A 140,624-nucleotide genomic window follows, 5' to 3' on the forward strand; every position below is an offset into this window, starting at 1 on the left:
CTCCACCACTTTCTTGCTGGGAGCCTCAGCCTCAGTTGAGGCCCTGAGGCCTCTCTGAGCCTCAGTTTCCTGATCTGTAAAATGAACATAATAATAGCACCAACCACAAATGATCTTTAGGAGGACTCGGTGAGATCGCGCTCATCAAACACTCACCAGAGCTTTAAACGTTGTATGTGCTCCACGAGTGCCTCTGAGGCCCTGTTAGCTTAACTGCGGTTGCCACAGTGAAGGGCTTCTGTGTTCCAGCGACTGTAGGGCTGCCCTTTGTCCTGTGCTCTCAGGCACCAGGGACCATGCTAAGTGTTTTACAAACATCGTTACCTCACTAATTTTCCCAGCAAACCTATGACACTGGGACCATTGTTGCATCAGTCAGAACAGTTCTGATAGCAGGTCACAGGTCAGCCGATTAAAAGCAGATAGAACAAGGGGGAAGGTGGGTTTTCTCCCAGCACTCGATGTCTGCTGGCAGGCTGTACCAGGTGGGATTGGTGTCCCCATGAACTCTCCAAGGACCAGGCTCCTTCCATCTTCCTGCTCCCCCATCAACTGCAGACTGGCTTCTTCCCTCATGGTCACGGAATGCTGCTGCAGCTCCAGGTGTCACACGCAGATGTGACAATACTCTGACGAGCGGCATTTGTCCTGTCCGTCTCTACTAGAAAGGGAAGCCTCTGCCCTAAACTGAAGGCACGCAGGCCGCCAGTGTCGTCTGCCAGGACTGGGGCAGAGCCCTCCACTTAGCCCCACCGTTCACTAGCAAGGGACTAGCCCGGCTGTTCATCTCCCATAGTGGGAGGTGGGCTTTGCCAGCAAGGAGAAGGACTTGGGGGAGGGAGACAGTTGATAGTGTCTTCTCAAATGTTCACCCATGCTTGACGAGGAGAGTCGAGGTGCAGAAAGATGAAGCTGGGTGTCTGACATCACACTGCTGGCAGGTGGTGACTCCAGACCCACAGCCTGGCCACTAGTCTTCCTGACCTTTCCGACCTACAGCATTTAAGAGATCCTTCCCTACCCAAAGTCATGTGCTTTCTTTTTTGAAGTTTTGTTTTTCATACATAGGTCTTTTTTTTTTTTTTTTTTTTGATGTGGACCACTTTTAAAGTCTTTATTGAATCTCTTACAATATTGCTTCTGTTTTATGTTTTGGTTTTTTAGCCCCAAGGCATGTGGGAGCTTAGGTCCCTGACCAGGGATCAAACCCGCACCCCCTGCACTGGAAGTCTTAACCACTGGACCGCAGGGAATTCCCACACATAGGTCTTTAAACCACTTTGAAGTGAATTTTGAGTATGATACACAGTAGGAATCAAAAAAAAAAATTTGACGTGGAAAAATGGTTGTCATAGCAACTAGTTTTTAAAGTAGCCCATCCTTTACCCTTATCTTCAAGGTCACCTGAGTCATGGAACAAGTCTCCACTCATCTATTTATCCATCACTGTTGCAACATCAGCTTCTCTCAATAACTAGAGCTTTGTAACAAGCCTTATGTCTGGTAAGTTAAATCGGCCCAACTTCTTCCAATTTATCTAAATTATTCTTGCCCTTTGTTTCTCCATACAGTTTTAGAATTGATTTGTTAAGTCCATTGAGAATGCAAATTCCAAAAAGAATTATTGGAATTTCATGGGATCTAGGTTAATTTGGACACATTCTTCTTTTTATAATACTGAGTCTTACATCCACAAATATGGCATATGTCTCCATTGATTCTGGTCTTCTTTCATGACCTTAAACAATGTTTTACAATTTTCCCTGTAAAGGTTTCATCAATATTTTCTTAGTTATATTTCAAAAACCCACACTGGAGTGAAAAGGATCTTAGATGAGAGACCGAGTAGGCGGCCGGGTCTGCGTATAAGATTCTATGTAAGTGCTCCCCAAACTAGGAGCTGTAGGAACAAGAAGTGGCAAGAGATGGGGTGGGCAGGGGAGTGAGGAAGACTTACAGCGGAGATTGTCCCCAGGAATGGACCACACCGACCAGAGGAGGGAGGTGGCATTCTGCATGAGGATGAAGGATCATGTGGGAGACTGCAGGTGATGGCTGGAGCGAAATAAACAGGTGAGATTGCCAAGTTCTATGGAGGCAAAGCTGATGTTACAGTTAACAAACTCCAGGATCTTGAAGGGGGTCAGAATATAACCTTTAGCCAACACAGACAGGCTTTTGATCAAAGTGATGGAAATGGACAAAAAGGTGAAAAGATGTGACCAGAGTTTTGAACATGTGCTTATACTGGCCTACATTTTCATCACAATTGTAAGATGATGATAATAATAATAACAGTAGTAGTAATAATGACAGTTAATTTTTACTGAGCACTTTCTATGTGCTAGGCCCCATTCTATGCTCTTTACTTATGAATGTTTGTATTAATGAATGAATGAGTGAAATGTGTTGATTCATTTAATCCTCCTAACAACCTATGAGGCAGATACTTTACCATCCTCCTCTTAAAGACAGAGAAAGTGAGGTCCAGAGAGACTGATAATTTGCCCAAGGTCACACAGCTAATAAGTGGCAGAACTCAAGTGTGAACCCGGGAACTCTGGCCACAGATCATATGCTATTAGCCTCTACAAAAACCAAGGTGAATTGTGCCTGCAGCTGGGAAGTTGGGCTGCTCTCAGGGAGGTCCTGGCTCCTGGTCCTGACTGCGGAACCATGAACCAGTCCTTTGATAGAGACGCCAAACCAACTCCCCATCAAATGCGGTAGAAATAGAAGCCACTGGTCATTGGATGCCCTGTGATTTTGGGACAATCACCTGAGAGGTTCCCCAACCACAGATTTGGTGCCTGCTCCCCTCTGCCTGCCCCCGTTATTTTCTTTCCAGAATTTACCTTGTCTAGACAACATGCTAATGAGTTACCTGAGAAGGTCTGGATGGCTGGTAGTGTCTCTTAATGAAAACCATTTGCTCGATAGAATGGCTGGCATTGGCAAATGAACCTGAGTGACAGGACCGGGCAGGGATGCCGAGTGGCACTGGGCACTCCATATAGCGGAGTTCAAGGGTTGTCCAGCCACCAGCACCATATCCACATGCAGGGCTAAGAAAACAGTTTTCAAGCACGTGGGTATGGTTTTCAAGGCAGGTAGAAGAAAGAGGTGCACGAGGTAGAAAGGGTACGGCCTCATCTGCTGCCACCTCCACAGTGAGGGCTAGGGGACAACTGCCACTAAAGCCACCAAATAAGGCAGCACTAAACTTTGTGTAAAGACAGGTGGGCTGAGAACCGGCACAGGGCAAGTGAAGAGAAATGAGTGATGCCCTCACGGCAGACTGTAATCAAACCTACAAGACCCATTTACTCTACATTCAGCAGCAAAACGAGTTCCAAAAAGCACCAGGAACAAGGATTTCTGCTTTAAGAACCCCAAACTCTTTGAAGCCAAGTCTGGGAAGGAGGGAGACAAAGTCTCAGAAATACAAAGATCCTCTGCTGACTGTGATTACATGAGACTCACGTCTCCTTCCCTTTTTCCTAAAGACAAAATAATCCCTATCTTATAAAATGGTTCAAACATTTTAGACATATATAATACAGAAGATGGAAGTCCCCCAAAATATAATGTACTAAAGTGGGATAATGGCCTTTTCACGCAACAGGTAGCCAGGCAGTATGCACTTTGTTCCTGTTATCAGCTTATAGAGTTTTCCACTGTGTATATGGAAAGCATTGCATCAGTCTTGCACTGGAGAATATCTGAGTGTTTGCAAGTTTTTCGCATTTCCAAACAGTGAGGCAATGAAAAACACTGCCAATTTTTATAGACACCGACTGTTCTAGCAGAGAAATCTGATACCACCAGAGGCCTTCGAAGTAACGACTGCTTCCATTTATTGAGCACTTACTGTGTGTGTCCTAATAGTGAGAATGCATTTTATCCTCACAACCCTCTGAGACAGGTATGATGGTTACCCCCACGTGACAGATGAGCAAACTGAGGCTCAGAGAGGCTAAAATGCTCAGAGTCAGAGGGCTAGTAAGGGGTGAGGCTAGAGACCGAAACCCTGCATGCACTTCATGCATATGATTATTGCAACCATGCGGCCACACGGGTGTGACAGAGGATAAGGACGGGGTGGGGGGTGGGAGATGGAGCCCAAGGTGAGGTGAGGCACTGACGGGGGCAGAAGTACAAGCACGTGTGGGAAGAAAACATGAAAATTACTCTACTCTTCTGAGCTGGAAAGATAGAACTGCCCCTGCAAAGCAATAAGGCAACGTCCTGCATTATACCTCTATCACGGGGCTTCGGAAAGTTGGGTGAGGAAAGTTGGTCCAGCTGACTGCTGAGGGGCTGCAGATGGAAATAAACGCATCTTTCTCGATGCCCTGGTTGCACAGGTCGGCTGGGAAGCGGGACAGCGGTGAGGTCTCCAGCCTCCATGTCTGGATGACTGGGGCCAAAGTCCCACTGTCCCTTCGAGAGTAGCAGCACCCTGGAAAGTCCTAGCAACGCCTCAGTTTCCCCCTCTGCTCAGTGGGGATTTGAACACTTGCTCTTGTGATTTTTTTGAGCATGAAATAAGATGTGCCTCCCTGGTACCCACTAATCTGTGATACTTCTATTTCTTTTTAGCCACTGTCACTCTATCTTCTGCACGTGCGCCCAGCCCCTGTCCCCGCACGCGATGGACACTGAGTTGCTGCGCCTGGATGTTGTGAACCTGCTCCCTGCTCATAAGCAGCTGGGCCCAGCAGGACGTCTCAGATCAAGAGGCTGGCTCTGCCCACCAACTGGCTGTGTGACCTTCGGCAAGTGTCTCAACCTCTCTGAGCTTCAGTTTCTTGTATGGAAACTGGCAGTCATAATAGACCTACATCCCCCATAGGACTGAAATGAGGATCGCATGAGTTAATCCATGAACAGTGCCAGGCACATGGTAAGCACCTCAGACATTAACAATTTGTGTTACTACTAATCCACTTAAATAAAATGTATTTGAGAACCTTTTGTATACCAGTCAGTGTTCTAAGTGCTGCAGGTACAGCAGTGAACAAAACCAGACAAACCCTGCCCTTACGGAGCTTAGATTCTAGGGGAAGACGCAAACAACTAAATATAATATAATGTCAGGTAGGGAGCAGTGCAGGGAAGGGCATTAAAGCAGGGTGGGGTGAGCAGATGTAGGGTGATTAAGAAAAGGGGTAACATTGCGCTGTTCACCGAAAGTTTTTGCTTCTCCTTCTGGACACTTGTCACTGGCTTTGGCCACGAAACGTGAAAGGAAGTGATAGGTGTCACTACCCGGTGGGACTGCAGAGCCACTGTGTGATTCTCCACACTCCCGTCCCGTGGCCACTGTGACCATGAAAATATAAGTAGAGATGGAGCCTCAGTCAGCCTGGGCCTCTGAGTGACCACCAGAGCCCTCAAGGGATGACACCAGGCATGCAGTGTGTGTGAGAGATGAGCATTGGCTGTGCCTGAACTTGGAGAATTGGGGCCTGTTTGTTACTGCAGCAAACTGAGCCTGATCTAAAAGTCCTTAAGGGGGCACTTGAGCAGAAGCCTAGAAGCAAGCCGCAGGACGACGTGTGATGTGTGGGGAGTGCTGCAGGCAATGGGAACAGCAGGTGCAAAGGCCCAGAGACAGGAGTGGACTGGTGGATTTCAGGAACAGCACAGAGGCTGGTGTGGCTGGACCAGCCCCAGCAGGGTCTGTGTGGCAGGGGAGAGGGGGCCTGATGATGTCCCTGTGGTCACTGTAAGGCCAAGCACAATGATTATTGGTGTCTGGGGAGGGGAGGCTCTCCAAACCAACCAGCACACCTGTCCTCCCGGACCTGTTTCCAATCCTGCCTTTCAAAAGTCACAAGGAGGGCTTCCCTGGTGGCGCAGTGGTTAAGAATCTGCCTGCCAATGCAGGGGACATGGGTTCGAGCCCTGGTCCGGGAAGATCCCACATGCCGTGGAGCAACTAAGCCCGTGAGCCACAACTACTGAGCCTGTGTGCCACAACTACTGAAGCCCGCACGCCTAGAGCCTGTGCTCCACAAGAGAAGCCACCGCAATGAGAAGCCCGCGCACCACAACAGAGAGTAGCCCCCGCTCGCTGCAACTAGAGGAAGCCTGTGCGCAGCAACGAAGACCCAATGCAGTCAAAAATAAATAATTAAAAAAAAAAAAAAGTCACAAGGAGAAGATGCAGCCCTTGGTGCCCATCCCGACCCTCCATGCAGGCAATGGGTTGGAGCATCCTGTTGGACCCTCCCCCAGCCCAGGGGCTCTCCTCCTCCCTGGCCAGGGACCTTCCAGCTGGCCTCACATTTGGCTGTGGGTCCTCATTTGTTTGGGGCTTGGACAGACTTTCTGAGCTGCTCCTCTCAGCACCTGTCTGTTTGTGACAGTGACTCTCTATGGCATGAGCCTCCCAGGGCTGCTCCGTTGGTCCAAGCCTCTGTTCAGCTGAGTTTCTTTCTCTGGTTATTTCTCCAGTGAACAACCGGGGCAGAGGCAGGGTTCCGTGGTATTCCCACGACTCCCAATACCTGTACCAAGACCTAACAGGATGCAGAGATAATGAGGGGAGGAATGAGCGCCCTGTGATCTGAGCAGAGTACGTGTGAGGTTCTGGAATCTCCATGCAGAAGTTGCATCCTTGCTGCAGGCGCCCACAGTGCCCACGGCACCCAGAGGCATGGACGGAGCTGGCTGCTCTAGTGGACATCTGCCAGCTTTGCCCCCCAGCATCCAGACCCTTTTCTGCTGCTCACAGCACCCCAGCAAGCACCTAAAAGACCCCAAAGGACTATCCCTCCCTTTCTCAGTTCAGGCCTACAGCCCCGTGCTCCCCTCCCCTCCCCTGTGCTCCACGTCCTAGAACAGGTACATGGCAGAGGCCTGACCACTGAATTTCTTGTACCCACCCCACCCCCAGCCTTTGTGACTGGCTCTGCGGTGGTCATGTGACCCAAGCTGGGCCAATGCTATCATCCCAGGACTCTTAGGGGAACCATACAGGAAAGATGGGATCACTCTGTTTGGGATAACATGGCAGGATGTGAGCTCACAGCTGCTGCCAACCATACCAGCCACCACGTGGGAAGAGCCTGCCTGAGAATGAAGATAGCAGAAGAAAGCAAAGTGGAGGGATGGAAAGATGCAGATTTCTGAAAGTATTCAATAATATTTGAGCTCCTGCATCCAGCTAAGCCTGAAGTCCCTGGACTTTGGGGTTAGGTAGTTTGTGTTGCTTTCCTGTCACTCCCAATCAATAGCGCCTCAACTGATTCACACATCGGTAGACGGACATCAGCAACTGGGGTGTGGTGGTGGAAGGAACACCGGGCAGGACGGAAAATGAGAGGAGACAAGCGTGGGAGCAGTGGGCAAGGAGGGCTGAGAGCTTCATGCTTGTGGTGGTTCTCTGTGTCCCTCAGCACAGATGCCAAAGTCCTCACCACTGCCTACACAGCCCTGTGGCATCTGGCCCGTCGTTACCTGTCGGGCCCCATCTCCTCTTTCGCCCCACTCGCGTCCTCTGTTCCAGCCACACGGCCTCTGTATCCATTTTCTCTGCTGTGTAACAAATCACCCCCAAAGTTAGCAGCTTAAGAATAACACCAACTTATTAGCTCACAGTTCTGGAGGTTGGAAGTCCAGCAGGTCTGACTGGGCCCTTCACCCAGGCAGAAGTCAAGGTGTTGGCCAGCTGTGCTCTTGTCTGGAGCTGAGGGTTCTCCTCTGAGCTCCTGCTGGTAACTGTCAGAACTCCGTTCCTGTGGTTGTAGGACTGCAGTCCCCACCTCCTTCACAGTTTTCAGCTGGGGGCAGCTCTCAGGTCCTAGAGGCCACCTTGCATGTGCCTCCCTCCACCTTCAGCAAGCAACAGCACATGGCATCTTTCCTGTGCTTCAGTCCCCCTTGACTTCGCTGCCAGAGTCAGAGAGAGCTCTCTGCTCTTAAAGGGCTCAACTGATTAGACCTGACCCACCTGGCTCATCTCTGCATCTCAAGGATAACTGACTTGGGACTTTAATTACCAATGCAAAGTCCCTTTACAGCAGTAGCTGGATTCGTGTTTGGTCGAATGACCACAGGCTGGAATCTTGGGGGGCTGCCTTTAGAATTCTGCTGACCACAGCTTCCTTGTTCCTCAAACATCCCAACCAAGCCCCCCCCCCCACAAAGACTCGCACTTGCTGTTCCCTCCTCCAAGAAAGCTCTCCCTGCAGGTGGCCACGTGGTCCACCCCTCACTTCATTCAGGTCCCCGTACAAACACCACCTCCTTCAGAAGCCTTCCCAACCTCCCATCAGGGTCATCACCCCCGTCACTCTGCAGCCTCTTAACCCTGCTTCGTTTTTCTCCCTAGCGCTGAAGTGCTCTCACAGATTTATTTGTTCTGTCTCCCCCGCTGGACTCTAAGCCTTGGGGACAGGGACTTTACTTTGTTTGCAGCATCTGGCACAGAGTAGATGCTCAATAAATGTTTGTTGAATGAAAAAGAAGAGCGTGTTTCTTAAGTTTCTTAATGGTCTTAAGTAGTCACCCCGAGGTCATTCTCATGTTCATCTGCCAGTCCTGGCTCCACGGGAAGCAGAGTTAAGCTACAGCTGAGAGCCCAGGCAGCAGAGCCAGACTGCCTGCCTCCATGTCATAAGGGCCGCCCCCCACTTCATCTGTGACACAGGGAGAATTTTTGTACCTGCCTCAAAGGGTGTCTGTAGGTGCTAAATGAAAGAGTCCAGGTGAGGTGCCTGGCACCCACATTAAAACCCTAAAGTGGCACAGCTTCCTACCCTCAGATAGGCAAAAAATAAAGAATGCTGACATGATCAAGGGTTGGCAAGGATGTGTGTGACAGGGGCCTCCACTGAGACTGCACGGCAATGCAATCACTTCGAGATTAAAAAAAAAAAAAAAGTCACAAGGAGAAGATGCAGCCCTTGGTGCCCATCCCATTCCACCAGAATCTAGTGGAAGTGAAGAGAAGGAGCCTGTCCTATTCCTCCTGGGAGGCAAGCACAGGACTCCTGGTAATGACACTGTTTGCAATCACATCTACCAATATATAATGCTTATACCGATACAATCTTACCGGCACACTCACAGATGCTGCTAGCAAGAATACGGCCGCAGTTGACGGCCAGACATGAGAGTAAGAACGTTACATAAATAATCTCATTTCATCTGTATCTCCATTTTACAGATGAGAAAATGGAGGCTCAGAGAAGTGTAAATTACTTGCTCAAGGCCACACACGGCTGGGGAGTGGCAAAGTTCCGACCCATGCCCTAGATGGTGGATAGGGTGGGGAGGGGAGGAGAGGCAGCAGGTGGAAGGAAAACAGCAGAGAAGACAAAATGACAGCATCAACACACCGCAAAGAGCACTTTCTTCTGCCAAATGCTAAACAGAGCTACCAGACGACCCAGCCATTTCACGCCCAGGTACACACCCAAAAGAAAGGAAAACACACACCCACACAATGTTCATCCACAGGAATGTTCACAGCAGCATTAGTCATAAAAGTGGAAATGATGTAAGTCCCTCAACTAATAAATGAATAAATAAAATGTGGTATGTCCATACAGTGGAATACTGTTTGGCCATAAAAAGGGATGAAGCACAGATACATGCCACAATGTGGGTGAACCTTGAAAACATTCTTCTGACTGAAAGCGGTCAGTCACAAAAGGGCACACAGTGTATGATTCCATTTACATGAATTCTCCAGAACAGGAAGAGCTATAAAGACAGCAAGTAGATCAGTGGTTGTAGGGGCTGGGGGAGGGGAGAATGAGAAATGACTGCTATCAGGGGCAGGGTTTCTTTTGAGAGGGACAAAAATATTCCAAAATTAGATTGTGATGACGGTTGCACACTCTGGGAATATACTATAAAAACCATTGAATTGTATCCTTTAAGAGGGTGAATTTGGGGGCTTCCCTGGTGGCACAGTGGTTAAGAATCCGCCTGCTAGTGCAGAGGACACGGGTTCTATCCCTGCTCTGGGAAGATCCCACATGCTGCAGAGCAACTAAGCCCCATGCACCACAACTACTGAGCCTGCGCTCTAGAGCCTGCGAGCCACAACTACTGAGCCCACGTGCCACAACTACTGAAGCCCGCGCGCCTAGAGCCAGTGCTCTGCAACAAGAGAAGCCACCGTAATGAGAAGCCAGCGTACCGCAACGAAGAGTAGCCCCTGCTCACCGCAACTAGAGAAAGCCCGCGCGCAGCAACAAACACCCAATGCAGCCAAAAATAAAATAATAAATAAAATAAATAAATTTATAAAAAAAGAAAAAAGAAGAAAGTGAATTGTATGATATGTGAATTATATTTCAATAAAGGTGTTTTCAAAATATGTTCTAAGGGGCTCTGGTTTTCTGAGCGTTCACGGGGAAAGGTTATGAAAAAATAAGCTCAGCAAATGCAGGTTGAACAAGCTTAGTAAGGTTTTTAATGCAGGACTTCTCAGAGCCTTCAATTCATAGATATGCACAGGGACACTCCTAAGAGGAACATGTCCTAATAATAGATAATGTTTATTGAGTTTTCACAATGGGCCAGACATACACTAACTCATTTACACATATTAACTAATTGAATTCTTATGCTAACCCTATGAGGTAGTTAGTATTATTACCCTCGTTTCACGCATGAAGAAACTGAGACCCAGAGAGGTTGAGAATCTTGCCCAAGGTTACACAGGCAGCAAGTGACAATGTCCACAACTGAACCCAACGAGCTTTGCTCTGAGATTCATGCTGGACTGTATATCTCGATGTAGTATACAGCATTTCCAAGACATGTTTGACCATGGCTTACTTTAATAAAAAGAATTCCGAAATATCTGCCTTCTCTCCAGCTTCAAGGCCAGCACCCTGGTCCAGGAGCACAACCCTCCTGAGCAAGTGCAATTCCTTTCCCAGCCCCGCAGGGGCCTCCTGCTGCCTGTGCACCAGGGTTTCTCAACGGCGGCACTGTCAACCTTTGGGACTGGCTCACTCTGTGCTGGGCGGGGGGCTGCCCTGTGCCTTGTAGGGGGCTTCACCGCATCCTTGGCCTCTCCCTGCTAGATGTCAATAGCACCTTCTCCCCACGTTTGACAGCCAAAAATCTCTTCCAACATTGCCAGATGCTGACAGAGACAAATTGCCCAGGTCGGAATTGCTGCCTTAGAAGAAAGTCCCAATTCCTCACTGTGGCTGAGAAGCTCCTGATGGTCTGGCCTTGCCCACCTCCTCGCCTACCACCTTCCGGTACCCACACCCCACAGCAACGGGCGCCTGCTCTCTGACTCTCCAAGCGCGGCCCCTCCTCAGGCTCTTCGCATGTGTTCTTCCCTCCGTCCTTCTTTCTCATTATTCAGGTTTTCTCTGTCCACCTTCTTTGCTGTTTTCTACCCAGTCACTCACTCCCCTAATACTAGGATTGGTTTTCCCTGTAACACACCATTATTTAATTTATGATATGTATTTAGTTTTTTCCTTATAATCTGTTCTCCCCACCAAAATAACAGCAACGTGTGTGCGGATGCCTGGTGATCTTGTTTGTTGAATCTCCAGTGCCAAGAAGAGCCTGGGTACCCGGCAGCCGCTTGTCTCTGAGTGCTGGATGAATCATGACCCTGTCAACAGGTAAATCAGGAAGCCCTCCTGGCGTGCGCCTGGGCACGGTCAAGACTGGCGATTGGAGGGGAAAACACCTGAGGAGTTTTATCAGTTTTATCACCGTGGCTGTGGGCATGGAACACGCTTCTGGTCTTTTGTAAAAGGTCTCTTTCTTTCAAAATCGGTTGCCAAGAGGTCTTTAAAACGGAAAACACACAATACAAGAAGGAAAAAAACAGCAGAAAAGGAAGACGAGGATTACTTTAAAACTTTTAAAGTCTTCTTAAATGAAAGCAAGTCTCTGCTTAGTGTCGGCTGATTTTCCACCTAAAGCAGGGACTAGACACTGGAACGGGAATGGAAAGCAGTGGTGGGGTGTCTCTAGGTCACGGCTTCAGCAGTTCCGACAACAGGGGCTGGGTGGAGGAAAGCGATGAGCAGTCCACTTGGGGTGTGAGGAGGAAGGAAATACAAGGCAGAGAGGATGAGTCAGCCTGGGCTGGGGCCACCCTGAGCGCCAGCAGGCAGAGAGAGAGCCGGCTTGAGGAACCTTCCTGGCAAATCCACAGGATACCTCTATGCACTGGAAGGAACTGCAGCTTCTAAAGCTCTCCCCAGATTTCCTCCTCCGGGGTGGTCTTCTGTGAAGGGATTTTGAACTTTGCAAGGATTTTGCTGCGCACAACTAAGCCTCCTGAGCTTGGCTTCTCCCTCTGTTAACGAGAGGCTCAGGCTTGCTTGGAATGTCTCGACCTGGAAGCCCCTGCCATAGTGGCGCTGGGAGGTTAGACTGGAGGCCCTAAATATCTCCAACCACCTATTAAATATTTTTATTAAAAAAAAATCAGGGGCTTCCCTGGTGGCACAGTGGTTGAGAGTCTGCCTGCCGATGCAGGGGACACGGGTTTGTGCCCTGGTCCGGGAAGATCCCACATGCCGTGGAGCGGCTGGGCCTGTGAGCCGTGGCCGCTGAGCCTGTGCGTCCGGAACCTGGGCTCCCCAACGGGAGAGGCCATAACAGTGAGAGGCCCGCGTACCGCAAAAAAGAAAAAAAAAAAAATCAAACCAGAAATAGTCAAGTCCCCAAGTCTAACCACCAATTTACAGGAACTACCAGGGATAGAAAAACATGTTAAATGACACCACAGGGACGCAATCCACAAACTCTCAATTGCACAAAGCTCTCTGGGACAAATGACTAGCTGTCTCCAACAAATAAACTGCAAGGAAGGAAAAGAGGGAATCCTGTGGAATTAAGGAGTCTTAAGAGACACATCAACCAACAGCCATGTATGGATGCACCTTGCTTGCATTTTGACAAGAACAAACTGTGAAAACAATTCATGAAACGACTGGGGAAATTTCAACAGTGATGGGATATTCAGTGATATTAAAGGATGATTGTGAATGCAAGTTTTGGTATGATAATGGGATCATGGTTATTTTTTAAAGAATCCTTATTTTTTAGAGATATTTGTTCAAATACTTGTAGAAGAAATAATATGATGCCTGGGATCTGTTTCTAAATAATCTGGAATGAGGTGGGGGAAGGGGAGGATGAAGATGGAAAAAGTTTGGCTGTTTGGCCAATCATGGCAGCTGCTGTTGGGTTTGTGGTAGTGGATGACACACCCTCTCCCTAAAAACAAACAAACATGACTTCATCAATCAGATGACCTACAAGCTTACAAATATTTTGGTCCTCTTACTAAAATTCAGTTTAACTTTCTTTATTGCTCTGCTTTACATCATACATCCAGGTATATAATTCCTGGCTATGAAAAATGGGTGAATTCATTCATCAGTACCAAACTACCTTGACTTGGAGGCAATATCATATAGTGGCTGAGAGTAGAGAAACTATTCCTGTCCGTGCTTTGTCATTTGCATCTCTAGGGAACCCAGTAATTATACTTCTCGGAGCCTCAACTTTCTCTCCTGTAAAATGGGAGGGAGTAAGTGAGATTTTGCATGTGGAGCACTTGGCCCAGTGTATGACTGTCAGAAAACTGCAGTGACTATTATGACCAGTGGCAGCAATACCAGAAGAATGCAGAGTAGGGTCTATTCATATAAAAAAAATTATGCTTCTTCAGGCATCTGCAGAAAGATGACTGGGATGAAATACTACAAAGAGATTACAGAGAGATAATCCCACAGGGAGTCATTCATTCATTCAACAAACACAACTGAGTGAGTACCTTCCGTGTGCCAGGCACAGGGGAACTGGGGCCACTGCCTGAGCACAGCCCCTGCTCTCCTGGGAAGAGAAAGGAGGGCATGTCGAGACAAGGGGAAAACAGGGGTCAAGACTTAGGGGCAGTGCAGGGAGAGGTCCAGACCAGATCTGAAGGACACAGGAGAATTAGCCAGGTTGGATTTAGGGAGGGAGGGCGGAGAGGTGGGAGAGAAAAAAGGACAAAGCATTCCAAGCTGTTAAGGGAAGAGCAAGTGCAAAGGCCCTCAGGGCAAGAAGGACTAATTCCAGGCTCAGAAAGATCACAGAGTCCCAAGCAGGACAAGTGGAGGTGGGGTAGCGCGTGGCTGCAGATGGGCGAGGGTTTCTTTCATTTTTACTTCATACCTTCTGAATTACGTAAATATTTTATGGAAGTATGTGTCATTCTTATAATTTTTTAAAAGTTAAAAAAACATGTACAAAACACCTGATAAAGCCCGAAGAAGTAAAGAAATTATGATAGCATTTTCTCTACTCTTTTCCTCTCAAGAATTCTACAACAAGTTAAAATTCATTCACATTTGCTTAAAAAAAAAAACAAAAACACTTAAAAAAAAATCTAACAAGCACAGCATCCTCTCCCGTCTGGTTTGCTGGAAGGGCCGCCCCATCCTTCCCCACCTCCTTTCCCTTTTTTGATGCCTTAGACATGGAAACGATAATTGCACCTAATTTCAACGATGCTCTTTCCAACCCTCATGGAGGCTCTGGACCTCAAACAAGTTTCTAGGTGACAGGCTGAGCTTGGAGGAAAGACCCACTAGTAAGGTTTGGGGAAAAGCTTTTGATTTTCCCAACGGAATGCAGTTTGAACACAATCTGGGGAGTCCCCCCACCCCCTGTCCCTGTGTGAGCACAGCCGGCCAGTAGGAAGAAAGAACTTGGTACTGGGACTGCCCTGCAAAGTGGTATCTGCAAGTTTCCTCTGCAATCTGTTGCTAGGGGTGGAATCTGTTTTTCTGGTTTCCTCTCAGCCCGGGGCTAGGCTTCACTTTGATGTGAAGGAGGTGCTCGGCGTGCATGCGAGAGTTACCTGAGTGGAGGTGGAGACCTGAGGGCAAGGCTGCAGCTGCCTGGGAGGAGGGCTAAGGCCTCCCCCTTTGGTCTGCGCAGTGGGAACCCCAGCGAGGCCCTTTCAAGTCTGCACCTTGCGGTTTCTCCCCACAGGAAAGCCAGCTTTATTATGGGTTTGTTCCCTTCACTGTTTTGAACCCCTCCCTGGGCCCCCGCCCAGCTCAGGACCTTGCATTTCATGTCAGGTCTAGTGAGGCCGCTGGCTCCTGGCTGAGTGTAGCGCTACGTGATACAGAAGGGTCTGCCCTCCTGAGAGACAGAGATCAGTGGTCAGATGGTTTCTGTCCCAGGAGAGAGGTGCCTCCCAGCAGACAAGCCTCAATGGTGTCATTGACTCAGCTCCTCCCTTCAAAGGCCTTTTATTTGTTTGTTTCTCACGGAGAACCCACCTGCTGCAATGCCTTCATCTGAAAGATGAAAAAGCTGAGGCCCAAGGGGTAATTCCACCACCAAAGAAACCCCCGCAAAATTATGATGCATTCCCGGGCAGACCCTCAGTGGTGCCTCATAATCTAGCGGTAAGAGCTCCACTGGGGAGTCAAGGTTTTCCTTCCAGCTCCATCGCCAACCACAATGCAATCTTGCCCAAACTGCTCAGCCTCTCCAAACCTCAGTTTCTTCACCTGTGAAGTGGGGAGAATAATTTTTACAGCTTAGGGTTGTTGATTTAAGTCACCCTGCCAAGTTAATTATTTAAGTGTTCACCTATTTCTCCTCACTTCCCCCCTTCCCCTAGACTGTGAGTCCCCTAAAGGCAAGGACTCTGTCCACCTTGCTCACAGACGTGACCTCAATAACTACAACTGCCTAGTGCAGGGTAGGCGGTGAGGAAGTATTTGTGTTGATAATAACGAAGGCCCTCAGCACCGGGCTCAGCACAGACACTCATCATTATGAACAGAGAGAGTTTGTTATTTATGATGGGAAAGCAGGTTTTGTTTCAACACTATCAAATCACCAGGAACTGAGAGAACAAAACAGCTCTCTGGAGAGGGCCTGATGTCAAGTGGCTCTTCTGGGGCAAAGCCCCCAGGACCCCATCCATGAAGGACCTGCCTCCACAGGCTTCAGAGCCACCTTGCTCCAGGGCCTCTCCCCGCTGTCCTCTCTCTCAAAGAAATTGTCCCCCAGAGGCAGGACTCCTTCCCCAGGGCTTCAGAATTCCTATCTTCTGCTCTAGAAGAGAGCAGGGGTAAAGGCTCAAATCACCAAACCTGCAAGGGCAGGGTTGCTAGGTTAAAATACTGGACGACTAGTTAAATTCGAATTTCGGATGAACAATGAAATAATTTTTTAGTAAAAGTATGTCCCAAAGATTGCATGGAACCTGGTTATCCTTAAAAAAAGTATTCACTGTTTATCTGAAATTCAATTGTAACTGAGGGTCCTGTATTATAATTTGCTAAATCTGGCAAGCCAACAAAGTGATAGAGCTGGGATGTTAACCCAGGCCTGCCTGAGCTTGTGGACCTCACTTTGTCCTCTCCTGCAAAATCCCCATGATCATATTAGGAAACTCTTGGCGTGGTTATGAGAATTAAAAGAGAGAGGCTGAGTGAAATGGGCTTTTAAGCCCTCAACTACTTCATAAATGTTGGCAAGGGCAGGAATTTTGTTTGCCTAGATCCTGAGACGAACCCAGTGCCTAGAGCTGTATCTGACACACAGTTGGATAGCCATAACTATTTGTTTCAGTGAAAAATCGCTGGTACTACTTTCTATAAATAGCCAAAAAAAAAAAAAAAAAAAGACGTAAAACCATTTCAACGGGCTTCCCTGGTGGCGCAGTGGTTGAGAGTACGCCTGCCGATGCAGGAGACGCGGGTTCGTGCCCCGGTCCGGGAAGATCGCACATGCCGCGGAGCGGCTGGGCCCGTGAGCCATGGCCGCTGAGCCTGCGCGTCCGGAGCCTGTGTTCCGCAACGGGAGAGGCCGCAGCGGTGAGAGGCCCGCGTACCGCGAAAAAAAAAAAAAAATTTCAAGGTCCCAAATCTAGGTCCCACATTCCAAGCATACCCTTCTGGCCCCTTAGGCTGGTTCCCATACCTGCCAGACGGCACCCAGTCAACGGTCCCTCTCTTTCCCTCCCAGGTAGGATTGCGCCTGAGAGAGCCCCGAGCACGCATGCCTCACTCAATGGAGGTGCTATGCGCATGCGTTGGTCCAGCTCTGTCTGGGGAAGGGGGTGAGGTGTGCACATGCGCGGTCAGCCCTCTCCGGAAAGTGCGGGAAAGGAGCTCTATCCTTTCCCGGAAGTGCTCTGTGGGTGCGGGGAAGGGCGCTATCCGGCCAAGTCAAGTTCCTGCTCTTGGACGCTTTCACTGCCGGGCGGTCCTCATGGCCTTTGCACCCAGAGGTCCTGAGGCCTCTTTCTTCCAGGTTTTGGACCAGCACAGGGCTTCCCTGCTGGCCGCCCTGAGGAAAGGCGGCAGGGAGCCCGCTGGCGGGGGGACGCACCTGGCCACTAGGTATGAGGGCGCCGTCTGGGGCGCAGACACCGGGACTTAGCAAAAAGCTTCCTCGGCACAGCCGGGCTTGAGGTGTTCTGTGGGGAAATGCTGGGCCCCCATCCCGTCTCCCACTGTGGCGGCCACAGGGTGAAGCCTGTTGGGCCCGCCAACCCTGAACCCCGAGAAAGGCCCTTGTTTAGCGAAAAACCCCTTTCTCTGCTGTTAACTTATTTTGAACTCGGAAAGCCTGGTGACAGACCACCCTCCTCCCATGTCTTCTAGAGTGTTCCCCCTCTAGAATGGTCCAGGAGCCTCCCCACAGCTGGGTTCACGAGTTTCTTGAAATCCTAACAGTTTGGGGGAGTTTAGGGCACAGTTTGGCCTTGTGTTTGTTTAAAAAGAAAAAGTGTAAAAATTTAACTTTAGAAGTTTTCAGGCTTTTTTTTTTGGAAGAGGGGAAAATCAATCTCGTGAGTTCTCAATTAGTGTGTTTTATCAAAAGGAGCAAGGAAGTCAACACATTTTAAATGGTTTCTAGTGAGACAATGGGGTTTTTGACTTCGAAGTGAAGAGAATGTTCACTTCTTTAAATCGATTAAAGCAGTTAGAGGTTAGCTCAGAGTGCGGTGCTGATAACATCAGTTACGGGATTCTCCAGCTGCCCAGCTTAGCGTTAACTACCGAAATTATGTTTACATTATTCACCACTTTTACTTGAAATGCTCTGTTGTTCTGCTTCCTTGATCTGCTTTTCCCATTTATCAGCAAACTTTTTCACTTAAACAAATTACTGCCTTTTACTTTTAAGCCCAAACCAACTACCAAAAAACCAAAAAGCCGGAAAAACCCACAAAAATTTTTTTACAATAGGATTTAGTTTAAGGGAGAATTGAGAGTAAAGGAAAGAAAGGGATGGAAGTCCCTTTTTACATTTCAGATGTAAATCTGGTTGTTTTAAAGTTGGTCATAATGTTATCGTAACTTTTTTTTTCCAGGCTGGAAAAATGAGATATTTGAATCAGGTTTTGCATCCTGTTATTAGAAAATATGGAATGTTTTAAAATTTATTTTCTGATACATGCATTTTCCATGAAAACTCTGATGTTTCTGTGGAAATTAGAACACTACATTTTGTGCATTTTCTAGATTTAATATGAGTTCCCTTCCTAGGCAATATTCTTACGGTGTTTATAACAGAATAACATTTTTTGAAGCTGATGGCTTGTGAAATTAAAAGTCAGCTGACAGAAAACTGGGCTAAGTCTTAATGATTTTCTGTGGTGTAGTAGTTGCCAAGTCCCTTTATGGTAGTGATTAAACTTTTTTCTTTTTGTGTCACTAAAATTCAAAAGGGCTGATTTATGGCATGAGATCAATTAAGGTAACGTGCTACAGCATGAAGTTTTTCTTCTGAAATATTTTCGCTTTGCGTTTTGGGGAAATTAAAGCAAGTATTACATCAATTTTAATTAAAAGATTTATCAGTAGTATTTCAAGTCAATGATTTTGTATTTAAAGTAGGTTGATACGAAGAGTAGATAAAAATATATTTATAAATTATATTGTCTAGTCATTAATTTAAAAGGGAGATATTACTTCAATTGGTAATTGAGAAGTAAAATTACAAGCAAATGAAATTTCTCTGTAATTCACCACTATAAATACAGTTGTTGTTTTAATGCATTACTGTTAAAAAATTTAGTGGGAGAGAATATTATTGACATGTATCACCTAGTCTTAAAAAACAACCAATGAAACTAAAAATTACTTTAATATTGATCTGGGGAAATGTTACATACTGTAAAGGCCTAATTTAGAATTAAGACTGAATCATGGTGTATTTATTGTTTCAGTTCTGAGGTTCTTGCAGCTATAGAAAATGTTATCCAAGACATAATCACAAGCTTGGCAAGAAATGAAGCACCTGCATTCACAATAGACAACAGATCAAGCTGGGAAAATATAAAGTGGGCATTTTGCATTTTTTACTTTTAAATGCGGTATCTATGTCATTATTTGAGTTTGAGTTCGAGTTCTAGTTGGATTTAATTCTTTTTATTGCCTTTACCTTGCCAAAAAGATCTAAGGAAGTTTACAAAATACATACCATACAGGCAGGTTTTATAAACTAGAAGTAGGTGTGAAAGATAAGGCAAAGGGAAAACAATGCTAGGAACAAAAAGTGGAGCACCAAAAGGGGTTAGAATTCAAAATGCATATGATAAAGTCTCACAGTCCTGCTAAAAATAGGCTCCAGACTTGGATCTAAGCTTTCTAGCACTCAAAAGGGGGAAATAACACCAGTGGAATTCTCATCTATACTGCAAAAGCAAACCACTTGCTCAGAAGAGCTACAACCAGTCCTGATACTGAGACCAAAATAAATGTATCCTGAACATAGAGCATATTTTGATGGCTCTTTCCCCTAGCAAATCTCCCCCTGCTAAGTCCTGTGTCCAAGAGGGTAAAATCAGCAAACAGCTTTATCAAAGTCCTGGAACCTAGTTACATAGTTTGTTTCTTTCAGATCGTCAACCTGTAGACACTTACCACTTAATAATGAAAAATACTACAAGAATAGTCTTCAATAAGAGTTACAGAAACAGAATTAAAGTAATTTTAAGGCTCTCTAGGCACTAAGTATTCTTTTATGATCAGTGTAATTAATGTAACTAAAGTTTTGAATCATATTTTGCAAGATGGATCTTGAAGCAACTGTCACCTGGCCTATTTGCCTGGTGCCTTCTGCCACCTTTAGGACAGGCTTGGCAGTTCAATTTAACAGCCTAGTATAAATTGTTATTTCATTTACTGTAACTTTGGGGGTAAATTAAACAAAACATTTCAAAACTTATTATTAAATTGAGTAAAATTATTAAATAAACCAATCAAGAAAATGAGCAAAATGCTAATAAAATTGTGAAATATTTGGTAATAGTTCACCTACCCTAAATATCTTCCTGGGAAAGAAACACACACACACACACACACACACACACACACACACACATCATAATTAAAGGTATTTAATTCACGTATTTTACACACTTGCTTTTAGTGCCTCTGTGTGTTGCAAAGCTAATTACCTAATTACCACCTGCAATTATCTAAGCTTATAAACGAGGTTATCATAATATAATATATCAGTGCTTACGTTGAGAAGAAATGGGGATTTAAATGATGTTCAGAAGAGGACATTAAGTGTATATTGTTTGGTGTTCAAAAGTTAATTCTTCTTTATTCTATTCCCTTGCTTTAAACAAAATGACAGGTTTGAAGATTCTGTGGGTCTTCACATGGTATCTCATTGTACCACAAGAAAAATCAAAAGTGATTCACCAAAATCAGTTAAAACTTTTGGTAAATTAATCTTTCTTAGCTTTCTGTAGTAAAATAAATAATTTTGGTTACCTTCTGGGTTATAGTTTTTCCTAGCTAAATAGTTTTACTTGTTCTTTAATAGGCCACCCTGTACTTGAAATAAATTTATAGAATTTTGCATTGTTAATAACCATGGAAGTATTATTTCAAAAGAAATTTTCAAGATGCATGATTCAGTGGAAAAGTATTCTCTCAATTTTGCTGTACATAGAGCAATTAATTTTATCTGATTCTTCAGGCAATTATTATTCTGTACTTAACACTTCTACTTTGGGAAGATAATTTTTGTAATATTGTGGAAAGTAACTGAGGACAGTTAAAATCCTTGATAGCAGTATGTTTTGAATTTGTAAGAAAAATGATGAGTAACTTGTTTATTGCATCTTATTTTCCAGCGCTAATTCTTAAAATATTGTCCATGATTTATAAATTAGTACAGAGCAACACTTACGCAACCAAACGGTTAGTACACTGTTCTAATAAATTACTCTTTAAAATGCAGTGTGAGATTTAGTGGCATTAACTTTCATTATATGTTTTGAAAAGTTACATAAAACTAGGCTATGGGTCGTAAACTACTTTGCTCATATGTTGCCTTCACCCAGTTAAAGCTTTCTTCAATTAATACTCCAATACTTATATTCAAAGAGAATATGGTTAATTAAAATATATATTTTTAAAATTTTCATAGAGACATATATTACACCGACAGCCAACTCTTTGGTAACCAGACTGTTGTGGACAATATTATCAATGATATTTCCTGTATGTTAAAAGTGCCGAGGAGAAGTCTGCATATAGTAAGTAGCATTTAATACAAAATATTTTAAGACAAAACATATAAAAATTGTAATAGAAGAATAAATGTAATCTGTGCCTTCTTTCCATATTTTTGATACTATGTTTTTCTCACTATGAATTTAAATAATCTATTCTCATTGTATTCCCTTGGATAAATGAACCAAGACAGATGAATTATCAAATATTTTTCATTTCTAAATGCTCTTACATATTTTCTCCTTTATTTCTTAAATTCCAGTCTGAGCCAAAATACATATAATTAAGAGGTGAACATGAGAAGGGACTTAGAGGCATAAAGTAAACTCAAGAGAGAGGTTTCAGATATGTCTATTATTTTTTCAGTTATCTACATCAAAAGGTTTAATTGCTGGCAATTTAAGGTATATCGAGGAAGATGGCACCAAGGTGAATTGTGCATGTGCAACAGTAAGCATCATTAATGTTTTCACGTGTTTTAACTCCATTTCAGATCGTTTGTTTTTGAAATGCATTTTATTTACTGCCTTGTTATGTAGTTTGGAGCTTAAGATTTTAAAATAAAATCGATGAATATGTATATGCTGTACAGGGTTGTACATTACATAGTTTCAAAACATGCCACTTGCCAAATGTCATATTGAAAGAAACAAACATACACATTCCTTTTAAAAATGCACTGTTGTTTTCAGGTAGAGTGTGACCTGACCATTTTAGCATGGTTATTTATGTAATCTTCATAAAATTATCTGGTTCTGAAATTAATGTTTGTTACTAAACTATTTGTTAGGCTTGGTACGTAGAAAGCCCCCAGTACTGAACTAGCACAGAAGTTTGGAAAGGGCCAGCTCACCATTTTGGAAGGAGGAGAATGACACCTATGAGATCCTGCATAAGGAAGTCTTTCCTTCATCAGTTTCTGCTTTTTAAGCCACATATCTATAAAATTTCCAAGAAATTCTCACCTTCTGGGAAGTAGTTTAGGTCATATGTCAGTTTTCTCACTGAAAAGTAAATCTGTGTCCTACTGTTTTTTTACTGAGGCATAGACCTCTGAAAACAGGTGTATTTTTTTAATGAAAATTTAGGATTTTTGTGATAAATTTTTAAATGTCGTTAAACTTGCTATTTATTTAAAATAAAAACTGTCTTGTTTTGTTAACTTAGGCTGTTGCTGTGCCATCTAATATTCAAGGAATTCAGAGTATCCTTTGGGAAAACTATTTAAACGTCTAGAATGTTCATTCATCCATGACTTTGATAAATCAAGCCTTCATAATGTGTAACCAACAAGCCAAACCCTGTAGTGGTCAAGATGAGCACACCATGGTCCCTTTTTAAAGATCCTTTTAGGAGCTCACCATCTAGTAGGAGAGACAGATATCTAAATACCGTGTGTGAATAGATATCTGTTTACCTTCAAATATAACCATTATTTAGTTAGTGGTTAAATTGAAATACGCGTGCCTTAAATTTATCAGCCTTAACTTCACAGATTTAATTACAGATGCAAAATTTCTATTAATTGTAGAAAAAGATGCGACATTTCAGCGGCTCCTAGATGACAGTTTTTGCACCAAAATGTCTCCGTGCATCATGGTTACGGTATATTATCTACCTTTACCACAATTCCAAAACTAACACACTACATTGGTGATTGGTAAGAGGGGTTTATAACATCATCCATAAGCTTGGACAGCATTCTGTTATCAATATGACGCATCCTTTGGGATTATAGAACAAGCATTTCCAAGGTGTTTATTTAACCATCCTCAAATCTGACTGAAATCAAATAACGCCCCCCAGGAGGCATCCTGATATAGTGTAAGTATCAGGTGCTTACAAAAGTGGATGGTGGGAACGGAAATGACAGGGCTAGTGCGGCAGCGTCATCAGTTAGACGAAGAACATCATAGCTGGATCTGGGGAGCCTGTCCAGAGGCTCTCAGGTGGTTGCCTGGGTGGAAGGATGCCAGGGGAATGATTAAGGAGAAAGGGCTTAAGCAAAGGGCATTTCCAAGGCAAATCCAAAAGGACGTGGTGACCACGGGATGAGGGGAAGGAGTCAAAATGACTCTGGTGTGTGGAACTTCACCGTGATGTCACCGTCGATACTACAGGACAACTGGCGGGAAGGCTCAGCTCTTCGCGGCAGAAAGATGTTGCATGTAGTTTTAGAAATGTGAATTTGAGATGATAGCAGGAAATCCTAGTGGCCTCTGCCCAGTTTGAAGTGAGGGGAGAACGGTTGAGATGGAAAATGCAGGCTGAGAGCTCATAAGTAATAAAGGCGCTACCTGAACCCCTGGAGTGATCTCTCAGCGGGGGTGTCCTGTGGCTCACGCTTTGGTCCAGTCCTCCTCCGCTTTCACACCTCCCTGGTGAGAGTGCATGCTGGGCTGATAGGAAGCCAAGCCACTACCGACAGAGAAAGCTGCCCGGGCCCCGGCCTCTGTTCAGCTGTTGGCGTTTGAATCACGGCTGGTACTGGCGCATCGGAGACACAAGTAAAGCTCGGCTCTCTGTCACATTTCTTTTTCTACCTTGTCTTTCCTCTTGTAGGCTGCCTCCTAGTCCTTGCCTACCTACGCGTTGGTGCTATCATGGTGTCCACTGATAATTGCTGTCATTGCTATGGTGAAACACCCACAAGCAGCTGACCTGTAGTCGTGGTCTCTACAGAGGGGAGCTGAGAACCGAGGGCCAGGCTAGGAAGGAGCCTTTGGCACTCCTCTGTGGTCTCCTCTACCACGTACAGGTGTAGTCGTTCCCAAAGGAAAGAATTAAACTACACTAGCATTCACTAAGTGCTCATGGTGTGCCAGGAGCTCTGCCGGGCACTGGATACAATAAGGGTTCCCATTTTAGGGCTGTTTTTCACATATCAACGTGTAAAGTCTCTCCAACCTTGTGAGGTAGGTATTATTATCATCCCCATTTTAACAATAGGACAATGGGACCCAGGAAGGTATTTTACCACAATCTTAAGGCTGGTCAAAACTAGGACTGGGTTTTAGGCAGTTCAGCTCCACGTCGCTCTAGTCCCGTAACTGTGTGGCAGGCATATTTATCCCAATTTTATAAATAAAACCACGGCCTAAAGACACTAAGAAAACCAACCCAACTTTACCCGCTAATGATTGGCGGAGAGGGAGTTCAAACTCAGAGCGGTCGCGTGGAAAGCCCATTCTTCTCTCTGCTTGCTTCCTTCTCTGCTCCATGTTTCATTTGGTTTTCTGCTTTTTTCTCCTAACACTGTTGTAAAGCTCTTTAAATTACTTTTCCACATAATTATTGTTTTAATGACTTCATAATACTCTTCCACTGCTTAGGTTTATTAAATTCTGAATGTAAGCCAGGTACTCTTTTAAATGCTTTATAATCGTTAAATAATTGAATTCCTATAGTAATTTTCTAAGGTGTTAAGAAGCCCCAACTTCAGAGAGTCTTCGTGACTCTTTCAGGTTCATGCTGCTGAGAAGTGGCAGAGCCAGATGCCAGCCCAGGCTGTCTGGCCCCAAAGCTGGTGCGTATCACCACCGTGCTCTGCTGCCTCTCCATGTCCCTGTTGTGAGATAGTTTGGCTATTTATCATAGTTTCTGTCCTGTTAAATAACCCTGCAGTGGACATCTTTGTGTATGTCAGATTTTTCTTATCTCTGTTTCTGCTGAAATATTTCCTTAGGATTATTTTCTAGGACTGGGATAATTGTCAAAGGTATGAAGTTAGGTGGGCTTTTTCACCCTGTTGTATATAGTGTACATTTTTTCACAGTCAAAACCAGTCTTCCATCACCTGAAATTTAAGGTGAGGGGATCTAACTTTTAAGTTATTAACAAAATAAGAATATAGTTTTATCAGTTTCATTCTACTAAATGATTTCAATACTTGCTTTTAGGGAAAGGGAGTACCTGATCTGAACACAAGACTTTTAGTCAAGAAGCTGTGGGATACATTTCACGTTCCTATTTTCACTCTTGTAGATGCTGATCCACATGGTAATTTATTGTTGGACTATTTGAAACAATAGTCATAATAAATCATATCTGTAGTTGTCTTTTTCTGCTCATAGAACACTTTCATAAAATATTCTGGGACTTCCCTGACCATCCAGTGGTTAAGGCTCTGCACTTCCACTTCAGTGGGCACAGGTTCAATCCCTGATTGGGGAACTAAGATCCCACATGCTGTGCAGCGTGGCCGAAAAAAAAAAATTAAAAGAATATGATTATTAGATTAAAATGAATGACTGTAATCATTTGGGGCAGGTTATCGCTGTTTTTACCGTGTTAAGCTGAACCATAAATCTTCCATTTGTAATGTCCACAAAAATAAAAACTGCAGATGTTAGGTATAATTATCTAGCCTATAATATGCAAGAAGACTAATTTTAAAGTTAACTTCCTTTTAACAGGCATAGAAATAATGTGTATCTATAAGTATGGATCTATGGTAAGTATAGAAAAATATTTTTCCTTTTTCACTATTGAGATATTTTATATTCACTGAAGTGATTTCTGCATTTACTTATCAGCCCCTAGTAAGCTAAGGGCCCCCAAAATGTACCAGTGAAGCTACTGTCCTAGTCTAGGGCCAGTCTATTTCAGACCTGTGATTCCAGCTTCCAACATGACCAGTGTGACTGCAGATGACAGAGTGGGATTACCTGTGGGCAAGAGGCATTAATTATCCTCCACTTTCCTGGCCTGCTGAAGTAACTGTGGGCCCTCAGCATAGCAACACTGATCACCAGTTATACCCTGAAAATTATATAGAGCCTTGAATTCTGACTTTTCCAATTCCAACCATAAGGAGAAATGAGAAGATCACCAAACTTCACCACTGGAGACTGCAACTACCACACATCAATGGTTGTCAAAAATGTGGTCCTGGACATCAGCATCACCTGGGAGCTTGTTAGAAATGCAAATCTCAATCCCCATCCAGACCTCCTGAGTCTGGATTTCCAAGGGTGGGCACTCCAAGTGATTCTGACACATGGTGATGTTTGGGAACCATTGGTGTACACCTTGAGTGTCCTGACGTATATGTTTATAGCAGGTGAAAAGGATGGTGGAGCAAGGTGTTAAGGTATGGAATCAACGAACAACAGTAAATGCAGGTCAGAGGGGTCATCTGTAGTTTTACTTTATAGAAAACCAATACAGAAATACTACAGAGCAGTTTTAAAACCTCCACTGAAAGTCGAGTTTAGCTAAGCCCCTGGTGATTTTCTTAACTTCTGTGGTCTCTGGGGGTGTGAAGTCTTCAGTACTGGTCCTTCCTAATAAGTTAAAAAATTGGCTGCAAAAACAAGTATGCTAGCTCTCAGCATACGTTAGCTAATATACTTCTGCTCTCTATTTTAGGCTATGTCTTTTGAAGCCCATAATCTCACAGTTCCAGCTATTAGATGGCTTGGTCTCCTCCCTTCTGATATCAAAAGGTTAGGCGGTTAGCAGAAGTAGGATATTTTAAATGATGATTCATTGTAATATGTAACACTCAGCCTAAAAAGTCACTACCAGGGAAAGCACTTAACGGTTTTTACTTATCGTGTTCCCAATGACTCGGGATTATATAATTATGAATTACATTTATCCATGTTTCTGTTTCAGCTACTAAAATACTTAAATATATTTGGTTAATTGAACCTTTAGCTAGCTAGAAGACATTTTTTGTTTTACCTTTATGGTTAAAGTGTTTAGTAATTTTTTTTATACTTAGAAAGTATGAAGACATTGAATCTAGTTAAATGGTAATCATTGACAACACCATTTGCCATATGAATTAACTTTATCATAGATTTAAAATTTTAACTTCATTTAAAAATCTCATTTTACGATTAAAGTTGGGAAATCTAAATTTTGTCATTTTTAATATCTATATGTTCATTATAGAAAAAATATCATTAAATAACAAGATAAAAGTCACCTACAGATGAGCAGCTTTACCCCTGTTGATTATCTGCTGTGCCTTGCCATAACTTCTTCCAAAAGAATGGAGTCATACTCTATTTTGTAGTCTGCTTTTCTCACATAACACAATGTGATCACTTTTCCTTATCAATAAATACATTCCTAAGACCTCATTTGAAAGTCTTCTGCTGAGTTCCAACTCTGAGTGTGTTTATTCAGTCAGCCCCTTCCAGCTGAAAGTTTGGGTGGTTTCCACGTCTCTGTTCCAAAGGATAGTGCTTTGATGGACCATCTTGTAACTAAATCTTTGCCCCGTATCCTTAATTAGTCCCATAGGCCGAATTCCCAGAATTGCTGGGTCAAAGGGTATGCACATTTTTAAGGCTTTGACTGCCCTCTGGATAGGTTAATTATTTTGTTTTCCCTGGAGAGTAAGAGCCCATCTGTCCTTCAGCATGAGACGTTATCACTTTATTCATCTCTGCTATTGTGATATTTTAAAATATTTTATCGTTTTAATTAGCCAGTGAGAATGAAATTAAACATTTATTGGATTTCTTTAAGCAGTGAGCAAACCGTGGTAACAGGTGCTTATTTTATAAATATGGAATAGGAACAGGTTTTGGGTAATCACTGCTTCTAACAAAATGAGGGCACCAGAGAAAACATTCAGTTTTCGATTTTTGAATGTTTTCGCTCTAGTGAATCAAAGTTTTGTCAATTTAGTGTGTATGTCATGGTCAGAATCCCTTGGGGGTCGTCTGTTTGTAGGAATATCATTTCTAACACAACTTTAGGACAGAGGATCTGATTATTGAGGTGGAAAACTTGAAGAAACTCTAGCTGCATCTCATAAATTCCATCAGTGCCCTCAAAAGCCACTCTAAATAAATGTACAATCAAAGAAAAAAGTATGATAGCAACGCAAACATGGCTTCAAGGGAAACCCTCTCGGCCTCCCTTTCAATCAGATTGTCATCCTATTCAGGAGCTGCCGCTGGCAAATGGTCATAATTATGGGGACATTGAAGAAGACTGTTTGAAACTGGAGCTCTCCTGAGAAATCCAGGATTTGTGACTTCAAAAAGCAGTTCACAACATAAATCCTGGACCTCTCATGTTCTGTTTTTAAAACATATACCAAGATAAAATTACAATCTACTTTTTAAAAGTGTAAAACTAAATAGATGTGTGTATGTCTGTGTGCATGCATGAATGCATAAGTGAAAATTGATAGACTAACTTCTTCGGCCCAGAAAATTCTCAATGAATTACAGAGAATTAAGTATTCAGTGGAACCTAAAATCCCACAGTGGATCTTGCTGCTGGCCACACATACTGGCGCTCACTGCTTCAAAACTGTGGTGCTCTGGGGGCTGCCTTGGTGTTGATACACATGATGTTAGTGTTCTCGGCATTTGTTTTATAACCAATGTCTGTCTTCCTGTCATCGTCCTGTGAGTGTGGCATGAAAGAAAACAACAACTTAAAACAGACTTCTGCTATGATCTTGAACATTTGCTGGTCTAAGACATGCCAGATCCCCCAAATTCTGTATTTAAAAGTGGATCTGTACTAATTTTCGCATCTGTTATTTCTGAGTCTCTTGAAATAGTATGATAAATAAAAATGAAATATATGTGACCTTAAAGTTACAGGAGCACTTTGTTTTTACTGATTTCTTTCATCTATTTTTTTCCAGATTAAATATACCTAAAGGTACTTTAATTCCACTGACTAAACAGGACCAAATGAAACTTGACAGTATCCTGAAGAGACCTTATATTACTTGCCAACCATTTTGGAGAAAAGAAGTATGTTTCTTTTTAAAATTCAAATGTACGTTTTATTGCCTTTTACTTTAGCAGTGGCTATTTACATAATATTTTGGAACTATCCTTCTTGAATTTTTTTTTTTTTGCGGTATGTGGGCCTCTCACTGCTATGGCCTCTCCCGTTGTGGAGCACAGGCTCCGGACGCGCAGGCCCAGCGGCCATGGCTCACGGGCCCAGTGGCTCCACGGCATGTGGGATCCTCCCGGACCGGGGCACGAACCCGTGTCCCCTGCATCGGCAGGCGGACTCCCAACCACTGTGCCACCAGGGAAGCCCCTTCTTGAATTTTTATATAACCAACAACTAACGTGTGTGTTGTTCAGCAGTAAATGGTTGTAGAAACATTGAATTGTGAATGCTAATAGATAAGATCAGCTGGGTGGAGCTGATCTAGTTTATCCTCATCATAGTTATATACCCATTGTCTATGGCTGTATCATAGTTCATGGGGGAAAAAAGGAGAGAAGGAAATTATAAAGATCCCAGACCATTCCTAATTATTGAAGGAATCCATACTAATATTTTTAGCTGTAGCAGCTCCAGAATATTCCGGCTGACCTAAAGGTTATTGCCGATGGCTTTGGAGGATAAAACAAATCTAGATTTACCAGTTTGAGTTGACAGAACTGTAGCAAAGGACTCTGGTATGATTATATTTTACTTTTATTGACAGATGGAAATAATGGCAGACTCTAAAATGAAGGCAGAAATTCAAGCTTTGACCTTCCTATCATCAGATTATCTTTCCAGAGTGTACTTACCCAACAAATTAAAATTTGGAGGATGGATATAAAAAATATATCAGAATATATCTTGTGATTGCAAGAGGCTTTTCGTTAGTTTTGTTTTCAGCAGTGGATGCTGTTGTGGAAAGAACATATGGTCTTAATAAAATAATTTCCGTCAATTGTATTTTTTGTCAAAAAAATGCTGCACTCTAATTTTCTTCAGAAGGCTTTATTTTATCCTTCTCTGTAGAGACTAATTTCTATCCTATGTTCTAAAGTAAATCATAAAAGAATGTATGTTATTTTGACTTTTAAATTTTGTTTGAAAAAAATGTTTACACATGTCATCAAAGTCTGCAGAAATATTTTATTTACTTTCTACAATACAAGTAATGTTGAGGCATGGAGTATCTTATTAGTAACAAAAATAATAATAACCTAACTTTGAGAGGTTGCAAATGAATGATAGTGTCCAGCAGTTTCTTCTTAGTTATATTTTCCTTTGTCTTCATAGTATAAGGGTCATACCTCATTCATTTACTGTGAAATTAGTAATGTTTATTATGAATAAATATTTGGATTGATGTAGTCTTCAGTGCTTTGTTTTGATTTTGAGCATACTTTTTTTTTCCATAATATACTTATTTGAAAAATTTCCCCAGGGTTGTATCAGTTCTCACCCAAATTCAAGTCACCTGAATTCTTCTCTAGTCTAGGTTTAGAGAACAAAGAACTTGTTTTAAGATTAACAGAAACCTCAAGTTTTAATAAGGCCTTTCTATAACAGTAAAGATGTGATCTTTTCCTCTCATAAACTTATCTTAATTTTTCCAGAAATGAGTTTTATGATTTTATTCTGTACTTTCAATAAAGTTTTAACTGCACTGGAAAGTTTATTGTAATTGTAAGCAAGATTATGTATTTATAGGAGAAGTAAAGAAATGTTGGGTTAGTTTTTTATTGAGATAAATATTAATAATAATAATAGATATTTCTGAGAACTTGTATATGCCAATCACTGCTTACACGTTATCTTATTTAATTCTCCTGAGAAGAGCCTTGTCAGGTCAGTAGTTACACTTATAGTTTACAGGTGAGAACACTGAGGATGTTGCTTGTCCAAAGCCACACAGCCAGATGTAGCGGAATGGGGACAGTAACACTATCTACCTCAAGAGCAGGGCCGGGTGCCGAATATTTGGGGCCCAGTGCAAAAGGTAAGCGTAGGGTCCCTTGTTCAAGAGTTATTAAGAATTTCAAGATGACAGCAGCCGAGAATTAAACCGAGCATGGGGCCCTTCTCAGCCTGGTGCCCAGTGTGACTGCACAGGTAGCACAGCCATGAAGCCAGCCCTGATCAAGAGGTAAATAAGGTCAAATATAATAATGAAAGAAAATACTTGTATAGCACTTATTATGTGCCAGGTATTTTTCTAGGTGCTTTATGAACATTAATTTCATTTTCACAGAAACCCTATGAGCTAGGTGCCTTTCTTATCATCCCCATTTTACAGATGAAGAAACAAACATGTAGAGAGGTTAAGTAACTTTCCCAAGGTCACATAACTATCAAGCAGTGGAGCTGGGACCTAATCCCAGAGACTCTGACTCCAGAGTTCATGCTGTAATCGCGATACTGGTACATTGTAAAGTGCTTCACGTTTGGCCGGGCAGGCACACCACTCAGGAAGGGTCTACAATTTCTATTGTTGGCGACGTGTCAAATCAAGGCTCCCTGATATCAAGCCTGTGATGTCAAGCTTGTTATGTTATATTCTCTAGTCACATCAGAACCAGGTATTTCATTCTGAGAACACTTTGGTAACTGTTAATTTGACTTACTTGTGAGACTATTGAAAATTCTAAAAACATTTTATAAATCTCAAGTTTTTCTTTGAATTTATGCCATACTCCCTCCCTTAACAGCTAATAATCATTGAATTTTGACAAGTTTTGTAAAGGAGAAAAATACTAACTTAGAAATATATGGTTAAGCCACAAAATGTCTGGATTAGGATATACTGTCAAAATGGGAAGGAATAAAAAAACCTATAATAGTCATTAAAATTTGAAAATAAATTTGAAGAAGGCTTGCAGATACATTCAGTTTGGATAATTAAATTCATTTCAAGTTTATATTTGGAAATTTACTTAAAATAATTTTCATTTATTTGGGAAATGAAAATGGGAGGAGAGCAAAATGCACTGAGTTTGGCTTTGCTCCCTGTCTTTATCAGATGCAGCTGAAAAGTTAATGTTAGTAGCTATTTGGGAACCAGCTAGAATTCTCATTCTTAAGATTTGTTTCTAAAGAGTATTACTGTAAAATAGGCAGCTGTTTAAAATGGCAACTGACAACAGACATCCCCTCTATCATGTGTATTTATTATTTATTTGTTTATTTTTTTATAGCTCACTTATTAGATTCAACACATAAAATAGTCAACTATAAAAGTTTCTAAATTCTTAATCTTATTTTCTGAATTTATCATGGACAGCTAACAATTTGAGGACTACACTGACTCCATTAGCTACACTTGGAGCAGCTCTATGCTATGTCACATTTTTTTTTTTTTTTTTTTTTTTTTGCGGTACGTGGGCCTCTCACTGCTGTGGCCTCTCCCATTGCGGAGCACAGGCTCAGGAAGCGCAGGCTCAGCGGCCATGGCTCACAGAGCATGTGGGATCCTCCCGGACCAGGGCACGAACCCGTGCCCCCTGCATCGGCAGGCGGACTCTCAACCACTGCGCCACCAGGGAAGCCCTATGTCACATTTTGAGCCATTTCTTGAATGAGCTTTCTAAGAAGTCTCTCATAATGAGTTTTAACCTATATAGATCTCTCCCTTCCTCTGAATCTCTTTCTTTCTTTCGGCTACATTGGGTCTTCATTGCTGCGCGCGGGCTTTCTCTAGTTGCAACAATCGGGGGCTACCCTTTGTTTCGGTGCTCGGGCTTCTCACTGCGGTGGCTTCTCTTGTTGAGGAGCATGGGCTCTAGGCGCGCGGCCTCAGTAGTTGTGGCTCGCGGGCTTAGTTGCTCTGTGGCACGTGGGATCTTCCTGGACCAGGGCTCGAACCTGTGTCCCCTGCATTGGCAGGCGGATTCTTAACCACTGCGCCACCAGGGAAGTCCCTGAATCTCTTTAGCATCTGCTAGTGTTGGAGGGTCTCCTGCAGAGGAGGGGCGTGGCTGTGTCTCACCGTGAGGACAAGGACACTGGCAGCAGCAGTTCTGGGAAGTACTCCTTGGCGTGAGCCCTCCCAGAGTCCGCCATTAGCCCCACCAAAGAGCCCGGGTAGGCTCCAGTCTCTACCATCTGTATTTATTTTTAATATTTCCATAATTTTAATCAAGAAAGAACATTTGGATTGGAGTCTGTTTATAATTAAAGTGAATAAAAACTGGTGCAACGAAAAGATGTTCAGAGAATCTTGGTTTTTTCCTTAAGGGCTCATAATCACCCTCGTAAAATAAAAGCTCTCGTAATATCTCCAGGTTTCTGGGAAATTTAACCGTCATCATTGATGATGCTAATTGATTTCAGAAGTCATGATTTCATGAAAAAAGAAACCCATATTGCACTTTCTACAAAATAGGCAAAAAACACTCCAGGATTTCTATCTTTAACTTCCCTTAATGAATGTCTCAGTTGAACTGTTTGATGTAGATACCTGTTCTGTGGTGCTGAAAAGAATAGATGCTGTCAAAGCTAAGCCACAAATACATGTATACTAAACAGTATTTTCAACAGGATGTTTTTGTAGTTAACTACTGAGAAACATTACATTTGTTTGGACTTCTGTTCATCATTTAAAGGTTATGTGTCCCAAGAAAATCTTGTAAAAACAAGCCAAGGTCTCCCTCTGCTGGCAGAAGCTCTATGTTCTCTCAAATCCTTCCACTGTTTTAGATGGACATTTATTTAAAATATATTCGTCCCAAGAGGGAGGGGATATGGGGACATGTGTATGCATATGGCTGATTCACTTTGTTGTACAACAGAAACTAACACAGTATTGTAAAGCAATTATACTCCAAAAAACATCTATTAAAAAAATATATATATATATTCAAGTCCTTGTTTTCAGGAATGGGGTGGAAGAGTCTGGGACACAACAAGAGGTTGGGGAAACCATGAGGATTTCTGTGTGAGACTGAGCACTTCTAGACAGGAGCCCATTTTGTATTATCATCTTTGGATGCCCCCAATTCCTTGTAAAGCTACACTTAATGTGTGCTTCGTTGCAACCAAGCTATTTACAAAACCTTAAGACAACATATTAGGACTTTTTAATTAAAATAACAGAATTAAAGATCACTTCAAATGAAAAGGAACTGATACTAAAATTACAAACATTCAGTTTCTATTTACCTAGAAATGGAATATAAACTGTGTAGTCATTCATAAATACTCCCTTGTGTAAAAAACTGCAGAAGGGTATACTAATGTGAATAATAGCCATGACCAAAATTTAATTTTACTTATTTTTAAAAATTTTCACCTAGACTTTTGGCTTAATAATCATACCCATGGATACAGATTGTTTTGATCCTCCTTTTTGTTTCTGAGGGAAAAAGTGAGGTGAAGCCACAGACTGCCATCTCTAAAGTCATATTTTGAGGGGCAGACTGCTTGCATCCCAATTGCACTTCTACTCACTGCCTTTGTAGCTGGGAGAAGTTACAACCTGGACTTCATTTCATCAACTGTAAAATGGGGATAATAGTGATAATACCTAACCTATAGTGTCGTTGTGAGAACAAGTGTGGGTTTGAAATAACACTCTTTAGAAAGAGTCAAGGAGTGTTACTGTTATATTTGGGTACACATGCTGCTACCATTGTTCCACTGATGGTATATGCAAAACCAGCTTGTCGATTACATACCCCTAAACAACAGAAAGATTTTTTTTAAGCATGCTGAATAACCAGTATTGTACATAACAGAGGCTTCTGGAAGATTCCTTGGGCATGGAAAATATAATTCGACAAATATTAAACACCAAAATATGTAAGACTGTGCTTGGTGCTATATACATGGGCTTAAGACACAAAGTTTAAAATCTAGGAAGCTAGACAAGGCAAATACACCCACACTCTTATGAGACAGAATATGATAAGCACTGAGAGAGCTTTGAGAGGGCTTTGAGAGTTGAGAGATGCTATGAGATGATCCATTCGGTAAAGAAATTACAGGAGATGGAGTATCCAGTGCTTAAAGGAGCTATTACTATTATCATCATTATTTAGACGAGAGTTTCTGAACCTTGCCTGCATTTTAGAATCACTCGGAGAGCTTTTAAAAAATATTAATTCCCTCGTTCCACCCCAGAACAACTTATTCAGAATCTCTGAGGGTGAGGCATCAGAGTTTTTTTTTAAAGTTTCCCCAGGTGATTCTAAACACCTCATCTAGATCCTCGGTGCTCAACTGCGGTCCGTGGCCTGGCAACCTCAGCAGGGAGTTTGCTAGAAATGTGGGTTCTCAGGCCCACACTGGACTTTCTGAAACTGCATTTTATAACAAGGTCCCGCGGATCCTCAGGCTCCTTGAAGATGTCAAGGCTTTTGGTACGCAACCCACGGTGAGTAGTAAAGGAGAAGGGTCAGTGTATGTACCACAACCTCAGGAAATCCCTTCCTGTTTTTCCTTCAGACATTCTTAAAGGGGGAAAAAGCAACCAGCTGAAATATTCGGAGTTGGCACGTGTGCGTCATAACAGCCCCTTAATATTCCTACGGAACCTTACACTTAGTAAAAGGCCTTCATTGTGTTACTTTTACTTGAACCTAATTAAGAATAGCCCTGGAAGTTAGGCATTATTATCCCCATTTCACAGCTGGAAACTGAAGTCCAAAGAGACCAGATGGCTCAAGATACCCCAGTCGCAAATAGGGAGGCCAGGGCAGGAAACCAGGTAGCGTCCCATCAGCTTCTCGAAGGATGGCCTTAAGAACTGGCGGCAATCGTAATTTTGCTAGACTTGTCATTCACAAGAGAAAATTGTTAACTAACCTTCACCAGCCGGGCCGGCGGATTTATCAGAGCAGTCGCTCCACAGCTGCGTCGGCTACGCCAACTTTCGACCAATCCGCAAACTGCTGGCACGAGGACTTCTTCTTGGCGTCAATAGTGCTTCTGCGCATGTGCGATTCCCTTAAAGGAGGAGGAGCCTTTCCTTCCTTTCCCTGCCTTCCGGACAACACAGGAAGTAGCTCGGAGACGCATGCGCAATGTCTCCGCGGTAATTAGGGCGGTTTCCTCGACCGGCGTGAGAAGACCTCAGGCTCCCGGGATTCCTGTTCGTGCCACCTCGCTACCGCCTCCTCCGCGCCCGAGCGGGGTCGCAGGCTCCCGAGCTCTTTCCGCTCCCCGCCGCCGGCTTCCCTCCGCGGCGCGACTCTCAGGTAGGCCTCGTGCCGCTTCCCCGCGTTCCCCGCCGCCATGGCGCCGCAGAGGCCTGGTCCTCCCGGGCGAGTGCGGCCCGCCGCGAGGTGCTGGGGCACGAGCAGGACTGTTGGCGAACTCCATTAGTGGCCCCTGGGAGGGACGTCAGAGCTGCAAGGGGCCTTACGGGTCACCTCCGGTCTAACCGCCTCGTTTTTCTCGTGGGGAAACCGAGGCACCGGGAAGGGTCACAGAGTGGATGGCAGCCTCTGTTGCCTCTCCCCTTCCTCGTCACACGTCTGGCTTCTCATCAGACACAAGCCGCCACCTCGTTGACCTTCCTGGACCGTTTTTCTGCGGAAGGCCATCCCCCTTTAGTCTCCTCCATGGTAACCGGTTTCATCTCCTTTGTTGCATTTATCCCTCTCTGAAACTGGTTCTTTGTTTCTGTTCCCTCCGCCGAGTAGTCGAGTATCCACGTGCACACACTGTGCCCTGGCAAGTATCTGTGAAGTGCCAGGCGCTGTGCTGAGGGCCAGGTGTGTTTTAGGGGAGCGTCCAGGTTGCTCTTTGCCGTGCTGGAGCTGGCACTCTCCTGGGGAGGCGACTGACTGCCAACAAGTTCCAGATGGGGACAGGTGCTGTGAAGAAGACGGAGATGCGATGGAGGCTCCAATGTGTTACATTAGGAAGGCAGGGAAGCCTCTGGGAGGGGCCTTCCTTTAAGAAGACGCTTTTAACAGCTTTACTGAATGTCTCTTACAATAATCCGTTTAAAGTGTACATTTTGATGATTTGGGGAAGTTTAATAGAGTCGTGTATACGTCATCACAGTGCGGTTTTAGACCGTTTCCATCACCCTCAAAAGTTCGCAGGAGGCCCCTGTTGAAGTGGGACCTGAAGATTCAAACTGAGACAGCTGGGGGTTTGGGGGAGGGCGGATCACCCCAGGCTGGAGGAACAGCTGGTAGGAATGCTCCAGGGCTGGGAGGAGCTTGCTTTGTTCGCGGGCAGCGAGGAAGCCATCAGAGCTGGGGTGCAACAAGGAGGGAAGGAGCGCGCGCTTCGGTAGGCTGGAGACGTATGCTTGTCTTCCGAACTTCTAGAGGGTTCTCGGTGTCCTGCACAACATGTGGCCCACGTAGGCTGAGTAATGCTCGATGGCCCTTGTTCTTCTCCCTTAGTTCGTCCCTAATGGTAGAAATGCTCTCTCCCAACTTGATGGTTGAAGAGAGGAAGGGACAGGCGTTTCAGGCACTGTGTGTACAACCTCACTTGGTTTTCGTAACTCTGTGAAGTGGATTTCAGGGTCTGTTTTTACAGATGAGAAAATGAAGGCTAAATAATGTGCCCAAATCATATATGTAGTTCCCGGACTTGACTGCAGAAGCCCTTCATTCCTTTGTGTGCTTGTGCAGTTAACTGGTGTCTCAAATACATCTCAAACATTTGAGGCAGAGGCGGTCAGCAAGCACCACGGCCTCGCACAGGTTGCTTTCTGAGATACTAATGCTTTCATAGACCTAGTAGGTCTACACTTGATTATTTTTCATAAAGCTCGGGAAATTCAAATACCTCCCCAGAATTCCTCACAGTTTTCCCATTCTATGTTGTCTTCTTAAGAGATGCTACTGTTGTTATCTCCTGTCACATGAGCTGTATGTTATTGGGTTAGTCACTTTTGTCACTCAGGTGCTAGCCTCCTTTGGGAGAGGTTGCTGATATGGTAGGCTTCTGGGTGTAAAAATTTACTAACCAATGACAGAATCGAAAATGTGGCATCGATGTATGTGAGGCATCAGAGTTATAATACATAGACTTTTTCCTTGGAAGGAAAAAAGGGAAAGTTGTTTATGACCCACTATGCAGTAGACACTGCGCTTTCTATATAGATAATCTGATTTGATCCTCAGAACAACCCTGGAGAAGGTGTTAGTATTCTCTATGTTTGCAGAATAGGGAAAATGAGGCTTGCTGAGATTAGGGTCCCAGCTCTGGTGAGTGGCAGAGGCATGGTTCTAACCCAGGTGGGCCTACTAGACTATGGTGCCCAGGAGAAAACTCAAAGTGGGGAGATTCTTGCTGGGCAAGTGTCCAAAACATAATGCCAAACCTTTTGCTACTTAAGCAGACCAAAATGGATTATTTTTATTTTTATTTTTTTGCGGTACGCGGCCCTCTCACTGTTGTGGCCTCTCCCATTGCGGAGCACAGGCTCCTGACACGCAGGCTCAGCGGCCACGGCTCACGGGCCCAGCCGCTCCGTGGCATGTGGGATCTTCCCGGACCGGGGCACGAACCCGTGTCCCCTGCATCGGCAGGCAGACTCTCAACCACTGCGCCACCAGGGAAGCCCTGGATTACTTTTTTTAAACTCCTACGATCGCTGCCAGGGTTGGTTGCTTTTCTAAGTAACTTCATGCAGAGATATTGACCTAATCCAGAGTGCAGAAATTAGTACAAAGACAGTGAACTGTCACTAAGTGGGAAGCTGGAAGAATGGGGCCTTCTGCTGGTTTCCAGTTGTGTTCCTGGTGCTCAGCAGCGTGTCTCTAACTGTGTAAAAAGAAATGAGCGAATTTATATTTTACCTGGTGACTGAAAAATACTCTGCTGTGATGTGTCAATATTGGTGAATTAATTGTGACAAAGTTAAGAAGGAAACTGGATGTGGGGTGTATGGGAACTCTTCTTTTTTAAAAAAAATTTTATTTATTTATTTTTGGCTGCATTGGGTCTTTGTTGCTTTGCGCGGGCTTTCTCAAGTTGTGGCAAGCGGGGGCTACTCTGTTGCAGTGTGCGGGCTTCTCATTGCGGTGGCTTCTCTTGTTGCGGAGCACAGACTCTAGGCACGAGGGCTCAGCAGTTGTGGCTCGTGGGCTCTAGAGCGCAGGCTCAGTAGTTGTGGCGCACGGGCTTAGTTGCTCCGCAGCATGTGGGATCTTCCCGGACCAGGGATCGAACCCGTGTCCCCTGCGTTGGCAGGCGGCTTCTTAACCACTGAGCCACCGGGGAAGCCCACGGAGCTCTTCTGTCTTAAGAATTTTCCATTACAAACTATTCTAAAACAGAAAGTTTATTTTTAAAAAGCACTCTGCTTATCGCATATTTAGATCTCTTCAGAAGAGAGAAGCCTGACATCAAGCCATTTATTTATTTACTCTCTATTTCCCTTCCGTAACTTAATTATCTTTATCTTGCCTCTCAGTGATGTTTATTACTTAAGAGAGGACCTGTCCTTAACGTTTCCCATTATTTTTTAGGGCCAAGATGAGCCTGTTTGGAGCAGCCTCCGGGTTTGGCACTGGGGGAGCCAGCATGTTTGGCAGCGCCGCCGCAGATAATCACAACCCTATGAAGGTACCGCCTAAGGTTTCATGGGTTTGTAGAGACACTGCAGGGGGCCCCACGCTTGTGACAGCGAGAGAAACCTAGATGGCTTGGGAGCCTCCTTTGGGGGTGAAAACTCTGAAATTTTGTCCAGGCTGCTTTCTCAAATACTGGAAAAGAGAAACTGTGTGTCCCCTGGACGATTGTCCTATTCCCCCTGACATTCCTGATCACTGGAATCACTCGAGATGCCTGTTAAAATTGCACGTTCCTAGGGCCCAGCCCACAACTGTTGACTCAGAATTTCTGTGGCGGAGGGAGGCAGGTGATGCTGTGATTGAGCACTTCGGGGCAAGAGTGACCGGGTGGGCCATCGTCTGGGAAATATGGTAGTGGGCCTGCCTTTGAGAGTGCTGCTTGTAATCCAGCAGCACCAGTGCTTTCACTGGCTTAGTTACACTCCCCCTTTTTATCAAAGTAAGAAAGGTCTAATTCACTTAGCTCTTGACACAAGGGAAGGCCACCATGAGGTGCTAGTGAGAAAGAAGGCAGTTTTGAATTGAATTGTGACGATGTATACATTTTAACACGGACTTTTTCCACCCCAGGATATTGAAGTAACATCCTCTCCTGATGATAGCATTGGTTGTCTATCTTTTAGCCCGCCAGCCTTGCCGGGGAACTTCCTTATTGCAGGGTCGTGGGCTAACGATGTAAGTGCTCCTTAAACGTTTGCGTGTTCTCTGTGGCATATCTCTTTGTATCGGCACAGTTAGTGTTAGCTGTTTTTTTTTTTTTTTTTGCTCCAAGTGAGTGAAGCAGAGAGTTCAGGCTTACTCATGGCTTTTTTTAAGCACCGAGTTTAGAGTGTGAACCCGTCTGAATGGCAGGCGTCCCTTCTTGTGCCGATTTTTGTTAAGAAAGCAGGATCATATGCGTCATTCAAAAATTCCTACTCTAGTTCAGTATCTTGAAGTATATTCCCAGGTCTGTAGTATTCATTGAAAATAAAAGTTGTCCATGACGGTATGTACAAATTTCCCTTCTAGGCATCCTGCAAATGTTCTTCAGGCATATGTTAAAGTTTTTTCACCTTTAGATATAGCATAAATCCTGCACAGACACTATACTTACCAAAAAGAAATCATAGCATATGAAAAGAAAGATAAAAACTCTGGTAGAAAAATAGGCGAAGGGTGTTTAGAGGCACTTCACAAAGGAGTGCAAGTGGCCTGCTGGAGTAATCTTGAAACATTCAACCGCACTCCTAATCGGATAAACACATAGTGGCTTTGCCACTCTCTTAGATATGGGACCTGGGCCAGTTATCTTCATTAAGCCTCGTGTCCTGTTTCATGAGATGGAGATGACAGTAAGTTCACAGAGCTTTAGCTGTTGTAGAGGTTAATTCAGATAACGCATGTAAAGTACATCATGGGAAATCTTCAAGTCCCGAAATAGTTGAGACACAGGGTACAGACTTAAGGATTTCAGATAAATATCCTCCAGAAGAGCTGTACCAATTTACACATCTGCCAGTAGTACAAGTCTCAGCTTATCCGTGCTGGCGCCAAGTATTATTCATTTTATGTTTGTTCATTTGATCGGAAAAAAGTGTCTGTAATGTAAATTTATGTTTATCTGATTATGGCTTGGAGCAAAGGGCTTAAAATGCATATAATGTATCATCAATTGGCTGTTTGTGTTAATTTGTTTTATTATTATAGGTTCGATGCTGGGAAGTTCAAGACAGTGGACAGACTATTCCAAAAGCCCAACAGATGCACACTGGGCCTGTGCTAGATGTCTGCTGGAGTGATGTAAGTTTCATTCAGTTTTTTCATGTTTTCAGAGTGTATATAAATGTATATATGTTTTTATATAACCTGAAACACAAATAGCAAGTATGTATACACATTGTAGAAGTGCTGTTTCTGAATTTAAATATAGTAATTTATTGATACTCATAATGTAGTCAGTTAACTTTAGTCATGTTAACTTTAATCTCTCTGAAAGCTTTTCTTGCATTAAAAAATCCATTAATTTACTGACATATTTCCTTGAGCAAGGGACTAGAGAATTTTTTAAAGCCTCTCCTACCTCTACATGTGCCATGAGCCTATGTTGTTTTAAAATTAGAAATTACTGTCCCAGAAAATAAGTCCTAGGGAAAGAATCAATCCTTTTCCATTATTAAACTTCTGAAATAGTTCGTTTTTTTGGAAGTCTTTTTCCTCCCAAATCCTGAACATCAGCAATGTAAGTAAATGTGTTCAAGTTTATTCAGCTCTGAGCTCTTCTTTATTTTTCTTTTTGGGGGAGTGGGTGGGTGATTGGGGAGTTTAATGAAGGTACCATTTACAAGGAAACCAGCAGGGATGGTGAAGTCACACAGCAAGAGCTGCAGCTGTGGAGGACCCACCCCTCCCTAAAGGAGGAGCCCAGGATTGACATCCCAGCCTTTCTCTCCTCCCTTCTGCTGATGGCGGAACCCTGCAGTGAGAAAACAAAGGGGCCTGACTGAGAGTCTGGGGCAGCTGTGCTGAGGAAGCTAAGCCTCAAGGTCCCTCCTCAGGCTCATGCAAATTTTTTTTATTAGATGCGATTTGCAAATGGTAAAATTGAACCTTTCTAGTGTATGATTCTGTGAGTTTTGAGAAATGCATAAGAGTTGTGGTCAAAATATAGAAGAGAGCCATCAGCCCAAGGATATCCTGCCCTTTGTAGTCAAATCCTCCTCAGCCCCCCGTCCCTGGAAACCACTGATATGTTTTCTGTCCCTGTGGTTCTGCCTTTACTAGAATGTCATAAACAGAAGCCCTTTGGATCGGGCTGTTTTGAGCACACTGCATTTGAGGTCCGTCCGGGTTGTTGTATCTGGCAGTAGTCTGTCTTCCTTATTGCTGAGTAGTAATCCGTGGTATGGATGTATCACTCTTTGTTCACCACCCACCAGCTGAAGGACTTTAGGGTTGTTTCCCATTTTGGGTCATTACGAATAATGCTGCTATAAACATTTGTATATTGGATTTTCTGTGAATATAAGTTTTCATTCCTCTTGCATTAATATCTAATAGTGGGCTTGCTGGGTCATATGTAATATATGTTTACCTTTATGAGAAATAGCAAACTACTCGCACCATACATTTATGTGATCTTACTTAGCTTTCAAATAGGAAATGATTCTACTATTTATAAACATTTTGAGATGGTTAAGGAGCCAGAGTTGCTCCCATTTTAATCATTAGCTCTGACAGCCTTCTCTAAAGCATTTTTGTTACCTGTAAAATGTATTTCTGACATGTCTGATTGGGTTATTATGAGACTAATACTAGTTTTAATTTATCTGTAGAAAAACAGCAACTTGAATAGATTTTAAATATTTCTAATTTATTTTGCCTGTCTTTCTTTACTGATCAGTTAACAGATCAGAATTGTAAGTTTCTTATCAAGTATGGTAAGAAATAGAATTAACTGACACCGGAATTCTGTTGCTCGGATGGTACTGAGCAGGCTGTTGGCTTTTACAAAGACGTGTACCGCCTATTTCCTTTCTCCATCACCGTTAGAGTTTTGCGCCATCTAGTGGAGGCATCGAGACATAGACATGAAGAGTTCCAATTCAGTGAGCTGAGTTCTGAGAGAGGCAGGATGCACTGTGCTGGGGAGACAGAACCCAGAAGGCAGCTGTGAAGTTTGGGAAGGGGGCTGTGAATGCTCCACAGAAGAGGCAAGAATTGAGCTGAATCTTAAAAGTAAACCACCTGCTTATATAGCTTTAGAGCATTGTCTCATCCATTCCAGGCCTGGGTTCAAATTTCGGCTGTATCTCCACTTTTTGACTTTGCCAAGTTATTTAATCTCTGTGAGTATGTTTTTTCACTTGTAAGATGACGATAATAATAGTTTTACAACAGGTAATAACATTATTTAGTTGAAATAATTGTCTGGCACCTGTCGTATGCTAAGCACTTGGGATACAGTGGAAGTCAAAGTAGGCGAGGTAGGCAAATCCTGTGCTTATGGAACTCATGACCTCTTAAGACAGACATAGAGAAACAGAAGGATTTCAGGTAGTGGAAATCAGTGACAGCTAGATTCAGCCACGTAAAGACTAGCGGGGCACCTGTGGGAAGTGGTTAAGAGACTTGTTTGAGGGAATATAGGGGGTGAAAGGCTGAGCCCAGACTTGGACCTTCCTGGCTCCAGAGCCCATGCACTTAACAGCCTCCCTCACAGGAGTTTACAGGAATAGGGGCTAGCCTGGGAGAGGAAGGCAGGTGTGGAAAGGCACAGAAGCACAGAAGAGCCACAGTTAACGCTTGAGGCATAAAAGCTAAAACTTGGTGAGGGTGATTCTCTGGCAGTCTGAGGACGGTCAGTCTGGCCACAGCAGGTGGACCTGAGAGGAGCTGAGTCGAGAGCACTTGGGAATCTCGTTTCTGTGCCCCAGCCGTTAGATAGACTGGCCTCTGTCTCAGTATGTCCACTGGGGCCTGGCATCCTGCAGCTGGTAGGATTGGCATTTTATGAGATTAAGGGGCCAGTGTTTCACTCAGCCTCGGGGCATCCCTCTCCATACATTATCATCTTTCCAAGGATTTGTGGAGTTGCCCTCCTAGCTTCATTAATAGAGAAGAAGGTTTTCTCTCTTCTTTCACATGGGGAACTGGCGACTTCAAATGGGAAGAAGTTTTTGCTAGGGGAAGATAGTGGTAAATCTTTGAGCTGTGGAACCAGAAGTGAAGTACTGTAGGGCAGGGGTCAGCAAATTGTGGCCCATGGGCCAGATCTGACCCATTACCAATTTTTGTGAATAAACTTTTCTTGAAACACAGCCACATCATTCATTTACATAATGTGTATGGCTGCTTTCAAGCTACAACAGCAGAGTTAAGGAGTTGCAACAGAGACCTTTTGACCCGCAAAGACTAAAATATTTACTATATGGCCCTTTAAGAAAATAAATTTTCTGACAGCTGGTCTAGAATTTTCAACTCAGTACTTTTTGTTTTTAAATTACCTTGTGCTTCATGTTGACTAACCTACTTTATGAGTTCTGTATGTGAGTATTTTAAAACCACTATACAGTGACTGCCAATTTTTTAAGCTGTTCTATAGTTTACATTGGACCAGTGACTATCATAGATTAGTGTAGTTTTATTGCATGCACTTTCGAATGCTATGAGATACTGAGCTGAAAAATAATCATGATTGTACATGTGGTACAGAGCGGGAATGGGGGGATAGAAAGAGATACAGTAAATGTGGCAAAGTGTTTACAGTTGGTGAATCTAGGTGATAGGTTTATGAGGATTCATTGTATTATTCTTGCAACTTTTGTGAAGGCTTGAAATCGATGAAAATAAGAAAAAGATTTTGAAGTGGCTCCTGGTAGGTAATACACATCGATACAGGATGTACAAAGGCTGTTCTTGGAGGACATGCCAGTGGCTATGGCTGCCTCTGAGTGGCGAGCTGGGGTCAGGAGAGACTTCGTTTTCACTCTGTAATTCTAAATGCTGTTCAAGTTTTTTTTAACCTTTTTACATATTATCTCTTAGAAAAAATTAACAATTAAAAAGAGCAGAAAATGTGTTTTGTATATGATACTGTAGCTTGCAATACTCTGGCCCCCAAATAATTGGAAAAATTAAAATTGCAAAATAAAACCTGCCTCGGTATGTTCAGTCTGATACCTAGATGTTCATATAGATGTTTTATTTTTCTTAGAATGTCAGATTTTTTTCTATTTTATTTTAGGATGGGAGCAAAGTATTTACGGCGTCATGTGATAAAACTGCCAAAATGTGGGACCTCAACAGTAACCAGGCGATACAGATAGCACAGGTAGTAAAAACTTACCCTGTGCAGGAAGGCTGGGCAAGGCTGGTGCCCAGGGTTGCGATGATCCCTTAATTACAATAATTCTCTATTATAGGAAAGATGCAGTTTGACCATTCCAAATCAATTAGATTTAAATATACCAGAAACCTCTGTAGCACAAAAATGACACCAATCTTGTACACATTCTCGTTTTAACTAGTGTTTCATAAATTGTTCTGTCACGGGTCTTCCGTAGTGTGTGGATGGGGAGGGCATAATAAGGAGCTAGTGACGTTAAAACCTGTAAACGGTACAGCTCATCCTCAGCATCCTGACACCCGTGTGCGGCTTGCCTTGTACCAGCTGCATTTGGTCACACATCCATTCGACAAGTCTGTATTGAATGAATGCCTGTGATACTCCAGGTACTGTCCTTAGGAGTAGAGATAGAGCAGTGAGTAAGAGGGACCCTTCCACATGCCAGGAGCTTTTACAGTCTGCTCGGGACAGCAGGCAGGTTCTGTGAGAAGACTGCTAAGAAAAGCAGAAATGAGGAAGATGAGAGAACCTGCAACCAGAGGGTCTGGCCTGGTGAGGAAGAGCCTCTTGACACTGAGACGTTTTCAGGAAGGTGTTGTGTACCATGAGATTGCAGTACTGTGTGCTAGAAGCATCTCCTCAGTCTCTTAATGCGTGTCATCTAAGTGATACAACTGTGGTGGCGTTCCCTGTGAGTCATTCCTGAATATCTCCGCCTTTCACTCTCACATGCTAGTTAATGATGGTTAAAATCAAATTAAATTTTGTTAGAATGGAAGGTAGATACATGCTCTTGATGTTACATTGAATGTTTTGGTCATGGGGAAGAGCTGAACTATCCTTTGGTTTCTGTTTGGTGTGACCTCAGTATTTAAGGTTCCTTCTCTTTGAATTTCCAGAACCAAAGCTGTGTAGCATATTATTACATTCACCTTGGTGTATTTTGGTTTTATCTTGAAAGCACGATGCTCCTGTTAAAACTATACACTGGATCAAAGCACCAAACTACAGCTGTGTGATGACCGGGAGCTGGGATAAGACTTTGAAGGTATAATATACTGTTGAGGGACTGCATGGCCTGACCAAGATTGGCGTTTATTTTATTTTATTTTTTTAAAATTAATTAATTAATTTTATTTTTGGCTGCATTGGGCCTTCGTTGCTGCACGGGGGCTACTCTTCGTTGCGGTACGTGGGCTTCTCATTGCGGTGGCTTCTTTTGTGGTGGACCACGGGCTTCAGTAGTCGTGGCACACGAGCTCAGTAGTTGTGGCTCGCGGGTCTGGCGCTCAGGCTCAGTAGTTGTGGCGCACGGGCTTAGTTGCTCCGTGGCACGTGGGATCTTCCTGGACCAGGGATTGAACCAGTGTCCCCTGCATTGGCAGGTGGATTCTTAACCACTGCGCCACCAGGGAAGCCCAACATTTATTCTTGCACTATTTGGACTTTAGCTCTGGTCACTTATTGGGTTTTTGTGGGGGTTTTTTTGTCTTTTAGTTTTGGGATACACGATCATCAAATCCTATGATGGTTTTACAACTCCCTGAAAGGTGTTACTGTGCTGACATGGTAAGGAATTTTTAACTTAATGATAATTATTTCCTTTAAAAAAAAAAAAAAAAAGGCACTTCTTACCTTATGATATCTTGCAGTTAGAGGGTAATGTAAAAACCCTTCAAACTTTAGTAATAGATGTGGGATGTAGTTTGGATTGCCTCAGTCATCTTAAATCTGTAGATTTTTGTGCTGCATATGTTCCAGAATTACAGAAAACTAGATGTCACATTTTTTTAGTCACTTGTATGAACATACGCAGATGGCCACATGCCATGCTGTCCCCAGAATGAAATGCACTGTGTGGCTGTAGGAAGACTGGCAGTAACTTTGTGGTGTGGTGCTAGAGCTTTGGTGACTGTCTCTGAGTGAGCGGGATAGAAAGTAAAGAACTTTCTCTGTTGGTTTAGCAATAAGTTGAAGTTTCATACCAACTGCCCCAGTAATTCCACTTTTAGGAATTTATCATGAGAAAAGTAAAGATGGAAATGTTTTTTGTTCTCTATAATATAGTAAACCATGGGAAGTGACCCAGTGGGCCAACAAGACAGACATGGTTAAGTGAACCCTGTGGTGGGTTCATTTGAGGGAATGTTAGATACATGGCCACTGCTAGTGTTCTCTGGAAAATGTGTGGGGCGGTGCTCACTAAATATGCTTTGAGTGAAGGATCAGCATTATACAGAAACATACATATACACACCTGTATAATGTTCAGGAAAAAAGACGGGGGTTAACATACCATAATGCTAACAACAGTTATCATTTGATGGGGTGAGAGAGGTGATGTTCATTTCTTCTCTATTTCTCAGTACATTTTCTAACTGTATACTTTGTAGTTTTAAAAAATGAGTCTTTTAAAAAGATATGAATGTTCTACTTTCAAATACGATTTCTCTAGGTTACCTTGAAATGTGATAATATCATTGACCTGTTAAACTTGAAAAAAAATTCAGGCTTACTTTTTGTGACTCTAAAAAAAATTGATCTAATACTTTGGTATAAAAAAGAGTACAGTCCACTTGAAGCATGTCTCTGCTTTCCTCTGTTTCCCAGATATATCCTATGGCTGTGGTGGCAACTGCAGAGAGGGGACTGATTGTCTATCAGTTAGAGAATCAACCTTCTGAATTCAGGAGGATAGAATCTCCACTGAAACATCAGGTGAGTCACAAGTCAAATCAAGAAGCTCATGTTTAGCACTGTCGCAGGCAATCTGGCCATGTGGCCACATATGGAAATCGTTGTACTTTCCGACATTCAAAGGGGGTGAATTTAAACACAAATATTTAGTGAGTAAATACCATCTTCTGCAAACATCCCCCGGGTTCGCTGCATGTTGCTGAATGGGGGCACACCTCGGTGGATTGGTGAATCCACAGCTTCCGTCTTTAGCTTGGTCTTCACCTGCCACGGATTCTTAGATCTCCTTCACTCTCTTCAGACCCCTGGACACTCCCTCCGAGAACATAGAAGCTGATGGTTGGGAACTTCCCCATCTTCCTCCTGCTGCATCTAGAACTCTGGCGACACCTGCATCTTCCCTGCCTTTTCCCAGCTGTTAGGTGAGCCTTCTCAGGGGCCTTAGGTTGTCAGCCACCTGCCTCTCTCCTGTATCTCATCTCCCCTCTTCTTGTACTTCATTGGCACTGAACCAGGCTCAAGTCCAATCCTAGGAAACAAGCTTCTTCTGACCCCCACATCCTCTGCCGCCTCCGTCCCTTTTTCTCTTTGAAGTCAAGTAAGTGTCTTACGTGAGCTTTCTTGGTTCCCTTACGTCCCATTCATCTCTCACCCTCCTTTGAGACTTCTGCCCCCGTTACTCCACTGAAACTGTTTCTGGCATGGCCACTGATGGCTTTCTAATCAGTAGCTCCAGTGGGTACTCATCAACCCTCATCTTCCCGTGGCAGCAGCATTCACTGCTGTTCTTATTACATATTCTTAAAACTCTCCTTGGTTTCTGTAATGCCAGCCTCTTACGTCCTGCCTCTCTGGTTGCTGCTTTGTCTTCCTTGCTGGTTCTTGCTGCATGTTGAGGTTCCCCAGGCATCTGCCCTTGGCCACTGCCTCCTCTACATCTGCCGGCCGTTGCTGTTGCTTAGGTACGCCTTGTGGGCTGGAGACTTGGATCCCCAGCAGGCCTTGCCTCTGTGCTGACAAGGACACCTACAGTCTGGCAGCTCCTTTGCATCCTCCTCATGTCTCAGCCCCAGAGCATCCCGTGCCAAACCCAGGACCACTTTCTGCAGATCATGTCACCTCTTCTCAGGATCCTCCCTGCTCATTCTCCCCAGGCTATATAGAGAGAGATACGTGTGTGTGTCTTATATATACATACGTGTAGATTTTACTCATCTTGTTTTTTTGACCAGAGCATAGACTCAGTGAGAGCAGGGATTTTGTGTTTGTTGCTGCCTCATTCCTGGCACCTGCAGCCAGGCCTGAATAGAAGGCATTCTGTGTTTGCCAAGTGAGCAGTCTTTACCTGCCCCTCCCCACCACCCCAGCCTGCTCTTCCCTGTGTGCTCTGCACGTCCGCCCCTTAGCTGTCTAAGCCAGAAATCAGGAGTCGTCCTTGGTTCACTCTCCCTCCTCTCCTCCTCTCCCATCTCATCAACCACCAAGCTCACTTCTACCCTGCATGTGGTTTCAGATCTGTTCATTTCTCTCCTTCCCTGCGTCCACATTTAATGCACCTCTTCTTGATTGACAATAAGAATGTGGATCTGTGCTCCTTTGCCCCTGGAGGCTGGGCCGTGGGCTGTTTCTCTGGGATCTTCTGTGGAGTCCAGGAAACCCTCCTTTGGGCCCTCAAACTCAGCGTTGGATCGAGTGCAGTGTCTGCCTTTTGTATAGCTTATTCACGGTTTAGAAAGTTCTGGCCGCGTCCACTGTATGCTTGACCCTTGGTCCCCCGTGCTCCACAGGCAGGCACTACTTCCCTTTTCCAGTTGGGGACGCAGAGGCTCTGGAACGTTGGGTGACTTGCTGGAGGGCGCTCACCTAGTCAGTGGTGGGCTGTGAATCAAAGTGACATGTTCTCCCGACCCACCAGGGGGCCAGCACCAGAAAAGGACCTGGCGGGGCTCTGAGGGCCGCGTGCCCCGCTGCAGTGACAGCAGGGCCTTTAGGGTGGCAGAGGGAGAACGGTGCCTGGATGGAAGCACTTGGTCCGAGGTTTATTCATAAAATCATGTGGCTGACTAAAAGGAAAATAATGCTTACTGGAGGAATAGAAATTATCTTCTTTACCATATTTGAGAAATACTGTTTCTGGTTCTTTCAGAACCCGAAAATGGGGTAAAAGCTGTGTACAGTCACGTTAGTTATGGAATGTTACAGCTTACATTGTGATGATATACTTTTTCCCCCCAACTGTAGCATCGATGTGTGGCTATTTTTAAAGACAAACAGAACAAGCCGACAGGTTTTGCCCTGGGAAGCATTGAGGGGAGAGTTGCCATTCACTACATCAACCCCCCAAATCCGTAAGTGAGGCCTGATCAGCGTGAAGATTTTCACTTGAGGCTTTTTTGTAAAAAGGAAAACTAAGTTGGGCCTTTGTGTTTCAGGGCCAAAGATAACTTCACCTTTAAATGTCATCGATCTAACGGAACCAACACTTCAGCTCCTCAGGACATTTACGCGGTACGTTTTTAGAAACTGTAACCCTGAGAATTTGTCTAGAAACTAGACTTGGAGGTGGGTAGCTGAGTCATTATGGGGTCAGAAAAGATCACTGTCATTGTGTGTGTTCGCGTGCAGAGGTAAATGGCTTACGTGAGAGGTTTCAGTTTTCTGTGTTTATGAACATATTGACCGTCTTCGTTCTCTCTGTTTCTGAATGCAGGCTTAGGAGTTTTGGGGAGCGACTTCCACCTGTATGAGTGCTGGTAGACAGTTGATACACTTAGCTAAAACAGAGAAATTGCTGTTTGCTGAAAAAGAAAAAGGCATTTTCCTGAGGTTCGCTCGTTGGTGTCACTAGCTTACAAACTTATTAACCTCTGCTGACTCGTGTTTTGAACAAGAGACGAGATTCAGTCCTGGGCTGCCGATTGGTTCAGGAAGTGGGGCTAGTTTCTCCTGTCATCAGCGGGCCGCCAGCTCTACTGAACTGACGGTCTGTTCCATTTTGTGTCCTGACTGAACCAGGAAGTCTGCATTGGCGAGAACCTGATTTCTCCTCCCTCCTCTGCCTCTGCTTCTCATTGTACATATCCATCATTTGTAGGTAAATGGAATTGCGTTCCATCCTGTTCATGGCACCCTTGCAACTGTGGGATCTGATGGTAGATTCAGCTTTTGGGACAAAGATGCCAGAACAAAACTAAAAACTTCGGAACAGCTAGATCAACCGATATCGGCTTGCTGCTTCAATCACAATGGAAACATATTTGCATATGCTTCCAGCTACGACTGGTCAAAGGTGAGAATTCCCAAACCTGCGTTGGGCCCCTTCAGGCAGCAGAGCCAGGCTCTGGAGTCGGAAGGCCTGGGCTTCAGTCGCAAGGCCTCCACAGACACGCTGTGTGTCTGCAAATGTCGTGTCACCGTCACCTGACTGCAAAGGGAACAGCAGGGCCTCCCTCCCATCCTTTCTCTGAGAACGTGCCCACGTCAAGTGTTTGGTCACTGTAAACCCAGCGGCCGCCACTCTGGGGGGGTCCAGTCATCCAGTGATGCCAGGGGTTGTTGGGCGAGAGTGAAGAGGGCTCAGCAAGGCCGTGGGGCTTCCACCAGAGGCATTGGCTCTTTGCTTGTTTGCTGTGTGGGGAGGAGGGAAGTTAGGGACTGACAGGGTCCTGGCTGTGTTTTGGAGTCATCCCAGTGTGATGGTAAAGAGAGCAGACCTGGGTACTTGGGCTCCATAGCCGTGGTGTCTTTCTTGTTCACATCCACAAAGTGTCTGTCTTCCCTGGCCCTGCCCCCCTCCCTTCCCCGAGACACACACAGCACATAACACTCTCTCTCTCTCCCTCCCTCCCTCCATCCATCTCTCCCTCCCTCCATCCATCTCTCTCTCCCTCTCTCCCTCTCTCCCTCTCTCCCTCTCTCCCTCTCTCCCTCTCTCCCTCTCTCCCTCTCTCCCTCCTCTCCCTCCCCTCCCTCCCCTCCCTCTCTCCCTCCCCTCCCTCTCTCCCTCCCCTCCCTCTCTCCCTCCCCTCCCTCTCTCCCTCCCCTCCCTCCCTCCCTCCCTCCTTCGTTCTTCTCTACCTGTCCCCTGTCTCGTTCCCCCGACTGTAGGCACACACTTCGGCTCTTCTAACACGAGTATTAAGAAGCCTGGTTTCCCTTCTGTTAAACTTGTCCAGAGTGGTGACCCCCTGCCCTCTTTGTTCCCCCACCTCTGTCTCCTCCTCAGTTTCCTGGACTGTAGTCAGGTTCTTGCTGCCTTTGTTCTTGTCCAGTCCAGAAGCTTCCTTGCTGTCTCTGCTGGGCACCGGTCCATCCCTTCCTCTTTCCTTCACAAAGCCCTCCCCTTGGTTTCTCTGAGCTTTCCGTTGTCTGTTGTCTTCCTACTCCTGTCTGCTCCTTGCAATCTCTGGTGGCTTCTGCTCTCTGCCCACCTCTTGTACGCAGGCCTTTTTCTGTGGTTCTCCTTCGGGTCCTCCAGGCGTGTCTGCATTCACGAAGCAGCAGCTCTTCCAGCCTAAGCAGGTGACTCGTCCATGTGTAACTTGGCTCCTGACCTCGCTCCCCACTTCCTCCGCTGTTCCAGTCCCGACGGGATGTCCGCCCCGGCTACCCCCTAAGCACCTTAACCTAGGAGATCAAAATCCGGTGGATTCCGCCCCCGCTGTACCCTCCCGCTTGCTGCTTCTCCTGTGTCCGTTCCTCTTTGAGGCAAACACCTCCTAGGCAGTGGGGTGTCAGTCTTGGAGTCGCCTTGGGTTCTCTTTCTCAGAAGAGCTGGGCTGTTACGGAGCTCTGTCCACTTCACCTGCGGTACATCCTGCCCGCTCAGCGCATTGTTGTGATGCCTGCTCAGGCCTGTGGGAGGCGCACTCTCTCTTATGTGAGCCGCATAGCTGCCTTTTTTTTCCAGCAACTTTACTGAGTTGTAATTGAAAGGCAGTAAATTGCACACATTTAAAGTGTAGCTTGATCAGTTTCAGTATCTGTGTATATACCCAGGGAACCTCCACCACAGTCAAGATAACATACACTTGTGTCTCCCCCAGAAGTCTCTGTGTCATTGTAATCCTTTCCTTCACGCACACAGTGATCTGCTTTTTGTCATTATAGGGGATTTGCGCTTTCTAGAATTTTATATAGGCGGCCTCATATACTGTGTACTCTTTTTTGCTCTTGTGTCACTAGTTTGTTTTTAACTACTGAGTAGTATTTCATGGTGTCTGGATGTATCACAGTTTGTTTATCCATTCACCTGTGGAAGCCACGCACTCAGTTTTGCAAAGTGTGTGCTTTTTTGGTTCTGCCTGGCTGGGGTTGGACCCAGATTGTGGCCTGAGGCCTCAGTTTCCCTGTGGGCCTCTTCAGTGGATCTCTGCTTCTTCACCTGCTCAGCCTGCAGCCACATTAAAACTCCATGTTTAACTCACATCACACTCATGGCTCTGTGTGTTTCAGGCGTTGAAAAAATAATTGTAAATTGTAAGCAGTGTAAAATCAAAGCTCATCGCTTTGAATGCCACTCAATTAATTCATCTGAGCAATTAATGTCAACCGTGGAACACTTAAATTATAATCTTTTAACTTAAAGTTGCTTATGAATTTTCCATTGTTCTTAGTTGAAGGACCCTTATCCCCACATATGATTAATATTATTAGCTTGTTGCTTGAGCGTAACTGTTCCGAAAAGCTGCACTTTGTGTATTACGATGAGACTTAATGGTCATTGGGTGAGCAGAACTTCTAGAACTATCTTGGCGTAACTGTCAAGGAGTGAGAATAAAGCATATCGTTGCACTGCAGGCGGCAGAACGCACCCAGAGGCGCTTCCCACCTCCCTGTTCCAGGCCTTTTGGTTACCTCGGGTTTCCACTCATCTGTCTTACCCACACCACTCTGCTGTGTTCCTGAAACATAAGTCCTGTCATTGTCACTTAGCTTTGTGGCTGCCATTCCTTTTCCCTGTGGGACAGTTTTCACAGGCCTCAGCTTGTTCACAGCCCTTTCTAGCCTGGCCTGAGCTGGGTGCTTCAGACTCCCCCAGTGTCACACAGCCCCCCTTCCTCCTCAGCACAGGCACAAGCAGACACGCTGACACCTGCACTTCACCTCCCTCCGCGTCTGGGATGGCGCATCCTGGGACTTGCCCCGCTCCCTGTGATGTCACAGACCAGAAGTCTCCTGTGCTGAGAAACCTCCAGCTCATCCTCCGCCATCCTCCCCTCCCCAGGCTGTGCTCACTGAGGGGGAGTCATCTTGGCATTAAAGCGGTGGAAGGTTGACAAAAGTCTCAGTGCTGAAAAGATAAATATGTAGAAGATCATCCTTCTAAGGGGCACATTGAAGACATTTCCACCAAGTCCTTAACCTTTACTCTGAGGATTAAAGTTTTTAACGTTTGACTTTTATTTCTCTCCATTTACCTGTTTTATTCCTCCAGAGAGATTACACATCATGCATGGAGCACAGGACTTGGCATGTTAAAAGTGCCCACAAAATGCTAACCGGATTTTTAATCAATTTTTAAGGTACTGTTTTTTTTCCCCTTTAGGGACATGAATTTTATAACCCCCAAAAGAAAAATTACATTTTCCTACGTAACGCAGCCGAAGAGCTAAAGCCCAGGAATAAGAAGTAGTGGCTGGAGACTTGTGGGTTGTCCAGAGTTGTCTTCTCTCCACTCTGCCTCATCTCTGTACGAATTTGGGTCCCAGCTTTCAGTGGGTTGTCAGCCATGGATATGGATTTCAACCCCTGAAGAAAACGATGTCATTGTTCAGCAGTCAGGAGCCTGGCGGCCACGGTGACTGTCCATCTCTCCATTCCACTGCCGGTTACAGGTTTTGTCTGTAACTCTTAAGGGGATTAAAATTATTATAGAAGTTCTTAGATTCATGTGGGCAACTGCCAGGTATTTTGCAGTGCTTCATTCAGCAGTGTATGTATTAGAGAACATTGGGAAACATTCTACGAGCCCTGTACTGTATTTTGTAATAAAATATTTAGAAGATTGTCTACTAAGCTCCCTTTGTCCGTCTCTCCCCTTGCCCACCCCGTAAGCTCTGAAGTGGTTGCCCTGCTCAGCATCATCATTGGGTTTTGATTTGTGATTGCAGATGCCCTGTGGGAAATGCAGAAATTTTGCCCCTTTGGAGAGAGGAACCCCTGAGCTGGGAGTATTTCTGCTGTGTGGATTGTCTAGCAGCAGTCTCTCCAAGCATTGGTGGGCAGAGTTTGAATGTGTTTTTCTTTTGCTTCCTTCATTCCTGTCTTGGACATTTCCAGTGCTTTTCACTTCTGCAGGGCAGATGTCCTGGTGACTGGAACAGGGGTGTTCGTGTTCTGAGTGACAGGGCTTTGTGGGCAAAGCCCAAGTGGGTGATGCATGTGTGGCCTTCAAGTTAGAACCCAGGTACCCTGCCTGGGAAGTACTTGGAGCTGGTGCCCCCAGTAGCCATAGGTTTGGGGTGTTGCTTTTTTATTTCATGTAGTTCAAAATTCCTGATTGGTAAGTATCTGAAATGAGAGTCTGTTGTGTTTTTGCCCTGCAATCCCGAACGCTTTTTCTGCTTTACTCTTCGGGGCTGGTGTGTAAATTAACTTCCTGAGTGTGGAGCTCTGGTATTGATAATACTGTAAGACATGTTTGTCTACTCTTAAAAGACAAAATAAAGTTTTCTACTGAAAGACATTGCCAGCACTCAATGGTTTAAATTCTTTGGTAGTCAGATCACAGATGAATTCAGACCATTAACTCTCTGGTTCTTTTGGTCTGAAAAGTTTTGTTTTGGGTTGGTTGTTTTTTTCTTTTATTTTTTTGAGAGAGAGGGAAAGGCAAGTGCACTAGAAAAGTCTTAATATTCAGGTTAACTGTTTACAGCTAACTTTTTCCTTCCCTTTATGAATCAGCCCTGCAGCTCTGCGATCTGTGTGTATCGGCAGACGGCGAGTAGGAAAGATTGCCATGAGGAAAGCCAAGCTCTAGCCAAGCTCAGGCTATTTCAGTAGCCAACGTTCGTTGGAGCTGAGAATAGATGGATCACTTTTAGTTTAGCCGCAGTTTTTTTTTTTTGTTTTTTTTTTTGTGGTATGCGGGCCTCTCCCGTTGTGGAGCACAGGCTCCAGACACGCAGGCTCAGCGGCCATGGCTCACGGGCCCAGCCGCTCCGCGGCATGTGGGATCTTCCCGGACCGGGGCACGAACCCATGTCCCCTGCGTCGGCAGGCGGACTCTCAACCACTGTGCCACCAGGGAAGCCCTAGCCGCAGTTTTATTACTCTTTTTTTACAAGCTAGTGGCTGGCTATGGTTGAAAATGACCACAAAATAGTGAGTCTTAAGTCATGAGCCTTTTAGAGTATTCTTTTCCAAGACTGGGCCTTGTCACATCACCAAGGGGATAGTTTTTCTAATTGGCAAATTTAAAACATTTGCTTAAGTCCAGGGTTGGACTTGGGGCTGCCAGAAACCAGGAGTAAAGTAAGCTCCTTGCTGGGAGACAGGCTCCGTTCTCTGTCAGCCTAGAACCCAGAACATAAAAGTCTGCTGTATTTTTTCTAATGATGAACCTGTAAATATTTGTTGAAGTCATTAAACTTAAGATACTTGTTCTCATGTTTCCTAAAAGGTTTGCGAAGTCTGAGGAACTCTCCAACTTCAGCATCCTCATCCCTGCGGGCACCAGTACTGTGTGTTGCATACAGCAGGTGCTCAATAGGTAGTCGTAAATTTGATGGCATCTTCTAGTTTGGAAAGATACACGTGTAATCTTGACTGTGCTTTAATAAGTGTCAAGTCGTACTGCCATTAAAAATTTACACCCAGTGAAAAATAGAGTTCCTGCTTTTGCTGAAGGTGGAATATGTAAACCTCATGGAGAAGACAAGTTTTGTTTTCACTTATTTTTTTTCCAACATTTTTAAGGAAAACTTTCAAACATACAGAGGAATTGGAGATTTGTAGTGACCGTATATCTACCACCTAGATTCTACAGTTAACATTTTGTTTCCATTCAATTTTCCACTTGGTTTTATTAGGCTTCTCCTCATCCCTGTTTATAACATGAACTTTCTTGGTTAATTGTGGACATGATCACATTAAGATGCTGCTCAGGACCTCCCTGGTGGTCCAGTGGTTAAGACCCCGCGCTTCCATTGCAGGGGGCGTGGGTTTGATCCTTGGTCAGGGAGCTGAGATCCTGCATGCCTCATGGTGCAGCCAAAAAAAAAAAAAGATGCTGGACAAGGTGTCCTTACGGTTTTTCCCAAGCCTGAGTACAGGGAGGAGCACCTCTCTGATCCTGTTACGTTTGGTCTGACCCCAGGTTCAGAGGGGCAGATCCTGGAAATGGCAGGGCACTGTGGTTCTCCGTGTGTGAGCACAGGTCTGCAGGCCCGCGTCTGAGCCTGCCTGGGAGAATCCCGCTCAGGCAGGGGGGCCTTCCAAACCCTCCCTGCCCAGGGCTGCTTTACGGGCGGCTTCATCTGTCACCAGCCCTGGACAAGAGGATGCAGGGGTTGGGTTGGGTGGAACTATGTGTGTGCCCGACTCCCTGCAGTGAGGGATTGCTGTCCTTCCAGAGAAATGACGGTTCCAGCAGGGGAGGAGCTCCTCAGAGGCGGGGCCCTGCGCTGGACAGCGGGTGTCAGTGCAGCTTCCCAGGCAGGCTGAGCCACCGCTTCCACTGGTATTTATTTACTGATATTTCTTTAAATCGATCCACTTCTTGAAAACATAGTTACCTTTCAAAAATAAATTTGTTGCTGCCATAAATTTAGAGAAAAAATTTCAGGATATGGAAAACTAATATCTCTTGCCCAAGGTATTGTAGAAAGTAACCATAAAAAATAATACAGTGAAAATAAAGCAATGAAAATGAGACAGGAAATAATACAATGGAAGTTAAAACGTACACCTGAAAGTCGTCTTCAAGGTACAAACATACCTCGCTGGAAAATTCTGTAAAGGTGACATTATTCCATGTGTTCTAGGCTACTTGGTAGAGTGGAGGGATACTTTTTTTTATTCAAAACTTGAGTTTCCTTTTAAGGACGGGCTCTGTAAGAAATGAACCTGGAATGCATATAGGAACATCTAAGCCAGCATTTTCCAAATTAAATCATGACTCATTCATAGGTGGTACAATGACTGTAGTTGTAGCATTTTTTTAAATGGAGCCACAAAAGATGACAGAACCCATTCCAGTACGTTGCATACAGTAATGGTAAGTATTGTGCTACCATTACATGTGTATATATGAATCTATGCATGTATGTATGATATATTTTAATATCGGAGATGGGCATTTTTCTCTGTCCCTGTTAATTTTTATATGGTTTAGGGTGAGTTCTTGAGGTTCAATAATAACCTCAAGTAGTATTGCGTGAGTACCAGTCATAAGTATGTCCTTGCCTTCTCCCCAAAATGGGAGGGGTAGTTACATCAATTCTAATGTGACATTTGAAATGCCTGTACGTTATAGTTAAGAACACGCACTCAGAGTTGGATTGCCTGTCTTCACATCCGAGCTCTGTCACTTACCAACTCTGCGACCTTGAGCATGTGATTGAACTTCTCTGAGCCTCAGTGACCTCATCTGTAAAATAGGAGACGTTAAAAGTAGCTACTGCAGAAGGTGGGTGTGAGTGAAGAGCTAGTGCATGCCAAGGGCTTCTGTGGCTGGCACGTAATAAGTGCTCCAGTGTCAGCTGCTGCTATTGGAACTTCATGGGGGGGATGGCATCGGTGGGAAGTTTCCTATCCCACGGAGCCTGCTGGAACGAAAACGTCCCTAAGAGGATTGTCGCAGGGGGAGGCTGTTTCAGTGTGGCCAGCAGATGTCGCCAGTGACGCCAGTGGCAGTATTGGGGACAAGGTTCTGTGTTCAGTTTCACCGACTTCAGCTGAGTAAAAGAAGTGGCATGTTTGCTCTCCGTTTGCTGCTGTCGGTAAGCTTGTCAAATAGTTGGAAAGTGGAGTCAAAGATTATTTATCCTGCTAGAAGACTATTCTTTAAAATAATAGACTTTTATCTTTAGAAGATGGATGGCCTCCTTAGGAAATGCTGAAGGGGACAATTTTTCAGTGGTCAGATTCCTGACTTTTCTACTTAAAATTTAATGTCTCCATTGGTTTCCTCCTGGGACATTGAAGCCTTGTGTGGGGTGCAGGGGGTTCTGAGCACCTGCTCACCCTTTAGCATCCCTGCCCTGGTTTGGGAAGGAAAGATTTGGAAAATCTCCATCCCAGATGGGCATTGGAGGCAAACAGGCCATTTTACAATGAGTTTTAGTAACTTTGGATGCTCTAGGCCTCTGCGTGACTAGTCAGAATTGAGATGTAAAACGTACACAGAAGATTTCAAAAACAAAAAGAAGAATGTAAATATCTCATTAACTTCTATCAATTATACGTTGAAATAATATTCTGGATGATAAAATTAATTTCACCTGATCATACTTTTGTACCTGTAGCTCCTAGAAATGCAGATCTACTGCTCGCAGTGTATTTCCCTGGGACATTGGGGCTCCAGGCCCTCTGACTTTTTGTAGGTTTCCCCACTCATCACATCATATGTTAAAATACACCCACATCCCTCCTTAAATACACATTCTTGCTGCAAATTTTCTGAAAATTTTTGTTTCACGTGTTACTTCTGAAATTATTTGGCAGTCTTTAATTCACACTTGGCAATGATTTCTTAATGATCACCTTGAATACCAGCAAATTTCTCATACATGTTTTCTGACTAATTTTTGGAACACTAAACCGTTGATAGTATTACATTTGTAGACACAATGAAATGTTAATTTGGGGTGGTTGTTTTTATATTTTGAAGCCAATTTCCTCTCTCTCTCTCTCTCTCTCCTCCCCCCCACCTCGCCCTCTCTCTCCTCCCACCCCCAGACACTTTTGTAGGCCCTTGAACAAGCTGTATAGCCCCAGTCATTGCGTCCACAGTGCCTGGTGGGAAATCTCTCGGGGCTGCAGTGTTTAGGAAAGGCAGTTTCAACACAAGCGTCCTATTTCCTTAAGAGGTGCTGGGTTGATACCCAGAGACTGCCACTGTTCCATAGCTCTGCAGGATGTCCTGCTAAGTGAGGTTACCCGGATTTCACAGATCTTGTTCAGCAGAAGGTGGGAGAAGGTGGCAAAACCATGCGGCTGCGGTTTTGAGAGTTTTTAATCACAACAGGTGTTATGTCACCAAAAGGCAAATGGAAGCAGAGTGAGTAATGTTGTAGCCTTTTGTATGTAAGTCTATTGTGAATTTTGCATTGATGTATGTTGAGAAATATTCTTTAAGGTGAGGGCCATTTCCAAAGCAAATAAGAAAAACCTGTTACACACTTGCTGAAATAATAAGTCAGCCCCTAAGAAGCAACTGGTGTGCATTCTTTTGGTTTTTTCCCCCAGGTGTGGGGCAGAGGCAGTGATGGGGAGAGGAACTGGACACAGTACTAAGAAGAAACTGTCAATCCCCAGCATCCCATGGATGCAAATCAGCACCACCCTTTGGGTCATCATGGCCACTGGCAGTGCTGGGTCACCCCCGCACCTTCAGTTTCTCTTCCCCGTCACTGGTCAGCAGTGAAGGTCTCTCCCTCTGCTTTTGAGTCTTGAATTTAGATGTGGCCGGGAGCCCCTGGGTACAGTGTCAGCACTGCTCCAGGTGAGTTTATGGGCGTTGGTCACTCGCCAGATTTCACAAGGCTGCCTGGGGACTGGGAGGGCCTGGCCGATGCTCCCTGTGACCCGGGCTTCCGGCCAGGACTCACTGCTTGCAGTGGAGTCGGACCACGGTTCCTCCTGACCCTGAGCGCCTCCTCGGCCACCATTCCTGCCATCGTTTCCACTCCCTCACAGATCTTTCTGACTCCTGGGTTGGCCCTTAAAACAGAAGTGCAATGGAGACCGATTCTTTTCTGAGAGTGGGAAGTACCCGCTGTTCTCAGATCAGTGCGTGTCTCCTGGCGCCAGGGCCCAGGGGCGCTCCCAGGGCTCTTCAGCTCTCGGACTTCATGTGACGTGAGCCTGTTCCTTGGCCGCATCGGTGGGACTCCGCAGTGAGGGCCCTTGACCAGTGCGGAAGCCCCGAGCGTGATTCTGGTTAACAACTCAGTCGCCTGCAGCTGCAAAGAAGGTCATTGTCATGGGCTGAGTTGTGCCCCCTCATTGTATCCTGAAGTCCTAACTCCCCAGTACCTCGGAATGTGACTGGATTTGGAGAAAGGGCCCGAATCCAATATGACTGGTGTCCTTAAAAGAAGAGATTAGGAGGCAGATACCACAGAGGAAAGACCATGTGATGACACAGGGAGAAGACGGCCGTCTGCAAGCCGTCTTGCAGAGAGAGAGGCCTCGCGAAAGCCAACCCTGCCCACGCCTTGATCTTGGACTTCTGGCCTCCGGAATTGTGAGGAAATAAATTTTGGTGGTGCTTTGGCACAGCACCCTGAGCTAAGTGTTCCCAGGTAGCCATGTGAATTTCAGCTGTGTGACAAGGTGTCCCCCTTGGAATAGAGCCCATGTTCATGTTGCACCTACAGGAACCTTCACACACACTCCTGGGCTCCCAGAGCTGCCAGGCTGCATCTGCCGGGGCAGGGTCTCCCACCAGCACTCACTGGGAAAGACCCCTGCCAGCAGGGAGGCGCCCTCCCTCCCACTGCAGGGACAGGCTGGCCCTCGTCCCCAGTGTTGGTTCTCGAGGACCACTCTCAGCCTGGGGATTAGCCACACACCATCCTGGGGAAGGGGCTTCTGCTGGCAGGACAGGCTTCCCAGCACCCAAAGCTGAGACACACGTAGCCTTCCGGGTGGGATGGGGCTGACTGTGTTTAGTCCACATTTTCACACCAGCAACAGCCGCTCTTCTAAGGCCGACAGAGGTGGTGTCCCAAGGTGTGCACTGACACACCATCATCAGTCCCCAAGGCGTCCCCTGCTTTCCACGCCACCTCACATGGTAAGAGGGGCTTTGCAGATGTGACCAAGGCCCTGGGCCTCAAGATGGGGAAATTATGCTGGATTATCCAGTGGCCCAGTGGAGTTGAAAGGGTCTTTAAAGTGGAAGAGGTGGGTAGAAGGGAGAGAGTGTCAGAGAGATGCTGTGGGAGAGACACGACTCTGAATGTGGAGGAGGAGGCCACGAGCTAGGGGTGCAGGCGGCTTCTAGAAGCCAGAAAAGGCAAGAAAACGGATTCCCTCCTGGAGCCGCCAGAAGGACCACCCCTGCCTACACCTTGACTTAAGCCCCGTGAGACCCGTTCTGGGCTCTGACCTCCAGAACTGTAAGAGAAGAGATGTCTGCTGCTTTAAGCCATAAAGTGTGGGCACTCTGTGACAGCAACAACGGGAGCTAATGCAAAGGGGTCCTTACCTGGGACCCAGAGATCCCATATGTAGACTTCGGGGTCCATGAAATGGAAGGGGGAAGTGTTCATCTTCAGCAACCAGAGTCAGACTGAGGCACAAAGGAGCCACAGACTTGGCTGGGGCCCCACCGCCAGCAGCAGCTGTGGCCCAGCCGCGAGGCTGTAGCGCGCCGTGTCTCTGATACCCTGACACAGCCGTCTTGCTCGTCAGGCCTTCACAGCTGCAGACTCACTAGCTGGGTCTCACTAGTAAAGGAGCACATGTGCGCTTTTAACTGTTGTAATAGCTGTGCTTTAGTAGGACTGTTTTCCTAGGCCTTTTATTAAGTGTCCAAGACCATCCGTCTGAGGAGGGTCCTTCAGTCTCAGCAGACTGCCCAGGGCTCCGTGGCCTACACAGAGCTGTGGGCCCCTGGGAGGGGACCTGACTTGAGGAGGCTGGGCCCTTTGGCTCTGGTTTGGAGAGCAGGGAAGGCATCTTGAACAAAGGGATCTGGGACTCTGCCCCAGGGCACTGGGGAGCCACCAAAGCAGCACACGTGGGAGGGCTGCCAGGGTCCCTGGAAACTGATGCATGCCTGGTGAAAAAACCAAAACTGCAGGAGTTCGCATTTACCAAGCTCCCATTCAGTATGAGGATGAGCTCAGCAGTCTGTGTATGATCTCACTTCAACCTCACCGAAGCCCTAGGAGGAAGTCACTGTCGTTATGCCCATTTTACAGATGAGAAAACTGAGGCCCAGAGAGGTGTTGGCTAGCAAGCACATGATGCGTGCAGGACAGAAGTGTGGTCTGCCCTCTGCCCGAAAAGAAGGGGGAGGGACTTCACTACCTGATGGTGATGATCAGAGAGGAGCCCAGGGGTCAAGTTACTCTCGGAAGCTGAAACAGCAGAGCCCGATCCGTGCCCAGCTGGCGCGCAAAAGTCTCTCGCGCTTCCTCTTTTGGTTCGCTGTGTCGGTTGTTTTATTTCAAGGCTCCACGGGCCTCCGCCGTTTTGGGTGGAGGTGGGTGCAGGTGGCCTGCACGGCCCTAGCTGCAGCCCAGGTCTGGGATGCAGAGGAGGCTGCCCAGGCTTGACTCCACAGGAACAGTGCGTCGTCTGCATCTCGGTTAAGATAAACAGGCTTTGGGGATCCCTCCACGTTCCCAGTCTCAGTCTTCTGGAATGCGTTCATTCACGCATTTGTTCCTTCACTCAGCACATCTTTACTGAGTGCTTTCCATTTGCGAGGGCCTGGGTACATGGCAGTGAACAAAGCAGCCAGCAGCCCGTCCTCCTGGAGCTGGCCTCTCGTGGGGAGGCGGTCCACACAGAAACAAACAGATGTATAAAGCAGGGTCGGGCAGGGACACGAGCTTTTGAGGGATGCTGGAGGAGAGGCCTGGATGGAGTCCGAGTCCCAGGCCCTGAGAACATCCAGTCAGCGGCAGCAGATCCAAACACCAGGCCAGCTGCCTTCCAGGACAGGCTGGGAACTGAGAACCTGCGTCGTTCCTGGGGCTGCGGCCAGATGCCGCCTCTGAGATGCAGGTGGGGATGGACGGTGGGGTCTCAGCCTGGCTACTCGCTGAGTGAAAGGTCCAGACTCAGGAGACAGCCAGGAGGGGGGGGGCAGGGAAGGTGGGCACGGGTTCCATTCCCAGCGGGGGTTGGGAGGGAAGGATGGGACCGGACATAAACTGGGGATGTTTTAAGTGAAAGGATCCTTAGTTGAACCCCCACTTTTCCCAGCTGAGCAGCTGAAGCCCAGAGAGAGGTACAGGGGTGCTTCCCAGTCCCCGGGGAGTCCCAGGACCGTCACGTGGCTCTGAAGCCCGTTCCAAACCATGAGTTTGACAGCCGTGATTCCACCCGCTCAGGGCTGTGTCTTCCTCTCCCCTCCGGCCGTACTAGTCTTCTGGGGCTTCTGCAGCATCTGACCATGAACTGGAAGACTTAAGACAACAGAAATTTACTCGCTCACAGCTCTGGAGGCCAGAAGGCCGAAGTCAAGGTGTCGGCAGGGCCGTGCTCCCCGAGAAGGCGCTAAGAGGGAAGACTGTCCCCTGTATGCCTTTCGGTGCTGTGGCTTCCGGGGTCGCCAGCAATCACGGCGCTCCTCGGCTTGAAGTCGCATCCCTCCAACCTCTGTCTCTCTTGTCACAAGGCCTCCTCCTTGCGTGTCTGTGTCTTCACGTGGCCTTCTGATAAGGACAAAAGTCATTGGATTAGGCCCCATACTGCTCCAATATGACCTCATCTTAAATGGATGATAGTACAAAAATCCTATTTCCAAATAAGGTCACATTCACGGGTACCAGAGACTTGAATATATTCTTGGGGGACACAATCCAACCCGTAGCAAATGCCCACATCCAGGCACAGTTTCAGAGTAGGGTCCTGAGTCCAGGCTCCCCTCGTGGAGACAGTGACAAACCCTGTAAGCCATCTCCTGAGTGAGCTGTGTCAGGCGAGGGTAGGCAGTGGGCAGGGGGACGGGGCTTTATCCACTTGCCACATTCAGAGCTGTGAGCCTGGGAAAGTGTCCTCAGGGGAGGAGAGGCAGCACGTGTGCTGGGCAGCAGCGGACAGACCCTCACCCCGAGCAGCCTGGCCTAAATCGTCACTCCTGTGTCCTTCCATTTGGCTTCCCAACCCCCCTTCCCTTCTGCTGGTGATGCAGGGACCTCAGGGGACAGAGGATGAATGAGTGAATGATTCAAACCTGGCTGTCCTCTTCTTGAGACACCGATGTCCCCCCGTCCCCATCCCGGCTGGGCCCGAGCGCAAGGTGTATGCAGTGAGCCTACCCACCCGGGGGCTGACCAATGTCCCGCCCGTGCCCTGCTCTGTCCCCTTGTAATGAAGGGCTTGGAACTTTAGAGAGAGGAGCATCGGCCCAAAGGCCCAAAGCGTTGGGACCAAGATCGACCTCTGGGCTGACCTCCCAACCCACCATGTGATGGACACCAAAGGAAGCAGGGACAAATGACCCCTGTCCAGCCATGCTGGCCCCTTCAGTAGAAATTATCAAACTGCATCTGCTTCATTTGGGAACGCGTTCAGTTGTCATCATGGAAAACCCAACTACAGTGGCTTAAACACGTTGGGATCTATTCTTCTTACCCAACAAGGAGCCTGGTTGTTGGCCTTTGTTTAGCCCAAGTTTTCTCAGTTTCAGCACTGCTGACATTTTGGGCTGGATAATTCTTTGTTGTGGGTGCTGTCCTATGCAGTATAGAATATTTAGCAGCTTCCCTGGCCCCCACATTCTAGATGCCAGTAGCGTTCCTCCCTCAAGTTGTGACCACCAAAAATGTCTCCAGACATTTGCCAAATGTCCCCTGGGTTTAGCGGTATCAGGACTGGTGTCTATGAGTCGCTTGCACTTTGCCTCAAGGTCGTAAGTCAGCTGCCACAGCTCCGAACATCCCAACCATGTTCAGAGCAGAAATAACAATAAGGGGCTGGTACCAGATACCATTGTTTCTTTGAGCAGAAGGCTGGAAGCCAAACAGATTTCTACTTGGTTCTCACTTCACTCGACCTCTCTGAGGTCTCACCTGCCCAGCCCTCAAAGCATGGAGACAAGGCCTTCTCTAAAGGCTGTGGGAGGACAAAATGGGATCATGGATTGGCCATTTACTGCTCTGGGTGGCCTTGGGGGAGTCACTCTGAGCTTCAGTTCCCTCCCTCTTAAAACTGGGCTAATAGTACCTACCTGAGAAAAAAAGGTGTTTTGAGGTTAAATCACCTAATTATATATGTCACCCAGTTCAGGGCTGGGCTCAAAACAGGCACTAAAACAACTGACCTTTATTATTATTAGTGGTGTGGGAGGATTAGCCACTAAAAGTGCCCGGCACTCAAAGGTTATTCCGTTAGTGATGGTGGCTGGATCTCCTGCCTCTAAGTTTTTGCATTGTTACCTGTGCTGTTCCCTATGCGCCAATGGCTCTGGCTCTCACCACTTGCTCTCACCAATTCCCAGAGGCCTTACCTGACTCTAGAGAACACCTGTCCCTTTTCTTTGCTCCCATCTCAGGACCTGCCTGGAAAAATTTTCTCCCATCTCAGGACCCGCCTGGAAAAATTTAATTGTAAATATAATATTCATTCATTCATTTTCTCTCTATTCCTCCTAGAATGTAAGCTCGTGTGTGTGTGCGTGTGTATTGGGAGTGGGGTACGTCATTAGTTTCCCACTTGCAGTCTTCCCGGGGTCTAGAACCCTGGCCTGGCACCTAATGGATCATTAATAAGGATGTGTTGGGTGAATAGCTAATTCTCAGGCAGAAGTTGGTGACACGTGGGCACGTGGGGCCACCCGACGGGCGGAGAGATTGGTGACGCAGAAACTTAAGGGCCGGAGAATGAACACGTGAAAGAACTGTAGCGGGCGCATCCGCCTTTTAAGAGACTGACGCCCCCTGCCCTCTTCCGGGCCGGGCGGGAGCGCGAGATGCACGCAACGAGCCTGCCCATCCCGGGGCGTTTCCCTTTTCTGACCCCGTGTCCCCGTCCCGGGCGCCAGCCGCCAGGCTCGAGACCCTTCGGACCCCGCAGCCCCAGCACGTGCTCTGCAAACGCCCGCCGGCCGGCGCGCAGCCGCACTCCCCGCGGCGCCCCTCCCTGCGCGGCCGCTCCGCCGGGAGGGGCGAGGGTGGGCGGGGCGGGGCGGGGCCGGTCCGGGCGGCTCTGGGACTTGTAGGCCTGGAGCCTCGCCGCCTGCGCCCCCCCTGCCCCCGCCCCTAGAAGCCCTGTCTGTCACGGAAGGGGAAACTGAGGCCCGCTGATGGGACCCAGTGTGCCCAAGATGGAGCGGCCGCACGGTGACCGCCTTCCCTGGCCCAAAAAGTGGAGGTCACACTTTCGCAAAGTTTTCCAAGGGCGCGCTGAGTGTCCCTTGTCTGGTCGAGAGCTCTCCTCGGCTTCTTCCTTCCATCGTGCATTCACTCAACAAACATTTCCCGGGGGCCCTCTGCTTGCCGGGCCTCACAGCTTGAGCAAACCATCCAAGGGCCCACCTCGCAGGGGAGAGAGACCTTAAACCCATGAATAGGTAACCAGGGCTTGGGGAGGTGAAAGTACACTGAAGGAAAAGAAGAGCAGAATAAAGGGCGAGCGATGAGGTCCAGCCCCGAGGCAGGAGTGGGCCTGGGGAGTTGGAGGAAACTGGGAGCGACAAGACCAGGGAGAAATGAGGGGAGACTGAAAAGTGTGTCCCCGGAGTACTCGGGGTTCCATTCCCAGCGTGAGGGGGCTGGGGCGGGGGTTTTGGGGGAAGGAAGGGTCAGACCAATGGTTGCCCGTTGGCGCGCGGGGTCAGGGAGTCCAGGGGCTTGAGGCACAGCTGGTCTGGGCCTGGAATCAAACGCAGCCTGACAGAGAAGGTGCCTGATAAACACCTGAAAGACTAGTGAACGCTTCGCCTGCCTCCCTGTACCCCTCAGTCCGCCAGGAGCTGGGGTCACCAGGAGCGACCCCACTCAGAGCAGTGGTAACTTAAAAAAAAATGCACAACCTGAAAGTTAAGAATTATGTTTTACTTGGCGGACTTTCTGAGGACTCGAACCCTTGAAGCAGCTCTCAGGGACTGCTCCAAAGAGGTCAGGGAGGAGCCAGGATATAGAGGAATTTTTGCAACAAAAAACCAAAACGTGGGAACATCAAAAGATCACTGTTAGTTAAAGAAAAACCAGACATCTCAAGTTAGCGAATTTAGCGCTTTTCTACGTATGCGAAGATGCAAGAGTCTGGGCTCATTGAAATCATTCCTTTGATGTGCACCTTAACCATTTAGGGCCAGTATCCTGTTTTTCTCCACCCTGAATCCCCTCAGGGTACACAGTTGGGGGTGGCTGCAGTGGCTGATGGCCAACATCTTTTGTTTACTGACATGGCAGGTGACATTTTTCGCCCACAGCAGAGTCCCGACTGCACAGGACATCACAGTGCTGGTGCCTGGACATGTGGAGGGTTTGAGATCCTCAGGGCCTGGCTCTGCATGGCCGTGTGACCCACTGGTGGGGGGGGGGTGCTGGTGCCAGGGCCTCGGGTTCAGTGCTCTTGTCAGACATGAAATTCCTAATAACTTTGGACAAGGTTTCCTGACAATTCTGTAGCGGGTCCTGCTACAGAGACCCAGGGGTGGGCCTGTTTCTAGGGCTGGGGAAGGGAACAGAGGGAACAGGGCCACCCTCTGCTTGTTTTCCCCCAACGATGGCCCATAGAGATGGAGGGATCCTTGGTACAGGGATGGACTTTTGAGGAGGCCAGAACTACTTCCCCTGTCCAGTCACCTTCTCAGAGGGGCCTCTGGGACCACTCTGGCCACTCCTGGATGGCAGCACCCTGATTTATTTCTTAATGGATAGTACATTGTATATTTACCTGTTTGTCTTGTTCATAGAAGCTCTGTGGGGTAGAGTGTGTTGCGTGCATTTCTGCATCCCCCACGCCCTGATAAATATTCATCAAACAAATTACATTTACATATAAAAACAAAGGCTGTTTCACCTTTAATATGAGTTCCTGTACCGTAAGCTGCACTGGGGAAACGATTCAGACTCACTAAACATGGTCTGAATCGTTTACATCTGATTCGCTAGACGGTGCGCTCCTCGAGAGCAGGGGCCAGGAACCCAGCGAGCACGTATTGGTGCCCCCAAAACAGCCGGATGCGCTCCCTACCGTTGTGCTCGCCCTGCCCCTGGGCTTCACCAGGGCACGTGGGGCGTGGCGTGGCGGGGCCGGACTACGCCTCCCGGCGGCCCCCGCGCGCCCGGGCGGGGATGAGGGGGCGGGGCAGGACGCCAGGGGCGTGGCCTGGGCGGGCCGGGGGCGGGGCCGACTACAAAGCCCGGGTGGGCGACGGGGCGCAGAGTTCCCGCAGCGCCGGCACGAACGCGACGCAGCGCAGTGCTGCGCGTAGAGCGGGAGCGACCCGCGAGTGGACGGGCCCGGCGGCTGGGCCGGCGCCCCTGCTGCCCCGCTCGCTTCCCGCCGCCCCCAATGAGCGCAGCCCCACGCGGCCCGGGTCCGTAGGCGGCGGGGCGCCCCCCATGCTGCTGCAGCCCGCGCCGTGCGCCCCGAGCGCGGGCTTCCCGCGGCCGCCGGCCGCCCTCGGCGCCATGCACGGCTCGCAGAAGGACACCACGTTCACCAAGATCTTCGTGGGCGGCCTGCCCTACCACACCACCGACGCCTCGCTCAGGAAGTACTTCGAGGGCTTCGGGGACATCGAGGAGGCAGTGGTCATCACCGACCGCCAGACGGGGAAGTCCCGCGGCTACGGCTTCGTAAGTGGCCCCGCGGCCGGGCGCTCCCCGCCCCGCACTTATCGCGGCCGGGCCGCTGAGTCAGCCGGCGGGCGCACGCCAGCCCCGGGCGCCTCCCGCCGGCTCGGCACCTGCTGCCCCCTCTCGGGCTCCAGCCGGTCCTGCCCCCGCCCCCCAGACCCCGTCTCCCTGCCCCCTCCCCACGCCCGGTTTAAAGGGAGAGCCGCTGTGTTCAATTAGGTCTCCGAAGTTTGTGGAGAGGTTCTCGGCACTTCCTGGAGCAACAAGCGAGCGAAGAGCCGGGCTTCAGCCCCGGGCGCTCAGGAGCTCTGAAGCAACCCACATTTTATTTTCCAGCAGCCCCCTCAGACACTCCAAACAACCTAAGTAAAAATGGGCCTGAAGACACCGCTTCTACTTCCTTTCTAACTAGGGTGTCCCTAAACCCCTCCCACGAGGAGGTTTGTAGTCCCCACTGGCCGGGACCCCTGCCTTCCTTCAGGGTGGCCGTGTCTTCCTTGGTGGTTGTTTCCGTCCTTGAGGGCAGTGTTTCCTAGCACTTGAACTCGGGGGGAGGAGCCGGGGCCCAGGGGCAGCTTTGGGAGGGCCCCAGGCTGGGGTCAGAGGGGACTGGGCTGGACGCCTTGGGTAATGGGCACCCGGGGCGGGGGGAAACGAGGGCCCCGTGCCAGGGCTCTAGAGCCCTCTCTCTGTTTCCCCCGCCGGCAAGGGAAGCCCCTGATGCGTCTGTGCTCCTCCAGGTGACCATGGCTGACCGGGCGGCAGCTGAGAGGGCTTGCAAAGACCCTAACCCCAACATTGACGGCCGCAAGGCCAACGTGAACCTGGCCTATCTGGGTGCCAAGCCGCGGAGCCTTCAGACGGGTGAGAGCCCTGTTTTCCTTCCCTGGCACTTCTGGTTGCTATATTCAGCGTCGGTATCTGTCGGGTGGAAAAGGCCCCCCCCCCGCAGGGGTGGCAGTCGGCTGTCATGTGCTCCCAGAGAGCCATCTCAGAGCAGTCATCTCCCAGCTGGGAAGCTGAACCCTTTCCTCTGGCTGTGTGTGCCGGTGGGACAGGGCGAGGAGGGCGCGTCACCCGGTTGTCAGCTGTCCTCACCGGAGGGAGGAAGTTGGTCCCTGGGGCTGGAGGTTGGGAGGACTGACACCCAGAGGCTGCTGCCTCTCGGGTCCCTTGGCCTCCTTTGGCTGGGAGTTTCGGGGTTCATGTGGAGGTGGCTTGGGAGGGGAAAGGAAACTGGTTAACGCTTTGGGTTAGAGGTGGATGGTTGTGAGGTGCTTTCCTGTGTCAGGCCGGGCCCCTAACTGGTCCCTCGTTTTAGGCTTTGCCATCGGCGTGCAGCAGCTGCACCCCACCTTGATCCAGCGGACTTACGGGTGAGTGGACAGGGCTGGCTGGGATGGGGGGCGGTAAACAGGCCTTGGAAGCCAGGCCAGGGGGCTGTGAGCTTCCTGGGTCTTCTAGTGCAGGCGCCCATCGGTCTGAGGGAGCCTCTTACCCTGGGACCGCCAACCCCACGGTGGTCGGTTGCGCTGTCTGCAGCTACCTTTCTGTGTCTGAGAACCGACCTTTGCTCCAGCCTTTCAGAAGCGTGATTGTGTTTTGGGAGTGGGAGGGAGACAAGCTGGGAGAAGGGGGAGAAGGCAGGTTGCGTTTCTCTGTCCCCAGGAAAAGGCCGCACCACAGAGACATGGGGAGCATGAGCTCTGGAGCCTGTGGCCTGGGTTTAGATTCCGGTTTCCCCTCGCTGGGTGCGTGATCTCCGCTCACGCAGCCACCAGTGCCTCAGTTTCCTCACCTGTGATATGGGATGGTGACAGCACCTCTGAGTTCTGTGGGTGGAGGCCTGGCATGGGCCCCATGCAGGTTAGGTAAGTATGCTGGAAGGGTTTGCCGACTAGGAACCAGGCCAGGTTCTTTGAGGGTGCCCCTCTGACCTGCTCCAGTGCCCGACAGATGGCGGCAGCAGGTCACTGCCAACCGGTCCAATGTTTGCGAAGCTGCAACAGGTGAGCCGGGAACAGGGCCAGATGTCCCCACCCGAGTGGGCCCGGCCTGTGGACGTTTCGTCTGATGTGCTTTAGAGCAGTGTGTCGCAGCCTCCTCCATCCGAAAAGGGCCTTCGTTCTTGTCTTTTTTTGTTTTTTTCTTTAAACGTCTAATAAGGTCTGGCAGCTGCTTGGGAAAGGACAGAAACTTTAGGGGCACAAAGAAGCCTGCCATGCCGGCTGACTTCCCAGCCCTGTGATTGGTGTCGGCTGTGTGCCTCAGTGCAGGGAGTGTGCTGATGGGGATGGGGGTTTGTTCTGGGGGGGCAGTTGTAGAACAGGCAGTCCTTTTTAGAATGTTAGAACTTCTGAAGCTGTCAGAGACTGAATCCCAGACCCTGCGTTTTGTGCTGAAAGTTGCAAGTGTGTACGTGTGTGTGTGTGTGTGAGCGTGTGTGTACCTGCCCCAGAGGCTTGGTTTAAGGGGCCACCTGGCTCACTGGGGCAGCGTGAACCGGGCGCTGGAGCAGGCTGGGAGCTGGGCTTGGGTGGACTGGGCAGGTCAGCCATGATTCGGGGCTGCTTACCCTGGCAGGCAGCCTCTGTGGCCCCCACGTGAACTGGAGGAAGTATGTGAGCCCAGGTCCCGGTCTGTCCCCCTGAGAGGAAGCCTGGAGGGCGGCAGCGAACAGGGGGTTCTGGTTTCCTTCTCGCCCTGGGATCTGCTTCACCTGTGTCTGCAGCCATCTTGGAAGGTGTTTGGGGACACCCCCGTCTTCCTGCCATCACCCAGGTTCTTCCTGTTTGGGTTCAGGCCATACGAGGAGGGTGTTCCTCACTTTCCACAGCCCTGGCTCTGTTCCCCAGGGCAGGGGCTGGGCCAGGGGCTGGCACGGAGATCTGGGCGTGAGCCTCGAGCACGTGCGGCTCTTTCCTGCTTGAGATGCGACCGTAGCTTCCCGCCCGAGCCTGGGCTCCCTTTTGATCTGTCACAACTGCCTCTGGGACTTGGTGAGCATCAGCACTTGGCCCTTGGAGCCTGCAGACCTGGGTTCAAATGCTGACCTTGTCACTTACCAGTTGGTCCATCTTGGCAACAGGTGTTCTTTTCTGAGCCTTCACTTTCCTCATCTGGAAAATGGGAATAATAACCACCTGAGGCAGTGCTGGCACATGGGGCCAGGGGCTCCATACCTGTCTGCATTCTCTCCTGCCCTCACGGCAGCTCTCTAAGGTTGGGACCTATATTACTCTTGCTTCTCAGGTGGGGAAACTGTGGCAAAGAAAGGTTAAGAAGGTTAACAACCTGTCCAGGGTGGCTGAAGTGACAGGATTTGAACCCACGCGGGCTGGCTCTGGAACGCGTGCTCTCAACCACTGCTCTCTGGGGCGGGCGGGTGGGAAGGGTGCTCCGACCGTTTCCCTCGTGGTCCTCAGCGCACCACCCATGGGAGGGTGGTCAGGCGTTGGTCACCGATTTTAATTCCACGTGCTCGCGACTGCAGGCGACAGTGTTTTGTAAGTGAATCTGTTGGCTGGCCATTTAATACCTGTGACGATGAAGAGGCCTCTGGCCCTCTTTGTTGGTTACCAGGGGGGTGGAGACCCAAACAGGGACAAGGATCAGAGGGACAGTCCAGCTCTGCATTTCCAGCGGCCGGTGGACCGCAGCCTCTCAGAGCTGTGCCGCCTCCCACCAGGCCTTGCTGAGACCCCAGGGGGCAGGAAGGGTGCCGGGCGGGGCTTTTGGGGTCAGCTGTCTCCTCCCAGCGCCCGCCCGCCTGGCTGGAGAGTTGGGCCGTCAGCGTCCCTTTTGATTTTGCAAACAACGGGCCTGGGCTCGGCCGGGCCTGACTCAGCGGTCAGTGGTGTTGGCTCTGGGTTGGCAGCAAGGCCCGGGCAGCCCAGAGTTTGCAAACCCGTTAACCCTCTCCTGCCCCGCGGAACTTTCCCCGACTTTCTGGCCCCGATCGTGTGCCTGGGACAGCTCTAAAGATTCCACAGCTTGCTTTTGGGCAAGGCCACTGCGGAATCCTCATCTGGCTGGGTCGTAAATGTCAGCATGGAAAGATTTGCCAAAGAACTTTTACACTCGCTGCTTTTTGCTTGGATTCCCTGCCCGCAGTTTTTCTTTTCTTCAGGAATGGGATTTTTCAGGACCTGACGTGACCGGGACACTTCTGTCACGTTAACTACGTGGGGCCGAGGGTTAGAGTTAAGATTAGGGTTTGGAGAAGGCTTCTTTGGCAGGTGGCAGGGGGCTCGACCCCGGCGGGGGGGACTGCAGCCATAGGCCACCCAGCCGACCGGCCCTTTGCTGATGGGGTGGGACAGTCATCAGACTGCAGGCCCAGGCCCAGGCAGAGTGTTCGGTCTGGCTTGGAAGGGGCCTCCCAGTGTCAGGGCTGTCTGTCCAGGCCTGAGCCTGAGGCTTGTAGGAGCTGAGGTTTGTCCCAGGCCTGGCTGCACTGGGAGCCTCTCCTTGGGTTATTTTTGAAGGGCCAACTGCTTCTCCGGGCTCAGCTCCCCACCCCAGCTTCTTAAGGGTGCCTTGTTGTGGGCTCCACAGCCATCCACCGCAAGCCGCCCCCCTCGGTGCTGGGTTGGGGCCAGTATCTAGGTCCCAGATGGCAGGACCTGCTGGGGCTGCTGGGTGTCAGGCAGGCCTCGTGCTGGAGCAAGGCCCCGGGGCTCAAGGCCAGGCCCAGCCCCTTCTCTCCGGGCTCATCTCTCCGTCTGCGGGGTGGGGACTGTGTCGGTGCCACCTCCCAGGGCTGACTGGGGATGGGACCCTCTCCCCGGCATGTGCACACGTTGTTCGGCCTGGAGTTTCAGGCCCCTACACCCTCTGTGTGAAGGGCCCCAGTGCCCAGATGGAGACCTGCTGCCCTTACTGTGACCAGGCTGTGGGTGTGTGCCTGCCCAGGGGGTCTGAGCAGAGTGTCTGGGTCCCCAGGGCGGGAGAGGGGCCAGAGAGTGACAGGAAGATGTCACGGAGCACAGTGGGCTGGGCAGAAGGCCGAGAGCTGTTCCCAGAATCTTTCATTCATCCAGTATTTGTTGAGCGCCTGCTGTATACTTTGAATAAAAAAGGTGTGGTTGGTTCTCCATCTTGCTTTCTGGCGGGGAAGCCAGGCTATTAGACATCCACGTGGGCACGTGAGGGCCGAGGTAGTGACGGGGACAGCTGAACAGGGCAGCTGGCCGGTGGAGGGCCTCGTGGCCTGGGACAGGCCTGTGTCGAGATTGTAACGGTGGGTGGGTGATTGTGCGTGCGATACAGAATCATGGACTTACACCTGAGGACACCCCCGAACTGGTGGAATCGGAGCCAGGCCCGGAGCCGAGCTCAGAGCGATGCTCCAGCGTGCGCCTCCTGGGTTTGGTAGCATGTTGGGTTATGAGACGTCACCTCTGGGGACCCCACGGGAGGGCCCTTGGGGCCTCTCTCTGCTGTGTTTGTGCTTTCCGGAGAGTCTCTCGTGATTTCATGATACGAAGTAAATAAAGCCGGGGGGAGTCGCAGCGCCTGAACAGGGGGCCCGCACCTTGGAGGTGTGGCAGGAAGTGAGGTCAGAGCCGGAGGGTATGGGGGCAGAGAGGAAGCTGGTGCCCTCCCGGGTGGCATCACGTGGCTTGTTTTTACTTTCAGGGTGTCTGGGGTGGCCCTGCCCCTCCCCAGCCCGTCGCTTCCTGTTTGGCACTCGCTGGAGCGAGGAGTGGGCCGGCGCGTGGCCCTCCCTGGCGGGCGGCCCGCGCACACCTGTTGTTTGTCCCCGTCTGCTGTAACAGACACTGGCCTCAGGGGCGGTTCTCGGGCTTCTGTCCAAGGATGAGCTCTTCGCCGGCCCCAGTGGCCCTGGCAGGAGGGGCCCCCGTACCGAGACCTCGTCAGGAAGCCTCTGGTCGAAGGGAGAGGCCTGACCACTCGCAGGCTGATGTGGGCGTCTCACTTGGCCTCATGGGTGTGTCCCAGAGTAGGGACCCGGGTGGGGGGCTCCCAAGTGGGCCGGGCCGCCCCTTCTCACTGCAGCGGGAGGAGGCTGTGTAAGGAGCCTGGAAGCCCCAGGACTTGTCTGTGTGACCCTTTGTTCTCACGACGAGTTTTCGTCCTTGAGCCTCAGTTTCCCCATCTGCCATGTGGATGTGATGCGTGCCGTGCAGCGTGCTGACGGGGGGCGGGGTGCATCTGGATCATTCTCCTGACCCCTCCCACGTGGCTGAAAGGAGGAAGCTGTGCTTTCGTTCAGCCAGTTTGTGGCAGGTTGGGGACTTCGTGGAGACGGAGGGAGCCCTGGCCCTGCTCGTGATTACGGAGCTTCCTTTGGCAGAGCGGTGGCGGCTCGGGTGGCGACAGGCGCTCTGCGGGGAGAGGGGCAGCTGGGCAGGGGAGGCTGGTGTGAGTGGTGGGAGATTGGCGGGGTCAGAGGCCCAGCAGGTTGGCCTCAGCTCACGTAGGACCTCGGTGGCCCAGGGGAGCATTTGGATTTGCCTGAGTGCTGGGGGGCCGCTGTGGGCCCTGAGCAGATGAGGGCTGGGTCACTTGTGTCTTATAGCGTCTCTTCAGCTGCTGGGTAGGCCTGAACCACCAAGGCCAGGGCCGGGGCGCCACTAGGGGACCTCGCAGTGATCCAGTTCACACGCGAGGCCGTGGTGGCCGCCCGGGAGTCAGGAGCTGTGGGATTCTGAACACATTTAAAGAACGTGTGAAAAAAAGTCTGAGAAGATTCCAGAACTTTGGGCCTGAGCTAATGGTGGGTCAGTTGGCCTTGGCACTGCGGTTTGGGGGGAAGAGCGGGCGTCTGGGTTTGGACGGGTTCCGGTGGAGATGCCGGGCCAGGGTCTGGCACTACCCCGCGGGAGATGTGTTTTACCTGCTTTGTGGTCTGACGGCCCCAGGGAACCTGGATGTCCCCCCTCCGGAGAGCCCTGGGAGGCCCCTCCCCGGCCTGAGGATCCTGAGTTGTGCCCCAGCGGCCGCCGGCTTCTCCGACCCCTCAGGCCGAACCTCCAGAGAGCAGAGAAAGTGAAAGGGGCTCATTTGCCTTTTTTATTTCTATTTTTGGGGGTAGCTGTGCATTCACAAAATGAGTGCTTGGGGCTGCAGCTGATCCCTTTTCGCTGACAGTTTTGCTCTGAGTGTGTGGGCGGCGTGCCCGTCTGTCTCCCGGGCGCCGGCTCCCTCAGCCCCCTCACCTGCCCCAGCGTCCCCGGACGCTCCTGCGCAGACCCCAAGACCTCTGCCTTCAGGGCTCCGACTCTGTAGCACCCTCAGTTTACCCATGGGGAAACGTGGCCAGAGAGGGCCGATAGACTTGGACAGGCACGGCCAGGACCCAGACTCGGTCCTCGCCCGCCGCCCTGGTCTCCATCGGCCGAGGCAGCTGGCTGGCTCCTGGCTGTGTGCCGCTTGCCCTGGGTGCGTGGGTCTGGGCAGAGATCTCGGCCATCACCCTTTCAGCAGGGGGTGCTCAGCCTGAGCGTGTACCCCCCCAGGATGGTCTGGCTTTTTTTTTTTTTTTTTTTGTGGCGGTACGCGGGCTTCTCACTGTTGTGGCCTCTCCCGTAGCGGAGCGCAGGCTCAGTGGCCATGGCTCACGGGCCCAGCCGCTCCGCGGCATGTGGGATCTTCCCGGACCGGGGCACGAGCCCGCGTCCCCCGCATCGGCAGGCAGACTCTCAACCACTGCGCCACCAGGGAAGCCCTGGTCTGGCCTTTTGAACCTGGCCGGCTGCAGCCCTCTTCCCAATCTGGGGGTTTGGGGGTTTGCTTTGCCCAGGCCCTGGGCATCGGGTCAACTGACTTTTAGGTTCTGACCCCAAACCTGACCGTCCTGCTAGCTGGTTTGCTTTTCCCTCCAGGGCCCCGGGCTGCCCTCCATGGGGCTGGGCTGGGAGGGGGCTGATCTTGCCTTCCCTCAGGCTCGAGGAGGGGGTCTCCGGGGTGTGGAGAGGGGGCAGTCCCGGCCCCTGGGTCGAGGCCGAGGCTGGCAGGTGAAGAGCCAGACTTGAACTGAGGCTGCGGGTTCTGCTTCCCCAGGGTCCCCGGCTGTGCCGGCCGGGCTACTTCCTCTGCCTCCCCAGGGCTGTGACTCCCGGCCTAGGAAGCGGCAGCAGCCCCGGAGGGGCCCCTTTGCCACCGGGTGCCCGCAGGGCCCTTGGCATTTGGCAGGGGTTGGCTAGGCGCTTGGGACCCAGCCGTCCAGGCCAGGTTCCTGCCCTCGTGGGGCTTGCATTCTCGTGGGGAAGACAGCGGCACAGAAGATGGATGACAGGGTGGTGTGGGGTTGTAGGAAGGAAGTAAGGCCGGCGGGGGGGCATGGTCGGGGAAGGCCTCCGAGGAGGTGAGGTTTGAGCTGTGGGAAGGAGCCTGCCAGCAGCGGGAGCAGCAGGTGCAAAGGCCCTGTGCTCGGAGAAGCATGTGCAGTCTGGGGGACGGAAAGGAGCTCTGGGTGGCCGGAGTGGGGACGGTGGGCTGGAGGTAAGCTGGGGAGGTAGGCTGAGGGAGGCCCTGGGAGGTGGGGAGCAGTCAGGGTTTGGCTCTGGGCAAAGGGGAGGCCCCTGTGGGGACGTGCCTGAGTGGCATGGTCTCCCGGACTGTTTTTAAGACGACCCCCGGCCGCAGGGTAGGGGGCTGCGCAGCAGGCCTGCCAGGTCTGGGTGGCATGCAGGCTTGCTGCTGGGGGATTGGGGGGAACGGGGGGAATTGGGGGACCGGGGGTGGGGTGGGGTGGACGTGGGCAGGGGAGTCCCCGAGGACAGAGCGTGCCAGGCCTGTGCCCTTTTCAGAGGCCTGCAGAGCAAGCACACGGAGGCCGGCAGCACCCTGACCTTTATGGGGAGTAGGTGGGGCGCCGAGGGACCCGCTGGACGCGCACCCTGTTCCCTGGTGCCAGGCGCGTGAGACCTCCCCCGTTGTGGTGTGGGGGTCTGGGAAGGGGGCGCAGGGGCTGTGCTCAGATGGGGCCAGCCGGTGGTTTGCCTGGGGTTTCCTTTTCATCGGAGTCCAGTGGGTTCCCGTGGGGGGGCGGTGTGTGTGCACCAGCTCAGTCCCTTGGTCCCTGCCTGGCCTCTTCCCAGCCCTCTGCATGGGTGTCAGTGGTTGTGACAATGGTATTTGCCTTTTTCTTTGCAGTTTACAGCAGGGTCTCGACCTTACCGTGATGCTGGAGGATTCTTCGTGGTCGGCGGGGGTGGGGTGGGGTGGGGGGCATCCTGTGCGCTGTTGGTAGTGTCCCTGGCCTCCACCCGCTGGCTGCCACTGGCACCCCCCAACCCCCAGTGTGACACCAGGAATGTCCCAGACGCAGCTGAGTGTCCCCTGGGGGCAGAGCTGCTGAGGCTGAGAAATGCTATTCTGGTGGAGGGTCTCGGTTCTCAAGCCCTGACGTCAGCCTCTGCCAGACCCGTTTTACAGATGGGAAAACTGAGACTCACAGAAGCTCTGTAACTTTAGCGCAGAGCTGAGGGCCCCGGTCCCCTTCCTGGGGGTGGGGGGGGAGCTTCGCAGCTTCCTCCCCCCTTGACTCAGCAGTGCTTAACCCAGTGGCAGAACCCACACCAGCCGTTGTCTCCCTGGCCATGTGACTGCTAGTGCCTTGGCCTCTCTGAGCCTTGGTTTCCCTCTCTGGGAAATAGGGTAACAGCAGCACCTATTCTATGGCTGTGAAATGCTTCATAAGTCATCTTGGGCTTTTCACAAACAGAGTGGGGAGTGGGGACAGGGTGCTTGAGGGAAACAGGTGAACAAATACAGACACGCAGTGTCCCCGCAGGCCAGGAAGCAAGGGAGTCCCCCTTCCTCTCACCCTGAAGCTTATTTGCCCACACCGTGTCTGAGCTTCCCCCAGCAGGGCAGCTCTGTGGTGGCCAGAGCAGAGCTTAGTCCTGACGACACTGAGTGTCAGAAACCTGGTAAATGTGACAGCTGCCTTGGCCAGCAGCCTTGAGGCAGGTGTGGCCAGAAACCTGTCATTTCAGAGCCCCGGGTACTTCTGCCGTGGGGACAGTGTGTGCCTGGTCCAGGTAGTGGTTCTGCAGTGTCAGTGTGTATCTGAATCTCCGGGGGCCTGTCAGATGCAGATTCCCGGACCCCATCTGACTTGGCAGTCTGCGGGGATTCACATTTTTAGCAAATGCTGTCTGAAGCAGTGGTGCGCCTGCCTGTGTTGGGAGAAGTTCTGGGCTCAAAGCTTCTGTAGCTTCCCACTAAGGAATGTTCTAGGGTTCCGGGAGCTGCGTGGGGCTCACGTGGTAGGGGCATTGATGATGCCCAGGACAGCACAGTGGGCACCGCACCAAGACATGCTCCATCGTGTCTCCACTGGCTCCTTTTCAGAGAGACATCCGGGCAGCCGGGGCCCCTTTCCTTTCTTGGAGGGGTCTGTGCCCACCGGCTGTTTGTCAGCACTGCGTGTCCAGCCCCTCCCGTGGCCCGGCCCTGGGTGAGGCACCACCTGCTCACGTGAGGTCCAGTGGGGGAGATGGGCCAGGAGCTCAGGCTCTGAGCAGCTGCTCCCTCCTCCGAGAAGCCTCTCCCGACCACTCCCAGCTCTGGCTCACGGGTTGGTGTGTTTGTGTGCCTCTGGAATCCAAGCGCTGAGAGGCCAGGGGCTGGGTCATCTGCTCACTGCTGCATCCTTGCCCAGAGTACACGCGCAGACACGTGAGAAGGCTGGTTGCAGCTTGGGAGGCCAAGGCGGGATTCAAACCCAGGCCCTGCTCTGTTCAGGGCTCTTGTTCCCACCAGGGAGGCAGGAGGGGGTGGGCAGCAGAAACTCCTAATAGGGCGGAGAGGGAGAGTGGGTGCCATGGCCTGGGTGCAGGGTTCCTGGCCAAAGCTGCCTGGCTTCCTGACAAGCAGCAGTGTGTGGCCTTGGCGACCATAGGAGTGCTGCCACCCAGGAGGGCAAACGACGGGGAGGCGGGGACCCGGTGTAGGAACTCCCTGGCCGGGGGGAGCCGGGGCCCCTCCGGGACAGGCCAGGTGTGCCCAGGCTCTCACCCCCAGGGGTTTGCTGCTGGATCCATGGGGCTGTGGTGCCCGTCGCCACCCCAGCTCTTTCCTCGCTGGGTCGTTCACCCCTCGCTCAGGATTTGCCCCTTGTATTTGTGCGTTTGTTGTGGTAAGGCACGCGTACTCTCAAATCTGCTGGTCTAGGGTATGAAATATATTCACAGAGTCGTGCGGTCATCACCACCGTCTGATTCAGAACTTTGTCGTCGCCCGGAAGGAGGCCCGTAGCACTCACTCCCCACCCTGCTTTCCGAAGCCCCTGCAGTGTAACCACTTTCTTCCTGGGTTTGCTTTTCTGGAGATGTCACGTGAAGGGAGTCATTCAGCCTGTGGCCTTCTGTGTCTGGCCTCTTTCGCTCAGCATCGTGTTCTCAAGGTCCATCCACACAGTGGCGTGTGTCAGTGCGTTATTCTTTTTTATGGTGGAATACTCCTCCTTGGCGTGGGTACGCGGCAGCCTGGAAGTCCATTCATCAGTGGATGGGTGCTGGATGGATGCTGGATGGGTGCTGGATGGGTGCTGGGTGGGTGCTGGATGGGTGCTGGGTGGGTGCTGGGTGGGTGCTGGGTGGGTGCTGGGTGGGTGCTGGGTGGGTGCTGGATGGATGCTGGATGGGTGCTGGATGGATGCTGGATGGATGCTTGCCTTTCCTTTTTGGCTCTTGTGAGTAGTGCTTCTCATTCCCCTTTGTGCCTGTGAATCCATTTTGCCTTTTAGAGATGCTCGGACCCACATGCAACCCTTACACAGCCTCCTTCCAGGCCTTTTCTTTGTGTTCAGAACATCGCCCCACATAAAGTTGCCCTCAGTCAGCTCTTGGACCCATAAAAATGGCATTTTCATACAATTCCACCTCACCCATCCTTAGCACGGATATAAATACACATTTGATTTTTTTTAGCATGAACATTATCACCATTCAGTATAAATATCACAGTTTTGCATAAACAGTATCTCTGTTCTGCGGCTTGGCTTTCTCTCCCGGCAGCGTGGAGGGGAGCGGCTTGGGGCTGAGCGTGGACCTCGTCCTGCTGCCACGTGGGGCGGTCTGGGGACACTGGACGCTGCTCCATCCCTGTGGACGACACTCGGGTTTCTCTGCTTTTTCGCTGTTCCCAGGGGTGCCGCCGGGACCCACTGAGCCCCTGTGCTTATTCGGGAGGGAGGGCTGCTGGATGCCGAGGGGCCTGGCGGGGGCAGGGAGCCCACCTTCCAGGGCCCGGCTTTCTGTCCACTTGCTCTCCCAGAGCTGCCCCAGTTTCTGCCCCTGGCAGGCCTGCGGGAGCGCCGGGAGGGGACGGTTCCCTTTTTCTTTCAAAGCAGCTTCTCTTCGGAATGGAAGGGGGGCAGGCCAGGGGTCCGGGGCCTGTCTCACAGGCGTGGAGGGACACTGGGGCGGCCCCCAGGTGTGTAACCACGTCAGCCCCATCCCGTGTGACTTGTGCGGGCCCGAGAGGAGGAGGAGGGGCTGATGCTGGAGGCCACGGCGTCTGCCCCGCCGAGGCTGCCGTGTGTCCACTGCTGCCGTGGGGCCCGGCGCTGGCTGCAGAGCGGGCACCTGCTGGTACTGCCTTCCCGAGCCTCAGTTTCTCCGCCTGCGGCGTGTTGGGTCGCTCCTACAGTGGAGGGCTGCACGCACGGAACCCGCGGTGGGCATCCTGCAGGGAGGGACGAGTGCAGGGTGCAGTTCTCAGCTCCCAGGCTGATGCCCGGGGGGCCTTGGGTGAGGCACCTCCAAGACCAGTTTTTCTGTTGTAAAATGAGGCAGTTGCCTGAAGGCCAACCTGGGGGACGTTTCAGCCAGTTACTGCGTGTGAGGCATGGCCGCCGGCCTGCTGAGCCTTGTCCCTGAGGCTCTGGCCATCATCTTTTTTTCGCAGCACCGTCATTGCGGTTTTGCGGTTACGCTTGTACTACATCGTTGTCTTCGTTCACTCAGCAAGTGAGCCCCTGCCTGGGCCAGGGTCTGTGTTGTCAGTTCATGGGTGGCTGACGTTGTAGGCAGGGCAGACAGATGTGGTAAACAAGTAAATTGTGCAGGGTGTCACTGCAGGGGGTGGCACATGCTGGGAAGATGAACCCAGGGAAGTGGGGGGACAGGACTGGCTTCATGGACATGTGACCTGGGTGATCACACAGGGACCTGTGCTCAGAAGGGCTTGTGCTGGATTTGATGCTGAAATTGTTCATCATTTTTAAACTCCCCACCCTGTTGTGTTGCTCCTGTGAGGAGGGATGTGTGGTGTTTGGGGTGTAGGGTGGGATGGGGGAGGCTGCCTGGAGGGGTTCACGGAGGAGACATTTGAGTGCAGACTTGAAAAAGGGAGGTGGGAGCCCTGTGGGTCGCTGGGGGAAGTGCTGTGCAGGTTGTGGGCATGGCCAGTGCAAAGGCCCTGTGGTAGGAGCACCATTGTTGTTGTAATTGCACCCATTTTACAGATGAGGAAGTAGAGTTGCCGGAGGGGGGACACGGCATCACCCGGCTCTTCCGGCGCCTCCACTCCACCCGAGCCAGCTGTGTTTCCCCGCTCTGTCGCCCGACCCTGACCCTGACCCTCTCTGCTTGGCCCCACAGGCTGACCCCCCACTACATCTACCCACAAGCCATCGTCCAGCCCAGCGTGGTGATCCCGGCGGCCCCAGTCCCGTCACTGTCCTCGCCCTACATTGAGTACACGCCGGCCAGCCCGGCCTACGCCCAGTACCCGCCGGCCACCTACGACCAGTACCCGTATGCCGCCTCGCCCGCCACAGCCGCCAGCTTTGTGAGCTATGGCTACCCGGCTGCCGTGCCCCAGGCCCTCTCGGCCGCGGCCCCCGCGGGCACTGCCTTCGTGCAGTACCAGCCTCAGCTGCAGCCCGACAGGATGCAGTGAGGGCCGTTTCCGCCCCTGCACCGCGGTGCCATCACCCCGCGCTGGGCGGGTGCACACCGCACCTGTGCCTCGGGAGACCCTGCGGGACCCCGCCTGCACCCCGGGCGGCCCAGAGACCACTTCTCTTTACATCCAGGACCGTCGCGCCTTGAGGGAGGACTTTGAGAGAAAAGAGTGACCGAGAGCCATTTGAAGATCAGCCTGAATGTCGCGCACACACTGTCCCCATCCTCCCGCACCCCTGGAGCCCATGGGCGGTCCCCCCAGCATCCTGTGGGGCCTTCTAGACCCTCCACAGACCCCTGCGGCCCTCTGGGGTGAGCAGAGACTTTGTCCCGCTCAGAGAGGCCTTGCTCCAGGGAAGCCCAGGATCGCGACGTGTGTGGACTGTTGTTGCTCCGTCTGCACAGCTGTGAACTGTGCACGGGGGGATCACCGGCCCCCTGAATTCCCATTTTCTAAATGCTGGCCCCGGGGCGCTCCCCCTCCCCCCGGCCCCCAGACACCCAGGTGCGGCAGGGCCACCAGTGACCAGCGACGGGGCAGCTGGCCGTGGTCCTTTACGTCGAAGCACTGCGACTTTTTTTTCTTATCATCGTTTTGCTACTAAGATGATTCAGAATTTCAGTCTATTTTTTCAGCAGAGACTCTCACCACCAAGAATCCAAAACCTGTTTTTGACTTTGAAGGACTCGCTTTTGTCGATGGCTCTACACCCGAGGAGCCAGTGATAGTATTTCTGTGATAAGGTGTCTGCTGGTCCGGGTGCCCGAGCCCCTCAGAGGGTGGGCGTCTCCAGACAGTAAGTTGTCTTAAGCTTGTCCCCCTCCCTGCGGCCATGACGGGGTATCGGGCCGAGGGGCTGGACCGCAGCGTCCTGGCTGGCAGGGTGGAGGCTCAGAGTGCCCCCCGCCGTGTCGCCTGCTGTGTATGAACCAGCCAAGCAGCTGCGGGATTGAGCTGAGACACATCTGCTTGCCTTGGGGGCTCGGGGACGGGGGAGGTGACAGTTCCCACAGCCTGCGATGGGGCTCCTGGAGGGGGAGGGGAGAGTGAGATGAGGGGACAGGCCCGAGGGGGTTGGGGCGTGCGGGCCGCTCCTGCAGACCTACCTCAGGGAAGTGGGAGGCCTCGGGGCTGCTGCACACGGGCAGGCGCTTCCCTGCACGCCAGGGCAGAGTCAAGGCCCAGAAAGCAAAGTAGCTCAGATTCTAATAATATTTTTATTAGAATGTTCTGATTATAAAAATAAAACTTGTTTTCTTTAAAGAAAAAGTGGGTTTGTAGTTTTTCCCTCGAAGTGGGCACCTCTGAGCCCCATAGCCACCGGGCTCAGTCTCTGATGTGCTCAGAGCAGGGCCCTGGGGGCAGAGGCTGGGCGGCTCCACCAGAGCCTGGTGGAGCAGGGGGCGGCTCCTTGGAGAAGGCAGGGCACTGCTGGCAGAACCTGGGCAGGAGCTGCTGAGAAGGCATAGGAGCAGGTGTCCAGGCCCCCTGCCCTCAGGTTGCTGGCAGCCGGGCGTGGCGCAAGTCAGGAAGGGACGTCTGGGTGTGCGGGAGAGGGGCTGCATCCCAGGATGGTCCCAGCCTCTCCCACCATCCAGCTGGAGCCCCGACTCAGCACTGAGGGAATCACGGGGGCCTCCTGGAGGGGGTGTGAAGGCTGGAGAGGAGGTTCATTCACTCATTGCCTCACTTTCTCCCTCATTCATTCATTCTAAGAAATGGCGTGTGCCAGGTCACATGCAAAGCACTGGGGATAGTCATAAAACACAGCCCTGCCCACTGGGTTTATAATGTACTGGGGGCGCACAGCAAGCATGCAAACTAGTGGGGGAGATGCAGTAAATGCAGACGGGGCAATTTCATATACTGGTCAGGACGTATCACCGGGGGTGACGGAGAATGAGCGGGTTCTAGGCAGGAGGAACAGCAGGTGCAAAGGCCCTGGGACAAGGAGGCCAGTGTGGCTGGAGAGGCACAGTGAGGGGAAAGTCAGTGGGAGGTGAGCTTCGGAGGTGATGGGGATGGGGCAGCAGCAGAGACCCGGTGGACGGATGTGCTGTGAACGCAGTCTGGGGAGCGGGGGTAGCAATGCACAGACACGGCCTGGCCAGCTCAGCACAGTGTGGTCGATGCCATGGGGGAGGGGAGGACTGCACAGGGGCGAGGGGCCATCGGGGGGGCTCCTGGTGATCTGGGGGAGTGGAGTGGGCGCTCCTGGTGGGGAGGCCAGTGTGGGCAGAGCTCGGAGGTTGCGGCTTGGCCTCCTTTGGGATGGTCGCTCTCCAGACACCAGGCTTGTCCTCCCCGCGACCACCGCCCCAATCCTGCAGAGCGGAGCTCGGCCTCACAACGCAACATGTGCATCTGTCCCGCCTCCCACGTTCACCTACCACGCACAGCAGTTCACCTACTGCGCACAGCGGGTGAGCCAGGCTCCCTCCGGTCACTGTGAACCCCTCCCTCACCCTCCGGTCACTCTGAACCCCTCCCTCACCCTCACAGCCGACTCCTGCTAAGCTTGTCTCACATCTGCCCCCCTCCTCCCCTCCTTGCCCCCTCCCCTGCTTCCAGCCCCAGTCCAGGACCACCCCCTCTCTCCTGGACCCTTGCAGTGGCCCCTTCACTGCTTCTGCCCCATCCTTCTTCAGTCCACACGCCACATGCAGGTAGAGGGTCCTGTTGAACATGCAGCTAGAGGGTCACGGCTCCTCCAGCTCCCCTCTGTGGCTCCCCATCATCCTTGAGGAAAAAGCCAAAGCTGTCACTGGTCTGTGAGGCCCCTGCCCACACTGGGCACAGCTCACCCACCACAGGACCTTTGCACCTGCTGTTGAATCCTCCGGCTTTTACCTGCCGGCCTCCTTCAGCTCTCAACACGGAAGTGTCTTTGTTCCAGCGGCCTCCTCCGACCCCAGTCTCGGTCCAGGCAGCTGAACTGTGTCTCCCTTCATCTGTGTCCTCACCTGTCTCTGTCCCACCCCCTTTAGAACACTGATGCCAGGGGGGCAGGGGCTGTCTGCCTTGTGTCCCCCACACCCAGTGCTGTGCCAGGCACAGCAGGGAAACTGAGGCCTGCCAGCACTCAGAACTTGGTTCTGGTGGAGGACACCAGCAGGAGTTTTGGGACCATCCATCCCGGCTGGAGTGTGCTGGGCAGATCTGAGGCTGGGGCCAGGGAAAGGGGGGCGGGCAGAGGTCAGAGTTGCTGCAGGGAATGGGGCGGAGGAGATGCATGGGGAGCACAGCACCTGCACGGAGCTGGGCAGCTGGGTCTGACCCCAGAGTCCAGTGACAACTCCACATGGTCAGCCCTTGGCTGTGAAGTGAGATGGGTCACCCCGATTCGGGAGGTGGCTGGGGGTGACTGGGAGCCACCTTCTCTGTCCTAGCGTCCCTGTGGGATCTCCTCGGGCCTTTTCCAATCCCTTTGATTCTGAGATTTGCAAATTCCCCCTTTCTGTAGTCCAGGCCTCCAGCCTCTGCCCAGGGAAGGGTCAGGGTTCCCGGGGTCAAGTCAGGTGGGATCCTGCCAGGCAGGGTCCCCTTTTCTTACCTGGAACCGCTGATGCCCCTCCCTGCCTGCCCCTGCCACCTGCCCGTCTCCCTCCAGCTGGGTCTTAGTTTGCAAACACTGGCAAGGGGTCAGGGAGGTCAACACGGGGCTCCCAGCTCAGAGGAGACATTGCCATAGCTGATAAGGGCTGTGGGGCCATGGGGAGAGTGGCAGGTGCTGCCAGGGTTATCGGGAGGGCCACTTGTGGCCAGCCCGTTTCCTGTCGCTATCGGCCAGTGGCAGCCTCTGGGACAGACCTCGAGGACTCAGAAACATCCTCCTGGAGCCCGGGATTGAGGGCTCTGGACGGTGGCAAACCCAGGAGGGACAGAGCTTGCAGAGTCAGGGCACTGAGTGCAGAGCAGGGGCGAGCTGAGGGCGGCAGGGCCATGGTCTGTGCCCGCGGGGGATGTGGTGACGATTATAAATGATGATGGTGAACACTGCTGACAATGTCCGCGGTGCAGACTCGGTTCAGGTGCTGTGCAAGCGCTTTTCACGGATGGTTGGTTACCCACGAGGTGAACGCTCAGAGTGGCCCCCTTGCACAGATAGGGAAACTGAGACACGGGAGTGGAGCCACCACTGCCCAGGCCCCGGAGGAGTGGCGGTGGGAGGTGCTCTGCCGTGGAGCTGAAGGCCGTGGGCCTGACCCACGGCCCTGGTCCCCCCCAGGCCAGCAGGGTGAGCTCGGCCAGGCCTCCACCTCCCTGAGCCTCGCTGGGAATGGGGCCATGACCGTCCTCTGAGGCCGGGGCTCTGTCCCTTCTCCGCTGCGTCCCCAGCAGACAGTGTAGTGAGAGTGGCCCCCGTGATTGGTTCAGGGATAGGCATATGACCCAGTCTGGGTCAGTGAGTCAGTCCTCCTGGATTTCTGCTGGCACTCCTGGAGGAAGGAAGCTGTCTTTCTGCTGGGGAAGCCAATCTGGGAGCAGATAAGCCTGGAGCTGCTGGGGTGAGGGGTAGGGTGTGTGTGGGGGTGGGGTTGAGAGGTGGGACTGTTTGTGCTCATGGAGGGACTGTCTGAGAAGGAAGCCAGAACTAGGGAAAGTAGAGCTGAGGAGTGAAGATAGGGTCTTAGTGACATCTTTGGGGCCCCTTGATCCAGCTATGCCTGAGTTAGACACTGGACTTTTCCATTACAAGAGCTAATAAATTTCCTTTTTCACTTAAGCCTATTTAATTTTTTTTTTTCTGTTCCTTGCAATCAAGACTCTGGATATATACAATCTCAAAGGGGGTACATTACTTAAAAAATTAGGCTGAGTGACATACAATTAAAAAAATCAAAATAACTGGTTTTTAGCAAGTTACAAGTTTTTTTTTTCTCATGTAAAAGAAGTCTGAAGCAGAAGGTCCAGTGTTTAAATGAGAGCTCCAGTCATCAGAATCAGGTTCCTTCTAACTTCCCATGGCACTATTTTAGTGCATGGTTTACTTTCTCAAGACCATCTCGTAGAACAAGATGGCTGCCAGAACTCCAGCCATCGCCTCTGAGTTCCAGGCAGCAGAAGGAAGCAGGAGGAAAGTGAAGGAATACCTCAAGCTGGGAATTTCCAAGGAGACTTCTCAGAAATTGCACATTCCTCTTCCATTTCACTGGCCAGAACTTAGGCACATGGCCACACCTAACTGTTGAGGGTGGGGGGTGGGTAATGCAGGGGTTTAGCTGAGCATATAGCTGGAGTATAGAAAGCCTTTGGTTACTAAGGAGGAAGGTGGGAATGTCCATCATGCAGTTTCTGTCTCAGACTCTCGCAGCAGTTAGCTGTGAGTGCAGGATACTAATGTCTCATTCACAGGGGCTTTGTGGAGACTGTTATTGACTCAGTCTCTCTTTCGACCTTCACACCAGCGAGGTGAGCTGGGTCTGTCATCATTATGGCCATTTCCCACATGGAGAAATCGGGGCTCAGAGTGCTCACAGAATTTGCCTGGGGTCACCTGGCTCCCCAGGGGCAGTTCTGAGATGGCAGCTGAAGCTTCTCCCTCATGGTGTGTTCAGGTCTGGTGAACAGTCATCATGGGGCATCTCACCCTTGCGCAGGACTTGCAGCCCGAGGTGCTTTCACATTTAGGGTCCTCGAGTGGGGTGCTGGGTCTGCTGCTGCCAGGGGGGAACCGCTTGATGTTTTCCTGTGTACTGGCTCTTTTCCTCCTGGTCAGAACCCTCCCAACAAGGAGTGGGCTAATAGTCCCATTTTACAGAGGGGAAGACTGGGGCTCAGAGGGGCTACGTGGTTGAACGTAGCTGGTCCAGGCTTGGGTTTGTCTGTCTGACTCCAAAGCCTGTGTTGTTGGCTCTGTGGCCTCCGGGAGCTTGAGGTGGAACATCTTGGCCTGGGCTCCCACCCCTCCCCTCCGCCTTGCACGCCGCCTCCAGGCAAGCAGACCCCATCTGGCCAACATGGTGCAGTGCCAAGGGCCAGATGTTTGGGCACCTCTGGCTCTGTCTCTGGGCAATAACTGGGTCGTGGTTACATCGCCTGCACATGGGGTAATCCCCTCAGCCGCCCTCCCTGGGCCACCACTGGGATGAAAGGGGGTGACTTAGGCAAAGTGCTCAGTGATAGCCCCCTGTGGGGTGGGCGCCCAGCTCCTGGAGCCCCCAACCCCCATGCCAGTGGGAAAGCTGAGCAAGCAGTAGAGGGTGGAGGTGAGAAAACCACCCTAATTCCTGTGAAAGCCGCCGGCTGCCTCTCAGAGTCCCGCCTGTGGATGAAGGACCCCATGTTTCCAGTCCAATGAGGCAGCCCCCACCTTGTGTTACCCTCAGCTCTGGAACTAAGGCTGTCCTCAGAGTCCCAGAACTCGTGAAAACTGACATTCATTAAATACTTCCTATGGCTTTACGTCTGCTCTTTCTCTGAACCCTCCCAGCAACCCGTGGGAGGTTGACTGTGCCCAGCTCACAGGTGGGAAAACCAAGGCTGGGGAGATTCAGCTGCTTGCCCAAGGCTGGAGAGCTGGTGTGGCTGAGCCAGGATTTGTACACAAGAATCCTGAATCAGGAGGACACATGCTGCCCTTCCCAGAGGGCTGGGCTCTGGCCTCCCCATCCCCGCCCCGTTCTCCTCTCCTTCGTCACCCGCCCCCCCCCCCCAGCATGTCCCTGCCCTGACTGCTGAGTCACACTTGTGCTTGTCCCCAGAGATGTAAACACTGAACCAGACTCCCCCTAGGTTTGGGGACCATCCAGATACAGCGAGAGTAACAGGGGCAGCTGTCCAGCGTGCCCTGGGGCTGGGTGTCTGCATAGGGCATGGTGTGGGGTGGGCACCTGGCCCTCCAGATACCTCCTGGGCCTCCTGCTGGGGCTGATAAGTGCATGGCCTTGCTTATCAGCCCTGTCTGCTCACCCCAAGCCTTGTGTACACATCGGGGTGCCCAGCAGCCTGGAGATCAAGGACGGGGCAACCCCACCCCCCAAAGCCCAGCCCACCAGACAGCTGAACTTGGTGCACTAAAGGCAACCCAAGAGTTCCTGGTCCCTCCTGCTGGCTTCTTGGCCCCGTGATAGGGACATTTTTAGAGAAATTAAAGTTTTTTAAAAAATAAATTATAACATTAGAACTGTTGGGGAAAAATTCCAAAATAAAGGAAATTTATTAAAATAATCTACACATGTGTATAAAAACGGGAGGAAGGAAATAGACTAGATGTTAATGGTACTAGGACTACAGGAGAGTTTTACTTTTTTCTTAACACAGTTCTGTACGATTTACAACTGAGCAAGAAAAATTGGAGAATGAAGTTTGGCACTTGGTTGACGTTACATCTGTGTGCACGTACCCCGAATACTAACAGGGTGGGGTGCCCGCCGGCTTGCCTATGTTGCTCTTCTGCATGTCTCTGATGAGCCAGAGCTGGGTGGGGTCCACAGCTGTCCTTGCCTCCACCCGCCTCTTGCCTATGGGGACCCACTCGATCTTCTAAAAAGGTAACTCAGAGCATGCTGTTCCCTGGCATAGAAGCCCCTGTGGCTCCCCACTGGCCTGGAAGAAAATCTCAGTTCCTTGCCATGGCTCAACGGGCCCTGCCACCTCTCAGATGCCTTTCTCAAGAGCCACTCTCCTGCCAGGTGCCCTGTGCCAGGTCCTTTCTGTCCCTCAGCCTGGGTTCAAAAGTCACCAAGTCTCAGCTCAGATGTCATCCCCGCTCCGCACCTGCTAGATGCCTTCCCAGACCTTCTTGTCGAAGCTCTTGCCTCTACCCTGCCCCCCATCCTTCTTCTCTCTGATTTTTCTTTTGGGGCAGTGGTCTCTCTTTCTGTCGCCATCATCTGGGACAAGAGCCTGGACCTGGCCTCAGAGCGTCATTGGAATGAGGCTGGGCAGCCTCTTGCTCCCCCCTCTTCCTACTTGGGGCTGACCGGGTCCTCTGGGCTGCGTTCTCCCGACAACCCCACTCCTGCCTGACCCGAGGCCTCCCACCATCCCTGCCCACCAGTGCTCAGCACGCCCGGGACTGCCCACCCCTGTGCGGAGTGGACCTGGGCTCTGTCCCATTGGCGTACACGAGCTCTCCTGACCCAGGGAGAGGTGAGCATCGCAAGAGTCTGCTTGGCTCCCTTGGGCCCAGGATGAGGGAAGGGCTTGTGAAAAAGGCCATAATCCTGAGTCTGTGGTTTAATGAGTCTCCAAGGTCACAGGGGGTGTGGGACCGCCGTGTTCCTCCTCGTGGGGAAGGAAGGACAGAGAATCCTGCACTTACTGAGCACCTAGCTTCTGCCAGGCCCTGCGCCCGCCACTCAGCTGTGTCAGCTCCCAGCGGCCCCGTGCGAGATGCACGTACACTGTCCCCATTTTGCAGATGCAGAAACTGAGGCTCAGACTAGTTAGGGAGCTGGCAGAGCTGGGGCCCAAACCCCAGAGGGCCTGACACCAAAGCGCCCCCCAACCTGCTGCCGGCTTCTCCTCTGGAGGGAATGGCAACATGAAGTACGGTGCCGCCATGAAGAAGTACATTTATGACACGGCGAGATGTTCATGGAGCACTGTGGAAAGGAGAGAGCAGCCACAGACAGAAGCTTCTCTGGCAACACTGGGCCCACAGTCCCGCATAGCAATGATTAAACACGTGCTTTCCCCCTTTTCCACAGTCCCCACCAGTCCTGATGGTGCCTCTCACCAAGCTCTGGTGGGCATTTTAGTTTGCCAGCTAGGAGCCATGGGAGAGAGACAAGGGTGGGGAGAAAGCAGGGGCCACATCAGATACACATAGACATCCACCTCGATGTCTAACTAGAGGACATTCATGTGGTTAAGCCTTGATGGATGGATGGAGGGAGGGAGGGATGAATGAATGAATGAATGGAAGAAAGTATGGACAGAGAGAGAGAGAGTAAGAGAAGGAGGGATGGAGAGAGAGAAGGAAGGAAGGACTGATGGATGGAGGGCTGGGTGGAGGGGTAGAGAGATGGAGAGACATGGATGAAGGGATGGATGGATGGATGAATGGTAGGTTAGATAGACTGCTAAGTCTATCTACTCCACTCCAGCAAAGTCAGCACAAGGGTCCAGTGCAAGGGTTTGGAATCAGACAGGCTTGAGTTTGAATTTGAGTTCCTTTCCTTACAAGCTGTGTGACCCTGGGTGAGTCATTCACCCTCTCTGATCCTCAGTTTTCTCATCAGTGCCTCCTAGGACACCCGTGGAAAAAGCAGTGAGGGCCAGGTTTGAGGGAGGAGCTCGAGGAGTGCCAGCCCTTTATTACAGTCAGTGCTTCTGTCCTGCTCGGTCCTGAGAAAACGGGTCAGTTCCTGGGGAGACTCGGCATTTTCCCCCTCCAGTTCTGAGGATCTTGGGATCTCGCTGGATCACTGCCAATGCTGATAGCACCCTTCGCTTACTGACTCCAACCGCAGCTGGACGGATATAACCCACCCAATACGCAAACAGTCTGCTGTGAACAGGGGGAGGGTCCTTGCAGCACCCCCCCGACCCTGACCCCAGTCCTGGCTGCACCGCAGAACCTGCCTCCACAGGGCTTCCCCAAACGATACTGCATGGGCCCCACCGGGACTAGCTGGAGCCCAGTCTCTGGGAGGAGGGCCTGGGCATGGGTATTTTTTAAAGAGCGTCTGGATGGTTCTAAAGTGAAGCTTGGCCTAAGAACCACTGTCTTTAGTACCTTTCAATTTTTTATATGTTTCCCCCTGTCCGTTTTTCCTTTGTTTTTCTCTCTTGTTTCTTCAGAGGTCAAAAAGGACTCTGCCTTCCGTAGCTGGAGAGAGAATTCAAATTTGTTTCCTTTTTAGGGTTTTGATAGTTCACTTTAAAAAATATTTTTTTGTGAATCCCCTTCGAGTACAGCTGGTTAGAGCGGGAGAGACGGGAGCCCATCTCTTTCCTTCATGTGGCTCTAAGACCCTCCATGAGTATAGCGTGGGCTTTTATTATAACTTAGACTGGTTTGAAAGGACAACGCTAAATGCAATCAAAGCCAAAAAGTGAGATGCCACTTCACAGCCCCTAGGATGGCTAGAAGGAAAGGCCAGGAAAGAACCCATGTTGGCGGGGTGGGAGGGATTGGAACTCCCACCCTGTGGCGGGAATGTGAACGGAGGACAGGTTGGCAGTTTTCAAATGATTCAGTGTGGAGTTACCATATGACCCAGACATTGCCCGCCTGGATAAACAAAGTATGGTATCCCATCCAAAGAATATTATTTGGTCATAAAGGGAACCGATGAAAAGGGAATGAAATTCTTTTTTTTTAATTCATTTTTATTGGAGAATGGTTGATTTACAATGTTGTGTTTCAGGTGTACAGCAAAGTGAATCAGTTATACGTATACATATATCTATTCTTTTTTTAGATTCTATTCCCATATAGGTCATTACAGGGTACTGAGTAGAGCTCCCTATGCTATACAGTAAGTTCTTATTACCTATTTTATATCTAGTAGGGTGTATATGTCAATCCCAATCTCCCAGTTTATTCCTCCCCCACTTTCCCCCCTTGGTAACCATAAGCTTGTTTTCTACATATGAAATTCTGATACATGCTACAGCTCAGGTGAACCTTGAAAACAGGGTGATAACTGGTAGAAGACAGTCACAAAAGACCGCATCTTTTATGACTCCATTCATATGAAATGTCTAGAATGGGCACATCCATAGAGATAGAAAGTAAGTCCGTGCTTGCAGGGGCTGGGGGGCGGGGGTGGCCTGTTGCATACCAGGCACACCTCACCAGGCAGGTCTTACGAAACCAGCAAGGCAGTGGCTCTGAAACAATGAGAAAAGACAATGAAAGAATATTCCAAAAGAGTGATGGATGTCACCGCGGGAAAAGGCAGAACTCTGGGCCCTCCCCACACTTCTTTATCGTTGAGTATCACTTCTATTTTGAATGACGCATGCGATGGGCACCCAATCCTTCTTGATGTTTGTACCCAGGGTATCAGCTTGACTGGAGCCATGGGGCAAAGGCTGCGACTAGGGCCAGGCCCGGCCCAAGTAGGGAGTCGTCCCTGTGCTGGGCTGTGTCTCTAGGACACAAGGGGAGGGGAGGCTCTGGGCTTAACCAATCTGGGGAGGAGATCCAGACCTCTCTGAGGCCTGCACCCCCACTCGCCTGACCCTGGGCCTCCACCTCTATGGTCTGAGGGTGGACGTGGGGGCATCAGGTATAACCTGGGGGGCAGGGGCTCTGACGAAAGGGGCATTCATGGACTTCAGGGCGGGTTGAGGGGTGCTGTCTGGCGAATGTGGATTTTACTTTCTACTCTATACGTATCTTTGTTTGAATGTGGTGCCACATTCACGTATTGCTTCTGTGATTGTAAAAAACAAAAAGTGAAAAGAAATACAATCTCAGAGTAAAACATTGGATGGCTACAGAGTTCGGTAACGTACAAAGGAATATTCCCTCCAATCCCAGATAACATTTGTGTTTGTTTCTCCAGATTTCTCTGTAGCAAGGCAGTGACATAGTCATAAATATTTTTAAATGAGACCTCCCTATTTTTCGATGTGCTTGTCCACTGACCTTCGTAGCTCACAGCCCCCTTGTCGTTTCTGCATTCCATGAACTCTGCTAACTTGTATTAGCGCCTACCGTGCACAGACTCTCTTCTAGGCCCTGCGGAGACAGCAGGGAACAAAGCAGACAAATCCCCGCCCTCACAGGGCTTTCAGTTTACTGGGAGAAGTGGGCAATAGACAAGGAAACAGTTAACTAAGATGGTTATGGAATCAGCAGGAGCTGGGGAGGAAATTAGCTGGTGATCACAGGGCCTTTGCAAGAGCTGTTCCTGCTGCCTGTGCCCTTCCCGCAGATGTTCACGCAGTGCCCATCCTTGGCCGACTCCTTGCCATCTTCCCACTCTGCACTCTGCTTGCCTGCCTCCTCTGGAGAACTTATCAGGGTTTGTACTTCTCAGTGCATTTTATTTGCTCATTTAATATCTGTCTCCCATCCTGGACTGTAAGCTGGGAGGGGCAGGAGCAGGCCAGAGACATCCATGCTGGTACGCAGCCTCTGCGCCCAACGCCGGGCACATAGAAGGGGGCTTCTAATACGTGCTGGCCATGTGAATGCTAAATAATTTAAATTAAATGATCTTCTAAGTTGAGGAGAGGCAATCTGAGGCAGTGGGGAGTGCATCTTCAGGAGAGGATGCATGGGGGCGTGGGTACCCTGCCTGTGGGCTCTGGACCCAGCCAGGACCTGACCTGGGAAGGGCCAGCAGAGTCCAGGCCCGGGGAAAGGAGGGATCGCCTGGTCTGGGTGTGAGGCAGGGATTAGCAGAAGTGAGCAGCCGTACACCTCCCTCCCCACCCAAGTCTTCTGGGAAGGATCAAGGATGCCCACGGGAGTGTGGGAGGTGGACGCCTCCTGTGGGCTCCTCTGGGGATAGGCTCGGTCTCTTCTGAGGGCTAAATGATTCAGTTTTGACCATATTTGCCTCAGAGCCAAGTGGCCACCCCGTGGGGCCATGGTATAAATATTGGTGTGTTTACTCCGTGTCCCAGTTGAGCATGCTTCTGAGGAACGCAAGCCTTCCCTGTTGTTTAGCCCGTGAGTTTGGAAACCGGGCCCTGGGGGTGGGAGTTGTCCAGAGGTTCTGAGTCACATTCGCTGGGGCGGCTTGGGGCTCCTCGGCCCAGGCCACCCTGCATGGTGCTCATCTCCAGAAAGTAAAACAGGCAAATTCTCTGTGCGATCTCAAGCCCCCTTGTGTGGTGGCTTCTGTGGCCCTCTGCCCTCTAACTGTGCCCGAGTGTCCCCCTGGGAACTAGCCGTTCCCTACATCTGTCCCCGAGTCTCAGGTGGCTCCAGATCCACCCCTAACCCCGTTGAGATGGGCATGTGACCCAGACCTGGCCAAAAAGAATGTTGCATGCCACTGGCCTTAGTGACTGACTCGGGAGTAGGCACATGGTCCAGCTACAGGCAATGAGAGTCAGTGAGACTTATGATGGGACAGCTGGGAGAGGCAGGCCCCCTTGCCTGTGGATTTAACCTGGGGGATGGGAGCCTGGAGCTGCCAGGGTGACCCATGGAGCCTGAGCATGAACCAGCTTAGGAGGCAGCAGAGAAATTAAATCCCGAGGACAGTGTTTAAACTGCTGGATCCAGCCATTCCTGAAGTCAGGCTGAGAGAGCCTCTCAATTCTCTTTTTTCATTAAACCAGTGTATTCGTTTTCTATCAAATCGTCACAAACTTAGTGGCTTAAAACAACACATAATAGATGATTATGTCCTACTTTTGTGGGTCAGAACTCCAGATACAGCATGACCCAGCTTGGCCTTCAGCCTGGGGTGGCAGAAGTCAAGGTGCCTGCAGAGCTGTGATCCTTACTGGGGGCTCTGGGGAAGAATCCTCTTCCAGCCTCATTCAGTTTGCTGGCTGAATTCAGTTCCTTGTGGCTGTGAGACTGTGGTCCTCATTTCCTGCTAGCTGACAGCAGGGGTAGGTCTTTGCTTCTAGAGGCTGCCCACATTCCTTCTCGTGTTTTCCCCATGGCTCCCTTCAGCCACGGTGGGTCAAGTCCCTCCTAGTGTTCAAATCTCTCCAACTTCCTCTTCTGCTGCTCCTCTCTGCCTCCTGCTAGAGAAAGTTCTCTGCTTTTAATGACTTATGTGATTCGATTGACCCCACCTGGATAACCCAGGATATGCTCCCTCTTTTTATTTTTTACTTTTGGCTGCATTGGGTCTTCGTTGCTGGGCGCACGTTCTTCTCTAGTTGCGGTGAGCGGGGGTTACTCTTCTTTGCGGTGCACGGGCTTCTCATTGTGGTGGCTTCCCTTGTTGCGGAGCGCAGGCTCTAGGCGCACAGGCTCAGTAGTTGTGGCGCACGGGCTTAGTTGCTCTGCGGCATGTGGGATCTTCCCAGACCAGGGCTCGAACCTGTGTCCCCTGCATTGGCAGACGGATTCTTAACCACTGTGCCACCAGGGAAGCCCTACTCTCCCTCTTTTAAGATCTATAACCTTAATCACACCTGCAAAGTCCCTTTTGCCATGTAACAATATATTCAAACTTCATATAGTCACAATTTCCCGGGATTAGGACACAAATGTCTTGGAGGGAGGGACATTATCCTACCCACCACAGCAGTCTGACTTGGGTTTTCTGTCATTTGCAAAGAAAAGAATCTTGAATGATTCGCCCTCCTTCTGGAGAATGATTAGTTGGACATGACTGGATTATGCAGCTGAATTTCTGACTTCAGGAATGGCTGGATCCAGCAGCTCAAGCACTGTTATAAGGATCCAAGTTCTCTTTATTTCTCAGCTTATGTTGGTTTCATGCTCAGAGTCCATGGCCCCTGGCTCCCAACCTCTGGGTTATTCCATTGGAAAGAAATTGTGTCTCCTTCCCGCTGGTCCCTAACCTTAGCCAAGACCATCACAAAATCAACCTCCTTTATCTTGAAGGGCAGTCTAAGTTTCTGCTCTAAAATCCCCCACCTCAGTGAGATCCTGGCTCTCCCTTTGACTAGCCTCAGAACCACTGAATGTTTTCCTCCAAGTGACCACACATTGTGCCCCAAATATTCTTATTTTGTTCCTTCTACAAATGTCCAAGCTTATTCTCTGTGCTAGGCACTGGAGGTGCAACAGTAAAAAAAAAAAAAAAAAGTGGGTGTGGCTACTGCCCTGACAAGGGCATATGCAAAAAAAAAAAATCACTGCCTTACAAATTTGTGAAGGAAACAAGCAGGTGAGGTAATGGAGAAGAACCGGGAGAGTCCAGGTGAGAGGTGGGTCCAGCAAAAGTCACTGGAGGGCTTTCCTGTTGGCGCAGTGGTTAAGAATCTGCCTGCCACTGCAAGGGACATGGGTTCGAGGCGTGGCCCGGGAAGATCCCACATGCTGCAGAGCAACTAAGCCCGTGCACCACAACTACTGAGCCTGAGCTCTAGAGCCTGCAAGCCACAACTACTGAGCCCATGTGCCACAACTACTGAAGCCTGCACGCCTAGAGCCCGTGCTCTGCAACAAGAAAAGCCACCACAATGAGAAGCCTGCGCACTGCAACGAAGACCCAACACAGCCAAAATTAAATAAATAAATACATTAAAAAAGAAAAAAGTCACTGGAGAAAAGTCATGGAAGGGGGCAAGACGGTAGAGCGTTCCAGAGACGGTCACAGCCTGTGCAAACGTCCTGAGGTCGGGTGCGCTGGGCCAGGTTGAGGAACTGCGGGGAGGCCAGGAGGGCAAGAGTGTGGTCGGGGGAAGGCGGTTGAGGCTGGCAGAGTGTAGAGGGAACTGGGTGGGGATGAAATGCATTAACCTACCCCCAATTCCTATAAAACAGAAACTGGCTTGGCTTTGGACTAGCAGCTTCCGGGGGGGTGGAGCACCCCGTGACATCTTCCTCCCCTCCCCGGGGCACCCCTCCCCTCCCCCAGCACCTCCGCCTGTGCAGTGACGGAGCCAGAGACCATCGCCAGCACGGACTTCCGCCCCTGCTTCTGCCGGCCTCTCAGAATAGCGTTTGGCACCTCACTGAGGTTTCCACCTGCCGCCCTGGCCCTGCAGGCTGTCTCCACCCGCCCTTCCTCTAAGAGGAGGGGAAGCACTATTGTTCCTCGGGTGGTTGACTTAGTGAGAAAGGGGAACAGACAGGTCCAGCCCCAGGGGGTGTGCCCAGCATCCCCGCCCCCTTTGCCCCCTGCCTGGTAGTTTCTCCCACCTTCAGATGCCAGTAGTCACGTTCCTGCTCCTAAGAGCGGTGGCATTTTTATTCAGGGTAATTGCACAGCTTCCATTCACCAGTGTATCGACTGGGAATTGTGGGGCGAGGGGGGCGGTTTGTGGGATGGGAAAGTCCCTCCCATCCCCCACCCGGTTCTCTTCCCTCCAGGCATCCAGGGCCTCCAGTTTCAACACATTGTATCTTACGCTTCTGTGTGTCTGTTTCCAAGTCAGCACGCGCCATCCGCTCTGTGAGGCGCTTGTTCCTTTCCCTTAAATACCTCTTGAAGATTCCCCGCTGAGCCCACACTGAGCTTGCTATCGCCTGGTTGTCGGCTGCCTAGTATTCCACGTGTGAGTGCGCGTGCTCTACTGCCCGTCCCCTGGGATGGAGGTGGAAGTCGTTTCCAGCCTTTTGCGCATTCAGGCAGAGGTAGAACGAATCACCTTGAGCAGAGTTGCTGGTGCACCTGCCGTTGTCCGGTGTGTGCACACCTGCTGTGTGCCGGGATTTCACCTGCAGGCTCCTTCTCAGCCCTCACACGGCACTGCCGGGAGGTCACACCAGAGGAGGTAACTATTCAGGGCCACGCTTTTAAAGTTCATTTCCCAAACTCAGTGGCCTGGCTAGAACTTGACCCCTGAAATGGTGTCACTGTTCTTTCTGGGGCATCTGAAGAGGGATCACCTATGCACCAAACCAAGCTTAGAGGTCATCGTGGGGTCTTCCTGTTTTTCTTTTCCTGCTCTGTCCTCACCATGCCTGCTGCCCCCTCGCCCCTGGAAAAGGCTGCCTGGTGCCCTCATCCCCAGACGCCGGTGCCAGGCCCGGGTCCCTGCCTTGCAGGTGCCTGCAGAGCTCCGCCCTGTGAGCCGACCTAGTGCCCTGGGGTGGGGGCTTCATTACAACTCCACCAGCACCAACCCCCTCCTCCCAAAGAAATAAATACATTCTGTCTCCTTATTGTACTTATTGAACTTATTGTACTTATTGAACTACTACCAGATACAAAGTCCTAGTGAGGAAGACAAAAAATTCGTAAGTCATCATTGGAGTAATTATTTAATTTCAGTCTGATAAATACTACAGTGAAGTGCCAAGCCCTCCCAGGTGTTCCTCTGCCTCAGGGCCTTTGCACATGCTCTTCCCTTTACCTGGACCACTCATCTTCCAGGTATCCACATGGCTCACCTCTTACCTTGTTGCATTCAAACTCATAGCCCCCTACTCACCATGCTCCCTCTCTCTTGCCTGTTCATTTTTCTCTGTAGCTCTTACCACGCCTCAAAACTACTTTTACTTTATGTATCGCTTATTATTGCTTATTCATCTGTCTATTACCTGTACCCCTGGTGGACTGTCAGTCCATAACGGCAGGCATTCTTGTTTGCCTTGTTCACTGCTCTATCCGAGGTGCCTAGAAAAGTGCCTGATACACAGTAGCTTCTCAGTAAATATTTGTTGAATGAATGAATGACCTAACAGGGGATGTGACCTACTCAACTCTTCGGGGACCAGGAAGGACGGTGTCAGGGGATGTTTTCCTACCACTGGGGACAGACCCAGGTTTCATGGGGCCTGAAGTTTATACAATTTGGGGCACTGTCTTTAAGAAAAAGAGTATATAGTTACATGTACAGAGTAAGGGCCAGAGATTGAAAAAAGACTGGCATTGACGAAGGGAAAGACATTCCAGGCAGAGGGAACAGCTTGTGAAAAAGCCAAGTGTGGCCAAGAGCCAGGGAAGAAGGAGAGAAGGTGTGTGTGGCCACAGCTTTGCCAGGGACCCCTGAGGGGCTGGAGATCCAGTGGGGGCCAGCTTGGAAGTGACAAGGTGTGACATGCGGGGCCCTGGTTTCTGCGGGATCCCGGGAGGAAGACCGAAGAGGACCTCCGGGTCCTGCAGGACGGAGCCCTGCCAGCCGAAGGCTTTCCCACTCACCCTACTGGCCAAGCAGGGGGTGGCCCAGCCCTTACACCCCATTCCACCCCAATCAGCCTCCAGGAATGCATTTCCTGGCCTTGGGGTCCCTGCTCACCCCTACCCCACCCAGAGAGGTCCCCCGAGGCTGTCTGGGGAGGCTCCACTCTGCCTCCCCCCCAACCCCCCGCCCGCCTCTGCTCAGAATAAAAGCTTGGGGCCCTGGCTGGGGACCCTGTGCTCTGACCCGAAGCCTCTGCCAGCCATTTGCATCACAAATGAGGCTGGGTCAGGCTGTTGGGCCCTGGCCAGCCTGCCTGGTGCTGCCCTCGGTGACTTAAGGACACAAGCCACCATCCAGCTGCTGCGCATTCTGCTCCCTCCCCCTGCTGCCTAGATTGCACCCCTGGGGGAGGATGCCCGGTCCCCGGTCCCCAGCAGGCCTGGGATCCTCCTGACCAGCCAGCCCTCCCACCAGCTGGGAAGAACAATTATGGCTGACAAGCTGAGCTCCTGTCCTGTCTCTGAATGTCGGAGGTGGGGCGGGGAGGGTAGGGGGGTCAGCATGTGACATTCTGGCCTGTAGCTCTCACAGCAGCCCACTCTACAGAGGAGGAGAGTGAGGCTCAGAGAGGGTGAGCAACTTGCCCAAGGCTGCTCAGCTAATAGCCGGCAGAGTTGGGACTTGAATCCATGCCATTCTGCTCTAGAAGCTATGCTGTGAACAGGGGCCATCCCCTTGAGGGTCATCTGTGTTTGTCCACCATATGCAGTGGGCCCTGATAGCTGCTGGATGAATAAATGACCATCTGAGCTTCAGCCTTTCTCCCCAGCATGGTCGGGGTGAGTAGGTGGGCTGCTTCTCTTTACAGACTCTGAGCCCATGAGGTCAGGGCGCTGCCCATGCCTGTTTGTGGTCCTGGTATACAGCAGGCACTTAATCAGTGTTTCTGGAATAAATAATGGAATAAATCAACACACAGACTCTTTCTGAGCCTGGGTTGTGCTTTTCTGCTGCAGGTTCCTTTCAAGGAAGAGGTGGGTTGTACCCAGCTCAGGGTCCCCAGGGCGGAGCATGTGACTTGGTCCTGGAAAGTTCTCAGAGGTTCAGCCATGACTTATTCTCCACAAGACTCGCCCCGGGCTGGCTGGGGCTCCTGCCCCAGATCCTGGGGGCCTGACCTGGGGAGGAATTCAGGGCTCCCTCTAAGCGAGCCTGGGCACAGGGAGGCCCCTGTCTCTGTCCCCTGCCTCTCCCTAGCTCGGCCTTGGAGTTCTCTCCTGCCCCAGGGCCTTTACTCCTGCTGCCCTCCTGCCTGGCCCTCTCCCAGCAGCTCTTCCAGGGCTGGCTGCTTCGTCACCTCCTCAGAGAGGTCCCTGTCTAGCTGCAGCCCTTAGATATTTCCTATCCCCACCCCGTCTGTCTCCAGAGCTCTGTGGATGCCTTATCATTCCTCTTGGGTTTTGCCGGTGTCTCCTTTAGAATGAAAGAGGGAGAAAGATGCACACACTGCATAGAGCAAAACAGAACGAGAAGGGAGAAAATAGAGGGAGAGAGTCAGATGGAGAGACAGGGAGAGACTGATGTAGAGAAACACAGAAATAGAAACGAATGTGAGAGAGAGACAGAGCAACTCAGAGGCAGAGACACAAAGAGAAACCGAAAGAAAACAGGATCAGCGTCCTGGAGAGAAATGGAGCCGGGGCAAGAGGGAGGGGACAAGAGAAAGTACTGTGCGGTGGACAAAAAGGGATATGGGGGCCCTGGGCTTCCTTCTGGGGTGATGGGAAGGTTCTGGAATTAGATCGTGGTGACGGTTGCACAACTCTTTGTATATGAAAAGCCACGTAATTGTACGCTTTACAAGGTTGCATTTGATGGAACATGAGTTTTGTCTCATTTGAAAACATGAGAGGACATCAGAGAAACCCAAATTGAAGTACGATCTACAAAACACCTGATACTCTGCAAATCCAGCAAGATCAGGAAGGACAAGGAAAGAGCGAGGACCATCCCTGGGCCTGCAGGAGACGAAGGAGACGAGATGACTAAATTCAATGCAGGACCCGGGACAGAGAAAGGACACTGGGGGAAAATGCGAATCAAGTCCGCAGTTTAGTTAATGGTACTGCATCAAAGTGAATTTCTTAGTTTGTATCATTGTACGATTATGTAAGAGATTAACATTAGGGGAAGCAAGGTGAAGGGGACGTGGGGACTATCTTTGCACCTTCTCTCTAAGTCTAAAATTATTTCAAAATTAAAAAGTTAAAACAAACAAAGGAGACAGAAATGACCAGAGAGCAGCCCTGGGACAGAGGAACTGCCTGTGCTCCTGACCCCGAGGAGGCCACCAGCCACGGCCCCTTCGGGATAAAGCCCTGGGCTGGGGGGGGGGGGCGCTGGTGTCTAGTCCTCTGCCCATTACTGACAAAGAGGCTGCTGATGCCCCGGAGCAGGCTCTAGTTCCAGCTGAGGTACTTCCATGCCCGAGGCTGCAGACCCTGAGGCTCACCAGCAGAGGCTGCTGACAATTCGTGACTCTCCTGTTGTTCATTTAATGGCTTCAGCAGCGTTTGGGGCAGCCCCGGGCGCTCCCCTGCACCCATGACCATGCCTATTGATGTCCCTCTGTTCCACCTTCCCTCCACCCCTGCTACCCCAACACACAGCCCTTGGTGCCTACCAGCTGACTCCCGCCAAGGCTCCTGGCATCCTTCTGCAAGAGGGAAAAAACGCCCCAGATCCTGCTTTCCTGTGAAAATAGCCAAGCGGCAGCCCCATGCTGGGGTTGGGGATCACTTCATGTGGGTCCCCACACAGGACAGGCCAGCCCCCTGTGTAGACCTCTGGGTTCCTGGAAGGAAAATGCTCATTTTTATTTCCCTAGAACCCACTCCTGGACCAGGCATGTAGTAGGTGCTCAATTTAACACTTGTGTGTCTCCCAGACACCTTACTCCCAGGACCTCAGCCAAAGGCAGCTCTTTCCTCACCCGATGCTTTCAAGCTTTTTAAAGTGGTGAAATCTACCTTTTAAAAATGAAAATATTCAGAGAATAATAAGCCCCTACTACCACTACCCAGAATTAAACATGACACAACGAGACACGAAGATTTTGTCACATTTGTCACTAATCCTTTTTCTTTTAAAGAAATAAAATGTTACAGATACAGCTCACCTTTGCTGTGACTCCCATCACCCTCCCCCCACAGCCAACCTCAGTGGGAGTGGGAGCTGCAGCCTCATGCCCAGGTTCCTACCTACACGTTTATGGTGATGGTCAATTTTCCGTATTGCTCTGTGTGCACCGTTTAAGCAGTTTGCTCGTGAACAGTCTCCTACAGGGTGCAGAGCTCTGATTTTGTGTGTTCCAATCAACTACACGTTGAGGTGCCCTCATGACGGTGGTGGAGAGGGACCCATCCTTCTAAGGAGCCGTTCCCCACCCCCTCCCCGACCCCTGCATCTGCCCCAGCTCATGCCTCTGCAGCCCTGGCAGCCACACAGGGCTCAGAAGGGCCCCACGCCAGGCTTAATGCTCTGCTGTCTCCGTCTTGAAATTCTTAGTAACTTTTGCACGAGGGGCCCGCATTTTCATTTTGACTGGAGCCCACTAATCGTGTTGATGTTCTGACAACGTGGAACACCTAACTGAGACCCCGTCCTGTGCCAGGCCCTGGCCCAGGCTGGCCGCCAGCACAAACCACCTCAGCGCGTCCTCCAAAGACTCTGTGAAAGGCGCGGTTCCCGTCAACCCCATTCTGCAGGTGGGGGCACTGAGGCTCAGAGAGCTCCTGACTTGGGAGCCCATGCCCTGAAACAGAAGACCCACTTTGAAGGTCGAATCTGGTCCAGACCCCTTTCTTTCCTTTTTTTTTTTTTTTTTTTTACGGTACGCGGGCCTCTCGCTGTTGCGGCCTCTCCCGTTGCGGAGCACAGGCTCCGGACGCGCGGGCTCAGCGGCCATGGCTCACGGGCCCAGCCGCTCCGCGGCACGTGGGATCTTCCCGGACCGGGGCACGAACCTGCGTCCCCTGCATCGTTAGGCGGACTCTCAACCACTGCGCCACCAGGGAAGCCCCAGACCCCTTTCTTTTAAAACCAGGGTCCAGAGAGTTGAAGGCTTCCTCAGTGGACCTGGCCTCTGGGCCACAGAGCCGGTTCCCCGCCATCCCCGCGGCCAGGAGCCAGAGCCGCCTGGCTTGTCCGTGCTGCCCCGGCCCCGAGGCTGAATTCATTTCACCACACTTCCTCTCCCCGTGGGGACTGTCTCAATGTGGGGTGAACCAACCCGGGGGTTAATCAGAGCGCCACTTCCTCTTCCCAGAGAGGACCTCTCACAGCCTGCCTTCTATAATTAGACCCCGGCCTGCCTTCCTCGGCTGGGCGTGGTTGGGACTGAGGCTGCTTCCGGCTCTACAGAGGGGTTTCCACGCGGCTTCCCAAGAACCCCAGGAGCCTGTGGGGCAGGGGGCGTGTGCGGGGGATGCTCAGGCCGCAAGGCCTGGGATGGGGCCTCCTCTGGCTTCCTGGCGGGCTCTCCCCGCCACTACCCCTGCAGTCATGCGGGTGGACCAGATCCATTTCTGGGATCCGGGAGACCGGTTTTGCCATAGTCTAGAGCAGCGGTTTTCCACCGGGGGGACGTCAGGCAATGTCTGGAGGCACTTTCGGTTGTCACAGCTGGCGAGGGGATGCTCTTGGAATCTAGGGGGAAGAGGCCAGGGAAGCTGCCACACAGCCCAGGGCGGCTGGCTCCACAACAGAGAAAGTCCCGGCCCCAAATGTCAACGGTGCTGAGTTTGGAGGAGGACGTAGTTTTGACCATGAGGACAGTGGAGGAGAGAAGGTGGCCGGGATTCGAGGTATATTCTGAAGGTAGAGCGGACAGGACTGGGTGACGTCTGATGGTGTCGAGTGCCATTGTTGAGAAGGAGCTCGATGGGGACACCCGAGAGGGAAGGTGACAACAGCTTGTGGGAGGAGGTGACAGTGAGCAGAGGCTTGAATGATGAGGGGCCTCCCTGGAAGATCTCGGGGAGAGCTGTAGGGAGAGGAAGACAGGTGCCAGGGCAGGTGGGAAAGGATTCTGAATCTCGGTTAGGAAGTGAGAGGAAGCCAGGAAGGAAGGCGGGGGTCACATCCTGCAGAGTCTCATAGGCCAAGAAGTAGGAGTTTCACTGGCAGCCTCTAAATGCAAAGGTACTGAGAGCACAGGACTTGGGGTCCGGAGACTGGATTTCAGCTTGAATTGGGTACTCACTGGCCAGGTGACTTTGGAAAAATTACTCTTTTGGGGCTCCAGTTTCTTCTCTGTCAAAATAGGGGCAATGCTACCATCTGGTCCCCCCAGGAGGCTTCTGTACAGTCAGTGAGGTGCTGACACAGGACACAGGATGGGGAGGTGACTCCCCATTCTAATCTGAGTGTTTAAGAGTGACCCACAAGAGCTGTAAACTCGAGTCCCAAGTGTGGCTGACCTCCAAGACCCAGGCCAGGGTCCAACCAGCTCGGGCATCATTGCAAAGTGGACGAGCGTCCACAGGACTCTTGGAGAGCCATCTTCAACAGCGACCCCATGTGGTGGTAAGACGCCATGACTGCAGTGAAGTTTAGTGGGGAACAGGCCTCGCGCCCACCTGTGGGTTGAAGACCCTTCAAGGTGCGGGAGGACCCGAGAAGGAGGTTCTGGGCATCTTGTTAATACAGCGCCTGGAAGCCTGAGTGATTAAGGAACAAAGAGATATAGTCATCCCAATATCAACTTGGAGGAATTTATTCTCATGTCCTTAGTTTGGAAGGAAAGTCTCCTGACACTCGGGGACTCCGGGAGGGCTGGGGTTGAGCAGGGGTGGTCACGGGGGCAGGAATGGTGCCTGTGACACTCCTGCCTCAGTGGGCTGGCCTGTTGCTCCAAGAATGCAATCAGTTCCTCTGGTCCCTCCTTGCTTTCTCTCCAGCCCGGGTGCCTGCAGTGCCATCCCAGGGAAGGAGTTCCTCGGTTGGGGAAGCTCTGAAGACACTCAGGTGAAGGGACGGCAGGAGATGGGGTGGCTGGGGGCGGAGGCTCTCACCGCCTTTTCAGGCTGCAACCTCTCCCATCTCCCTTCCTGCTCAGAAGACATTTCCCACGTGGACCCGCCAAAGGATGTCACAGAAACCACCCAAGAAACTTTCCAACGGGGTGAACAAATCATTTGTCCCCGAGAAAATATAGACAGTTGTTACATGGAAGAAGGCACAGCCTTGCAGGCAAAGAAAGAAAAAATGCCAACAAAAGCCCCAGTACACGCTGATTCAGTTAGAAAACAATTGTAACATGATAAAGCCCAGTGCTGGCAGGGATGCGGGGAAAGCAACACATCAGCTTTGCTATAAATGGATTCCGATTTTTTTTTCTTTCTTTTTTGGCTGCGCCATGCGGCATGACGTGTGGGATCTTAGTTCCCCAACCAGGGGTTAAACCCGTGCCCCCTGCATTGGAAGCGCGAAGTCTTAACCACTGGACCGCCAGGGAAGTCCCCAGATTCAGATTTTGAAGATCGATCTGTCTGTCTGAAATAAACACTGAGAAACTGCACATACCCTCTCACCCAGCATTTTGTCTTTTGGCAAAGTGTGGCCTTATTTAAGAGTGGGAAATGGAAAAAACAAAACCCCCAACCCCCAGATGACCTGTGTTAACTTCTGTGGAGTTAACTCTGTGGAGTACTCACAGTATTTGAAACGCTGAACACGTACTACCTCTTTAACCTTACAGCTGCTCGGCGAGGTGTGTGTTTTCTGAGCTCTCATTTCAGACATGATGACCTGGAGGCCCCTGGAGTCCAGCCCTCCCACCGTGGTCACGCAGGTGGTAGGTGGCAGAGCTGAGGTTTGAACCCAGGCTGCCCCACCGGAAACTTGGGGGGGTGTCCTCACCCCACACTACTGTCGCTCTGTACTGTGAAAGCAGAGTCTCCACCAAAGAGACGGTGCTGCAGCCATGTGTGTGTGCGCTGTCACCAGGATGCGACCAGAGGCAAAAGAGCTTCTTTCTGCTCCCTCCTGGTGGTAAATGCATGCCTGCTGCCCGGCAGGCATGCCCCGGCCTGTGGTTCTGGAATGCGGGTGAGCCGCTACCCCGGAGACCTACTGTTGGTGGCCGGTGTTGGTGGGCCCGGCCCAGGCCACAGACCCAGCTGGCACACACGCTCTGTGTTTGTCCAAGGAATCAAGCCAACGCCCTTCGTGCCGCCTTGATGGGAGTTGAGCAGTTGAACCGATGCCCAGAACCCTCGTGTCTCCCGCTCGGGCAGAAATGCCAGTGGCCTCGTGGCTGGAAGCATAGTGACAGCTCCAGGCACCTGCGGCTTCAAGGAGGGCGTGACATTTTGGAGATGCTCTTGGCACAGGCCAGAGCTTGGATCCTCTGCCTCCCGAGAAAGGCATAGGAGGGGACACGTCCCCGTGGCATGTCCGAGGCTGGTGTGAGTGTTGACGTGCTGCGAACTCTCAGGGAGCAGCGGCTCGTGCTCCTGGGGTCTCCTCTCCCCATCTCTAAAGAGCAGGGTTGGCCCATGTGAGTTTGTTGAAAATATGGGGCCCAGGCTGCCATGGCCGCGGGATGCTGTGCGTGGGGCAGACGTGGGGCACGGGCGAGAAGGCCATCCCTTTGCAACAATTTTTCTGTCCTTCTCAGTTCAACTTGGTGCTCCCGTGTCTTGACGGCCGGCCACCCCCTGCCTGACCCCTCTTTAGTAAGGCTCAGAGCCAGGGGCAGGCAACAGCATTTTGATAACGTGATTTGTCTTCACGGTGCTCACTTTCAGAGTTATCTTCTATGAGTGGCAAGTGGTACTGGTTTTCTGTTTACATTGGTGACAGAGAATTTCCTTGTAAGATAAACTGAAGTAAAACTAAAAGGCGAGTCATCCTAAATAAAAACGTGAGGCAAATGGTAGATCAGATGGAGGTGCTCAGTCATAGAGGTGACCCCTGAAAGTCTGAAGTCTGGGACCCAAAGCTAAGGGCCCTCCTTGGTCCTCCCTGACGACATGGCCCTGGACGGTGTGGGTCTTGCCAGCCTCTCCCCTCCTGGCTCGTCAGTCCTCTGTGTCTAGGTGGCCAGTTCTTTTTTTTTTTTCAGCCGTGCCACGTGGCATGCGGGATCTTAGTTCCCCGACTAGGGATCAAACCCGTGCCTTGAGCAGTGAAAGCGCAGAGTCCTAACCACTGGACCGACAGGGAAGTCCCAGGGGCCAGTTCTCGAGTCTCTGGGACCCTTGGCCTCCCCTTCCCTTCCTCCTCTCTCTTCTTCCCTCCTTCTCCGTCCTGCCAAGTCAAGGCCAGGAAGGATCGCAGTGCAACCCCCTGCCATTGCCATGTTGGTCTGAGGGTTTCCGTATGGGGAGGGTGGCTGGGCTGCCCTGGGTGTTGGCTTTCCCTTCCCCAGCTATTCCTCTCCGCCTTCGTTAGGCCAGTGCACCAGTTCTTACCTTGCCTGCTCATTAGAGAGGCTTCACAGGGTGAGGTGCAGCTTAGAGGAGAAAGCGTCATGTTTAATACTGATGACAAGAGCTCACGGTCACTGAGCAGTTACTGCATGCAGGGCACTGTGCTAAGAACTCCTTAGGTATTAGCTCATTGGATCCTCACCATAATCCTGACATCATCTTTGATCCCTCCCCCCTTATTCCCCATCCCCTGTCTCCCGCTGCACCCAGTCCATCAGTGAGCGCTACTGACTCTGGAAAACATCTCCAGAATCTGAACTTCTCCCCACCTCGCCTGCTCCCACACTGGGCCAAGCCCCATCACCTCTTGTCTGCATGATTGCCTCCTCTTGGTTGCCCACAGGCAGTGAGACAAATCCTTTAAAAAGTCAGGTGTGGTTCTGTCCTTAACTCTGCTTGAAACCCTGCAGCGGCTCCTCAGCCCCTGCACAACCGGAGCCTGGCCCGCCTCTCCTTCCCCACCTCCTGCTTCACTCTGCTGCAGCCACTCCAGACCTGAGCCTGCCGCAGGACCTTTGCACTGGCTGTTCCCGCAGCCCAAGATGCCCTCCCCACAGTATCTGCCCAATACCTGCACGACTTGCTCCTTCGCTTCATTCAGGCTCTGCTCAAGTGTCCCCCTCCTTGAACAGCCCGCTGTGCCCCCTCATCAAAGGGGACCCCCCCTTCACTCTCTATTCCCTCCCCTGACATACTTACATATATTTGTTTGTGTCCCCCACCCAGAATGTAAGCTGTAGGCGGGGATTTTTGTCTGCTTTGTTCTCTGCTGTGCCTTCAGCATCTAGAATAGTGTCTGGCACAGTGCAGATCCCGAATACAAACTTCTGGTATAAATGAGCAGCCCTAGGAGGTGGGGGCCATTGTTATCCCTACTTCGTAGGTGGAAAACAGGCCCAGAAAGGTGCAGCCACTTGCCCAGGGTCACAGGGATACAGGAAGGGATTCCCCAGAGCCCTTGCACTCCACCCCTGTGGAGTGCTGCCTCCTGCACCGGGTGAAGGTCGGAAGCAGACGTTTCTAGGCTCAAATCCTTGCTGTACAGTTACCAGCTGTGTGCCCCAGGGTGGCTGTCTCACCCTCTCTGGGCTTTGCTCCTTGCCTGCACAGAGTTCACAGCCCTTCCTTCCAAGGGTGCCCCAAGCCTTCCAGGAGTGATAACTGGCACAGCTCTTAACACAGGGCCTGGCATCCAGCAAGCCTCTGGCGATTGTCCCTCTCCCATTTTATAGATGAGGCAACTGAGGCCCAGAAGATGCTCAAGATCACAGAGCCTCTGGATTCAAAGGCAGGCCTGTGTGACTCTGGGTCTTTGCCTGGGGGACGAGCTCTCCCCGTTTGGCCAGTTCCCGGGCCTGCTCCTGCCATCCGCGTCCCTGGTGACAGCCCCGCCCTCCCTTTGTTCTGCTGTCGCTGGCTGTCCACAGCAGGTGGCGTTTCCCTGGCGCCAGGGGGAGGCTGAGGCAGCCACACACAGGTTGCTATTTGCTTTCCTCTCCACGGCCCTTCCTGGCCTGGGCGGAGGTGGGCGTGAGCTCAGGTGTGCAGGTGCGGAGGATTTGCGGGTCCGCTCCTCCCTGTCTGAGCTCCTGGTGGTGCCTGGAGGCCTTGGCTGGGCCACCTGCAGGGTGAGTGACCAACTGTCCTGGTCTGCCCAGGACAGAGGGGTTTCCCAGGAAACAGGACTTGCAGTGCTAAAACCAGGAACGTCCTGGTGACCCACCCTGTGTGGTGGTACGGTGGGCTGGATAGCATGTGGGAAGGAGACAGGGTCAGCCCCCCCGAGTACACTGCTCTGCCCCCCTCTGGCCCTGCTGCCCACGGGGTTCTGTACTGGGCCTGGCTTTGGCATCAGGCAGAGCTGAGTGAGGAATCCCTGTCCCATCCCGTAACAATCACTTGGGCAAGTCATTTCAGCTCTTGGAGCCTCAGTTGCCTCGTTTGTAAAATGGGGATAAGATTCCACTCTCCTCACAGGGATGCCGAGGAATCAAATAAGAAAACAATCATACAGCATTTAGCAGAGTGTGGACATCTGGTACAGGAGAGCATGTCTGATTATATTATTAGATGTCTGCTTAAAACCCAGCTTCCCAGCACTCTTAGAATAAAGCCATGGACCTTTGAAGCTCCTGTGATCTGCCCCTGTGACCTCTGGCTGCATCTCTTGCTCTTCTCTGCTCACTCTGCTCTAGTCACGCTGGTCTCCTGGCTGACCTAGACCTAACCCGCCCTTTCGCTGCCTCAGGGCCTTTGCATGTGCTGTTTTCTTTGCTTGCAGTACCAGACTCCCCCACACCTACCCCCTTCCTGGGACTGGCTTCTTCTCATCTTTGGGCCTTGGTTTAAAAGTCATCTGCACAGAGAGCCCTTCCCTTTCTACCAAATTTGAAGGGACATTTATCTTCTTGGGAACAGAATGTTTCTTAGATGGTTCACTGCTGCTGCCTTAGGCCCTAGGATGATGCCTTGCCCAGAGCAGAGCTCAGGACACGTTTGTCAAGAGGATGAATAAATGAACGTTGGCCTATGAAGGTCCCCAGCAGGCTGGAGAAAGAACCCAGAGTCTTAAATGTCTTTCCTTCTCCGAGCCTCGGTTTCCTCATCTGTCCACAGGGGTGAGAGGGGCATCCAGCTCCTTGGGGTTTGTGAGGCATGGATGGGGGTACAAAGATGGACCAGTCTGGACTTCCCTGGCGGTGCAGTGGTTAAGAATCCGCCTGCCAATGCAGGGGACACGGGTTCGATCCCTGGGCCAGGAAGATCCCACATGCCTCGGAGCACCTAAGCCCGTGCGCTACAACTACAGAGCCTGTGCTCTATAGCCCGTGAGCCACAACTACTGAGCCCACGTGCCTAGAGCCTGTGCTCCGCAACAAGAGAAGCCACCGCAATGAGTAGCCCGCGCACCGCAATAAGAGTAGCCCCCGCTTGCCGCAACTAGAGAAAGCCCGTGGGCAGCAACGAAGACCCAACGCAGCCAAAAATAAATAAATAAAATTTATTAAAAGAAAAAAAAAGATGGACCAGTCCTTTCACCGTGGCCGCACATAGTGGGACTCAGGGACTGGCGGCCCTGCCCACGGGGACCTCACATGCACCTCCACACCCACCCTCTCCCTGCGTCCTCAGTGGCACCACCGCACACACTACACACAGATCAGAAAACTGAGTCCCAGAAGGAGTCGCCCCTGTCTGGTCGCCCTGAGCTGGGCAGCCTCCTCCTGAGCGTGGCTGCCTGGCCCGGCCTCGCCTCCCTCCTGCCTGCGAGGACTGGGCAGGCAGCTGGCGCGTCACATGCTCTCAGCTCCCCGCGGAGACTCCAGCACGCCGTCAAAGCTGTCAAACAATGTCCCTGCCAGGTTTTTACAAGAATCCAAGGCCTCACTGCCCAATGCCAAACACCCTCTTAAGACAATAGCTCCGGGGCCTGCGGGCCCATCCCGAGCACACCGCCTCTGCTCGGCCACATATAGGCAAAAGCCTCCCTCTCCCATCACCGGACGGGCATCCGAGAGCGGCTGCCCCAGCCTTGGCCCGACCTCTGGCATCTTGCACCTCCAGGTCCACCAGCCTCTGGCCCAGGGGCCGGGAGAGGAGGCCAGGTGGGCCGGCGCGGGCCGCCAGGCCGGGCAGACGCAGGGCCGGTTCAGGGGCCTCCCAGTGTCCTGTCCTCTCGCAGCCTGAGTGGCTGGCAGCACGGGCTCTTCTTACCAAATAAGGCCTGGGCCGCAGCGCCTGGACAGGCTCACACTCCTGCAGAGCGGCGGGCGGCCCGCCGCCGGGTCACCTCTTCCTCCTTGAGCACGGAGCCAGCTGGCCCCGCAGAGTGCTGTCCCCGAGGTTCAGGGAGCCCCGCCTCAAGAAGCCCCGGGGGACTGGTCAGCATCCCCGGGAGAGGCCTTCCGTTGAGCACCGTTGGCATGTTCCATATGGAACCTTCGGAAAGCGCCACTTAGAATCTGAGATAAGTCAAGGTGCAGAAAGATCCCTGGCACTCCTGCTGTGGCCCCGGGAGCCCAAACTAGGCCACAGGGGTGAACTGCCCCCCACCAAGTGCACACGCCTGCACCTGCTCCCACGCCCCCAGGGCTGTTCTGCTGTTGGGTGTGATCTGTGGGTCACCAGTTACACCCGTCAGCTCCTTCCCAGTGCCTGGTCTGTGCTATCAAAGGGCAAGGCTGGCCAAGGGGCGAGGTCAGGCGCACAGGGTCTCTAGGGAAAACTGAGGACCCCCTGGGCACTGACCTGTCCCCAACCTGTGCCTGTAGTGGGGAGGGGGCGTGAGCACAGGCTGAACTGGGAGGACCCCGGCCCTATGAACCAGCCTGAGCCGCACCTGGGGGAGAGCGTCCTGCAGGTGGGGAACGGGAAGAGGGAGGGGCAAGCCCGCTGTGGGTGGCGGGGGCGTCGGGGGCTTGTCACGTCTCAGGAGCCACTGTGGGGCATGGAGCTCCCCCGTCTGCCTGCCTTGGTTCCAGAAAGCAGCTTCACTCCTTGGAACCTAAGTTTTGCCATCCTTTTTTTTTTTTTTTTTTAACATCTTTACTGGATTATAATTGCTCTACATGCCATCCTTAAAATGGGTATAATACAGACTCTACCGTAAGGGTGACTGCAGGAATTCAACGGGATAAGGTGTGTGGAGGGGCTTTGGAGAGAGCTGTCTGAGGATTAAGTGGGTTGCTGGGTGACGGAGGGGATCCCTCCTTTCCTGGGAGATAGGGGGAGACAGGGGCCCTTCCTCTGTTCCCGATGCCACCCCTGCCCAGTTTTTCACTGCCGTCCCTGCTTTCTCAATAGCCTAGGGGAGCTGGGGTGGCATTCTGAGGTCTCCTGAGCCACTCCCAGAGCAGAAAGCACGCGGCTGGGGGTGACACGATGTTCACGTGTGAACACGCATGAGTGTGTTTGAACGTGTGGGGCCCCCATGAGCTGCCGTGAGCACAGCTGTGTGATCGTGAACGCATGCTGGAGTGTGGGCGCTCAGACCCGTGGCCTGGGCACGAAGGTGTGGTTTCTGCTGATTTCCACTTCCGAAGTCTTTTCATGAGGTCTGGGAATCTCTGGGTGGCGCGGCCCCTCTCCTGGGATTGCTTATGGAATTAGGGGCCCCGTGCGACTGCCTAGGCCCTGTCCCCTCCCTCTCCCTGGCAGCGTGAGCGTGTGCGAGCTGGGCTGGGCTGTGGTCACGCGATCAGCAGAAAGGGTCTTTAATGTCTGTAAAAGTGACCTCGCAGCCCCCAGTCATGGAAGCAGCCAGGAGCCAGGTCGGGACATGGAGCCCCTGATAAAAGCACTCTCCCAGCTGTTCTCCATAAGTCCAGGTAAGCTTTGTTCCCTTGGACCAGAGGCCAGCGAGTGTGTGCAGCTCCTGCTTTTAGCCAGCCTGGCGGGACGCTGTGGGTGAGGCTGTCTGTGAACGGGACACCCATCGGGGGACTGGGATTGGCTCAGCTGGATGGGCAGCAGAGACAGAGCTGGTGAGCCCTGGAGGCAGAGGCCAGGGCCAAGGGGCAGGATGTCCTGAGAGCCCAGAGCCCCTCCCTGGCACGAGAACCGGATGCTGCCATCTGGGTGCTTCTCCAAGGGTCTTGGGGCTGCCCTGACGGCTGCCACTTGACACCGGCCCTAGGGTTACACTCTGCTGGAAAAGTGTGTTTCCCCACCCCTCTGCAAAGTTGTCTGTGATCTCCAGAAACCACCCACCCAGTGCTTGAACGTGCCCACTGGGAACCTCGGGGATTCTGCCTAGAACCTTCTGGGTCCCCCTATCCTGAGCTCTGAGGTCCCTCAGGGAGGGGACTGGGCTTGGCTTGTTCGCTGGGGTCTCCCAGAGCCTGGCACAGCGCTGCGTGGGAGGGACGAAGAGACTTTGCGTGGAGGGGAGCACAGCAGGCCCCTTCGTAGCCCATGCCATCAGAGCCAGGAGCTGGTGTTCATCAGAATCCCCTCTGAGGCTGGGGTCACAGCGAATGTGCTATCTAGTCCTTTGACATTTTATTTTAATGGAAAGCCTGGTGATTCACGTGCATTGGCTTATTTTTTGATGTAGGACAAAGTCTTCTCTCCAAGGGTCTGAGGGGTCTGCCGACAGCTCACGTCTTTCTTGCATAAACCACACGCCTAAATCATCTCCTGCTTTTTGCAGTTTCTTTAAAGTGGAGAAAGAAGGAATATGTTCACAGAGACAACCAACCAGAGAGGTTCTGGGCAGACTTCAGTGCTCTAAAGTAAACTTGTCCTTTCAGTTAATTAATCAACAGAGATTTATTTGGCACGACTGCACGCTGGAGCCGGCCGCTAGTTGCTGAGAAATCAGAGGAAAAATGAGCTGAGGGACATTCTGCCTGAGTGCAGCGAGGTTGGTTTTCTGTTTTATAAATGCAGAAACCAAGGCTCAGAGAGGTTGTGTGAGTTACCTAAGGCCACACAGCATGTGCATGGCAGGCTCTGGCCTGCAAGGAAGCTGAGTGCAGAAGTTGGCTAGAAGAGATGGGAAAACGGGGTATCACTTGGTGGTTAAGATTCAGGCTTTGGTGCCAGTGGAGTTGGGTTCACATTCTGCCTCTGGGACCTTGGACAGGACCTTTCCCTTCCAAACCTGGGTTCCCTCATCCTCTGAGGGTTGTACTTTGCTACGTGCCAGCTGACCTTTTGGAGCCTGTTTCTCACCTGTAAGATGGGGACAGTAAGAGTACCACTTCAGCCACTCAGCTGGATATTTACTGAGAACCTACTACGCACCACGCACCATTCTAGGAGGTGGGATGCAGCCGTGAACCAAGCAGCCCCCACAAGTTATTGTGAGAGTTGATGGGGGATGTGGGCTGCGTGCCCGGCCCCGGCTCCCTCTTCAAGCCAGAGATGGGGCTCGTCCGGGCAACAGGGCTGCACTGCAGGTGGACTTTGGCCAAACCGATCCCCAGCTCTGAGATTCCATCATCTGTCCTCAGCCTGCCGGGCCAGGTCCTGAGACCTAGGGAAGCAGGGAGAGGACTGGGGGCCAGAAGAGGGGAGAAGGACTGGGGAGAGGAGTCGGGGAGTGGGGTTGTCACCATCGTCGCCCTTCTCTGGGGTAGAAGCGAGTTGTCGGGCACTTGCTGATGGGCAGGTCTCTCCATGAGCTCTTCACTGCCTTGTCCTGTGGACCCGCAGGACCACCCAGTGGGTCAGGAGCCCCAGTTGACAGATGAGGAAACTGAGGCACAGGGGTGGTCACTTGCTTAGCATCACCCAGCTCGTGGTGTGGAGTCGGGGTAGTGTCCCTCCGCAGCCCGGTCTTTTAACTATAAGGTATTGAGAGAGGAGACGGATGGGGAGAGGATGGGAGAGAGAAAGAGACTTGACTACGGGAAGACGATGCCCCGCTTCGGGGGGCTTTCTGGACCCCCCTTGCTTGCCCTCCAGCCGCGCCTCTCTGAGGGGCTCAGCCTCAGCCCATCTCTTGGGCAAGCTTTGGGACCCGGACCTGTGGAAGCCGTTACTCTTCTCTGAAGACGGTGCCCCCTCTTTGGGGTTGGGTTTTCCTTCCCAGCCAGGGACCTGGCATCTCTGGAAGCCTGGGAGGCTATTTTAAAACCTTACAGCTGGTTTTCATCGAGGCTGCTGATACGTACGTGTGGAAACGCGGGGTTCGTTCTGCCAACACTGAACGAATTTTGCAAATGAGCGGGGATGGTGCTGATCAGAGCGGAGGCTTGGCGGGGGGCGTGCAAGGCTGCAGCCAGTGTTCTGTCCCCATCGGGACTCTGGGAGGAACGGGTCACCCACCGGGTCTCCGTGCGACCCCGAGCAAGTCCCTTCCCATCTCTGGGCCCCAGTCTCCCAGCAATGATGATGGGGCAGCCAGGAATGGTTGTGAGCATGCCTGGCCCGCTCTCGTCTTTCAGGTGGGAAAGCGAGGCTCAGAGAGGGGCTGCTGCCTGCCCAGGTCACCCAGGAGTACCCCGAAGACGTAGAGTTTGAAGCCAGCTCTGGTCTGACTGTAGAGCGCAGCCGCTCCTCTCCTTCACTGCATGGCTCCCAGGCCCACTTCACCCTCGCAGCGAGGAAATACTCTTATAGTCCCATCTCACAGTGGAGGAAACAGGGGTGCAGAGTGCGGTGACGTCCCCAGGGGTCTGCCCTCCAGTCACTTGTACCGGGTTTCCTCCTGCTTCTGTTCCCTCTGTCTCCCCTCTCACTCCAAGCGCTGCTTCTTCAGGAGACCTTCTCTGACCTCCAAACTAGACTCCACGTTCCTTTGGGGCGCTTACTATATAGTTTTTCTATTTGCTGCTGTAACCCATCACCACAAACGTAGTGGCTGAAAATGACAGCCTTTATTAGTGCAGTTTGCGTGGGTCAGAAGCGCAGTGGGCCCCACCTGCTCGCTGTTTTGGGATCTCCCAAGGTGGTGGCAGGCTGCACTCCTTTCTGGAGGCCCTGGGGAGCGCCTGTTTCCCGCTCATTTGGGTCGCTGGCAGAATTCAGAGGCTTGGCTCGTGGCCCCCACCTCCAGCAGCCTCCAGGCCAAGTCTTTCTCCTCTGCCGTCTCTCTGATTCTCTCCTTCAGTTCTCTTCCACTTTTTCTCTTGAGGTGTGATTGACATATAACATTATATATCTGTATATGTTATCTTCCACTTTTTTTTTTTTTTTTTTTTTTTTTTCCGGTACACGGGCCTCTCACTGTTGTGGCCTCTCCCATTGCGGAGCACAGGCTCTGGATGCGCAGGCTCAGCGGCCATGGCTCACGGGCCCAGCCGCTCCGCGGCATGTGGGATCTTCCTGGACCGGGTCACGAACCCGCGTCCCCTGCATCGGCAGGCGGACTCTCAACCACTGCGCCACCAGGGAAGCCCTATCTTCCACTTTTAAGGCTCTTTGTGATTACATTGGACCCGGATAATCCAGGATAATCCTTCATCTCAAGCTCAGCTGTTTATTTTTATTTTTTAATTAATTAGTTTATTTATTTTTGGCTGTGCCTTGCAGCTTGTGGGATCTCAGTTCCCTGACCAGGGATTGAACCTGCGCCCTTGGCAGTGAAAGCGCGGAGTCCTAACCACTGGACCACCAGGGAATTCCCAAGGTCAGCTATTTAGATAAATAAATCATGGGGATGTAATGTACAGCACGGTGACTATACTTCATAATACCATATTGCATATTTAAGAGTTGCTGAGAGGGTAGATTAACTTGAAGTCCTCACCAGCAGAAAAAAAAAAGGAAAACATTTTGTGGCTGTGCATGGGGATGGATGCTAGCTATTGTGGTGATCATTTCTCAATGTACACAAATATTGAATCCTTATGTTGTACACCCGAAACGAATATAATGTCTGTCAATTATACCTCAGTTAAAAATTAACTAATAAAAAATTTAAAAAGATTTTCTCAGTGTAACCTGAAATATAAAATGAAGTGAGTAGAAATTTAAAAGAATATATTTATTTTATTTATTTGGTTGCACCAGGTCTTGGTTGTGACAGGTGTGCTCCTTAGTTGTGGCAGGTGGGCTCCTTAGTTGCGGCAGGCGGGCTCCTTAGTTGTGGCAGGCAGGCTTGTTAGTTGAGGCATGCGAACTCTTAGCTGCGGCATGCATGTGGGATCTAGTTCCCTGACCAGGGGTCGAACCCGGGCCCCCTGCATTGGGAGCACGGAGAGTTAACCACTGCATCACCAGGGAAGTCCCTAAAATGAGTAGAAGTTTCTCAAAAAATCTTTAACTTGTTCCCTTAAAAGTGGGTCCTTCTAATTTGCCTCGATGTTTTCATTCATTTTCTAATTTCTCATATATTTCTGTTTCCTGCCTAAGTGACTCCACAGTTTTAAGACCTTCCAGTCTGTGCACATGAAATTGTCACACATCCCAACTGTACCTAACGTTTAAAATTAAGGGAAAACATCTAGTATGGTATGTGAAACAAAAAAAGGTCAGCTGTTTAGTAACCTCAATTCCATCTGCAGCCTTAACTACCCTTTACCACGTAACCTAACAAATTTACAGAATCTGGGGATCGGGGTTGGACAAGGTTGGGGGACCACTGTTTTCCTCCCATAGTTACCTTATTGGTCTTTTGCATCACACACATTTATCAAATTTGTTGTTATATATTCACTTGTGAGATTCTTGGTTTTCTGTCTCCCTCCCAAGACCGTTAGAGGGCTGGAGGTACTGAGTACAAATTCCCTGGACAAACAGCAGAACCTCCATGTTGTTATATATCAACAAAGAGGGTTGGATGCTCAGTTTCTCCCCTGCCCCCAACAGGGCCGCTGTGTCCAGTCGCACAAGTTGTGGACTGCACAACTCCAGGCCTCGGCTCACACCTAAGACTCTGTGATCCTTGCGGTTGCGTGGGGTCCAGCCTTTAGGCCCGTGGGCCATGGCTCTGCCTCTGAACCTGGAGCCTGTGTCCTTAACCCTGGCTGCCTTTGGAGTCATCCAAAGGGCTTTTAAAATCCTGATGCCCAGGCCACGCCCCAGACCAGTTGCCTCGGAATCTCTGGAGTGGACCCTGGCACCTGCATTTCCCAGGCGGCTCCAAGGTTGGGCTGAGGTGCGAGCCTCCCTCCTGAAGGGTCAGAGAAAGAGTTATGTAACACCGAGGCCGGACGCCCACTCAGCTAACTTTGCGTAACTGAGGCCCAGCATCTGCTTTCCTCTCCCACAGGCCCCATTTCCTCACTCTGTGTGGCTGTGGCCCAGCTCCTGGGTTTCCTGCGGCCAATTAGCCGGCCTATACGGGCAGCTGCCCTCACGGCCTCAGGGACGATTTCGGATCTGCCAACATTTGGCTGTCCGTGGACGTGGGCCGCTCTTGTCCGTCAGCACTGCTCCATCAGGGGTGGTGATGTCTCTCCTGGGTGACCAACTGGCTACAGAGAGGGGCAGGGAGGCTTGGGGCCGGGCAGAGGGGGAGCAGATTCTCTCAGGGAGCCCCTGAGGGCTCTTGCTTGGATGTCACTTGAAGGTTGCGAGATCCTAAGTTCCACTTGGCCGCGGTCAATTTGCTGGCTCGTTAGTCGGGAATCATTTCCTCGGAGGGTGCCAAGCACAGCTTCCGAAGTCTGGGCGGCTCACTTTTGGGGCCAGGTGATGAAGTGTACTGGCAGCCGGAGTGAGACAGGGCATCACGGTCTGTTGGGGTAATGCACTGTCAACGCTTTGTTTCCAGGACACTTCTGCTCTGCCGGGCGCCTTGGGACCCAGTGGGAGGGGGAAGGAGGGGGTGGACTGGGGGAGCCCGGGGTGGGAGCCAGCAAGAGATGGGACTGTGGCCAGCACATCTCACCATTTCCCAGGAGTACTCGTGGCCCTGCCCCCGCCAGTGGAAGGCTGGGACACATGTCTGGGCCTGGCAGGTGTCTGCCTTTCTCCAGGGTCACCCAGAGCCTCACAGCCCCGGACCTGGTGGCCCTCTGCCCTCGGCACTCAGCTCCTTGCCCTCCCCAAAGGCTTGTGTTTCTTTGGCCTGTTGGCCGGGGGCCTGGACATTTCTGTTTCCTGCTCAGTGAAGTTGGCAGTGCGGGTGGGGAGACTCAGGGTCAGTTCAGGGCAGGAAAGTGGAGGACCAGGGCTCCTCCCTGGCAGCCCCCCAGAGGTGAGGCATCACGTGGTACACCGACCCCCTTGACGCTAACACAGCCCCTCCACCCGTGGCCCTGGGGCGTTACCGTGCTAACAGTCTGCTGTGCCCTCTGCTCTGGCTTGGCCACGCCCCAGATGGGGCCAGTCAGACGCTGCAGCTTGCCCCAAGAAAGGGTGGAGGTTCTTGATAGAAGACCACCCTTCTCGGTGGTGCTGCAAATTTGTTTCCATGATAATACCTGTCAAAGCTTGCTGGGCACCTGCTAGGGACCATTCTCAACCTGGGTACAAATGAGTTCATTTAATCCTCAGAAAGCCTTGGGAGCCAGGTAAACTCTTGCACCCATTTTGTAGATAAGAAGACCGAGGCACGGAGAGCTCAGCTGACAGGGCCGCACACTCTTGGGAGCAGAGCTAGCGTGGGGACACAGCCTGAGCGCCTCGGCTCTGGGAAGCAGCCTGCTGACCCTGAGTTTGCACGTGCTTTGGGAGGGGATTCTCGGCCCGGCCAGCCGCAGGGGTGACGGGGAGCGCTTCGGCCGCTCAAGGGGAACCGGAAATTTGGAAACCACATTCTTATCCGCTCCCCACAAGAGCTGCAGCTCGGCAGGGCTCCTGAGCAGCGAAAGTCGGCTGGTTCTTCATTCACTTGCTTGTTCGTTCATTCGTTCGTTCACTCGCTCATTCATTTATTCAACCAATGTCGAGGCAGGCCTTCTCCTGCGCTGGGTTCTCCGCCAGCATGGGTCAGGCCACGCTCCCTCTCCTGGAGTTCCAGGTCCGAAGGGGAGACTGGTAAGAAGTCAGCAAGCACGTGGTGTCCGTGCTGTGGCAGGTGGAAGGGCTAGAAAGACCATTAAAGTGGGTTATTAGAGACTGGAGGCTGATGGGATGGGTGCAAAGGGGTGGTCAGGAAGGCCTCTGGGGAGGTGACATTTGAGCAGAGACCTGAACGAAGAGAAGGGGTGAGCCAGACAGAGGAGAGGTGTGTTAGTCTTCAAAGCTGTGGAACAAAGTACCGTAAACTTAGTGGCTGAAAGAGCACTCGGGGTGTCCGCGGGTCAGGATTTGGCACGTTTTAGCCGAGCTCTGTGCTCAGAGTCTGACAAGGCTGCAGCCATGGAGCCGGCTGGCCTGCGTTCTCATCTGGAGGCTCATCTCCAAGCTCCCTCAAGTTGTTGGCTAACTCAGAACTGAGATGCCTTTGTCCCACTAGCTGTTGGCTGGGAACTGCTCTCAGTTTCTGAGGGACCTGGGAGCTCCCAGGTCCTTACCACGTGACCTCCTCCTTCGGCCCTCTCACACTTCCAAGCTCTGATTGCAGACGGCCCGGGTCCCTTTTAAGAGCTCACCTGATTAGATCAGGCCCACCCTAGGTAATCTCCCTTTCGAGAAACTCCAAGTCATCTAGTTAGTAACTTCCTCCTGGGACGGATATTCCGTCACATTCACAGTGCTGCCCACGTTCAAGGGCAGGGAATTAGGCTGGGTGCCTGCACACCCGCAAGGGATGCGGGCTCTGCTGTGTTGCCCGGGGAGACAAGAGCACTGTCTGGAAGGACTCCTGGCCAAACTGCCTTAGAAAGAAATGTCAGTGAGAGGCACAGGCTCCATTCCAAAGCGTTCCTTTGGACAGCTTTGGGAGTTTCTCCAAGTGTTGGGCACTGTGTTTGAGAGCCAAGTGTGGAGTCTGCTCCTGTGTGGCTGTATCCTTCACAACAGAGAGAGACGGGATACTGCTCAGGGCTCTCTCTGTCACGAGTGACACAAAACCTGCCTCAACTGACTTAAGAAAAATAATTGTTATGTAACTGAAATGGTCTGGGTCTGGCTTCAGGCACAGCTGGATCCAGGAGATCAAATGCTGTCCTCGGGACTTGATTTCTCTCCATCTCTGGCTCTGTCTTCCTTTCCAGTCAGCTCCTGGCAGCTCAAGATTTACAGCCGCCCACCTCCCCTTCCAATAGAAACACAGATTATTTCTTTCCAACGGTTTCACAGAATTAACTCAGACTGGGTTGTTCTGGGGCATGTTCCTATCTGTGAATCAGTCGCTCAGGCCTAGAGGATGGAGTAAGCTGATGAGCCAGGCCTGAGTCACATGTCCACCCTTGGACCCTGGGAATGGGGTTCCCCTGCCCAAACAATAGGGAATCCAGTGGGGCAGAGGGTCCTGTAAGAAAATTCTAAGTGCTGTTTCCAGAAGATGTGGGAATGCATACCGGGGCATGGGAGGGGGGACAGAGAGTGACGTCAGAGACCATAGCTGTCTCTGCGTTTGCTGAGACAAAACCAGGGGGGAGAGGTGAGAACACCCACGTCCCACACCAGCCAGGGGCAAGAAGCCAACTGAGGGGAAATTCTAAAGCCACTGCATGCGTCTGTGTGAGTCAGTGGGCACTCCCTGAGGTGGGTGTATGGAGGGAAGAACTCAGGGGGCAAAGGGGATACAGCCATCCCCGGGGGAGAGGGGGACTTCTGGGAAGGGGAGGGGGCGTGGCCAATTCCCTGCAGTGATGGTGGGGGGTAGATAGCAGGAACCCCCGGGGGCACTGTCTCCTTGGGGCACCTGGTGAGGCCTGACCCATCTCGGGGGCTCCAGCTCCGGCCCAGCAGAGGCTGCAGATCTGCCTCCTTCAGGTGGCCATGTGGGCTTCGACGATGGGTCATCAGGGCAACGTGTGGGGAGTGTGCAGCCGGCACCTGGAATGTTCCACCTGGGGAGGGACCCTGGCTTTTCATGATACCTGGGACACTGGGGCAGTATGGGCAATCGAATTTGTGAGGCCCAGTGCAAAGTGAAAATGAAGACCTTTGTTTAAAAACTGTTAAGAGTTTCAAGACAGCAGAGTATCAAACCAAGCACAGGCCCTTCTGAGCTCGGGGCTGTGTGCCTCCCTGGCCGCACCCACGTGTGAAGCTGCCCTGCAGTGTGGGAGGAGCCCAGCACTTCCCTCCAAAAATCAAGTTTTATTTGACTCAGAAGAATTGAGTCAAGTGATGCCTCCTGCCTCCACTGCGGCATCCTTCTCTCCCCCAGGCACTCCGCCCGGAGTCGCGTCCTCTCTGGGCTGCGGTAGGAAGAAAGACGGACTCTGCTCACCTGTGCCAGAGGGGAGAGATGCACTTGCTGGGCTCAAAGCCTCATTTCAAAGGTAGAAGAACCTGAATGTGATTCAAATCTGGGTTAAATACTGCTTTTGCCATTGATCAGCTGTGTGACCCCGGAGAGACAGTTCCTCTCTGACCCTTAGGCTCCTTCTCTGCAGGATGTAGGTTCTGATAGCGACAGGTTGGTTGAGCCCGCACGGAGCAGCATTGCGGGTGGCCACGTCGCTGGGCTCTGAGGTTTCTCCGTGTCTATTGGGAGAACTTGTGCAGGGCGTGGGGCATGCTTGCTGGGGGGCGCTGCCCGTCTGCAATCACCCTGGAGTCGGGACACCCTGAGAACGGGGCCTGGCCTCTGTCTGCGGCCACCTCTGCTGGCACTGCCTCGCGGTGGGGTGAGGTGAGGACTTAATCCCCCATCGTGCACTCCCAAGTTCCTCCTGCGGCTCGGCCTCCCCGCGCGCCCACGCCCCGGCCCGCCCCGCCCCGCCGCAGGGCCCTGGCTGTTCTGCAGGGTCACTGATGCCAGAGTCCTTTGTTTTGTTCTGAGGGGCCCACCTCCTTCCCTCCCTCTGTGCGTCCCCATCTGAAGGCCTCCAGCGGGTCCCGGGTCCTCAGGCAGGAGCATCTCCACGAGTCTGCAGGCTCAAAGTGTGTTCTCGCTGCCAGTGGCCAGAGGCATCCCAGGGATGTTCTGAGAAGGTCGTCCCTGTGCTCCGTAGTCCCATCAGATGCTGGCTCCATCCTGCAGTGTGCCTGGGGGAGGATGAACTCAAAGTGCCCACCCACTGCCGGCAATGGAGCAGGCGTCCCTGTGTGTGAGGTGATTTTCTTCCAAGACCCCGGGAACCACAGCAATGCCATTCCTGGCATCACGGCAAATGTCTGGCAGCTGCTGGCTGGCGGCCTCTGATTGGCTTATCTCCTGGAGCTGCGTGGTGACACTTTGACTTTTCCCAGAGTCCCCTCCCCTCCTCCCATTGCCCCTCTTGATAATGGCGTGGGCCACTCTGACCTCTAGATCGATTTGCACTTCGACCACTGGGGAGCTCTTGGGGGAGGTGGGAGCAGGGGTGGCCAGGCTGCTTGGGTAAAGGCATCTGTTAACAGCGGTCTCCACATTTCACTCTGAATGCTGAGAGACCCCTGAGCAAAGTCTGGCTTTAGGAGCGTGTGACCTGGGTAGTCACACAGGCGCTCGAGCCCTGAAGGACCCCATGCTTGGTTTAGTGCTCTGCTCTCACTGTTGGGAAATTCTCAATACTTTTTGAACAAGGGCCCCGAATTTCCTTTTCTCGCTGGGCCCTGCCCTTGGATTATGGGGCTGGTCGGGGCCCTGAGGTTGCCCCCCCGCCACCGTGGGAAGAGCCCCTGTTTCTCCCAAACATTCTCGAATGTCTGCTTCCTCCTGAGAGCTATCTCATTGATGTGGCCCCGCTGGGGGCAGTTCATTCATTCTGGTTCAGGGGCCCCCTCAGAGCTGCTCCGCTGCACCCCATTTTTGATCCTCCAGCTTTTTCTTTAATTTTCGACCTTTTTCTGGCCATAGATTCATCGAGTCTGAGCTGGTGCCAGGCTGACCTCTCTTGCTGCAGCATCTCACTTAGTCCTCACAACACCCCCAGGGGATGGAAACAATCGTCAATCTAGTTTACAGATGGGGAAGTCGAGGCCGGGAGACATGCAACAGGCTGAGACAGCCCTGAATCCAGGCTGCAGAGCCCAGACCCTTAGCAGACGTTTCCTGCCCACAAAGGGCAGATGTCTCCGCCACAGAGGTCGGAGGAGAGAGGAGCGTGTCCTGGGTCCACATCCTCCGCCCCTTTGCAATCTCCCTTCCCCAGGGCTTGCTCTGTGCTGGGGACAGTGCAAGACTTTGAGGTGCTCGGGATCCATGGCTGCATCATTGGGGTGGGGTTGGCCACCCGTGGGACCCGTCTGGGGGCCACGTGTTGTTAGTACCAGGAGCCAGCCTGGACCTCGCCTGGGCTGGCAGAGTGGCCTCCCTGGGGACACGAGGCCCCGGCCGAGCCAGGGTTCCCAGGGCTGGGTTCTACGGAGCTTTTTAAAGCCATTTCCTGGGCTAGAAAGAGGAGGGTGCCAATTAAGTGCCTGGCTGAAGTGTGAGACCCAAACGTCCTGGAGCCCAGTCGTGGAGCCTCCTTGAGTTTCTGCCCCGGCCCGACACGGCATCTGGAGTGAAACGGGCCCAGGAACCTCTCCTTAGTGTCCCTTATGAGGGGAGAAGCTCTGAGCAGACCTTTCTGGACTGTATGTGCCCACCAGTGTCCCAAGGGTTCCTTACAATCCACGTTCTGGTGGTGCTAATGCTGCTGGTCTAGGGAGAGAGAGAGAGAAGGAAAGAAAGTGGAAAAGGGAAAAAAGAGAGGTGGAGAGGGAGGGAGAGAGAGAGGAAGGAAGAGAAGGAGGGAGGGAAGGAGGAAGGAGGGGAGGAAGGGGGCATGTACTCTGTGGAAGAGAAGCCCCAGGGGGCGGGGGTGATGCTGTGTGGTGGTGACTGGTACAGGTTTTGCCACTGGAATCCTAGGACCGAATCCCAGCCCCATCACTGATGGCTGGGACTCAGAGCCTCAGTTTCCTCCTCTTGAGAATGGGCTAATGACAGTTCCTGCTTGGTGGGCTGGGGTTAGGAGGCAGAGGGCCTGGTTCCCGGCAGAAGCTCCGACTATGTGGGTTTTACGGTCTTATTTGAAGTATGACCAAGTGCGGATCTTTCCAGAGACCCCGCCCTGATTTAGGACTTCTCTGCAAAGATGGGTTTATCATCAGGCATTGGAAGATTCTTTTAAAAGAACTGAAGGCGGGGAAAATCATATATCATGTTTTAGCTACTGGGGAGTGGGTTTGCGGTAGAAGATTGGAAAGGAAATTTGAATTTTGGGCTTTGTTTTCTTTTGTATGTATAAGCTCCCTGGGGCCCCTTGAGAACTTCAAGGGGTGCCCTTGAACTCTGAAGAAAAGTTGCAAAGATAGCACAGTGTTTGCATACGTCCCTCACTCAGTTTGAATTTCCCGTAACGCTGTCATTCTACATGACTGGGGCTCTGCATCAACCCCCGTTCATCATCGCTCACCCAATGCTAGACTTGATTTCGAGTCCACAGCGTGTCCGCGTCAGGATCGCATCCAGGATGTACTTTGCATTTAGCGCTCATGTTTCCCTAGTCGTCTGGTCTGCGACAGTTTCTCCATCGTTCCTCATTTTCGGTGATCTTGGCCATTTTGGGGAGTAGAGCTCAGGTGTTTTGTGAGATGTCCTGCGACCTGGGTCTGCCTGATGTTTTCCTCGTGGTTAGACCAGGGTTTGGGGTTTCTGGGAAGAAAACCACAGAGGTGAAATACCCTTCCTGTCACATCCTACCACGGGCTACATGATATCCACATGGCATTGCTTTTACTTGTTAGCCATCCTGGAAAACTAATAATACTACATCTTTCCACCCAAAGTGTGGAGGTGTGTACACCTGTCTCTCGGAGCTGTGGAGGTCTCCACAGCAAAGTCATCTCCAAGGGTCACTCTGAGGGACGGCAACAGGGACCCAGTAATGGGAGCGGTCGTTGGGGACTTCAACCCCATCTGTCGTATTTTCATTTTTACAAGCTATTTGCTTTTTCTATGAAATGGTAATTGACGTGTGAGTAGCCCCAGGAGCTTACTCACTGCACAGAACTAAACACACGCATGTATACACATACATACACATGTACACACACATAGTTACACAAATACACACACGCACACATGCACACACACATACACACAAGTGCAGGCACACTGGGGAATCTGAATAAAATGGGTGGCTTGTAGCCACGTCAGTATCCAGGTTGTGATGTTACACTATAGTTTTGCAAGGTGTTACCACCAGGGCAAACTAAGTAAAGGTACACAGGATCTCTTTGAATTATTTCTTACCCCTGCATGGGGATCAATTATCTAAAAATTAAAAGCTTAATTTAAAATAAATGCTCCAAATGCTTCTGGTTGTCTCCAGAATTAAATCCAAGCCCCTCCGTGCTCTGGCCCCGCCCACCCCAGCACACACCTGAGTTCCCACCTGTGGTCCACACACCCCTTTCCCCAGGGCTGTTTCAGGCCCTCCTACCTCGGTGTCCTCCCACCTCAAGGCCTTTGCATGTGCGGTTCCTACGTCTGGCTGGCTCCCCTGTCCGCAGGTCCACTTCCCCCGGGTCCGTCCTAGTTGTCCTTAAAGTTTCATTTCAAGTGTCACTTCCTCTGGGAAGGGTCTCCCTCCCAACGGCATCTGTCAGCTCCGCCTGTCCCACCCTGCAGCAGCCCGCGCCTCTCCTTCAATGCTCCCATGGCGTGATCGTGTGGATGTGTGATTATTGGTTTACTGTCCACCTTCCCTCTAGACAGTGAGGTCATGCGGGCCCCAGGGCTAAGTAGGCCCTCAGCAAATTCTTGTGGATGAATGAGTGGATGAATGAACAAATGAAAATAATCTTTGCTCCTCAGTTAGTCTGAAACAGGGCCAGAATTTTAATCCTGGTAGTGGAGATGCCAAACTTTCCACCGGAATAAAACTTGTGTTTTTCTTCCGGCCGCTTCTGGTGCGCCCTACCTTGGATGACGTGCCTGTTTGATTTGGGGAGGTTAGGGGCTCATGGGAAGGAATTCTGAAGGACTTTGTCTCCCACGGGGCTCTGGAAGGCCAGCAAGGCATTAAGAAATATCTTTCATCAAACTTTAATTCAGCCCTGAGAGCGGATTTAATCTCTGCAAGATAAGCTTATTCCAGGAGTGCAAACAGATGCTGTCTGTGGAGCGCCTGCCTCAACTCTGCTCTGAGAAGCAGGCCTGGATCTGCTCGGACACAGGTTCAGCCCAGGAGTGTGAGGAAAAAGGCTTCAGGCGTGGATTTTCTCTTGGAAGCCTCTCAACCAAAGTTTTGGGAGGTGTTTGAGGATGTCCTTTTAAGACCAGGCTCCAGGCAGGATGAAATGCCCCCGGGGGTCAGCCAACCTCACCTGGCCTCAGAGGCTGTCACTCTGATTCTCTGGCTTCCGGTCATCCTCCCTCCAGCCATCCCAGCCTCAGTTTCCCCATCTGTAAAATGACCAGATGCTCGGCTTTCAAACTTGTAGGCGTGTAGGTGTGCAACATTTTCCTCCCATATTAAAACGTCTCAAAAGGGTAGTGAATGTGCCATTGCAAGCTCCCTCCCTCCCCGCCCCCCTTACTCGGTGGTGAAGGAACCCCCAGGCAATGACTTCAACCAACACAGCTGCAGCTTCACAGCCAACTCACTGTTTTCTCCAGAGCTCATGTTTTCATATACAAAACAGTGCCTGCAAATGAGACTGTGCTCGGGAAGCCCTCCCTTACGCGCTCAGCATCTGGCACACGGGAAGGGCTTAGTAGCGGGTTGAGGGCGGCCCCCAAAAGCTATGTACACCTGGAGCCTGTGAATGTGACCTTACTGGGAAAAGGATCTTGGCAGATGTAATTAAGTTAAGGGTCTCAAAATGAAGCCGTCCTAGATCAGGGTGGACCCCAAGTCCAATGACGAGTGTCCTTAGAAGAGAAGAGGAGGGGACACTCAGGGAGAAGCCATGTGACGACGGAGACAGAGACTGTAGCGAGGCAGCCACAAGCCCAGGACCCCTGGGGCCACCAGAAGAGGCCAGGAGAGGACCCTCCCCCAGAGCCTGCGGAGGGACAGAGGCTCTGCCGACAGCGTGACTTTGGACTCTCGCCTCCAGAACTGCGAGAGAATAAATTTCTGTTGTTTTAAGCCAGCCGGTCCGTGCTGCATCGTTGCATCAGACACAGGAAAACGAATACAGGTGCCGTAAACGGCTGTGCTGATAATTAACCTTCCACCTTCTCGTCCGACCAGAGCACGCATCCCCGTCTCAGTTTAGGTTGCGTGCGGATTCCCTGCGCTGCGGGGAACATCGTGCGTTTATGGGTGTCCCCTTCCCCCCGCCTTCCCGGGCTGCTCCCTGGAGGGTGTGTCGCCCACCTCTCTACCTCTCTTGCTACATGATTTTTAGGAAACTTCTCTGACATCCTGCCATCTGACTTGGCCAATTTCCTTGCTGAAATCAGACCTCAGCACAACACTGAACCCCCAGCAGGCTGACTTCCTGGAGGCTGCGCCTCCCCAACAGGCCCAGGTGGCTGCACGGGGAGAAGGCTCCGTTGTGTTGTCCTGGGGAAGCGATTCCTTCCAATTCCAAGAAACCCTAAGTCCCGGGGACTTCCCTAACGAGGGCCTCCAACTCTCACAGGCTGAGGAGCTGGAGGGTGCAGGAGAATATTTAGCACCTTTGGAGGGGATGTGGATAAAAGTGAACCATCAGGGGAGAGGCCAGTGGGGTAGAAGGCATTTGTTTTGGAGCAGGACAGAGCTGGCCATGAATCCCTCTCCACCTGTATTAGCTGTTGACCAAAGTGCAAGTTACACCTCCTCTCGGAGCCTAGCCTTACTCTGTTCAGCTGCAAAAGGAGATAATAACGGTGCTGACAGCACAGATCAAGGAGATAAGGCTGACGTTCTACAGAACACCCTGGGCCGGTGCCCCCGGAGTTGTGCAACCCAGTTCTGTGGTCACAGTGGGAAGGCATCCCAAGACGGTGCATCTTAAGACGTCCCAGCCCCAGACGTGTGACTTAAGGAGATGTCCCCTGGGGCCACCTCTGGGGAAGTTTGGGGGATAATCACCCAGACCAGGCCCCCAGCAGGAACCTGCTGCTTCTAATCCAGAGAACAACTTGTCAGGCCTGTCTCCACCCCACATGGGGTCCCTGCGGTTCTTGAAACTCAGCCTGTCTGAAGCTGAAATTTCCGAGGTTGGCCACCACTGGCTCCTTGTCTCCTGGTGCCCATTGCCAAATCCTCTGCTGTGTATTTTCAGTTTGTTTTCCTGCATCCTGGCCACTCTGGTCTGTATCTCCCTCCAGGCCTGCACCATCAGAAGCACGTGTTCTCACCTCTGAAACGGTACATGGTGTTCATGGCAAAGGAGACTGTGCTGGGGAAGTCCTTCCCTAACACTGAGGCTCTGGCATGTGGGCTGGTTGCTGCCGGTGTGGTGACTGCTCTCCACTGTGATCTACGCCGGCCTGGGACTTCCCCTCCCTCCTGGTCACAGAGAGAAGGACCTCCGTTGCCGATGTGTGGACACGCTGAGCTCGGGCTGCCCCCCTGCGCGTGGCTGTCTGCATCCCGCCTGCTGGGAGGACTCCTTCCTCTAAGCCTTGCCCTCTGAGGGCTCCCTCACCCGAATGTCTTTCTGGATTGTCTGAGCCCTTCTTTATTCCTTCAGACCCGTTTCGAGAGTCACCTGCGATGACCCAGCTCAGCCCCACGGTTTCCCTGGATTTTCTTGGCCTCCGTGCCGTGGATGTGAACTTGACTTTGCTTTCTAGCTGACAATAATGAGTATTTTTTAGCTCTCTGAAAAGCTTCTGCCTATATTATCTCATTTAATTCCTGCACTATCCCTGCCAGTTTGGGTGGTGTGAGCTTCACTGGCCCCATTTCACAGGGAGGAAACTGAGGCCCCAGAGCTCAGGCTGCTGCCCAAAGCCACACAGCCAGCAGGGGGCAGAAGTGGGGTGTAGACACAGGGCAATGTCACATCTGAGCCCCTGTTGGTTCCATCCGGGGGCACAGAGCCCTTCTGGAACCCTTCTAGCAGGGCTGGGGCTAGGGTGAGGCGAGTGAGGCATGGCCCTGCTCACAGAAAACGCTGTCATCAAGATAAATACGATACCAAAGTAAAAAGTATCAATGCCAAAACCATCCATGATGTACAAAATACGAAAATGTTTAACCCAGGCTGCAGCCCTGCGCTGGCACCATCCCGCCTTATTTGCCTCACCTTAAACCCGGCCCTGGCGCCAATAAACATGACTTACACAAACAGACGGCGGCCTGGGGACCAGAGTTTACCAATTTGAATTTTCAAACTGAAGACTTCATGTATGTGCTGCCTCTGACAGCCACCTAATTTTTATTATGTAAACTTTCCAGCATGCGGAGAAGGTGAAAGAACGTAGTACAGCGAATCCTGTGGTGCGTGTCGTTTTTATCTCTGCTCTGGACCATAAGCACCTCAAGGCCACGGGCAGCCCCAGAGGCCGTCGAGCGCAAGGGTTCGTGCACTTCATACAAGGGCCGCATCTCGGGCCCACCCCAGACGTGCTGCATCAGATCCGCACCCAGCAAGCCTCCTGGGGCAGCCCTGGGCACAGTCAGGCTTTGCGGTCAGACACACCAGAGTTCAAATCCTCGTCCTGGCACTTTCCGGCTCTTCAATTTGACAGTGAGCGTCAGGTGCCGGGGGTTCTGCTAAGTCCTTCACAGGCATCAGCTCATTAGCCTCCATAATAACCCAGAGGCTTTTTCAGCCAGTGATCTTGTCCCCCAGAAGACACTTGGTGATGTCTGGAGACATTTTGCTTGTCACCGCCGCGAGGGGCTGCTACTGGCATCCTGTGAGTAGAGGCCAGGGATGCTGCAAAGCCCCCCCAGCACAGGACAGCCCCACAGCACAGAATGATCCAGCCCAAACGGCCATGGTGCCGAGGCTGAGAAACTCTGCCTAGTGAGCCAATGACTATCGTTATCTCTGTTTTGCTGAGAAAGAAACTGAGGCTTAAGAAGGGGAGTGTTTCAAAGCCACCACCCAAGTGGTAGGTGGGGGGCCATGACAGCCCCCCAGGAGGGTTGCTGTAGCAACGGGAGAGCTCATTCAGGCAACTGACTCTTTACAAAGCATCTCCTCTGGGTTAAGTGCTGGAATCACAGTCGGCCTTCGATTAGTGCTGCCGTTGATCAAACCAGAGGCTCATAATGTTTGCTGAACACGCAGGAACTGCATCGCGGCCGTTACCCGTTAGACTCCACAGAGTCCAGCTCTGACGTTATTCCCGTTTTGTATTTTCATTTGGACACAGGGAGGTCCTTGTGGGGGGGCTTGCTTGTGTTTTCCACTTCCTGACCCCAAGTTCCAGGTCTTGGTGCAGAGCTGAGCTGCCCTGGGGAGTCCCCAGAGCCCTGGGGTTCATGCTGGGCAGCAGCCCGATGCGGCCCATCTGGGGAGCAGATGTGCTATTTACAAACCTCCACCCGAGGCCATGAGAGGTGACGGAGGGATCCCACTTCTTGGGGCTCTGGTTCCCAGTAACACGCCTGGTGGGTCCAGCAATATGCAGGACCTACTTCTGCTAAAAAATGATGCCTTGTTTATCCGAAATTCAAATTTAACTGGGCGTCCTGTGTTTTATCTGCACCCCTACTTCCTGGACCACCCCCCTCTCTCCACTTCCCTCCTCTATTATTTTATGTAAACTTTTTATTGAGGTGTAAAATATACAAACAGAAAAGTGCACAAATCTTAACCGACCCGATGCATGGATCTTCACAAAGGGAACACAGGAGGGTAACCAGCAATCACATCTGGAAAGAGGACGTGACCTCAGAAGCTTCCTCGTGCCCCTCTGGTCCCACTGTCCCACCCTGGGGTTACCACTGTCCTTATTTGCAGCTCCACACATCACAGACTCTTCCTGTCTTCGAATGATCTAAGCATGGAAGCACACAGCGTGTTCTCCTGGTCTGGCCTCCTTTCTCACATGGAGATGCGTCCCTGTGGCTGGTGCCTCATCTGTCCTCAGCGACTGGGAATATTCCACCATCAGATACGCGACCCTTTGTTTCCCCATTCCCTGTTGATGGGCATTTGGATTATCTCTAGTTTGGGGCTCTTATAAATAAAGCTGCTAAGAACATTCTCGCACAATCCTGCTTTAGGCGTCACCCTTGCACTTCACATCCATCCCCAGTTAACATATCAGGCACGTGGTTGATCTGTCTGGCCGTCTCCCCTTTGGCTGGAAGCCCCAAGGGGGCTGGGCTGGCCTCTCACTCTAGTACCCAGCCCCTAGCACATTGGCTGCACATAGTAGGTGCTTAGTATGGATTTGGGGGATGAAAGAACATCTGCTCCCTCTCTCCCCGGGCATCTCGGGTCAGGGCTGTCCTGGGAGCTGCGTCCATCAAGAGTTAAGTTGGGGCACAGAACTTGGATTTGCATATGCACTTTGACTGTGGACCCAGACAACTGCCATGCAAATGTTAGGGAAATGGGCCCCTGAGGCTCCGGCAGAAGAGATGGAGGAACCTGCTTCCCCTGCAGCCTGCCGGCTGATGTCCTGTTTTTACCTTCCACGGGCTGCCTGGACTCAGCAGATGTCACCAGTGGTGACATTCCTGGGCTTCTCGAATGCTTCCAGGCACCCCGAGTCCAGCGGCTCAGAGCTGGATGATAAAGGCCGATAAGGATTCCAAGCCCAGCACCGGCCTGGCCCTGGAGCTCCTCAGACCTGTGCTATCAGAGTCCTGTAAAAGAGCCCAGTCCTAGCTATTCTGGGTCCTGGAAAGCCTCGGGGGGACACACTGCTCTGAGGAGAACCAAGAGGGAACCCAAGAGCAGCCGGGACGGGAGATGCAGGCCCACAGGCAAATCCAGCTGCAGACGGCATTTTCCAGCCAATGCGATTGCAAATTAGCTCCTAATATGTAAGAATCAAGAGGAATGTTCACGTGAAAATGCGGTTCCTGCCTTTCTCTATTCACCCATTTTGCACCTGCCTGACCCAGGGGGCATTTGAATTGTGGCCCTGGGGTGACTTGGTCCTGTGGGGGTGGGATTGGGGGTTCAGCTGAACCTCTCATTTTACACGTGAGAACTCTGGCTGCGCAGAGGTTCACAGCTCAGGTCTGAGGTCCCTTTAGAAATCCTATCGCCTCCCAGCTGAAAAGTTCTCCCTTCTGTTTAAACACCTCTCCCTTCAAATTAACTCAGTCTCTCAAAGTCTCTCTTTTTCTCTGTTAAAAAATATTAAAAGCAAATTTAAGGGCATTTTTATAAAGGAGAGCGCTGTAAAACGCCCCCCAGGCTCAGCTGCCTTTGAATATGCAAATATTCCCTTCCTGTGGCGCCACCAGAGCCTCAAAGCACCAGGATGAATAACAGTTCTGGTCAAAGTGGCTGCCCGATCGGCTGCTGTCACCGTCCTAAGATGCACACATGGGCAGCGGCTGTTTTCCGAGGGGGTCCCCAGCATTGGTGACCATGTCCTGGGTTCTCCGTCTTCTTTCTCCCACTGGCGAGCCTCAGTTTCTCCGTCTGTGAAATGGGCATGGCGACCTACCTCACAGGTGGTTGCGTGGATCCAGGAGATGACGCGGTGGTGGGTTGAGCTCAGGGCTGGGGTAGGCAAGCCCACCCCCCCGGCGGCATCCTCAGCTCGGCATCCCTCCCGCTCACTGTTCAGGCTGTTTTGACGTTGCCTTGCTCTCCTGCAATTGCAGTGCAGTCCTGCACCCACAACCTTCCTTCTCTTTTCTTTCCTTCCTCCCTCTGCCCTCTCCCCCTCCTTTCTTCGCTCCTTAGGTGAGGTTCTTGGGAGGCACGTAGAGTGACTTTTTGTGGTAGGCCTGGCTTCAAGGTCAAGTAGCCTTGTCGGGGCCAGGCTGAGTGTAAGGACAAACAGCTTGGGGGTGGGGATCTCTGGGGGGGGATGGGGGCTGAAGATCCCTGAACCAGCCCCCCAACATCTGCCAGACTCTGGCCTGGCCTCCCCTCTGGACAGGAGCCATGAGCCTCCCCAGCCAGGGCAGCACCATTCCTGCCACCTGCTCTGGAAGGGGAGGCTGCGGCCACTGAGTCCTTCCAAGGAGCTTGTTCCTCACCCTGACCCCTTCTGGGGGGACCTGACAGCCCAGGCTGTCCTTTCCAAAGGATGCCTCCACGTGGAGAAACATCAGGATTTACTCCGGAGAACACGAGATGCAACACGAGTGGAAGCCCTCTGGCTGCCTCTGCTGCCCAGCAAGCGGCTGGAGCTCTCTGCGCCCCCTTCCTTCCTCCACAGGCTGTGGGACGGGGGTGGGTGGGGGTTAGGGTTATAGTGGTGATGCTAATTAACTTGCAGGAGGGGCCAACCTAGCCTTCAGCAGAGACAAGATGACACCTGGAGAGCCCAAGTTCGAATCCTGGCTTAGAATCCCACTGGCTGAACTTGGCCTAGCTATTCAGCCTTCTTGAGCCTCTTTGTCTGTAAAGTCAGGGTGGTCATTCTACCAACCACAGGGTGCTGTTGTGATGAGGACATCATGGGTATTGCCACTCCCACCCCAGGGCCTTTGCACGTGCTGTTCCCCCTGCCTGGCATCCCTCTCTCACACAACTCACTCCCTCTTTGTTCAAATGTCAGATTCTTGGGCCATCTTTTGAAAAAAACACATGAAATCCATCCTTCCTTCCCTAGCGCTCCCTCCTCCATCCTTGCTGTATTTCTCTCCACAGTACAGACCACCCTCTGCCCACCAGGCATCGTACTTCTTTCTTTACTTCTTGGACTGTAAGCTCTGCCAAGGGAGAGGGTCTCGGTCTGTTTTCTCCCCAGCACATAGTGTTCTGCACACACCAGGTGCTCTGTAAATACCTGTGGACACGATCGGCACATTGAATGAATGGCTTGCTTCTTTCTCATCGTGAGTAACGAAAACACACTCTGATCCTGCATCTGAGTTACCAGGACATTCAGATGTCGGCACCCCTCTCAGGCAGCAAAGGAGCAACGCGGAGGTCTCCCATCTCTGGAATGGAAAGCAGAGAGGACCCTGATCACTCAGAAAGCAGCCAGGAGGGGCTCCAGGGGGCGTGAGAATAGAAGAAACGGAAGCTAGTTTGCCAGGCACTGGTCTGAGGAGCCCACCCCAGTCACTGCGAAGGATTGCCTGAGTGCTGGAAGCTTCCGGAAGGGTCTGCTCCACAGCCCTTGACTTCAGATCTCAATCTTTTACTCTCTGAGTTGCTGAGCAGATTCTGAGGTTGCCTGAGATCTGACCCTCAGCGAGCATCTGAGAATGCCCTAGTTCTTGGCCCTCGCCACGGCTGGCATCCCCGGAGAGCTTCAGCAATACCGAGCTGGGTCCTGCCCCAGAGGGTCTGGTCTAGATGCAGCTGGGACACTAGGATTCTCTAGGGAATTCTACTGCACGGCCACACTTGAGGATCCCTGTGTTAATGGATCTTTGTGAATGGGAATAACGTTAACTATTATTTATCTAACATCTTCTTCGTACTGGGTGTTTTTTGGGCAAATGTCACAAAACTGGGCTCCCTCCAGGGGCCAGGCAGGCCATGTAGTTTTAGGAAGCGGACCGAGAGGTGATAGGGAGTGGTGGGGACTGTGGTGAACTGGGGAACAATGGCCCGTCCTAAAGGGGCAGCCAAACTCAATGCAGACGATGGCCAGTGTCCTGGGAAGCAGGCCCAGTGGGCGAGGGCTTCTGATGGTCAAGAGAAACAGGAACTCTGAATTTTAGTGGGAAATTAGCTCGTTTTAAAACACCAGCAATCGGGCTTCCCTGGTGGTGCAGTGGTTGAGAGTCCGCCTGCTGATGCAGGGGACACGGGTTCGTGCCCCGGTCCGGGAGGATCCCACATGCCGTGGAGCGGCTGGGCCCGTGAGCCATGGCCGCTGAGCCTGTGCGTCCAGAGCCTGTGCTCCGCAACGGGAGAGGCCACAACAGTGAGAGGCCCGCGTAACACAAAAAAATTTAAAAAAAAAATTAAAAAAAAAAAACAAATAAAGCCCACCAGCAATTAATATTAAACGGGTGGGGGGGGGTGAGTAGTCATGTCCGTTGGTTGGATGTAGCCTGTCAGTGGCCAGTTTGAGATCTTGGCTTCATGTCTATTATCACTTTTCTTCACTGCAGTATCCATGGGGGTTAGACATTATTGCTCTTTTTAGAGAAGAGGCAAGAGATTCCGAGAGGTGGAGTCATTTACTCAGGGTTGCTGTGGTAGGCAGAAAGACGGCCCCCCAAAGATCTCCCCGCCCTAATCCCTATAACCTGTGACATCCCCTTATGTGGCGGGGAAATTAAAGCTGCAGATGGAATTAATGTTGCCAATCAGCTGACTTTAAAACAGGGAGACTGTCCTAGATTATCCAGGTGGGCCGATGTCATCACAAGGTCCTTTAAATGTGGAAGCCAGAGGCAGGAGATTCAGTGTCAGAGTGAGAAAAACAAGACCGGCCTTTCCTGGCTTTGAAGATGGAAGAGGCCATGAGCCAGGGGGTTTGGGCAGCCTCCAGACGCTGGAAGAGGCAAGCAAATGGATTCTCCCCTAGAGCCTCGTGCGGAGTCTCACTGCCCAGGTTGCAATCCTGGCTCCATCTTTGAGCTGTGTGACCTGGGGCATGTTTCTTAACTTCTTCTGAGCCTTGCTTTCTGCATTTTCAAAAGGTGAATAATGATGGCATTTCCCCTAAGGGATGGTTGTGAAGATGAGGTGAGATAATCAGTGTAAACCCCTTGCACTAGGACTAGCCCATCACCCACGGGTTTCTGATTACTATTATTACTGTTACGGGACAACGCTTAAAGCTCTGCGCTCACACTCCAGCTGTGGGCTCGGTGGGCACCCTGCATCAGCTGTGGGCTTCATTTGGGCCACGTGTGTGCACGGTGGCCGGGGGTAGAGGGTGGGTGCAGGGAAGTTGAGGGGGGGCACTAGTGTCTCCCAGGCTTGCATTTCCTGTGAATAAAAGTTCTAAAAAGCAGCAACCTCCATCCTCTTTCCGTTGAACTCTCTGCCTTTTACAGTCCACCTGAGATGGCTTTGACCTCAGATTTCAACACCCCCCTCAGCACTGTGGCTGCCTATTCACGGCTCTCTCCAAAATTCTAGAGTTGCTTCTAAAGGGCAGGTGCCGTCCAGCATCACCCCACGTCACCCTCAAACCCCCTGCAGCCACGTGGGATCGTCCTCAGGCTATAGACGTTATTAACATAATAACAATAACAGAAAACATTCGCTTGGTGCGAAGCACCAGGTCTGTGCCAAACACATTTCCCTGTATTGTCTCATTTCACGACCTCAAGAGTCCAAGCGGTGGTCTGTCCTACAGAGAGGGAAACTGAGGCACAGAGAGGTTTAGTAACCTATCTCTTGGACGAGGAGATGAAGCTCAGAGGCAGTAACTAGTTTGTAATCCCTTACAAATGGGAGGTGGGAGCTGGAATCCTAGGCCAGGCTGGTCTTACTCAGAGCCTACGCTCACTCTTCCGTCATCTGATTAAACAATACTTCCAGATTTTTAATTTCCCCCCAGATACCACCATCCTCACAGACACCAGGTGAGCACGTTTGGAGGCAGGAGAGCTGAAGAAAAACTCAGCTTCTATTGGCTACTCCAATAGATGTCCTTGCAAAACCATGTGGCTTTGCAAAGAGAAACTTTAGTCATAAAGATAGATGTTTCACCATCTAAGTCAGATCACCCCACGCTGTGAACTGTGCTACTTAGAAATATTGTTCATTATTAGATTGCTGGTGCCATTTGGTAAGGAATTTAAATCCCCCATCAAGTAAATGAATTGCTATTAGTTTGAAAGAATGGTGTTGGGTTTCCACTTCTTTCTAAATAAAGCCTCAGGAAGACAAAAGGACAGGTAGAAGTTACAGGTTAACTTTTTGTGTGCTTGTAAAATTCAGGATGTATGCAAATGAAGACAAACGTGGTAATATGGATATTAACTTAAACTCACTGCAAGATGGCCACTTTTATTTTTGAATTATAGTCAGTTTATAATATTGTCTTAGTTTCAGGTGAAGCGTGACACTTTTAAACTCATTTATTTGAATCAAAAATACTTAAAAAGGGCCTTCCCTGTTGGCGCAGTGGTTGAGAGTCCGCCTGCCGATGCAGGGGACACGGGTTCGTGCCCCGGTCCGGGAAGATCCCACGTGCCGCGGAGCGGCTGGGCCCGTGAGCCATGGCCGCTGAGCCTGCGCGTCCGGAGCCTGTGCTCCGCAACGGGAGAGGCCACAGCAGTGAGAGGCCCGCGTACCGCAAAAAAAACAAACAAACTTAGAAAGAACTTTTCAACACTGCTTTGGTAAATGGAAAA

At 51.0% G+C, this 140,624-nt stretch overlaps 3 protein-coding genes across 6 annotated transcripts; all 3 read left to right on the forward strand.

The window, feature by feature from the left end:
• Window positions 1-16,242: 16,242 nt before the first annotated feature.
• Window positions 16,243-30,349, forward strand: SPO11 (SPO11 initiator of meiotic double strand breaks). Its single transcript, XM_022597710.3, has 13 exons — window positions 16,243-17,369; window positions 19,205-19,318; window positions 20,623-20,711; window positions 21,128-21,194; window positions 21,424-21,532; window positions 21,876-21,959; window positions 22,677-22,713; window positions 23,005-23,114; window positions 25,409-25,508; window positions 25,925-25,962; window positions 26,880-26,956; window positions 29,131-29,242; window positions 29,938-30,349. The coding sequence occupies exons 1-13, from the start codon at window positions 17,026-17,028 to the stop codon at window positions 30,055-30,057; spliced, it is 1,401 nt and encodes a 466-aa protein (XP_022453418.2). The 5' UTR covers window positions 16,243-17,025; the 3' UTR covers window positions 30,058-30,349.
• Window positions 30,350-36,210: 5,861 nt separating this feature from the next.
• RAE1 (ribonucleic acid export 1) lies at window positions 36,211-55,286 on the forward strand. 3 transcript variants are annotated; one of them, XM_089897101.1, is made up of 12 exons: window positions 36,211-36,403; window positions 39,647-39,743; window positions 40,322-40,426; window positions 41,441-41,533; window positions 45,477-45,563; window positions 46,540-46,626; window positions 47,076-47,147; window positions 48,189-48,296; window positions 50,517-50,623; window positions 50,708-50,783; window positions 51,370-51,564; window positions 54,712-54,816. In XM_089897101.1, exons 2-12 carry the CDS (start codon window positions 39,654-39,656, stop codon window positions 54,796-54,798), a joined length of 1,107 nt encoding a protein of 368 aa, XP_089753227.1. In that variant the 5' UTR covers window positions 36,211-36,403; window positions 39,647-39,653; the 3' UTR covers window positions 54,799-54,816. The 3 variants fall into 3 exon arrangements, with proteins under 3 accessions (XP_089753227.1, XP_030618729.1, XP_022453245.1); XM_022597537.3 differs by lacking the exon at window positions 54,712-54,816 and adding an exon at window positions 54,823-55,286 and having other exon boundaries at window positions 36,214-36,403; XM_030762869.2 differs by lacking the exons at window positions 45,477-45,563; window positions 54,712-54,816 and adding an exon at window positions 54,823-55,286 and having other exon boundaries at window positions 36,213-36,403.
• Window positions 55,287-69,498: 14,212 nt separating this feature from the next.
• On the forward strand, window positions 69,499-113,291 carry RBM38 (RNA binding motif protein 38). Of its 2 annotated transcripts, none has more exons than XM_022597396.3 (4): window positions 69,499-69,931; window positions 70,672-70,795; window positions 71,253-71,307; window positions 107,416-113,291. In XM_022597396.3, exons 1-4 carry the CDS (start codon window positions 69,695-69,697, stop codon window positions 107,771-107,773), a joined length of 774 nt encoding a protein of 257 aa, XP_022453104.1. In that variant the 5' UTR covers window positions 69,499-69,694; the 3' UTR covers window positions 107,774-113,291. The 2 variants fall into 2 exon arrangements, with proteins under 2 accessions (XP_022453104.1, XP_022453105.1); XM_022597397.3 differs by lacking the exon at window positions 107,416-113,291 and adding an exon at window positions 83,512-85,087 and having other exon boundaries at window positions 69,504-69,931.
• The last annotated feature ends 27,333 nt before the right edge of the window (window positions 113,292-140,624 follow it).

The sequence above is a fragment of the Delphinapterus leucas genome, chromosome 15 (assembly GCF_059928025.1).
Source record: "Delphinapterus leucas isolate spDelLeu-1000000601 "Yukka" chromosome 15, BTC_Dleu_Yukka2, whole genome shotgun sequence".
NCBI classification, from domain to species: Eukaryota; Metazoa; Chordata; class Mammalia; order Artiodactyla; family Monodontidae; genus Delphinapterus; species Delphinapterus leucas.

Coding starts and splice junctions, on each gene's coding strand:
- SPO11 (XM_022597710.3), top strand. CDS start 17,026: ATGCCTCACTCAATGGAGGTGCTATGCGCATGCGTTGGTCCAGCTCTG. Junction 20,712..21,127: donor AAAATCAGTTAAAACTTTTG/GTAAATTAATCT, acceptor CTTATTTTCCAG/CGCTAATTCTTAAAATATTG. Junction 29,243..29,937: donor AACCATTTTGGAGAAAAGAA/GTATGTTTCTTT, acceptor TTTTATTGACAG/ATGGAAATAATGGCAGACTC.
- RAE1 (XM_089897101.1), top strand. CDS start 39,654: ATGAGCCTGTTTGGAGCAGCCTCCGGGTTTGGCACTGGGGGAGCCAGC. Junction 41,534..45,476: donor TAGATGTCTGCTGGAGTGAT/GTAAGTTTCATT, acceptor ATTTTATTTTAG/GATGGGAGCAAAGTATTTAC. Junction 48,297..50,516: donor AATCTCCACTGAAACATCAG/GTGAGTCACAAG, acceptor CCCCAACTGTAG/CATCGATGTGTGGCTATTTT.
- RBM38 (XM_022597396.3), top strand. CDS start 69,695: ATGCTGCTGCAGCCCGCGCCGTGCGCCCCGAGCGCGGGCTTCCCGCGG. Junction 69,932..70,671: donor AGTCCCGCGGCTACGGCTTC/GTAAGTGGCCCC, acceptor GTGCTCCTCCAG/GTGACCATGGCTGACCGGGC. Junction 70,796..71,252: donor GCCGCGGAGCCTTCAGACGG/GTGAGAGCCCTG, acceptor CCCTCGTTTTAG/GCTTTGCCATCGGCGTGCAG.